General features: G+C 40.4%; 6 protein-coding genes across 29 annotated transcripts; 3 read left to right on the forward strand and 3 right to left on the reverse strand.

Annotated features, from left to right (window-relative positions):
• The first annotated feature begins 3,769 nt into the window (after positions 1-3,769).
• On the forward strand, positions 3,770-7,685 carry LOC117476812 (sphingosine 1-phosphate receptor 3). The gene is made up of 2 exons (XM_034123574.1): positions 3,770-3,908; positions 4,350-7,685. Exon 2 carries the CDS (start codon positions 4,427-4,429, stop codon positions 5,564-5,566), a length of 1,140 nt encoding a protein of 379 aa, XP_033979465.1. The 5' UTR covers positions 3,770-3,908; positions 4,350-4,426; the 3' UTR covers positions 5,567-7,685.
• A 1,801-nt stretch (positions 7,686-9,486) lies between these two features.
• On the reverse strand, positions 9,487-23,414 carry shc3 (SHC (Src homology 2 domain containing) transforming protein 3). The gene is made up of 12 exons (XM_034123573.1): positions 21,523-23,414; positions 18,528-18,598; positions 16,512-16,575; positions 14,868-14,987; positions 13,888-13,941; positions 13,676-13,727; positions 13,460-13,589; positions 12,880-13,033; positions 12,374-12,467; positions 12,089-12,280; positions 10,531-10,856; positions 9,487-10,446 (listed from the first exon to the last, which is right to left on the reverse strand). Exons 1-12 carry the CDS (start codon positions 22,093-22,095, stop codon positions 10,318-10,320), a joined length of 1,959 nt encoding a protein of 652 aa, XP_033979464.1. The 5' UTR covers positions 22,096-23,414; the 3' UTR covers positions 9,487-10,317.
• A 9,425-nt stretch (positions 23,415-32,839) lies between these two features.
• sema4d (sema domain, immunoglobulin domain (Ig), transmembrane domain (TM) and short cytoplasmic domain, (semaphorin) 4D) lies at positions 32,840-68,462 on the reverse strand. The gene is given in 17 exon segments (XM_034123138.1): positions 32,840-35,264; positions 35,266-35,789; positions 35,995-36,041; positions 36,200-36,372; positions 37,109-37,221; positions 37,562-37,784; positions 37,936-38,092; positions 38,214-38,389; positions 39,294-39,445; positions 40,696-40,812; positions 40,961-41,054; positions 41,139-41,237; positions 41,366-41,428; positions 41,517-41,662; positions 43,343-43,476; positions 60,148-60,266; positions 68,340-68,462. Coding segments are annotated over 16 exon segments (2,739 nt in total). The 5' UTR covers positions 60,186-60,266; positions 68,340-68,462; the 3' UTR covers positions 32,840-34,781.
• A 4,370-nt stretch (positions 68,463-72,832) lies between these two features.
• Positions 72,833-96,050, forward strand: add1 (adducin 1 (alpha)). 22 transcript variants are annotated; one of them, XR_004555266.1, is made up of 19 exons: positions 72,833-72,978; positions 79,673-79,881; positions 80,722-80,884; positions 81,124-81,275; positions 81,617-81,697; positions 81,834-81,983; positions 82,086-82,229; positions 82,356-82,454; positions 82,775-82,948; positions 83,537-83,887; positions 86,228-86,323; positions 86,434-86,526; positions 88,907-89,063; positions 89,254-89,589; positions 90,449-90,544; positions 92,123-92,138; positions 92,849-92,882; positions 93,213-93,266; positions 93,773-93,932. XR_004555266.1 is itself a non-coding variant. In XM_034122735.1 (19 exons), coding segments are annotated over exons 2-17 (2,322 nt in total). In that variant the 5' UTR covers positions 72,833-72,978; positions 79,673-79,686; the 3' UTR covers positions 92,124-92,138; positions 92,849-92,882; positions 93,773-93,837. The 22 variants fall into 22 exon arrangements, 21 of the variants coding, with proteins under 21 accessions (XP_033978626.1, XP_033978620.1, XP_033978623.1 ...); XM_034122735.1 differs by lacking the exon at positions 93,213-93,266 and adding an exon at positions 91,406-91,439 and having other exon boundaries at positions 93,773-93,837; XM_034122729.1 differs by lacking the exon at positions 92,849-92,882 and having other exon boundaries at positions 93,773-94,007.
• A 905-nt stretch (positions 96,051-96,955) lies between these two features.
• Positions 96,956-106,506, forward strand: nop14 (NOP14 nucleolar protein homolog (yeast)). Of its 2 annotated transcripts, XM_034123444.1 has the most exons (19): positions 96,956-97,104; positions 97,489-97,671; positions 98,411-98,545; positions 98,717-98,858; positions 99,197-99,345; positions 99,763-99,894; positions 100,028-100,150; positions 100,278-100,409; positions 100,541-100,865; positions 101,045-101,175; positions 101,285-101,370; positions 101,481-101,616; positions 101,958-102,059; positions 102,426-102,579; positions 102,781-102,940; positions 105,302-105,449; positions 105,558-105,676; positions 105,800-105,955; positions 106,058-106,154. In XM_034123444.1, exons 2-19 carry the CDS (start codon positions 97,489-97,491, stop codon positions 106,152-106,154), a joined length of 2,610 nt encoding a protein of 869 aa, XP_033979335.1. In that variant the 5' UTR covers positions 96,956-97,104. The 2 variants fall into 2 exon arrangements, with proteins under 2 accessions (XP_033979335.1, XP_033979334.1); XM_034123443.1 differs by lacking the exon at positions 96,956-97,104 and having other exon boundaries at positions 106,058-106,506.
• A 2,599-nt stretch (positions 106,507-109,105) lies between these two features.
• On the reverse strand, positions 109,106-115,009 carry LOC117476739 (alpha-synuclein-like). Of its 2 annotated transcripts, none has more exons than XM_034123460.1 (6): positions 114,696-115,009; positions 114,191-114,350; positions 113,981-114,010; positions 113,052-113,182; positions 110,051-110,122; positions 109,106-109,768 (listed from the first exon to the last, which is right to left on the reverse strand). In XM_034123460.1, exons 2-6 carry the CDS (start codon positions 114,309-114,311, stop codon positions 109,754-109,756), a joined length of 369 nt encoding a protein of 122 aa, XP_033979351.1. In that variant the 5' UTR covers positions 114,312-114,350; positions 114,696-115,009; the 3' UTR covers positions 109,106-109,753. The 2 variants fall into 2 exon arrangements, with proteins under 2 accessions (XP_033979351.1, XP_033979353.1); XM_034123462.1 differs by lacking the exon at positions 114,696-115,009 and adding an exon at positions 114,450-114,549.
• Positions 115,010-144,179: the final 29,170 nt, after the last annotated feature.

Genomic DNA, 144,179 nt, shown 5'->3' on the forward strand with positions numbered 1-144,179 from the left:
ATTAATCTCTCAGCCGGTAACAAATGACATGGAAAATTAAGATCTCTGCACATACTGTAATGTTGAAAGAACTAGAGGTATAATTCTGCAGAAAAAGGAGGTGACAGAACTAAAGACCTATTCCTGTTTGTGTGGCCTTTTAAAGTTGGCAGATCCCAGACTAAACTGTGCCACAGCTGAAATTATGCCTCAGTAATGTCTCCGAGGCCTTGTTCTGTTAAGTTGCATGCAAGAGACCGCCGTGCCTAGAAATACTGCCGCCACAAAGCCACAGGGCAGGAGGGGACTGTCCGCCTCAGATTTGTAGCCCAGACTCTCGGGGTGTGTTTTTGCCTCAAAAAGGGAGAGGGTGAAATTAAAGGCAGGGTTTTCATGTAATTGCACATGGATGTGCCCACTGCCCACGGCTTTGACCCCAGCTCCTGCACTCTAATGAGGGGTTGAGATCTCGAACAAGGCAAACCCTGGCAAAGTGATGGCTGCAGTGATGCCAGCCAAATAGGTTTTGTAATGTGCTTATTGTACTAGAGCCCTTTATTATGTGTGTCCATTCTCATTTAACCATGAGCTCTCTGATTTTAATGAGAGGCTATTATACTACCGGTAACATAAACTGCATTAAAATCAATTATGAATGTTCTTAGTATACCGTATGAATAATTGTAAATGTACGCTGCTTTTTTATTGCATATTGTTTAATAATGAATATACTGATTATGTTAATGCCCTGAGTCAAGAGGATCTAGTTAAATGTGTTTTATTGATATGCACAGATAGCAAGAAGATCCTGTGCAAAGCTCTTTAGATCACAAAAATATATATTTTCTATGTCCAAATTTGGACATTTATTTTACATCAAACAATGTCCAGCAGTAGAAAGTAGATTGACTCAAGTGTTGTACAAGAAGGTACTAATTCAGTATTTCCATTTTCTGTGATTCATGAAACAAACTTTCATGTGATTTTCTGTGTTTACTTTTATTTCCTTAGCATATCAGAATCAGAAACGGGTTTATTGCCAGGTAGGTTCACACATACGAGGAATTTGACTTGATGTCATGGTGCATATATATATACTTAATTTACTCTACAACTGTAAGTGTTAATTTGCAGGTTAAGATTTTAAAACATATGTTTGTTCTTTAAAATATGAAACATTATTATAGATTGAAATATCCACTAAAAAGTATTAGGCTACAGTTTATAGAGTAGCTACACGTTGGCCTGCTCTACCTTTGAATTGCAATTTTACTGAAGTACATTTTTAGGAGCAGGACTTTTCCCTTGTAATGGAGCAGTTCTGCAGAGTGTTATTGCTACTTTGACTTAAATAAATCATGTGAATACTCCTTCTACCCACTGACAATATTACACAGAAACTGTATCCTGCATAAGGTCCAGGGAAGCCTGTAGATGAGCAGTGGAAACTTTCCCTGAGGAATGGTTTTACCATCTGTGAGGCCAGCTACTCTGAGGCCAGCGGCTTTATTGTACAGTACTTTCAAATGAGAGGTTGCAGCCTGTAGGTTTTATACTTAAATAATATAGCATTATAATGGCAGGAAATCACACATACAGTGCATTTGCAGTTTTATGGGGGATGAACAGCTACTGATGCTTGAAAATGGCAGCCATAGACAGCTTTAATTACTGTCGTTCTGACAAAGAATTAAGCCTCCCTCAAACCAAAGTAGTGAGGGTGGTCCTGCAAAAGTGAAAACCCTCCACCCATGTTCTTCTTCAGTAGTCTATGAATAAACATAGACATAGACTCACTTTCACCACATATTATGGGTTTGTACTTGCTGATGGTTTCATATTTGGCTCAACGTTTATGTAAATGCAGATGCGAGCCCCACATCACTGTAGTTTGCTGAAAAACCCAAGGTTTTTCCAACCATGTTCCCCGTCTGTTAATCCAGCTGCCTTACCGTAGACCCACTCTGTGATTGGTCCCAGATTTTCTGCGGGTCCAGAGTAACTATTTGGCTTTTTCCCGGAGATTTTTCCCATTGCTGCTGGCACAGTGCGACCTGCAGGAAATGACTGAGAATTGTGACTGTAACAATGCTAATGGACAAATGCCAGACCACAGCTGTTTATCCAACCACACAAAACATTTATCTGGGTTATTAACCACAGACACTGGAAGAGATCTACTATTTAGTGATTTGGTCTGTGACAAAGTACAATATGTGCTTAGTTTGAGGGAAATCGCAAGAAGCCAAATGTGGGGCACTGTATAAAGTAGGCTAAAGCAGTAAGAATCCTAGCATCTGAGTCATATTCACAATGCTGATGACTCAATTATTCCTGGTGCAATTTCTGGATTTTGTTTGAAATAAACGGTTTATTTGTTGTCCCATTTTGTTCATTTTATGCTTAGTTTTAGTTAGGGAAGTCTTTAATTCTATGCTGTGTAGATTCCACTCCATCACGTCTTTTTCAAAGAGTCATCATCTGTCTTTCTGTCTCCCAGGCTCTGAGTCCCTCTCCTTGCTGCCAGCCCTGCCCATCCTTCCTGGATATGAGGTCACGACAGAAGGACCAGAACAAAGGATGGGCTGCATTCATCTTAACTTAGACTCATACAGCATATTGTATGATTCATATTTCTCATGTTCTGTCCATGTCTAGAAGAAAGACAGCAGGGAGAATCAACTTTTGTATAGAATAAAGACTTTTGTTGAGTTAACTCATGTACATTTATGTGTATATCTACAGAGCCTGGCTTTGTTTGCACTGCTGTACATAATATAACTGTGTCATAAAGAGTCGTAGTTTTAGAAATCTTTATCCTCTGTTTTTATTCTATACTTAGATCATGTTACTATGGGTACTTGTAAATGTCTATAACTATGTAAATGTATCCTGTAAATATAATGTATGATGTCCTTTATTGTTTTATGTTTCATGTGGAACCTATATGCTGCAGGTCTCCCTTGAAAAAGAGATCTATGATCTCAATGGGACCAATCTGGTTAAATAAAGGTTTGAAATGAAATGAAATGAATGTTTATTTATTTGTATTATGAATTGATTTGTATGATGTTTGTTTCTTACCTAATATTAAAACAAATGTGTACTTGTCAATTTATCTAGCTAAAGTATCTCTGTATTAGGCCAGTAGCCTACCTAGAAGGCTACATTTAGCTGGCTAACTTGAAGTACAGAACTAGCAAGACTGAGACTGTATGATAAAAATAGAGGAGATATGTTTGATTAGGTTTGGCACCATGTCATGTTATGATTTTTTTGTACAGTATAAGCAATGTTTAAATGTTTTTTTCGAATGCAAGCAAGCTATAGATGTAATTAATTTTAGCTAGTTAGGTAGCTAACTATGAAATATGCTAATCAAGCTAGCTAGCTTTAGCTCACAAGCTCAAACAAAAAATACATAGGCCTATATATTATAAATTATATATATATTAAAAACTATTACTGGTTCGAATTTCCTCAAAACACACACAATTATATATCAATGAAACACTCGTGAATTTAAAATGGAACATTAACGTTGTTGCCCCAAACGTATTCCTGATTGGTTTTGCTGAGGAACATGTCGGGGACAGGATTATTGTGAAAAATATTGTGAAAAAGACATTATGAGTTTCCACACACCTGGTTGCCTTTGCTTCACTGACCCTTCATCCCCTTCATTCCTCTCCTGGCCGGGGAGCAGCAGGGGGAGGAGGGGGGTGTGACTTCCAGCCAACCGTCGTCACTGCGGAGTTTAGAGATCAGTAAAAGATGAGGAGAGCTTTCTTCCACTGAGCCGTGGGAGACGGGATTAAAGTTCAACGTTAAATCTGGAAAACACGGATAATCGACCACTCAGCAATTAAATGTGTGTCTCTCTGTGCGCGTTTCACTTTCAACTAAACCCGGACTTCAAGCATCCCACGGTAAGTTGCGTAAAACTTGAATCGGCATAAACTACGTTAAATCTGCAAGGTTTTTTTACTGTGCAGTGAAATCGTCATCGATTAAGTGTACAGTATGTTTGTGATTATCAGTTAAACGACTGTGTATGAAAAGCTAAGGCAAACCTTAATTTTCATTTTCAAATGAGCCCCTGTTAGTTTGGGCAACGGTCCAAAATTCCTATGTAAACAAACAAACAAACAAACAGCATCAGTGTATTTTAAGGTGTATACTTTTAAACGTTTACAGCAGGTACCTATTTGTTAGTCTTTAAGAAGATCTGTTTCCATTAGGAAAACTAGATCCAGTTAAAATCGAATATACAAAACCATTAAATGCTGTATAACTGGATCAATATTCAAGAACTCTAAATTGGCTGCTTTTTCAAATAACACTCTCATCCCTCACATCTTACCCTGCAGGTAAACACGGTGAAATAGCTGACACTGGATTCCTTGCTCACTTCTGACATCCAGTGTCAGCAGCCGGTGCTTTTAAGATGATCAACCCTGAGGTGTACCTCCACTACAACCACACAGGGAAGCTGGAGCATCGACCCAGCGTCGGCACAAGCTCCGGCACCGTGGACGCCAAAACTATCGCGTTCCTCATCATATGCAGCTTCATCGTCCTGGAGAACCTCACCGTGCTGGTGGCCATATGGAGAAACCACAGATTCCACAACCGCATGTACTTCTTCATTGGCAACTTGGCGCTGTGTGACATGCTGGCTGGAGTGGCCTACCTGGTGAACCTGCTGCTGTCGGGGGAGAAGACCCTGCAGCTCTCACCTGCCCTCTGGTTCGTCAGAGAGGGAAGCATGTTTGTTGCACTTGGAGCCTCCATTTTTAGTCTCCTGGCTATTGCTATAGAACGACACCTGACAATGATCAAAATGAGGCCTTATGATGCCAACAAGAACTACAGAGTGTTCCTGCTCATAGGGACCTGCTGGCTGATTGCCATTTCTCTTGGCGCTTTGCCTATTCTAGGCTGGAACTGCTTGGACAACCTCCCCGATTGCTCCACTGTTCTCCCTCTCTACAGCAAGAAATATGTAGCTTTCTGTATCACAGTTTATATGGTTTTGCTCTTGGCCATGTCAGTCCTTTATGCTCGCATTTACATCCTTGTGAAGTCCAGCAGCCGAAAGGTGAGCAAGAACAGGAACTCTGAGCATGCAATGTCCCTGCTGCGCACCGTCATCATTGTGGTCGGGGTCTTCATCGCCTGCTGGACGCCCATCTTCGTCCTGCTCCTGGTGGATGTGGCATGTGTGCAGCGCTGCCCCATCCTCTACAAGGCTGAATGGTTCATCGCAGTGGCTGTGCTGAACTCAGCCATTAACCCGGTCATTTACACTCTGGCCAGCCGTGAGATGAGAATGGCCTTCCTGGGCGTGGTGTGTGGCATTTGCTTCAGAGGGAAGGATTCTGGGAATGGCAGCGAAAACAGGAAATCTCTGGAACCTAGCCGCAGCAGGAGCAAGTCGTGGAGCAGCCAGAACAACCCCAACCAGAGCCAGCAGAGCTCCAGGCAGGCGGAGCTGGAGAAGGGGCAGGAGGCGGCCCATGGCGAGGTCTCAGTGGTGGCAGGGGGGGCTGCAAAGGCCGTCATCGAAAGTGACATGAAAGACTGAACTAAGTTATCTACTCTATGTCAAAGGGACATTTGGTCCTAATGTTGGACCTATGCATTGGTCAAAATTGGTGACCATAATGAAATACGAGCTCTGATTGATTCAAACGAAGGATTTCTTGAAGTGCAGGGCAGTGGATTTCTTCTATAGGTGCATGATGTGTTTAAATATGCATCATCCATTAATGGGAAGTGTATTAAAATGACTACACATTACACTGATTAATGTATGAGGCCAAAGCGTTCAAGGAGACAATCAATATTTACTCTTTGTCAAGTACAGTATTACAATATCTCTTTCCAGTGAGATTTACGCATCTCCGAATTTGGTCATTTTAAAGTTACCCGAAGATACAAATCTTTAAACCAATTGAATTATCTGGGGAACATAATGCATTGTCAATTTTCCCTCATGCAAAGTTGACATTTTGGAGGTTTGTGTTTTTGCAGGACAAGGACAATTTGTACAATTCTGTAGTTACAGATTTGACCAAGAACACGAATAAGAAGTGAAACTCACCTGCAATGAATTAAAGTGCAATTATAGTGCTGCAAAAATAACATAATGAAGAATGATTGTAGACAATCATCCATGTTATGATAAACTATGTAATGTATTTATTATTCTGTAATTTTATATTCACTCAATTATAGGCCAACTCAGTATTACGTGCAGTTATTTAACAATAAGTGAATTATACATGGTATATGTGATGTCAGTGAAATGTAAAAAAGCACATGCTGAAGAGTTAAACCTGTTACTCGTTTCATTAAATCAGCATCATCATGTTCAAACTGCATCTGTTCAAACCACACAATGAATGTAGCTGATGCAGTTCATTCAACATCAGTAGTCTAAGTGATGCCAGGGCTCCATCTGCTGCTCAATATATGTAGGTTCAATTCTCAATGCTGACTAGATATTCTCCAACATCCTGCACGTTCAAAACAGAATCTCTTTAATCCTAGTCTGTTGCATTTTAATTAGTTTCTTACAAAATTCAACTTAATCATCTTTAGCATGAAGCCAGAGGAGGCATGTGAATGCAGCATGTGAAATAAACGTTGTTAACTACATGCAGCTATTTATATAATATAGAATATTAGCTTTGACACAATAAACCTTGTGCTTATAGTAGAGTGCAGTGATGTCTTTTCTATCGATTTAATCATTGGAGAAAATAATTGTTATTTGTATATATCTAGCCGGATGGTTTGGATTTGATATGTCCAATTTTAGAGAGAACTGCCTCTGAGATTTCTGCAGCCACAATACAATGAAGTTGAATGCATTTTTTTGCGAGTGTTTCTTTCAGATTTGGAAAATAATAGCAACTTATTTTTCATGATCAGCATCCCTGGATAGTCCTAGGACCTGAACCATATTCCTTGGGACTATGTTTTTGAAAATCCCTTAGGGTGTTCTGCGGCTTATCCAGAATAACACGTAAACTGTTAATGGATATATTTGTGTAATCGTGTTTCCAATGCGTTCAGTCTTAATAACTAAATTCTATTCACCTCTGTTGTATTGGGCTTGAGGCAGAAATTATTTAAAAAATGATCCTAAAGGTCATGCAAAATCCACTTTTTCCTGTCTGTTATACATAATATGTGTACCCTCTGTGTTAGGAGATTCAAAATGTTGCAGGAAAAAAGATTCCCTCTCTCTCTTTGTCCTGATCCATTTATATAAAAACCTGTCTGAAAATCAGCTGATCAGATTTCTCTCTCTCAGAGGGGCGTGGCCAGCAGCAGCTCAGACACAGCATCAGCACTTTAGAAACAGGGCTGAAACATGCATTGTATGGCGTACTACAATGCATGATCTGTTTGTTATTTCGAGCCAAACACTTCAGAGACATGTATTGTATATATCTGAGACCTATGACATATTGTTGAAAAAGAGCATAATAGGGGACCTTTAAATCTACACAAATATTGGCTAAAATAATAGCCAAGATTGCCAAAAGTGTCTGCATGACAAGATAATCTGTGAAATGTGTTATCGATCATTTCAGCAGATACAACAGATTCTGCACATTCACGGTTTTATTGCCAACAGTCATACAGAATAATGATAAACCCATACAACCAAATGATTAAATCTGTAAACATAATTTGGACTTCTTTGTTTTTATTTCCTTTTTTAACTATACCTGTTCCAAAATAGTGAGTTTCTGTGTGATTCCCTCCAACAAAGATTTATATTCAGAATCTGGAAATGATACATTTATAATATATAATAGAGAGGGAGGGAGGGAGGGAGGGAGGAAGAAAGAGACAGATAGAGAGAGGAAACAGTAGTCTCAAGCAGCAACACGCAGCAGGGCAAAACACAACCTCTAGTGAACAGGCATGCCCCATTGAAGATTAGCTATTGCACTTTGAAGAAAGAGAGAGAAAAGAGAAATAAAAATACCATTTGTACAAATAAAAGGCACATTTTCATCAACAGAAATCTGGAAAGAAGCTGTTCTTTTTGTGTCTCAGCGTGTTTGGTTGTATAATTTCTTTATGCCACACAGCTAATCATGTTGTTATCAGAGAGATTCAAGTATGGAGATGTTCCTGCTTTATTTATATATTTATACGCTTCGTTCAAAACTTTGCCAAGATGGTTCTACAAATTTGCACTTCAGAAATAAAGTTTAATATAAATAGCATTCTGCTTTTTGAAATTTGGCGCATTATTCCTTCTCCCAAGATATTAGATTTGATGAAATTACGTCACAAAGGATTGTTTTTAAGTAAATGGGTGATAACTGCCAAAAACATCATGATTCTTTGCGCCCTTTTTTTTCTCACCTTCTCTCAATCAAATATTCTGCCTCTTCCACTCTCAAGGACACAAGGAATCAAGGGAAAGTCTTATCAGCTTCAACCAAAATTAATCCGGAGGTGGATATTTTCATATGGATCCCTCTTTGCTAAAATAAGTGTTGTTGTGAGATGCATGTACTGTACACTCCCTCTTGCAGCAAAATACAGGCACGTTATATTACATTGCATCTGTCTTGTCAAACTCATTGAACACATGCTGATTTTGGTTCAATTGAAGTGGTCCAGTGCATATCAAATACAATGCCCCATTCATTTGGTATCCATCAGAGTACTGACAATAGTAAGGATGAGAGCATTTGAAAAGTCTGTTGCTAGAGGGACTGTGGATGGAAAGTAGCTCAAAGCTAAATCCGGCATATTTACACTTGACATATTTATTGTTTTAAGTGTTCATTAATGTGCAATGTCCCTGCCAAATGAACGATTAAATAAAAAATAAAATAAAAAAAGAACTGCTGTGTATTATTTCTATGAGCCATGTTGAATGTCTGATTCCCACTCTACAAAAACAGTGTGTTTAAGAGGAAATACAGCAAACCGTTCTGAGGAATGATTGTGTACAGTGGACGGCAAAATGCAAATTAACTCTGAACTGTCAAGCAAAAACAATGTTGGTATCGGAATTCTTAAAGTAATACACAGCCAGCATCCTTTGCTACTATTAGGTGATAACACAAGAGAGGTGAGTGCGACTGACAGGGATAAAAAGTATTTCTGTGATGACATCTAGTGGCAAAACAGTAGTCTTGCAATAAGATATCAGTGAGAAATTCCTTTTGTTATAATAAATAAGTGAAGGTGATCTCATAATAACCATGATGTATTGAGTGCACACTTTGTGTTTGCCTAATTCTTAAGTAAAAACGGTCAATTACATCTCAACACATTGGTAATTTGTCTTACAACTTACTCTGATTGTGCTATTCATTTGCGGTCATTCAAATAATAACAATACCTTTTAAAAGTCCACCAAAAAATGACGGAAAATGCTAATTAAAAATGTGAGAATATCAATTGCATGACCCAAGCCCCCAAACTAATCATTGACACCTAAAAGAAGAATCCAGAGGAAACCAATTCAGAAATAATCACTGGTTGAAAAGCATAAATAGTTTTGACAGTGTCAGCATACACAAGCACCTCTTTCAAATGAAGGGGTCTCAAGGTCTACGAACAATGTCCACAAGAACAGTTGATTTTAAGTCATGCGACTGCAGTGACACGAGAAAACACTTCATACAAAAAGTTTATCTTTAAAGCCATTGACAGCACTATGAAGGATGCCTGTTAGCACCCCAACACGTTGTGACTACTGCAAAGCAAAACACATTCAGGTCTAATCCCCAATAAAAGCAGATTTCATATAGTGACTAATTTAGTGAGCTGTCACACTATCGGAGAGATTAAAGGACCATTTTTTATCAAACTAATTCATTAAAAACTACGTTTTCCAAACTGTTTGTTTGCTCATCCTCTCAGCCAACGGCTTCTGTAGAAATGTGGTTGTGCTTGACAGACAAAACTAAAATTGTAGGTCTTTATTCTAAAATACTCTTGTTAACACCTCTTTGAGGTTTGATCTAAACTACAAGAACAATTGTCTTTTTTTATTCTTTTAGCTTTTAAACACCAAATCAAGATATTATGTCCAAATGCACCTATGTCTTCTCAAAAATATAGCATTTCAGTCCTCACAACAAAATAATAACAGTTCTATAAATAATTTATTTTATCTTAAACAAATCTTGGGTCTTCCAGTGCCTCCAGTAAAGTAAGCACGGGCCAATCCCCCAAAATCACTGTCAGCGCGTAAAGCCTTCAAGCATCTTCACATGTTCCAGCTTCAAGTTTCAGGATGATAGGAGAGACTGTTCAGAGCTTCCCATTTCCCAGCAGGCATTGCAAACATCACTGTTTCCTCCCAACGGGCTGCAGGAGACACAGTTCACTCCCAGCTGACACAATCGGCAGATTGTTGTCACGGTGATGGCCAATAAGATGGCTAATGCTGTCAAATATATGGTCTTTTGTCCGTACCTTTGAAAAGAGAAAGAGGGGTTAAATATCTGTCATGACCGCATTAAGAGTTCACACTCTACACTTCCTTTAGCCACGTCTTACCGTGCCTTCAGGGTCCACCAGCAGCAGGTGTTTGGAAAGTCCATTGTGCATGCCCGTCAGGACGTAGGACCCCGGGTTGGTAGTGCTCTTACGAACCAGGAAGTCTCCGTCTTCTTTCAGCAGTTTCTCAGCGTCGCGGCGGCTCATTTTGCCGTGGTACCACGTCTTGCCCTCCAGCTCCTCCTGGGCCCTGAAGGCCACGGAGCGCACGAGCAGAGGACTCAGGTTGTCCACGGACGCCGCCTTGTGGAGGTTGGACACCTGGGGCTGGGCCGGCCCCTGGGACCCCGGGTTGGACTGCGACTGGATGGCATCCCCAAAGGGCTCTGGTGTAAGTTAGAGCAGGACCGAAACAATCAATTAAGAGAGGATGGATTTCTGTAGTATGAGTTTTAACTGGACATCCTACAGCCGTCAGGACTTGTGAACTATGACATCAATAATATCAGATACTATAATGGTTAGTCAAAAAAACTAAATATGTCTCTTAGAAATAGAAAGTCATTGCTGCTTTAGCCAGACCACAGGGTTTTAATTTCTTCATAGCAGTAAAATGAATAGTAACCCTAATCTATTTGAAGCTTTAATTGTTTGTAGGCATATTTCATGACCCTAAATTAAAAAAATGAAAATATGAACAACATCGTCGTTTTGAATAAAGTCATTGCTGTTACTCCGCAATGTATGTGTGCAACAGGCAGGAGAGAAAACTGTTTGTGGACCGTTGTGAAACTGTTGTTTTTTTTTTTTAACGGAAAACATCATGAAATATGGATTGAAGCAAATATCTCTAATACAATAGTCTTAATACTTATATTACACTATTCCATTTATCAACAAGTGGCGGTAATGCAGTTAGAGATGTAGCCATGCACTAGATAAAGGCAAAGGAAAAGTATACTGCAAGCAAAACACCTGGATTTAAAGCATAAACAAATTGGAACAAAATATATTTAAATGAAAAACACTGAAGAATTCTTTCCTATTTAATCAAACGTCCTTTCTAGAGTAACTAACACATCTCCTGCTGTGATACTGATATGTAACACAAACATCTTCTTCCAAACTAATGATTAAATAACCATTTAAATCAATTAGAAAATCTTATTTTTTGAATGGAATTGGATTTAGAGTGTGTTAGTGGAGGAACAAAGTCTAATGGGACTGTTAACAGTGAGAGAACTACAGCAGGAGGAGGATAACACCTCCACTCACACTTTCATTTGGAATGTTATAGTTTATGGCTCACATGTAATTTGTGTCATGTATTTCTCATACATAGTTACAAAGATCTGTATGTATAATTAAAGAAAAGCTAAGGTGGAAGTTGAACAGATGAAAGAATAAAACTGAAAGATAACACTCCTCCTTTTGTGTCCAAACTGATATGGTGTTATTATATTGCCACAGCGATGTCACTGAGAAACTAAAAGCTGGGAAAACTCTATAATTAAGAACTCTGATTAGAAAGTCATTACAGTGTCTTTCTGAAAGCCAAAGAACATTATGACACTATTCACATGATCAGCGTTAAAGTGATCCTTCAGTAGAGACTCACTCATGTCGAACAGGTCCTTCTGAGGGCTCTCTTTGGCTGCGGCCGCCATGCCCTTCGTCACATTTTCTGCCTCTGCCTGGAGTGCAACGAGCACCTGGGCGTCGATCTGCTGAGTGTTCACATACGCCGGCATCTCTGCTGGTTTTGAGGCCTGACCTTTACTCTCCGGCAGACTGTTTATGTCGAAGGATCCTACATTTGGAGAAACAATCAAAGCCACAGTGTTCAATTTATGAAATTCATGTCTTGAGTATTCAAGTCACAGGAAAGTGTGTATTTTCTTACCCTGTTGTATGATTATGGGCTTTCTTCCATCTCCCCAGTGTTCTCCACAGTGCCGCCCTTGGTAATATGTCTGATCCACTGAAGCTGGGCCCATCTGATGACAAACAGAAACCCAGAGAGAAATCATGAGTTGATATTTTAAAACGAACAAAGTGCACACGCACATAAATGACATTGGTGTGGAAGTTCTTCAGCATGAAAAGGAAGACATGAAGCTTGATATTTTGACACCTGCAAGTCTGTGGAGTTGCACGATTAAAATGATACTTGGTGCAGTTTTGGAGAAATTGTAAGTGATTTAATGTTCAATTTTTCTTTCTTCAAATAACATACATATGACATTACATTTTCCTTGAAAGAAGAAGTTACAAAAATGTTTAAGAATGCGCTCAATATTTCTCTTTACGCTCTACAAAATTGCAATTGGGGTATCTCTAATTTCGCCCCAGGAAAAAATTAATTACTCTGCTAAATCCTGAGATTATCCAACATAAATTGAGTTGTACCTGGCCTCCCTCTGACGCTGCATTCTGATTGGTCAGCCGGGTGTCGATGAAGCCTCCAGGGGGCGGCATCTTCCCGGGGATGTTGTTGTAGTAAGGATGCTCTGATGACTCCTCCTCTTCCTCTGTCCATGGCAACTCCTCCATGTTTAATACCCTGAGGACAAATATGGGTTGATCATGAAACGTGTGTGTGTGTGTGTGTGTGTGTGTGTGTGTGTGTGTGTGTGTGTGTGTGTGTGTGTGTGTGGTTTAGGAGTGTTTCATGAACACCCTCTGGAAGAAGATTCAGTCTGAGACACTGCTGTCATTTCTGTCAATGTGCATTAAGCTTTCCAACATTCACATGCAATAGGTCGGTAGTGTGTGTGTGTGTGTGTGTGTGTGTGTGTGTGTGTGTGTGTGTGTGTTACTGTACTGAAATCATGTGTGAATATGTCAATGTGCTTATCATTTACTTTGTCCAGAGCTAAAAAGGTATGTTGTATGTTTTATTTATCTTCTGAGGAAATGCCAGAAGAATTGTAGGAAAAATGCCTGTACAGGAACAATAAGGTTGAATGCCCTGTATCATATACCCTACCTGTCATGTGTAGAGGACATTTTGCTGGAGGGGCACTGAAGGTACTGCTGGAAGCGAAGGTCAAAGGCCTGGCCGATGGTGCTGATAACGTCCTGGGCCAGCCCATCAGAGCACTCCAGGATGTGACATGCTGACGAAGGCCAGAGCAACACACTTTAATGAGCATGTTGAATGTAAGATATAAAACATATAGAGATCAGAGGGACGTACACCTACCTCTTCTGTTCACAGGGTCCTTTGCTACATAGGCAACAAAATCTGTTGTGTCCTTAAAACGAAAGGGACAAATTACAACTGTTGTTATAATATCCAGTGATAAAATACAACAAAACCATAACATGAATGTTGTGGTTTATTCAATATTTTTGTTATGAGGTAGTTGAGGTTTTAAATATCACTAAACTCTTTGACAGTGTTGAGTTACTTACGGGGTCTCCACCTGATGCAAAAGAGATGGACTGCATGTGATGGTTGGCTATGATCTGTCAAGATAAAAAGTATCATGTACATATAAATTAGCAAATTCCTCTTTACAATACAAATGCATCAAATTCTACACACATATATTTATGTATATAAGAATAATTTGGTTTATTTATTGGCCATTATTACCAACTCATTTATTAAAAGAGAGAAGATCGATGGCTGTTTAGTTTAACTTTGATGAGCTACAACTATGAGTTTGTTGAGTGAGATTTGGTGCTTGGAAACAGCTCTTCTGAAACTCTCTCTGCATTATAACCTTACAAACTGATACTCAATATTTTTTTTAATGTTATGTGGTGTATACGTGTGGATTTTATTTTTTTTATTTATATAGCACCATCTGCAGGTAGTATCAAGAAGAGCACCAGGGTGAACAATAACCACAACAAAATAAATATTTTAATTTGTTTTATTTTACCCATAAACCATAAGCTAAATGTCATGAAGTGCATGGGGGGCAGTCATGTTGCCCACCTCCTTCGTTTATGTTGCAACATCTGGAGAGCATCTGTGCTCTTGCTTGACTCCCTCCTTTTATTACATAAACCTCCTTAAACAGACCTTCTGGATTCTATTTAAAAAAACGTGTCACTTTAGAAACGGCTAAAAATAAGATCTCTAAATTTAGAATGTCCTCTGATCTGTCTTTGGCTCTGGAGATTTTCTCTTTATCCTGTAGATACTTGGGTAAATATTCTGAAAAACACAAGGTACATAAGGTAGCTATTCACCAAGCTTGAAGCATATCTCATGGCCTTCTTCAGTTAGCGTTTTGAAGGTTTATTTATTTCTTGTGCGTCACACACATATTTATATAGGTTGATGGGGGATTTTTTTGAACAAAACAATGGTGGTACTATTTTCTTAAATGCATGCCTGTGGCTCACAGAATCACAAGTGTTGATAAAGGTTGCACAATGACCTGTTTGCAGTCGGGGGTCATCAGGTTGAGGCTACTGGTGGAGATATTCAGGTTGATGGACATGCCAGCAAACTGCAGGTTGCTCTTCCCCAAGATACTGGACAGAGCTTTGGATGGTGGCTGAGGGGATCACAGGAGGACACAGAAACACACACAAATCAAATGAAATACATCAACTAAGTCTCTTCTTACCAATTAAACAGTATATCTTAAATGTTAAAAAAGCTTAAATGATGTCTCTAAAGTATAAAATGAAGCTGCAGCCAGAAGCCGGTCGGCAGGGAGCTGCTTAGTTTAGCTTAGCATAAGCATTGGGAAAGATGTCAAAAGATCCATGCTATTTGTTTCCCTGTTAACAGGCTCTATGTTAAGCTAAGCTGAGCCTACCTGCTGCTAGGTGGAGATTCATATTTAGTACGTTTCTGCGAATAAATGACAAAGCAAACTTACCAAAATGAACAATTAATAAACTCTTCCTTTAAGGAGATATACACCAGGTGAATTGTAGAATAAATAATATAATGGACTAAACGAAATCTCTATGAAATGTCTCCATTTATGTCAAAACAGTTATTTTTACTGTATTATTACAAGTTTTCCTAAAATTGTTTGCGAAATATACATTTTCTAACGATAACCTTTGGTGGATTTAAGAGAAATCTACAGATGCAAACAGAAAAACTTTCTTTTCACTAAACTGAAAAAATAAACTATGAGAGCAAAATAGCTAACTCAGCCTGCAGTGTCTCACCTTAAGGAGTAATGTAAAGGGTCATTTCACTATTATTTAGTTAATACAGAAGAAACATTATTATTCAATACATTTATTGATTACTGTTGGGGCCATGCAAATTAATCTAATAATAGGTTTGTGAGTGAATTAATGAGTGTTGATAAGAGAAGGGGCGATAGGGTCAAACAAAATGAGCCATTCAAACCTCTCCGTATGAGGCTGATGTCACCACAGTGCATTTGTCACACAGCCAAATTATCATCATCTTATATCTTACATTTATTCTGCGAGAGAAACTAGTCTACGTGATTTTTTGGTGTTATATACTCTTCCCTGACATTTGAACAAGCTCTAGAGAGCAGAGTAATGCTTCATTTCACACCCCACATTAAGACACAGTCTTCTCACACACTGTGGACACACACCATGCACACGCACACACAAACACAGGGAAGACAGACGCTCTCTCACACACACACACACACACACACTAGCTCAGTCTCCTGATCACAGATATTGTGCACTACATGAGTCACTAAGCACTGTGCGCGCGGTGTGCAATGCATCGTGGGCTGAAGCTACGCCCACGCACATACAGTCCCATACCTCTTCATCTCTCCTCTGCCTCTCTCTCTCCCTCTATTCTCTTAGTACAATCCCTCTATCTGTCTCCGTTTTCCCTCTCTTTTTACATGAAGGAAGAGAGGAAGAACTTACCGAGGCGATGCTATTTATAGAACGTGGACGAGTAAATGAATATCTAATGTTGTTTCCTCTTTTTTTCTCCCTTCTGTACCATTAAGTAACATTCATTTTTATCAGCTCTCTCAGTGTAGAGATCACTTTTCCCATGATCCCTGCATCTCACTTCCTCCCTCCCTCCCTCCTTCCCTCTCTTTCCATCCATATACCTTTCTCTTGCGCAGAGCTCCTTTGGTCCCTGGAACAGCCTCACACACCAGGCTGATGGCTTCCCTAGAGAGAGGGTGAGAGGAGGGTGAAGCCAAGATGGTGACCATAGACAGCCGCAGAGTCAGAGTAACTACCCATGATAATGCTTTCAAAACAATATTAACAATATTCTTATCTTACAAGGAAAATGTCCATTCATGCATATGCCAAAAATAACTCTCAGCCATCATGCTAACATGCTAATGTTTAGCAGGTATCATGTATATTAACCTTAGCTAGTTGGCACTAATCACAGAGTACAATATATTTTAGCAAATTGAGATGTAGAGGCTTTTGGGAACACGAGTTGTTTCATGTTTTCGTTAAGTGGGTACAATTAGGTTCGTTGATAGTTAAATAATTATTTAATGATCACCCATCAATTCCTTATTAATACAGCTAGTCATTCTTTCTCTCCTATTACACCTTTGCATATTACGATGCGACTGTTCATTCCAGGAATAAATGGAAAATACAATGTTGGCTGTATGTAGAATAAAACGTTTTGGACTTGACATGTGTAACTGCCTTATGTATTTCCTGTAGTTTTGCTTGCATACAATTATTGCTTTATCTATAAATGTATCGATTCATATCGATGTTATCCGTTTAGATGTTTTGTATATTAACCATAGACTGTATATATAAAGATATTAACATATGGCAGATGAATACAATTTAGCCATGAATAAATGATACCAAAAAAAAGGAAACAGACTGACAGATAAATTAACACACTAAACTAATACAAAAATATGTTATTTAAACAATGCCTGGACTCAACAGGTTGTTACATATTAAATCAAATCACATTGACCACAAGAGACCTGCGTCAGGATTCAATATGCAGTGAAGAGTGTTTTAAAAAGGTGCTATAGGGAATATTGCAAATGCATTGCAACTCTGTAAAACCAGGAAACTGTACCTGGTATACAGTACTACACACCAACGAGTAAAGTCTAAAATGACCTTTAAGAAATGACCACCGTAATAAAAACGTTTACATATATGACGACAACATGTGGATTAAATGGTGGATAAAAGTAGAGCTGCATTGATGCAGAAGAGTCAAATCCCACTCTGAGACAAAGTGAATATTTGGTTTCATGACAGAAACGCTAATGTTTGTATCCTTTCTAGGTGGATAAATCACACAGCAGTAGATTATTCTAGAAAAGTCATCATCTAGTAATAGCAGTAGCATGAGACATAACATTTGTCTTTGTTTGTCTATCTCTGTTTATTAGAGGAAAACTGAAACACACATGCACAATGAGAGAAAGTAAGAGAGTGCTGCTGTGTGGCTTTGCAAACTACCGTTAGTCTGGACTGACTTCAGGAAGTCAAGCATAAAAGTGGACATGACACAAACCGATTCACTGCTGGCCTTTGCCTCACTGCACATTGGTCAATGATTTCTAACATACACATGGAGTCAGAACATTCCATGCAAACAAATTGTGATAACAGACACCCTAAATGTGCTCTAAAATACATGTACGCAAAATTATTTCATGTTTTAAAACAATATTTATTTAATTGCCGATTGAACCTTTTAAAACGGACTAATTATACATGTCAATGAACTAAGACATGACAGAGAGAAGTGATTTTATTACAAAATAAAGTGTTTTAGTAGACAAAAATGTAAATGTTTAAACAACTAGTCACCTAAAAACTATTTGTGACATCAAAGATTTTCACTGATCTGATCCATGGAAAATGTAAATAGAGTTATATTTATGACATTATTTTTGATTCAAAATGTTTGAGATTTCGTAGTAAAGCCTTCAAAATAACTCAAAACAAATGTTGGATAGTTAAGAATTCTATCAAGTGTTCAGTTTAGTTTCTCTTAAAGTGTTGTTTGTGGGTTTTAATAGTAAACTGGGATAATGACTGCTGTACTGAAAATAGTTTTGGAGTAAATCTAGTCAATCATGAAAAGTCCGAATACAAAGTGTTAACAAACATACCTTGTAATTTGTGATCTTGTGGTGAAATCCAGAGATCTCATTGACCGAAGGACTTCTAAACAGCCGAGATACTGGAAAGCAAAAAGGACAAACGTTACATTCACGATTACAAACATACCTCATTTATTTGCATCAATCTAAACTCACTAATTCCAAGAAACAGTAATGCTACTACAACATACAATTCATTTAAAATAAATAATGCGTTTTGATAAGAAAAACTTAAAAGATACATTTGTTTGTTTACGATAAAAACTGCAGTTTAACTTCTTGCTTTTGGAGCACAAATGACTAATCGATAAATGACACATACTGTGATAAAAAAAACAACTAACAAATAATCTAAAACTGTGCATAATAGTTGCAAATACGCATGAACCTGTATTACATGGTTTCTACTTCCTAGTTAAAACAGAAAACACCCAGCAAGAGTTTAAAAGCCAGTCTGACATGATTTGTTGGGAAAATAAGTGATTTTTTGTGTTACTATGCCACATGAGGTGGCTGTAGTCCCAACATCCCATAAAACCATCTTCAGCCCCAGCCACCTACTCACATTACAACACCTCCTGTGATTAATATTGCACAGGCCGAGAACATTTTGTGCTGACGAGTTCCTATTGTTACCAGAATCACATTCATAATCTGTCTGTACACAAAACAGAAATCCAGACACACTAATGTTTCTATTTCTACTCCTTTCTCAAAAGTATTAGAATCATAACTTTCATATTATGAGGCCCCTTCTCTCCAGCGAGCGTTTAGCAAGCACAGACAAACAAATACAGTTTTGTCAACATGACGTTTGCAGATTTTTAGTGTCATCTATTTTCAGTACGGAGCGTTTAAAGTGCACAATTCAGCAGGGCCAAAAATAAATCAAACAGTTATAAAAATGCTAAAAGACCTATTCTGAGCACATTTCCTCTCGTGCTGTACGAAAGAACAGGAACATGGTTCCCACAGTGCTACTGAACTTCAAATTAATTATGAAAATCAATGGGAGGCCTGGTCTGAAGAAATGATTTCAGTGAAAGAAGACATGCATTCACAAAACTACACAAACATGCACACTGCTGACTTTATGAACAGAAGAAGAGCTGAAACATAAAACACATAATAACGGATTCAGTTCTGATGTTATGTTCATGAATTCAAATGTTTATTCCAAATGATAACGGGTATATTTCATTTCCCTCATATTTACAATGTCACAAGATGTGTTTGTTCCATAATGTGCATAGTTACACTTAACTCAGTCTAGGCAGGATATTGTCATGTTTTCATTGTCCTAAGTGGTTTTGAGTCTTAGCTTTTATGGTTCTTTGTATATTTACATTTGGTGTGAATACTTGTCTTAAGTATCCTTTTTTAATGCTAAATTCTTTCTTAAAAATAATAATTTTGTATTATCCTTATATATTTCTTTTTTTACCTACTATTCCAACTTATCTTCTTAGATTGTCTATGTTCGCACCAAAGCAAAAAGCAAATTCATTGTATGTATAAACGTACCTGCCAATACACTTGTTTCTGATTCTGCTATGTCCGGTACAGAGAATAAAGCACATATCTAATAAATAAACTTTCATTTAGCCTTGTGTGTAATGAAGTGTAATAATAAATGTTAAAAAAAACTGGAAGAATATGCAACAAATAAGGATGTGCACTAACTAAAACATACTAACCAGTCCAAAAAGGATGCTAATTTGTACCAAACACGCAGCTCTAGTCAATATTCTTATATTAACAAGAGATCGCATGACTATTTGTGAAGGGGTCGCTTTAATTTAGTGTTTTTTAACTCATGTTAGCTATTTGTTTTGGCCTTTTTTGGTATAAACACACAGCTACAATGGGCCAAAAGTGAGAGTGTAAACAGTGTCACTGTCAATCTATGTCCCTTTAGAGTAATGGTGCATGATGCGCGCGGAGTGACCGCATGACGCTAATTAAAAGTGCTGTGAGCATAACACCACGCTGAACTCAATACACACAGGACCTCAAACCACAGGAAAAGCAGAGGGTAGGGGCGCACGGACTGGACACATTCCCCCTCTCACCGTGTGGATGCTTTCAGCGGCATTGACTGGACAAATAAGCGCTCCCGTCCTTAATGCAGTTAATGGAATGTCACGCTGGTCACAGATACTGGAGGCTTTGTTCAGGCAAGTTATAGTGGGTGTCATGTGATGGCAATCATACCGTGTAACTTGATTTGGAAATAACACATTGCTCTTGAGTATGCTAAAACCTACTTTTTATGATGTGCTACATAAATCAAAGAGGATTTACTGCTTGTTCTGGTTGCAGTGAAAATGGTTTGTTCCGTTTTTCATTCACTTTACACCTTGAAGAGCTCAGCATCATCACTCCTCATGCTAGTGACTCATTGCCGGCATGATGACATTCACAGCTCTCGTAGTTGTGCGCCAACTTGTGCCCCTTTAAATGATGTATGATGGCTGCACATTAACATGAGACACGGATGCTGTGAGACAAACATGCTCTGTATGTCTTCTTTTCCCCCTATTCCACCATTTCACTATCTGAGAGCTAAAACAGCCACAGAGCTCATAGAGATGCACAATGTACAGAAATAACACATCACCATGGTTACAAAAGCATAACGCTGTGGCTGCACATACACAAGACGAACGGTATGAATTGAAATGTTTACAGCATGCTCAAAACGACGCTGATAATTGCGTGTATTGTTTTCCCATCACATCTTTCCTAAACCCCCCAATGTTGACCTTCTCTATTTCCTGAATTATTAAATGTCTATTTTCTCGTCGCTGCTCCTTCTGCTGTAGCCAACCTACATACACCCACTCAAGGGCATGTTGTGATGTGCCAATGGAACTACATTATCTCTCCTTTACCCCCTCCCCCCTTCAGGTAGCTGAAGCTTGAGTCATTGAAAGAAAAGAGAGAATGGGTAAAGAATGTAAAAGAGGGGGAGGACAAAAAAACTGAAAATGAGACCACCAACCTTCACAATATATGTCACTCCTGGACCAGAGATCTTCTCGCTCGAGTGTAGCCACCCTCGGGGGGGTTTGCTCAACAGTCCGCTACCCCCACCTGTGTTCCAGTCCTCTCCGCCGGGCTGGTGCTCGTCCAGCCTGCTCTTCTTGCTCATGTTGACGGGGGATGAATGGGAGGCCGAGCCCACACCAGAGGCTGCCGCGCTGGGGCTCGAACCACTGGATCCCCCACCCCCCTGCAGCTTAGACACAGCCAGGTCCTTGACAGCCGAGGGCAGACCTTTGATGCCCAGCAGGCTGCCTGAGTTGCTGAATTTCAGGCTGGACACCTTGTTGATGAGGGTGCAGAGGGTGGTGCCTCCATCTTCCAGGTGGTCGGAGCCGTGGCCGGTGGAGGTGCTGGAAGCAGTGGTGGAGGTGGAGGAGGCCTGGACCTCCGTCGGGGGCGTGTAAGATGTCTCGGCTGCAGACTGGGGGGTGGCCGAGACCTTGGGGTTCATGGACAGGCCGTGGAGAAGCTCATCGACGGATGTTACTGACTCATTCCTGAAGCGGTTGTATTTGGTACGGTGAAGCATACCCTTCTCTCTCTTGCTCTCTCCACCAACCGACGCGCACAGCCTGCCTTTTTCACAAGTGTGCTGGCAGACGTGGCTGAGCCGTGCTGATTACCCTCTCCTGTAACATAGCAGCAGCGGTACAGGCAGCAAACGCCTTTTAGCAATCAAAGGCCACCTGACTGTAATTTTTTCTCTATTGGAGGTTACAGTGGTGGTTGTGTTGAGCTGCTGCTGCTGCTGCTGCTGCTGCTGCTGTCGCCAAAGTCCAATCTGCTCTCAGTAAAATCCAGAGCTGCAATCCAATCCGTCAGAGAGCAATATACAGACACAATCCATGGAAACACAGCATTGAGGCAGAGGAGGAAGAGGATGGAGAGGAAAAAGGTCTGTAAAAGGCTGCCAGTGTTGTGGTGCAGCTTGTTTGGTTTCCAGCGGTGATGCTGCTGATGGTTTCTAGCCTCAAAAATCCAAAAAGTAAGAGAACAGAGAAAGGTCTATGTTGTCGATGATCACGGATACTGCGAGGGAAGAGCAAACACTCTCTACTGACTGCTGCCTGCCTGCCGGCTCAGAGCTAAAGCATGACTCACTGATCTGAGAAAACCTTCTCAACAAAAGGCTTGCTGAACACTGCAAATCACTTCCTGTCGGAGGGAGAAAAAAAACTCCCACTTACAGCACACTAGAACCAATCAATTTTTAAATTCCCCAGTCTGATGTTTATTCTCTGTAATTCTTCCCTTCTTGTTTGTTTTTCTGGGGAAAAGGAAATGAGGAATGAGAGGTGATTATTTAACTTAGCAAGACAAATATTGAGAATAATTTGCTTGACTTCTGGTCGTACACAATTAATATCTTATTTAAGGGTTGAACTGTTCAAAAGCTGTGACAAAAAGAAGGTTACACGCCATAAAATGATCACAGAAATTATGATAAATGAAATAGGTAATGAAAACTATCCATTTCACTGGCAGTTAATCATTTCAAACGTTTTTCATTAAAGAATAAAATCTCTATTTTAATGTATCATAAAGACGTCATTTTCCTATAAGGATGTTAATCCATACGTTCAACCACTGAATGCAACAATACAGTAAAATGTTAGCATGATCGGAAAATACGCAACATCATTAATATATTGTCCATGTTAATGTATAATAGCTGCAGATTATGGGCAGACAGTTGGTTCTTAGATATACTTTAAAAAAAACGATATCTTCCTAATACACTTGTTGTTTCTGCACAATGTATTAATAATCATCCATTAATGCAAAAATAAATAAAGCTATTTTTGTATACACATATAAATTGTTTTGAGACCATTCGTCTAATGTGCAGCTCTGATTCTCTATCTATGTTCTGCAACAAAGGCATAAGAAATCCAATTCACAACAAGGGAGCAGAAACAATCTCACAGCTCGTCTGAAATAACCCAGCAATTGGTCCGGCTTGAATTACATGAATGACACAACTAAAGAAAAAAGAAAACCGGCATGAACGACGTGTTTCTCAGGCAGATGAGTCAATGAAACAACGGAAAGGATAACAGAAATAGCCCACGAGTCTCCTTAAGACCGACAGCAATGAAGCATCTTTGTCTCCCCGGTAGCGGAAAGCACACAGCCAGACACCATTCATGTAAAATGTCCTCAGGAGCATCTAGCAAAGCCGAAAGACTGACACTCATTCATAAGCAGCTTCCGCTCTCACTCTGCTGCAGATTTCGCACTGCAGTCCCTCCCAACATCTCTCTTTCCTGCCTGGCAAATATAGAAAAAAAGAAAAAAAAAAAGAAAGACAGCACGTCTGCCTTCTCTCCTCAGAAAAAAAGGCAAACACAAAAGCAGGGAAGAAAGGGCAGGCCCTCGCAAATCATCAAATGAGGAGGCAATAAGACAAAAGGAGAACAAGAGCAGAGGACAAAAGGCATGCAATATTTAGTCTTTTATGTGAATGAAATAGCAGGCTGGCATACCAATGTTTCTGTGAATGGAAGCAAGGCCTTTCTGCCTCTGCAAGGCAATCCCTTGGGATGGCATGGTCTTATCCAATGAGGAGCCGGCTGGATGACTCATTCAGGGGAGGCTTGCAGAATAGTGGAAGAGACCATTCCAGACGCAGGTGCACATTTTGTTTTCTCCTGACTGCCCTTTAAAAATGATACGTACATCATCAGAGCTGAGATGCTGGAGTGATTTAATGAGATACTGTTGAGGTATAACGAAAAGAGACGGAGAAATATACCCATAAAAGGAATCAGAAGAAATAAATGCCACCCCCATGATTTGATTGTCACCATTATCAGCTCCCCCCCCCCCCCCCCCCACATTCATGTTAACAGTTACCACCTACACATTTAATTAGCAATTTACTGTTTATATGTATGAGGGCAGATAGTACAAATGTACTAGAACAACAGATGTGCAAATTTGGTTAGACGTATATTTGGATAACACTTGTATTTGGAAAAAGATATAATAAGTATCCTTTTTTATTTTATATTAGAAGGATATCCTGTATGCTAATATGTGTTATATGTTGTATAACGTTTATTATACATTGTAGGAGCCATAATGCTTGTTTTGCCATTACTTATTACTTCTATTATTATCTTCATTTCTGTTTGCATCACGTTTAATTCTTATTGTTTATCACTTCCGGCAATGGTCACGTGGGTGTGGTTTATTGGTATTTAGTCACCTGTTGGATGCCGGTTTGGAGGATATGATGTAGGAAGAGGGTGAATGGCGCACTGATACTTTTTGTTGACCGTCAGGTCTGGAGTTGTATATTGTTTGTTTTCGTCTTCATAAAACACCATGGACTACAAATGACTACGGACTCTTAAATGGAACGCGTCACATTTTAGCCTCTCAGCGGCTAACTCATATGGGAGTTATTTCCGCTACATACATCTTAAAGTAATTTGCAATTGTATTACCTCTGAAGCTATGATTATTACCGCTTGTTTTTTGTTTTTTTTGCTAGCAATGAATATTTTTCACCTGAAACAGTGGTTTAATGATGATTTTTAAATAAATAAAATTGTACTTTAATATAGTAGTACTTGTACTTTTTAATTATTTGAATACACCACTGCCAAAACGAAAATAAAAAAACTACCACATTGAGTCAAATAATTTTCAGTGGTGCTGCAGGTTTATACATTCAGCCAGCGACAGCTCGTCTGTCGTCAAAACAGCTGACTGTGAACCTGCTTTTACCAGCATCCGTTTGAAATGTAGGACTCATGTCAAATCTTTACTGTCAAATTTAAGTGACAAGATTTAAATGGCAAAAAGACATAGCAACAGTAACTAAGAGGGGTTGGGCTAATGTAAAGATCAAAATGAAACCTGAGGACCTTTCCTCTAGCACCACCAGCAGGTCAACATTGTTGTCTTTTTGTGAAACGTCAACAACAAATAGACGGATGTCAATAAGGTTTTTCCAATGTTCAGGTTTTTTACTAAATCTTATATATATATAAAATAATACTTATTGTTCTCCTAAGAGAGTGCACTATGGGATTAGGAAGAATCTGGTCACATTCTTCACTCAATTATTCAATTCTTCCAGTAGCTGAATTGGACCTCAGGCTATTTTCAATGTGTAGATAAGGGGACACATGTGTAATAAGGCTCTACTCACACATTGCAGTGCTCTGTAAGCAGGAGGCAGAGAACCTGAGGCACAGAAGGTCCTTTCTCTGTGAAGTAGGCTGCATAGGCCACAGCGTGGGCTTCCTGCAGTGTATGATGGGGTCCATCCAAGGAAAGGTCAGTCTCTAATAAATAAATAAAATGGCACAAACATAAACAGGATTATTCTCTTCAATAAGATTTGAGTGAATCCAAACGAACAACAGGCAACTCACAGGTAAAGCGTTCACCATAAGAGTGCACTGATAAGATACAAGATGTATTCTGCTTATTTCATGTGCATTAATTAAGAACAAGATATACAAACAATTCCTCCAGATAATAAGCTAAAGTTCATAGCATTTGATAGATCAAACTCGTAATAAGTAAAACCAGACATTTCATCCTGAATAAACATGTGATTTGGTTTCAGTGTTCTCATTTTTCAGACATACATTAAGAGTGAATGAGAAAGGAGAGACAGAGGAAAGAGCATCCTTTGGCAAGGAAAGCTGCAGACACTTCTCCACTTGACTACTGTTGCCAGGTTACCAAAAACATTTTTAAAAAAGCAGAGTTATTTTCAGACTAGGTAGAAGCAAAATAACCAATATTACAGAAAGGGCAAACACAGGCAACTGGTCAAATGTGATTTTTTTAAAAAGGATTATTTACCAACAGCAATGAAAGATTCAGATATGTTGCTAATGATTTAAGTTTGTCGTGTTTGAGGAGACTTCTGACATTTACAATAAAACATGGACTTGCTGATAATATTCTTTGATCAATATAGTTACGTTTAGGACAAATTCTATTAGTGTAGCAATTAATGTCCTGTCAAATATATTTCAAATGATGCCCAAGATTTTTCTTCAAATGCAGCAGCCAAAATAACACTAGCTTGTCTAGGTAGTCAGTATTAGATTAATGCAATATGAAATACAATAAAAATGAAAATGATTAACTATAAATTGCAAATTCTTATCTCCAATAATATTGGTATTGGGGGCAAAATATGTTGTATTGCTCTGTCACTATGTTATTGTCAAGCCGCCATCTACTTGTTTACAGTGGGTTACATCCAAAGAGGGCTTCTGTCTCAAGTTATGCAAAGATGGCAACAAATAGTTAAACACATACATGTGGTCTATTCATTTTATATGGGCCAGGAACAACATCTCTACATCTGATTAAAATGTAAATAAAAGGTTACACAACATTTGCTTACCATTATGTTTACACTGAATGTAGTTTAATTATCTTGCCGGATATCCGTGACCTTATATGAACCTTTTTGTGAGCACATTTCAATAACATGGCTGCTAAAGGAAAACAATATTGATAGCCTACTTGAAGAGAGTGGACAACAACCTTGAGAACTCATTTTCATAATCGTGCCTGGGGCAATATTGGAGCTTTCTGTGAATGCCTAATTGAAAAAAAGCACAAGAGGGTCATATATAAGAGTATATTTGTGTGTTTGTGTGTCTGTGCCCCTATAGACACAGTTCCCCCTATACAACACCCAATCCTTTCTATCAATCAAAAAACCAAACAATGCAATAGAAAAATCATTTCAACAAATTAGTTATAGCCATACATGTATTTCATGTAGGTGCAGTACTAATTAAAGACCACACTGCATCAATGTTCTTATAAGCCCCAAAAACACGTAGTTTATCAAATGTTTCAGAACAAACCCATTTTCTTTTTTAAATGAAAAATACAATTTGAAGACCGCTGTGACGCAAGCTTGGATTGGAAATTGGACAGACATTGACTCCGGATGTCTTTTTACTCAATGTCACAGTCGGCAGTACACTGTATGGCACAACTTTTTATTTTCTTGTTGATATCATGCATTCCAAATTAATGCAGAATTGTATATTAAACAATGGATTAAAGTCCACCTCAGATTTTATATTAAAAATGTCATGAACATTCAGCAGTGTTTGATTGAAAAGTCACACATCTTTCAATTGGGTTGTGGTCCTCCTTCTAATTCTATTCTGTTTTTTGTTGTTGTTATTGTTTATAAATATATGTTCATGAAATGAATTGGCTGAGTTTTTAAGCTATTGGATTTGTTCAATAGCTTCCATATCATGTGACTCGAAGGTTTCAAATAAATGTTGAATTTTACAAATAGACTGGAAAAGGAATACACACCTTCTTTTAGTCGATCTTCCATCTCATATGAATATACAGCTATGGAAACCACTCCAAATGTTTCTTAAATCTCAATCTCTTCATGTATGCCAGACATTCCATTCCAGTGTCTGTTGAAATCCAACACAGAGAGTTTTTGTCAGTAGTTTATAGAATAAAATAAAGAAATGTTAAATGTAATCAAACAATACCTATAAATAGTAAAACCAGATAATCTTATAATGCAGCAGACTTGACTCAAGAGCTGTAGAAATGCAACGTTTTTTTTATTTAAAAAGTATTCATGTTTTCAATCCCTTCAATGTATTGGGACCCAATGACCCCAGATCCAGACACTAATAAACCAGCTTATTTTTTTATACGAATATTTGTAAGAAAAGTAAACAGTTTTACAATTGTAAAACTGAGTTTATTTTCAATAGCTTACCTACCATGTTAACCGACCAAGTGACTCAAAATCCAAAGAAAAAGTTGTATGCAATTTAAAACAATAAGCTAAACTTAAAATGTAGAAAATGTGTTGTAGACTTAGACCTATCTCATAATATTATCGTGATGAAATATAATCTTCTGTGAGTGCCACAGGTGAGGCTACAGGTGAGAACTAATTTCGTAAATGTACATGCTCCACACATGTAAGCTAGCTGACTCTCAGACATTTAAATTATTTAGTTACCAGAAGGACATCTGCTAAAACAAGCAGTTTATCTTCATTTTTGAAATTCTCTTTGGTAAAAACTGAAAAATACGTTTCTCAAAACCTTCTGATAAAGCTTAAATCTCACCTTTGTGTCGCTTGTTGAAGTTTGTTTGGTGGAGGGCTCAGTGTAATCCCCCCTCCGCACTCAGGGGGGAGTAATGAGCTCATTAGGAATAAACACAGCATATCACACAGTCGAAGAAAACGTCGAAAACGTCGAACTAGAAATCTTGGACAGGCGAGTTTAAAATAGATTTACGCCAATATTGTGTTTTATTTTCTAACGCATTTATTGGGGTTTTAGTCAGTACACTTCAGGGTTTAATTTAACCACCCATATTTCAGTTAAAGCATATCCTGCAGAGCTGCATAACAACTGACTAATTGCTAACTCCATGAATACAGAAACGGAAACATTTACAAAATACACGATTCATGATTATCCAATCCCTTCTAATCTGTTAAATGTATAGAATGAGTACAAGAATATTCCCTCAAACTGTTATTAATTTGGTTAGGGCTGCTTCAATTAATCAAAGCATTATTTTTGCTTTTCTTAAACATTTACCAGACATGTTGACCAACCTTGAGAAATTGGTCAAATACCAAATGATATTTGATTTGCCAAAATTAGTTGTTCTATAGTTTAAACAGTATTACTGCTTTTTTCTGCAATCTTCTTGCTTATTGTGTTGTTATGTGGCTACTGCTACAGCAGTTTAACTAGTAGGTCTGATAATACCTACTTGTTCAAATTGGTTGTTTTTTTTACACCAAATTGTTGAAATGACTTTGCTGCGGTGACACTTGACTTGAGTCACGACCTATTTTATAAACAAATAACCACCTTTATGTTTTTTACTCTCTGCTTGTGCTCCTCTACTTTGTCACCAGAGGGCGCTATGGCTCCAGTTCTGGTAGATGGCGCCATAAAAACATAAAGCCTATTTGGCAAGCATTTCAGTAGCTGCAGAAACCTGGCCTTTAAACAAAAACAATTTATATATCAAATATGTTATACTGAACATAACTATTTAGGGTAAAACTTGTTTGTATTTTTTTCTAGTTACATTAAATGTATAATAATGAATGCCTATGCTTCTATAATTATTGGAGGCATTAGCATTTTGAGAATGTCATAACTGCCTTTCAAGGAGAAATGTGCAGTGGAGGTTGGTTAATAATTCAGATGGTAGTAAGAGTTCAGGTAGAAAAGGCTGACGTGTCAGTGTGCCACTCAATTTATAATCTTGCAGGAGAAATAACCTGTTTATAAATAGATGGATCAGGTCTGTTAATATTTCATCTTTTATCTTGTAAAAAAAAGTAAGCATACTTCATTTAATGTCACAGTCAACATGTCAAAGTCAATAAAGAAATAAAACAAATCTTCTAATAAATAGTTTTATTAATAAAGCTATTTCTGCACCAAAGGTAGGTAATCACAGTTTGTAGCGTGAAGAAGAACTAAGTGCAGACAGAAAGCAGCAAGGTACAGAATAACAATTCAACCTATGCCAAGGACGGCATTTAGAATTATGTTTTTTTTTCTGAATGCCGCTTTTGTTGATATAATCGTGCTTAATGTCAAACATCTGAGATATACTGTGGTTGAAAAGAACCCTACTTCCCACAGTAACCTACTCCATTAATGGAATCAAAACCCTGTAAATAAGATAGGGATTTGACTCTCTGGAAGTAAAGACTCATAAAAACTGCATACACATTATAATTTCAAGTAAAATGTCACACTGCAAGGTAGCTTTAAGGTTCCTTACTGATGTTTTCAAGGCGGAGAAAGTGCAAACGCCTAAATAAACCAAACCATAAACAGACGCTGTATTACTTCGAAATACTGAATAGTGCTCCTCCTATACCATCAGCTTTATTGTTCCACAAGCACTGCTTTCAGGATGTTCTTTTGTGTCAGTAAAAAATAAATAAATGCATGTTTGGAAGAAAGGCTGCCCACATGTCCTCAGATCGATGACCTTCATCTCCTCATCCATTTTAGAGGGAGTCCTAATACCATCATCATCACAGCCAGATGATCCTCCTGCCGAAAGCAGGTGTGAACTCTTTGCTTCACAATCCATCAAACTCCGACATAAGAAGTGACACTGGGACATCGAATTCCATCAGTCAATGATATTTTCAGTGTCAAAAGGTGCTGTCCACCTGGGCTGAGGACCTCGTTCACAATAAGATTCAGCCAACACGTTGAAGTGAAGCTCATGATGTCTTCACAGAGCTCAGTGGCCATCACAGCTTTCCTGTGGAGGGCAAACACATTTGTACAGTAGATGAAAGGCTAAAAATTGACAAAATGGTTTGAACAGAGGTTAAACTATCTTGGTGTAGACATCTGAATCACTGCACACGTGAGGCTGGTTTACCATTTTTCTTTTCTGGTCAACAAGATGCATGGTAGTACGACATCTACATGCAAACTAGTCAAAGTGTCTGTATCTGAATTTAAAAAATTGGTATGTTAATGGGAGCTTTTACTGCTGGAGGAACAGATAGAGTATGAAGCTTTACCTAAATGATGGATAGAGTAACATCGTGGGATCCAATTACTTTTCCCCAAAATAAATGCAGCTGTTAAAACATGTCACAAGACTTGTGTGTGTGTGTGTTTGAAGATCCCTTCAAGGAGGAACATACAAGTGTTTGGTTAACTAGAAGACAATTAGCTGAATGTGGTTAAAAGATCATGTGGAACAGAAAATGTGATTAAATGTAATGTCGTTAAATGTGAAAGCTAAAAGTAGCTTTTAAAAAAGCTGCAGGAACAAAGGTATTTATGTAAAAATCACTTTTTTGAACTCTAAAAAACACATTTCACAGGAAGTAGAATAACACGGTTGGAATATTAATCAGCTTTTAGATTTGTGCTGCTAATTATTGTCCCCAATAAATCTGGACATTGCACTAATGTAGAATAAAGAACTCAAACTAGCAGAAGGTTCCAACCATTTGCCTAAAACTGAACATGCAGAGTAGGTTAAAAATGCTAACACGTGATGCAAGTCGACCAAGGCAACTGCACCATAACTATTAATAGGTTTGCAGAAAACACACTCATGCACAAACTTTGACCTACCCAGGCCTCTGCCCATCGTTTTAGCAGTTGCTCATGCTCTGTGAGTGCACCTCTCCATTGGTTCAAATCCCTGGACGGGACGCTCTCCTCATCTGTCAAATAACAACATCTATTATTGAAATAATGGCATTGATGACAACCAATCCCAAATACCTCTTAACATGCATTACTCGTGATATATTTCACATTTAGGGACATAATAGCTTTTAATTCTTAAAAACACATTGTCAAGGTATATACTGTAGATCCATAATATACAGAATAGCCGAGAGGCAGTGAGAAAATATAGTCTGGGGATCCTTCTATAAATCGGATTTAAATAGTTTTCTCTTCTGTGTTTTAATTTCTCACAACAATGTACACACAAAATACAGTATGGACCTTTGAGAACCAATAAAGAACATGTGGCATGGGACCAGTTTAGCCTCATGTGGCTAACATCAGTATGACAACAAACAATAAAAAAAAAATCCCCAGGCAAAACGTTATCACCCCTACCAGTTACCTACAGTATGTAGTTAGCTTCAATTGAAAACCCCTGTATACCACCTGTTCTTCAGTCGTAAAGACAGGAAATAGTCTTTTTTAAATTGGTATCTTTAAATGGAACACCAAATCATTTTCTGGATATACCTCCAATAGTGAGGCGGAGGTCCACCTCAGACTTGTCGCTGCCCGTGCTGGCCTCAGCGACACAGTGGTAGCGGGCGTCCTTGATCAGAGCCCCCTCTCGGAGCCAGCTGCTCACCAGAACCTCCTTCTGACCCAGCGGCAGGCGGTGCTCCATTATGGGGGTGTCCAAAATGTGCCCATTAATTAGCCAGTGAATTTGGAGATCACTGGGACCTGAGGGAGAGAATAGGACTTCATGTTGACCCGCCAGATGGTCGACACACTGACACTCCACACGGACGTGCTGTATTAGGAATACTTGCCTTTGGTAGATCTTTTTATGACGTTCTAGTTTCAAACGTTTGAAAACTGCAACTGAATGTACATGCAGTGTAAATGTATGCAATCGCTCACCAAAGCGCTGTTATTTACTGCATCTTGATCATGCAGAGTATGAATACACGTAGTTTGCATAACATTTACAACTGTATCATCACTAATGAATCCACCTTGCTTAAAGAAAAAGTCAAAATCCATTGTTGAAAACATTTGACAAGATTTATTTAGCCTCCCTACCAAGAGCAATGCTCCCAAAAAGTCCCCTAGATTTATGTACATCTTCAAATGGTATTTTTCCATATATACAAATATATTTACACTTGTTTACAGGCACAACAAAAATAATCCAGATAAGGTATTGAGATGTAATCCTACAATTGACACCGTGGACAAAAAGGATCCACTTCTAAATTTGACATTCGCGCCAGACTGCCGTTACATACTTTACACAAAAATGTACCATGTTCATTTATCATTAGAAGTGAGAATTGAGACAACCAGATCACGTAGACAGCTGAACATCAGATCTTGTCTTTTCAAACATTCACTTATTAAAAAAGGTATCTTACCAGACACCTGAAATTGAGACTAACAGTTCTCCAAAAGGCAGATGCCATGAAGCGAAGGACAGGCTTGTTTGCAACAAATCCAGAAACACACACTTCCAGTTAGCTTATGTTTGGGAAATGGAAACATGCAACGTGCAAAAAGTCAGAGAGGATGAGTGAAAAAGGAGGGAGGGTTAAAAACAGTGCAAGGAAAAGATTTGTAGTTCCGGAGTTGCATTCGAGCCATCGTCACCGACACCACTCACCCAGGGCCAGGCAGAAGAGCAGGAAGGCCTCCTGGGCGTGCACCCCCCAGGCCTGGTCCTTCAGCAGGGGGGGCAACAGTCTCACCTCTGCCTCTCGGGCCTCCACACTGTGGGGCTTGGTGGAGGAAGAGGTGGAAGAAGAGGAGGAAGAAGAGGAGGACAGGGAAGATGAAGTGTCGACAGGAGAGGAGGCTGTGAGGGAGGGAGTGATGGGAAAAGAGAGTATTGAGGAAAATGGGAAATCTAATAAAAAGGGGTGACATGCAAATCAGACACGAGGGAAACTGAGGCGCTAGGCTCTAAAAAAAAAATATATGAAAAATATCTGCTGCAATAAATTAAACAAAAAGAGCAAGATCTTAACTACTTACAAACGAGACATGATATTACCACAGAAGAGACTCATCTCAAATAATCATGTTCAGAAAATGTTCTAAAACTGAAGGCTTGATTTAAAATAATAATACAAAATAACTTGAAAGAAAAGATTGTTTCCAGGCTGTTTGAGAAAAAGACCCTGATGATTGATATTGTCAAACATCCCATAATACTGGACATATTTATGTTAATAACACACCGCATGAGGGGAAATGACGAGTAGCGGTTAATACACAGGACCATCAGGAGGTTATCCATGGAGGAATGTCGACTTCACAGGTAGGACACATTTCATTCAGAGAAACTCAACATTGTCACTTAAAGATGACTCTGCACAAGACAGTGGTTTGATTTATTCCAGCATTCTTATATCATGCCAGTTGTGGGTTTTTTCTATTTTTCTGACCTTCAGACATACATTGCCACCTCACTGGGTGAGATTAAGGCCCACATACCGGGTGCTGCAGATGGCAAGAGTGTACAACAAAGCAAGGCTGTAACGTACCGAGGAAATCTTCCCTGAGAAATAATGTAATGTTGAAGCCTTTACAGTCCAATCGCCTACGTGATGTTTTGAGAATGTTTTTCACCCAGGCTGTACAAAAAAGCACGACTCCAATTTGGAAAACATCAAGGTAACTTACCAATTTGGTAAACAATGTTTCCAATTTGGAATTTAACAAAATAGCTTTTCTCGCTGGACCTCAGCAGAGCGGGTGCAGCTTCTGTGAGTACAGTTTTTACCTTCATCATCATCATCATAAGCCCTAAATCAGACATCAACCTCTACAGGCAAGTAGACTTAAGCTTTGTGTCGATTAAACTTCACGTGATGCTGTACACTGAATAAACCTTTATAGAGGAAACCACGTGTGATTTGTGGGAAGATCCAGAAAGAGCGGGACATCCCAATCAAATAGTCTTTATGCTGACAGAGGCTTCTTGCTAGCAGTAAGGTTCATCTGCATCTGCAAACTCGATGGGCTGAGATTCACAGTCCACATCGAAGGGCTTCTCCTGGGACGGGCTGTCTCCCCCAAAAGTGTGGGAGGGGATCCGCCCGTTGCCACACTCGGGCTCGGTCTCGTACCCGGTGTCGCGCAGCGCCTTGAGGTTCTGGGTGGTTTGGCTGCCGTTCTGTGTCGGCTGCTCCGTCATGTTCATTTTGTCGCTGGTAGTAGCTTCCATCAGACCCGCCTCGCAGGCCCGGTACTCCGGCTGGTGGGTGCTCTTGTGACTGCCCAGCAGAGCGGCTCGCAGCCTCAGGCAGGGGGCCGGCAGGTACTGCATGTAGCAGTTGTACACTAGTGCAGCCAGGAAGAGGAGGAAAAACAGGAGGAAGAGGAAGAGCAGGGCGGTGCTGTTGTTGTGCTGCAGATACTCCGCCGCTGGGACCCGGCTGTCCTGGCTGCGCGGCGTGTTGGAGCTCAGGGGGGGGGAGCTTCGGAAACCTGATGGTGCTGCTGGGCGGCGGGGTTAGTGATGAGTCAGTTTGGGGAGGGGAGGTGAATTGGGCAGTGGCTGTGAAGCTGGGAGGGGCAATGGCCGACGTTAGTAGGGCTCTGTCTGTCTTACCGTTACCTTCAGCTGCTTGTGTGCTAGATGTCTCCTGGCTGTTGAGGGGGGGGGTCACGTGGCTGGCCTGCTGAGGGGCTCTGGGCGGGAGAATAAGAGAGAGGACGTATCCGGCCAGGAGGCGGCTGAAGTTCTTCCCAGCAGCGGGGGCCCATTCCACAGACCAGCACTCGTAGTGACCTTGGTCCTCGGGGCCCACGCTGTAAATAAGGAGACCGTTTTCGGCTATGAGGTGGAAGCGCGAGGCCTCGGTGAGCACCGAGCCGTTGGATTTCCACATGACCTGGGCCAGGTTGGAGCGTACCAGGCACGGCAGCTCAGCAGAGCTTCCTGGTTTCACCTTCACACGCTGGAAGTCCTTCACAGATAGTCCTGATGCTACAAGGCAAAAAGAGCGGGAAAATAATTACTTAAAGGCCCAGTGAGAAGTTAAAGGCAGTCAAACAACCTAGCTTTAGCTGATAGGATAGTGACAAAACAATTGCACACCGCATTCAAGTTATTCTATTATGATAATTAACAGATTGTTTTACCCTGACTGTTTGTGTTATAAAGCTTGTGATGTGAGAATGTTGAACCCTACCTGAAGGACACTTGTCTGCGTCACCATTCAGGCTCTGGATTAGCCTCCTGAAAAAACAAACAAGCATTATAATCATGGCACCTAAAACATGCCAACACTGAAATGAGGAACTATCTAGACTGTGACGGTAAATCAAGTCAAACGAGATGGAGTGTGCAGTGTAATAAGGCATGAGAGGAGTACCGGTATGTAGGAAAAGGATTACCTAGGTCGTTGGCTGGGGGCATCGAGGATATTGACACAGGCAGCAGTGTGAGGGTCCCAGGCACAGTAAGGGTCCCGGGCCAGGACGCAGTCCGCGCAGGACCGGTACCGGCCGCAGAAGGCTGTGGGAGACTGAACCACACCGGAGTCTGAGCCAGCGTACAGAGACCGCGTCTGTGGAGAAGCACAAGGTTGTTCACGTAAATATGTCAAAGAAAGAGTGCACAACAAAAGACACACACTAGATCACTTGGAATGTCCATAAAAAAGGCCCCTTTAACATTTAACCACAAAAAGTTTACAAATCACCAATCATAATTGGAGTATTAGTAGCAGAAAACATAACTGGTTTTATTCCTGGATTGGGACCTTTGTTGTACAGTTTGTCATACCCCTATGCCACCCAAAAAAGAAAACTGCAGAACTGCTGTCTGAAAAAAGTGTGATGCAAACTCCAGACAACCACAAACACACCGCAGCAACGAGAAGCACACAGTCTCATCTGGTTTAGAGAACTGATGGTTTTGCATTTAACAGTGATGCCATCTACTTTGTAACTTCCTGTTACGAAGATTAACGATAAACATACAAAAACAGATGCGTTTGAGTGAGGGTGGTGAAACCACCTGTCTGCACCACACGCTACATCCTCAAATTCTCATAAAACCAAACCATCTCAAAAAACGTAATACTATAACTTTCATTGGTTATGATTTAATGCAAAACTGTTGCATTAGACTCCATTTGTTTTAACTTAGTGGGCCTAATAACTGGCATCTGAGGATATTAAACCAACACATAGCACCTTGACAGGCAGAGTTCCTAGGTGTATGCTTAAAACACATTTTCTAATTCTGGAGCCACAAATTCTCTTTGTTTAGTGAGTAAGCGTCACAGAGGCGTCACTGACCTCAGAGGACAGCAGCAGGTTCTTGATGGACTCGGAGTTCTTCAGGAGCTGGATCTCCTCCACGATATGCACCTCTCCTTCATACACCACTGACTTGTGCAGGATTCCCTTATCTAGAGACGAGAATGGAACAATGTCATTTAGTTGAAGAACAAGTCAGATATTAGCAGCTTTGAAACAAAGGACTGCTACTCAATGATCAGTAGGCACCGCAGGTCAAGGCAAATACTTTACCTACTCGATTTTGTTAAATAAAATCTAAACTAGAATGGAATAGTTGTGATTGAGGAAGAACTTTAGTATACAATCAATAAATACAGTAAAGAACAAATATAACGCTGATGCATTGTATCAGCACATGCGTACATAAAATAAAAAATGGACATTATGGGTTAATAAACCCAATCAGGATAACATTGAACAATTTCAAATGATTTACTTGTATGTTCCTACCAGTTCCAGTGAACATGACGTCGTAAATCTTTCCATCGAGCGCGCGGACCCTTTCCACAACGATTTGGGTGTAGTTGACGTCTTTGGTGATGAGGCGAGGCCCGTTGCCGATGGGCAGGACGGGGTCCTCCAGCAGGGGGTGGTCCTTCACAAACTGAAGGGTCTTGTCCGGCAGGTGGAGAGAGCTGCTGATGTTCTGCTGTCGCATCAGGTTGTTAATACACTGGAGGAGAAAGGCAGAGAGATTTACACAAAAGTGGAATAAACCATTTCACGTCTGTTTCATCAAAACAAAAAGCATTCTTGGCCCTGGACTGCATTACACAAAACTAAAGTACAGTCTTTATTATTGAAGCTTTGTAAAAGGTACTCACTGCTCCAGGACGTGGAGTGGGAGTGATGCCGTTGTACCGGACCCACTTGGTGTGGGACTGCTCCACTGTGACCTTCTGCATGTACTTGCCCTTGGAGAAGACGTCTTCCACAGCTGTCATGTTGTAAGCACACACTGCTGACAGGCCCACGTTACCCCTGAGGCACGAGGATGATGATTGAGTCGGAAGAGAAGAGGGGGAGGAAAGAGAAGAAGTGAATTTATGACCTGCATTGTGTTCACATATCAACCTTTTTCCAACTTCTTCAAATCACTGACCACTGGGAGGTGAACACCCCGTAGATGACGGTGTCCTTCCAGTCGGCGCCCTTCAGGATGAACACATCATGTACTACGTTGAAAACAAAGTTGAGCTCAGGCATGGAGCACACCAGCTTGGCTTTCAGGAAGGACGTCCATTTTTTCTGCAAAGTGCGCTGCCCCCCGAGGTCACCCTGTGGAAGAGAGGGTTTATCAGCACATGGTGGGAGAGAGGCAGAAGGACGAGGGAAAAGGGATGAGAAGAGTGAGAGAATGTGTTCAAGGGCGTCATTTCCACTGGGAATGGGGGGGAACATGTCTCAAAATATTGTGTCTTAGCCGCCTTCAGTTATTACTCAAAGTAAAAAAGCGCTTTTTTGCTTAGTCATTTTACATTTTTAAACAATATCTTAATTAAAAGTGTATTTTTTCTCCCTCTTTGAAAGCAACAGACATCCTTGAGTGTGTGTACAGTTAATTAAAGTGACATAATTATAACAACTGCTGTGTCCTGTTTTGAATTATGCTTCTGGCTTTTACGGGAACATACAAATTAAATCAAAGTTTATTACTTTCTGATCATTTCTGGGAATTCACAACAGCGTTGGCCATCAGTGGTGAATTGGGATGGAAACCTCTAAACATCAGTAATAACAGACTTAAATATGCCTGAACAGCTGCTCACAAAACATCAGAGAGATCAGAATAGTTTGTTATTCATTTGTTTTTCCATCTTAAAATGTTCCTGCTGGTTTGTTGATACAAAATGATCTCTTTGTGAAATGTATTTTTGGGTTCCTACCATCAGCTGTCGAAGCCGGTAGATTTTACATTTGGGAAAGTACAAAAGATCTTTTATAAAAATTCAAAATAAATGTCACTGCTGCAAGAACAGGGGTCTTTTAGATCCTGTGGGCTGCGCACTTGTATGTGCATGACTCGATAAATATGACTTACTAACTGTAGATGATTTGCACCATGATATGAGCTCAGGTGAGTGTCAAAGAGGGATGTAAACAAAGACAGCATGCACACACAGACAGCAGGTGGAGAGGGATAAGAGGTATGTGCAGATGGTACATGATGACGTGCACTGACCTTACAGACGCGGGCCACCCTGGGGATGAGCAGCTTGCCAAAGAATTCGTACTCCACTGACACCTCGGTGAAGAAGTAGTAGATTTTATCGTCCTCGCCATCCACTCTGTTACTCCCTTCACTGATCACGTCAGCAAAAACAAAACTTGGCTCTGAGAGGAAAACAGAGAGTTGAGAGAAGGGTATTGGTGAAAGGGAATATATAGGAAGAGATTGAGCTGATTGATTCCTGCTCCTCAGGGTGCTATTAAACATAAAACAACAGAAACATTAAAAAACACATTTAGAAACGGCTAAACGAAGACACTACAGGTTGTCCGTAATTCCTTTATATTGGGTACAGTGTCTGATTTGTTGATTAAATGATGTATGACACATTCAAATGAAAGCCTGTGTTTCTAGTCATGATGCTCTTAAAGAAAGAGCCAAGCACTGGAGGTCAAAAGGTTAAAAATATTATGTTTATAAGCTTAAATTATAGATACGAACCGAGAATTCAACTCCTGAAACTGACGTGACGTGAGAAGATGATGAGAGAAGATGTATCAGTTAGTCCACTTGCACAGTGTTAGAGTGGAGTGTCTTTGCCGCATAAACAATTTAAATAATTTAATTTTGGCTTGATATCAAGTTACACACAGAATTAACACTAATTAGCGACAGCTGATATGACATGAGCTGCTGCAGACGAGGTTTTATCATTTGAATAGGTGAAAGTGACTATCAACACAGGCTGAACATGATAAACTGCTATCGAATGTTTATACTCTGCTCATTGCCAATGTGAAAAAGCAAGGACAGATAACAGATGTGTTAGCGTCAGAGCAAATCTGCGTATTTTGTCAATGTCAGCATTAAAGGTAGGGTAGGTAAGTTTGAGAAACCGGCTCGAGATCGCTAGAATTTGAAAATACACAACCGGAGAAAATCTGCCACTTCCTTACAGAGCCCCTCCTCCAACACACACGAACGCGCACATGACCAATGAGGGCACGAGATAAGTTTGTGCACAGATGGAAGGCTGACAGGCAGGTAGGCCATCCAGTTATTTTAGCCGTGCCGGCTAAAATGATTGGTCATACTTTTTACAGTATTACAGCTTCCACAGATGACATTTTTTAATGGATTTTTTGTCAAAGCACTTAAGATATTCATTGCTATCGGGATGTTAAGAGCATTCCATGGAATATAACAAAAAGTGTATCTCGAGCCGGTTTCTCAAACTTACCTACCCTACCTTTAAAGCAAACATATTTTTATACATATTAAAACTCTTATGTCAGGGAAACGCTCTAAAGGGATTAGATTATGATCAGGTACATTTGAGTTTAGGATATCTTAAATTACCACACATTATTTTCTTATTACATTCATTTACTTCTTACATATTGTCCCAACTCACCATTGAGCCATGATGTGGAGTACTCTGTCCTCAGCAGGGACTGGGATGGAGAGTATCTGGACATAATGGGTTCGCTGCCTAAGAAGTTATAAGCTGTCCCTGAGTACAGCTCTCCATCTGATGAAAACAGGGAACAAAAACAAACAAAAAATGTGTTCAGCTAGTCCATTTTGCCTTCCAAAAAACAAGAGATTATTGGGGATTGTAATGCACTTTACACCATAAGAGCTCTTAGTGAAATGACATAAAAGTGGCTCCAACTCACCAACCATGACGGTAGTAAAGCTTTGCGACGGGTCAAAGGAGCACTTCCCCCGGCCGTCTTCAGGTTGACGGTCCAACGAGAAGTCGGCGAGGTTCTGAAAGTTTCAGATACAGTTAAAGGTCGCTGCAGATTTGTGAGACAAACACATGTTTATTTATGTCGATGAGCGGTAACCTACCAAGTAGTCACACTGAGGTTGAAAGGCGTGCGTGCCGCAGACATACAGCCGCTCATCGTCTACGACTTGCAGCACTCGAATGTAGTTTAGACAATCCCTCTGAAAGGCAAAGATAAGGGGGAAATACAATTAAAACACAGATGTTTGATTGTAAACTGTGAATTTATAACACTTGACTATACTGTTCTGACTCCATAATAAAATAGCATGAAGATATTTTAACTAACCTCTTTTGATTTTCCTTTTAAAGTGCACATCACCATGGGGTTTTCTGCAACTGTCCACTCGACCTTGAAGTGGTAAAAAAGAAAATAACAATTAGAAAAGTTACAATTTTTGTTCCTTCTGTTGTCACATATACCATCCATATTTTGTTACCTTGTTGTTTTTAACCGTCACGTTCTTCTTGCTGAGCTCAAAGATGGCCTCCCGTGCTCCCACATACAGCGCGTCTCTTTTCTCGCTCAGCAACAGCGTGGAGTAGTTGAAGATCCCCGGCTCAGAAAACTCCATCAGATCTAAATCTGAGCACAAACGTTACATTGCATTACTTTAACATTCATATCATTGACCCATTTACTGAAGATAATCCACAAATAGTTTTGTTACATGTAGGAACTGTTTGCCTTCTACAGAACTACAGCCACTAAATGTATCGTAAGGAAGCGTGCATCTTCTCAGACTATTTAACTAGATAGATAGTTACAATTCTGCTTCGAAGGACACCACTAATGTTTTCATCTCACGCCCGATAACCTAGGAGTCCATGTGGAGAATTAGGCTTCTTTCTGCGTGGTGATACCATTTGCAGGGTTAGTTTGGTAGAAAGAAATGAGTTTGTCTATTAAACTGCTCACAACCAGATCTATGGATTGTCTTCAGTGGTCATGTTTTCAGGAACAAAAAACAATGTTATTTTATTTCCAATGTTTTTTTTGCTGCTTTGTGCAAGCCAAGCTCCATCTTGATCTATTACATTAGAGAGAAGGCAGACATAGTTGGGGGTAACTGTTCCTTGAAGTGCATTAGGAGTAAAACAATGTAAACAAAGGTGACGTATGTAGTCTGGAGATAAATCCACTATACACCAATTTTGATTACTGTGGATCCTGAGTCCTTCAAACTAGATGTTGTAAACGTGTTCCTGCCTCTCTCAGTGAGACACATGCATCTCTCTTTAGACTCAGTGTTGTGATTGATGACAAGCCCAGCGGAGCGCTTGTGTCTGGCTCTCTTTGGTCGTGCCAGGTGCAAGTGGCTTCGGGTTGCAGGTGCCTGGACATTAACACCAGGATGATGAAAGCAAACCCCCCCCCACTGACTAACTGACTGAAACGGTGACTGTGCCACGGTGAGCGGAGAAACTTTATTAAAAGGATGGGATGTACTGGTTGAGGTGCCCTTTACACGAGAACGAAACATCTCTGGGGCTATTTATGTAAACGACAGTATGCAAACAGAACTTCCTCCCTGACGCCTAAATGCTCCAACTTGAGACTTGTGGTGAGACTGAGGTTTGTCTAAGATACATTTAATAGAGCAGGTGTCCTCTAAATATTCGGTGTGACCTTTTAGTTGAAAGAGTTCTCACAGATATGTCTTAACAGTCTGAATGCTCGGCTCTCCATGCAGTGCAAGTGGAGCAAATAATAAAATATAATCTCAGAATGAGTAATGAAGTATTACTTCCCAAATGTAGTGCCTGTAGACTCTCGGTGACTCAAGCTAAGTTTCAATTTGAATGATCAGAGGGGTTTCAAAAGAACATTTACCAGAAGTGGTTTGCATTTGTAAAGATGCATTTAACTGTAAAAAGACAGAAAAACCTATATGAATAACTAATACATTCATGATATATATTTGATAAGTTAATACAAATAATGTATTGATTAGAGAAGCAACATAAAACAAACCGCCATTTAAAAGATACCAGAGCCAAAACTGATGTCTTTATTGCATTTATGTTTTTTCTCTATTATTTTTGGTATACTTAAATTGTGCTTAAACATGTTTGGCACTTAAACATAATGAATGAAAACTGAATTGTTTTTGTCTTAATACTTGTACTCTGCGAAAAGACAAGAAAGTTGAATCTAATGCAAATATTCTGTTTTCATCATGTAGCACTTCATCTGTTTAATCATTCAGAACTGTTACACTTCTTATCAATATAACGTGTATATTTAAATGTTTTTAAGGCTTACCTTGGTGTCTCCAGGAGGTTCGAGGCACAGCGTTGGGTCCATGCGTGGAGACCTCGAGGAGAAGCCCCAGAAACACTCCCAGCACGCCGAATCCCATGTTAGACTCTGATAACTTCGGAACTGTGAAGTTTCCTCTGCAACACAAAAAGAATAGCAATACAGTAAAAACTCGGCCAGATCAATAGATATTTTACAAGGATGTAGAAATGAACCAGTTCCTCACAGGCTGATCTTATCATGCAGCACAGACGAGACAAAAAGGGGCGGCATCAAATCCACTTCCCTCAAACTGAGAGCTGGCAGGACTGATTCAACTTCTTTGGTATCGTTAGTAAATCATGTCACACGCATTTGAATATAATCAATGAAAGAAGATATGTTGGACAGAAACTGAACCATTGAAAAAAGTTCTCACAATAAAAGAATGTATCAAATGAATGTGTAGATGGGTAAAATAACCATAATGATAATAAGAAAAATAAATGACAGATGTTTAGTAGAGCTGCAAAAATAAGTTGATTGTTCAATTTAAAGAAAATGAATTGCTTTAGTGACTTTTCAATCAAATAAACCAACAGTTCAAAGATATCTTTTATGACAGTTAAGTATCTTTAGGTTTTGGATTGAAGAATTGTGATGGAAGATTTCAAGAAGTGATTTTTGACGTTAAATAGACAAAAGGATTAATTAATTATCTGTAGATTAGGTGATAATCAAAATAATCTTTAGATTTAGGTATGCTGTTGTGAACAACAGGGAAACTATATGCGTGTTTATTGAACTGTATTTGTAAGGGTTTTTTAAGCAGATAGTGTGTGCAGAAGTCAGGTACAGATGCTATGTCATTATCAGGAACTAATGCTAATAATGTGCTTCTTCATGTTCATGATCAGCCGTCGCATTGTTTAACACACCGCAATAAAAAAAGGAAGTCAACTCTCTCTAGTGTTCAGAATCAAGTTTGACATTTAAACTTTTCCTACTTTCAATCCAGTGTTCACCTCAAGGCTCTTTAATAAACCACTGGTTGCTTTAGGAACTTGGAACCATTTCAGAGGTGTTAAATAACAAAGCAGGAAAACAGATGGATGTGAAGTTCCTTCCGAATGAAGAATAAGACCGGGGGCAGAGAGGGGGGAACCGGGCGGGAGGGGCAGCAGCACATGACGTGGTCCTGAACTAACACGACTTACATTAGCAGAAAAACACCAGCGCTTAACAAAAACTATACTCATTCAAATGAGCGCGTGTTTTTAAACTCAGTGAATGTGGTGCGTGATCACTGTATGACACTTCAGCTGACTGTTGGCATGTGCAACAACTTAACACCTCAGGCTTAAGAAAATCCCCCTTTTTAAAGAAGTATTATTTTTGCACTGCACTATTGTAGAGACACAGTGATAGGTGTATCCGTTTGCCTCGGATGGTGATGACGACAATGTCGATGAGGATGACAGCATTCCTGGTAGCTATCAGCTTTTATCAGATGAAGGTGTCGTTTTTCCATTGATCTACTTTGTGGAGCATTGTGATCTTTCTGCCTTTTAACAGCTCTCTCCTGGCATATTTACTTCAGGATGTGCCCGATAAGTCCATTAGGCTGCCCTGTGCCATTTGTGTTGAACTTATCCAGACCCACCTCAGGAGGTTGATGTTTTTATATTGAATAAAGTCTTGAGTTGTCATGTTTAAAGTGCAAGGCAGTGTTGGTAGAAACACACTTTTCTTCAATCCAAAGAAGGGATATAATAACATGTAAACAGTACCTTTTGTTCTGTAACGGCTGCCGTCATGAATTATTATAAAATAGAAAGCAATGTGATATCTCTTAAAATAATATTTAGGAGACATTGATGGTTTATCTGGTATATATGCTAATATAGCAGTTACATTAACTAATAACATTTAAGGCTTTAAGTCACTAATTTTGTCTAAAACCATATTCCAAGTCTCCTGTTTTAGGTCAGCAGAAAAGCTGGGGGGGAATACATTCTCATGCTTTAAAGCTTAAGTAAAATATGAAAATAAATCTCTAAATCTGTTCTCAATCCTGCTTGTAATTCGTGCAATGTTTGCTAAATTTACTGCAAACCAGGGCACATGCAATGTAATCTTTGGGGTCAACCTTCATGCCCTCAACCAAATTCACTCGACTGATGGATTGATCGCCTTCTTTCCCTCTGTAAATATCATCAATACTAAAATGGTATTAACTCAGAAAGTGATGACTGACATAATTCAATTGTAAGGCTCAAGTGCTTTCTGTCTTTTGATCCAATCACGTGAAAGCAGCAGTGTGGGACACGTCAGCAAAACTTCAGCTTAGTGCCTGAAATGTTCTCTTGTTTAACACAGAGGAAGTCTGCTTTAAAGTAAAAGAGAAGACTCTGAAGGACAATGCTGTATTAATAGATGGAAGGTCGAGTCTGGCTGATCAGGTGGTTGAAGCAGTTCTCAGAGGAAGTAAAGTGATCTGGCACAAAGCAGGTAATTCTGGTTTTCCACACCGTGCTCAAAAGAAACCTAAATACCCGCAGCACTGCTCCGCAAAATGGGTGGGCCGGTCACGCCCAGTAGGGGATGATAGGTTATCGGATGTCTTGTAAGACGAGGATTGAGATAACGAAAGCCGTACAAGAACCAACAGACAGGCTTCCAAAAAAAAAGAATGTGTTCACTCAAAGTTACAAGTAGAGGGAAGACGTGGTGAATAAAAATGATAAACACTTGTTTGTACAAAGAAAGTGTTTTTACTACTTGATTAGGTCATTTGTCCTCATTTTACATTTTTATAAACCAAATTCCAGAACAAATGATACCAATATAGGACAAATAAATCATTGTCAACCATCTTTTATTGACCTAGTAGCACAATTGTGGATCATCCCACTCAAATATAGGTTAGTAATCAGTTACCATACGAGGGGGAGATATATCATGTGGTACAGACAATCAATGAGGGTCGCCACAGCTAGAGAGAATGGGGGGGAATGATAAGTGATTATTGATGTGGTTGTAAATAAGAACAAATTGCCCGGGAGGTATGACCCCGCTAACACTGCGATTGTTGGGTTTTCTGTGAGGGCTTCCACCGAGTAAATCTGGCAAAGATGGAATTCCATCCCGGCTTCAGCCCGAGCCGTGGACTCCACTCTGCTAAAGAGGGGGTCAAACACACAAGGACCCATTGTTTACTGAAGATGAGGGTAGCCTCCACTCCACCCCCATCACATCCACATCATCACTGTAGAAGTAGGCAACAATGAACAGAGAGAGAGAGAGAGAGAGAAAGGCATCACGTCGCCCTCTCATCCAGTTCTTTTACAGTGTTGCCAATCTAAATGCCAGGACAGCTTAGCCCTGAGCCATGCCTGCATTCTCAAAGTTCGCACAAGCCCATGAGATCCTGATGAATCCCATAAAGATGATCCATAAATCTGTCTGATGACGGCGGCAGAAACTGTTAAACAGAGACCGGGAGAGAGAAAGGGGCAGCCCCAGAGTGACAGATGAGATAACAATACTGAATCTGTGATGAAAACCCCAGACTGACAACATTCCTCTGTTTTTGGCCACCAGTCCGACTGCACGCTGCATAAATAAAAGCCTCAAACTAGACCATATGTGCACTTCTGACGCCCTCCATCAATCTTACCACTCCGAGCTCCATTAAGGACAAAGCTTAAAAAAAGCTTCAAACCCCTCAGAGGGGCCGGGTTACAGTAGCAGAAAGAGCAGACTGGCAGCTACCCTACGCTGCTGAGAGATTTAGAGGAGTGGCCACACTGGCCTGGGATATTTAAGACGGTAACCATGCTGGCAGGTCTCTTTGAGCCCTTTGTGTTGCTCTCTCAGCTCCTTTGGCGGAGCAGGGAGGTTGACACCTGCTCGGGGCCTTGGGGTTCCCAGCACTGTGCTGTTAGCTGGGCACAGACATTGGCAGGCTTCACACTGAGGACAGAGGAGGGGGGGGGGGGGGGGGGGGGAACTGGAGCTCTGCCTATCTGTGCACAAGAACTGTGACTGGGTTAGTAAGTCTAAGCGAGAGAAAAAACTTCAACTGGAAAAGCATTTCATGACTACGCAGCAAATAAATCATTAGGGATGTGACAACCATTTCATTTGGATTGTAGCCGGTCATTATAATAAATCACTGTATAATCACATTTTAACACTGGGTGGGGGTTTCACGGCTACTCGCTTATTGTTTTTCCCTTTGGCACACACTGTCAGCTAAGTAAGCATGACCACAATGACTGCTGAATTACAGAGGAGGCAAACCACAACAACACTCCCTAATAACTCAGTTTTTTTAAATATAGCGAGGAAAAAGAGGATATTTGAACTTTTTACTCAAGGCAGAGGAGTGTCCTTGTAAAGGACAAACAGATAAGAGATACAGAGTGGCATTTTCACTGAAAATAATCTTTGTTTAAAGGCCACCCAGTGTACAAATGGAGAACACCCTAAAGGAAAACTCCCCTCTGCTGGGTGCACATAAAGAGCTGATAAAAAGTCAAATTTACAGGCGGCATGAAAACTTAACGGATGACTACAGCGAGATCTGTGCATCTGACAAATTCCCTCCACTATGCGCTATAGCAAAACGTTTCATTCCAACCACGTGTTGGAAAAATAAATAAATAATAATAAATGATGCAAAGAAGAGCGATCTCTCTACATCGGATTGATGGCGCCTTCTGAATACACTGTGGTGACTGCAGGAAGTGTGACTGGTAAGCATGTGCCTGGTGTTTTCTCTTCTCTCTGCTCTCTTATCTGAATGCGGTGGAAATCGGTGAGGGTTCAGACATGAAGCGTGTTGGACTAAAATCCCCCATCATCATCATCATCATCATCATCATTTTCTTAGTAAATCTATCAAATTATTCTCAGTGCCAACCACTGCAAGAGCATCTCCTCCGCTCAGTGAATCAAACAATGCAAATTCAGTAATGGCACAGTTAAAGTCTTGAAACAAGGCAGAACTTGTAGTAAAACATGATATGTGCTAGAGATGAATGCATTTAGGGTTGCAACAGTGCTACCAATGGGAGAAATCTGACACTGAAGATACAATTCAAAACCTACTGTAGCCTTAAACTCCCATAACCCCCTGTGTTGACCATAAATCGGGCTTAAATGGGGATTGGCACCCCAGCTGCGTCGACTGCCCAGCTTAATTCAATTGAATGGAGGATTCAAGTCGGTCTGAACACGTCGCGATAGTCATTTGATTTTTTTGGGGGAAAGTACTAAATGCTGAAAAGGAAAGGGCATTTAAGGAAAAAGTTCAACTGAACTGAAGCTGTATAAACGAAAGCAGCTGTATCTGACTCAAAGATCACTCAAGTCCCTGATGAAATGTTAGCATGACTCGTCACATAAAACCACATCTCCATCTCATTTCCAATGCAGAGTGCAGAAGAAGAAGCTCCATATCCTGTGAGCGGAGAGTAGGGTGAGGACACAGAGGGTGATGGAGGGTGAAGTGAAGGAGTTGGACATTCAGCGCCTGCCAACAACTCCAACCCCTCACTGGCTCTCTTTTCCATGTACTCATCATCAGCATCAATGCACAGAGTTGCTCTTCTTCCTGTTGCTGCAGCGCGCCAAAGAGGCTGCTAGTCATTTTGTTTTCTGCTCCATCTGAACTAAAGGGCCTAACCACGTACAAACAAACTTAAGTAATGGGAAAAAGTACTTTTTTGTGGAAAGAATGTCTTTTTTTTGGCAGTTCAGTATGACATTTCCATGCTGAGCTGCCCACTAAATGTTGCTCAAAGTTGTTCATATTCCTATGAAAAAGCATCTGCTGGTGTGAGGTTGCTGCTTCACATCTCGACAGGTTTTTATAAAAAAAGGTAGACCTGTCCCCATTGCAGGTCATGTATATCAACAAGAGTAGAGAACAGAAAAACCCCTGTGAAATGCAAACGCTATGTAAATGTCATTACATTTTCTAAAAAAGGCGTGATAGAATTGTATTCATTTTAACCAACTGTTTCCAATAAACTGATAGCTATATCACATTTTCTTAGTTGTATGTGGTCTATCTGAAAAGCACCACCCAGCTGTGGGATTGCTGATAACACAGCACTGACAGCTTATGCTAATGAGCTTGCTTTCTGAAGATTTTCTAATAAACCCATCATATCATTTGACATAACCGGAAATAATGTAATGATCATGTGACTGTTGGTGGATATTGCTGCACATCAAATCCAGGAGCTAGATTAAACTGCATCTCTGAAGCAATCACATGCACAAACTATTTTGACTATACATAATGTTGGTTTGTTTTTGCAGTAGCAAAAAAGCGAGCTTGAGTATCTCAAAGTTCTGTGCTTTTTTCTGCAACAGCACTAAGGCTTGCTCTTATATTCTCGAGGGGTATTGTGGGGTTATTTAAAGCCAGGCCTGCATGAGAAAGTGAGTGAGCGAGAGAGCATTTACTTGAAACAAAATACTGAGACCACAGAGGATGACACACACTCACAGGGACAGATGTCTGCTCCAATGTCATTTGCAGCTCAATGTAGTTTGGCTATAGATGTGGCAGAGACTTGAGCCCGCTCACATGTTTACATGGTAATGCCAACTGTGGCCATCAAATCCCTCTTATAACATCAGACAGGGTTCGAGCCCCCATCTTAAAATACTGCCAGCTGCATCAGAGTTGTGGGTTCTGTTTTCCCCACAGGCTGATTAAGTGATTTTGACATTTCAAGTAGGCTACTCACAACAGGGGCCTCATATTTTATCAGTTTAGGCTGAGCCACTGGTAACAACTTCATGCTATAACACTTCCTATTAAGCCTACAGTTCAGCCTGTCCCTGGTGTCTGTGCCGCTGGGCAAAATCTCACTTCACTGCACTCCTACGTTATTGTCTTAGTTACAATATACAGTTAAAAACTAGATTAATATCAATAAAGCAGAACCAAAGACAGCTTTTTCAATTCAACACATACTGATTCCTATTCAAAACGCCTAGATTACTCATAATGCAACTTAAGCAGTTATGCTAGCAGCCTCGAGCTGCTGGCCTCAAGCAGACATGAGGGGCTGGTAACCTCACGTCTTTCTAACTCAAAACCCCCATTTCTTCCCAAACAAACCAATGCTGACTCAAGCAACTTCTTTAGGCAATATATCAGACTCCACACAGCTCCCCTTGAAAGGCTTTAAAAAAAAAAGTAGTTTCCCCTTACTTTAAAGAACAGTCTCATTCACTCGATTTCTCAAACTGTCCAGATGAATTAAGACACAACAGTTCAACCTGCAGCTGCGGTCCATGTGTAAACCATCTGGAATCCATTCAAGATAGACATCAGCCTTCGATTGTCAAGGTGCAAAGCCACCGTGTCATGGCCACATTATGTTAGCATAAAGTCATCTGAAAGCCAGTGAGCAGCTGAGTGACCTGCTCTGCACAGCTGACTGTCATACAGACAGAAAGCATCTGAAGAGCAACAGCTGATGCTGCAGTCATCGTGCGTTATCCATGGTGAGCCCACTGGATGACAGATGGGCGGAAACATTTTAAAAAGCCAGATTAAGGATTAAACAGCATGATTTACAACACTCATTAATTCACATCTGCATTTAGGGCTGAATGATGACAAGGGGAACATGATGCTCACTTCTAATGCAGGCTGGACACGGAAACTACTTATTGAAATAAAGAAGGGAGAATTAAAACGTAGGTATCCATCAGTGTCTAAATTGAGGAAAAGAGCCTGTGTTAAGGCAACACTATACAGAGGATGTTAAATGGAAACCCTCCTATATAATTACTACTTGTAGGGCCCCTGTTGAGCTAGCATGTCGACCTAAAGTGGCCACAGCAAAGGCAAATGAGGGGTCAGGTCCAGTAAAGGGTATATTTAGTCTGGCGATGGCAAGCTTTTTAAAAACAACACGCCCTTTCCCCGCGTCACGTGGCTCTAGAAGATCTGAAAACTTCCCTATAAACATACAGGCAAGTGAAGTACGCTAACTAGAGAAACAGGGAGTGCTGTGTGGTGTTCCCCGGCCATGTACAGAACGTGCCTTTGTAGTCTAAAATGAAAACGTAAATCACCATGCACTCTGAGACTTTTATTTAAAAAAGGAGGAAAAGAGAGGAGGAGGTTGTACTATTGACATCGGAGTAATAACAATAAAAGGAGCTTGTGCTTTTAGGATCATCTAGGAGGGGCTACTAGTTTTCAGACATCAAGGTAAGCAGTTTCTTGAAGAACATTAAGGCTTTACCTCAGTTCATACAGGCCTTTCCCTTTGTCAATATAGAATAATGTCTCCGTTGCAAGATGCTAATATAACCAATAATGCGCACAATGTAGAATATAGTTTAACAAATTAATTCATGGAAGGTAGCAGCTCCTAAATTGGAGGAGAGCACATACCGCTCCGGTAAAAAAACGTTTTCTGGGTAAATACTGGTACATTATATAACCTGAGGTCAGATAGAAGCCACCGCTCACAGTGAAGTCATAAGCCTTTCACTTGATGTCGTTTCCTTGAGGCTACAGCGATGCCAGCCAGACCGTGGGGCGTATAATGGTGGACTATTTTGGGAAGCTGTGAAAGCCCAGCTGAAGGTCTTGTGGTCCCCAGCTGAAGGCCTAGCGGTCCCGAGTCAGTGAATGGTAGTCGCATTGGTGGTTAGTTTTTCTACCAGCTATAGCCAAGGGCAGGTGTCTTCAGCTGTGGATACATCTCTTGGTCTGGGTTTTCAATTAACTGACATGGAATATAAATATCTAAAAAAGGATTGGTCTTAGTCAAATTGCAAACATTTCACTTTGATTCACTGGTTAAAGAATAAAAAGTAACTAAATAAGGTCTTTCATATGACAGTTACTAGGTTGTAATACCAGTCAGCGGACATTTAAAAGAAGATAAATATCACAACAACAAAAAACTGCTATATTTCCCGCCTCTCCTTTCTGGACTCTTTTCTCTTCTCTCTGCAGAGTCTTCAACAGGCAGTGATTTCATGGTGGTAATTTTGGCCCGACAGAGACAAAAACCTCCTTTGGAGTGCTGTGTGAAAACTGGCCCGATCGCCCACAGGCTGCCACAACACTAACAGTGTGTCCCCCTGGGTTTGGCATACCGGGAGATAAAACACTAATTTCACCGTTTCTTCACAGCACAGGGAGGAATAAACGAGACCAAGCCCAGCCTGACACTTTTAAACACTTATCACACTGTTTTTCTCGTGATCTAGCGGGGCAGATTTAGGGCACACTTCTGTCCCCGTGGTAATACAAATGATTGAAGGCTTTAAAGAAGATTAGGTCAATTAATCAAGCAGCTAAATAAGCAAAATACATTGAAAAATATAAATCCACCATTAAAGTAACAGGCAGATCTTGATTTCTGGGCCACAAGTGTTGGCATCAGCTGACCTTTTGCAAAACCCCTTCCCCTAAGTTACTGTTGCTAAGTAAGAGTTTAACTTGGGGTCCTTTATGAGACTGTTTAGCCAGGTCCATTTTGAAGGGGTGGGAATTAATAAGCATTTGCTTCCTCCTACTCCCTTTCGGACACATATGATCTTTTTAAATTATTATTATTATTATTATTAATATGAAGACTTTTTTTGTTGAATATATAAATATTATCGCGAATGTGGATAAATACTGTATTTTAACAATACGGTATTCTGTTTTTCACATTTATTATTTTTTTTTTTTTTTAATCTGTTCGAAATAAAGATTGAAATGAAAATGAAATGAAGTAACGAAACAACTCTTATTACACGGTTACTAACTACAGAATTCAATCCTTTCACATAGGCCTTCTTGTAACTGAAACTATTAGTTTACATAATGACCTTATAATCTTAAAATTAGATTGCCTCCTTAGCTCCTTGCTAATCAAGGTAACAAATACAGTGCGCTGGTTAGCACAAGATGCTAACATCGCAGACAAACACACAGTTTAAACGAACACTGCTAGTGTTTTTATGAATGTTCTATTATAACGAAAGAAACCCTGCAAACTTTGGAGTTTAGAGCAATTTTTACACCGCTTTGGTATTTAGAGAAAATGTAAAGCTAGACGGGCCTGTCGTGGCTAGTTACGGTTGCTGAGCTATGATTGGACAACCGTTCTTTGAGGGAGGTGTTAAGCAATCAGTCAATTGCAGAGCAAAGGTAGTAAAGCCGGTAGTCCGAAACCCCACTAGAAGCAGGCAGCTGCACATGTGTACACCATGTACGTCAAACATAAACTTCAACAGATATAACAAATACAGCTGTTATGAGAAATCAGTTCATTTCAAAGCTGATATAAAAGAAAAGGGAACAACTTAAAGGGAAGGAAAACCAAATCACAGCGTAAGGGAGAACAACAAAATGATTGGTAAAAGGGAAAAGCATAAAACGTTTTTCCCCACAAGCACCAAAGCCAAGCGGAATCAAATCAAAAGGTGGATTGCCCAGGTGTGGTCATGCAAAGGGAATACAAAAAGGAGAAAAGCACTGGGGGAGGGGGGTTGGGGTTGGAGAAGCATGCAGCATTCGTGTTGAAGCATGCGGGCCCCTGAGCAGCTCAGTGTCGCTCTGCACAGCAAAAAGGGGGGGGATGGAGAGGAGTAGAGTTTCTGACCTGTGGCTCCTTACAAGACGCGACGCTCTTCCTCGGGAGAGAATTATAAAATCCTCAAGCTAGGGAGGGGGGGGTGGGGGGAGAAGACAGAAAGATCAGACAAGACATTTATGTAGTGGTGTAGTTAGATGTGTTGACCAGGTTAGACAGATATAGTGATGAAACAATGAAACACATGTTCTACAATTAAATAACATTTAGAAAGACATACAGGATTATCAGACACATACACGCAAGTGAGACAGATCACTCTGGAAAGGACAAACAATTACAGATATCTACAGACCACTAAGCCGGTGATATCATATGATAGCATGTCAGGATACCGTGCTAACTTTTTTTATAACCAAGGACAAACTAATGGTGAGAAGCCAAATGGTTATGATCTAATAGCAACAGAGAAACCTGAGGACAGACTGCTATATTAATCCCCCCTTTCACTTCTTTGTCCACAACAACAACCCTTTACGCTGTGGCCTGACAGTACACCATTGCTACTTGCCTTTAAACCGAGTTCTGATTCTAACATACATTTGTGTACCAATTAGCTATCGAGACAAATGATCTTAGGCACATCTTAAGCTCCTGGGGGCGCTGGAAAGAAAGTCAAAGGATCAAGGAAGTCATTAAGATTCATTGTCTGGAAAATCACCAACGTCTGAACCACATGTTGTGCCGATCCATCTGTTGGTGTTGCCATCATTAGAGCCACACAACCAGCATGGATAAAAAGATACTTAAATATTATCGATTAAGAGTGTACGCTCAAAAACTCTTCATCATCTGCTTTATTAGCCGACTGCATCAGTGTGGTTTGATCACCACCAACCCAAACTGTTCCATCTTCAGCCACAAGCTCACAGAGGAAGCTGATTCATAAATAGGTTTTCAGGGCATTGGACATTTTGAACAGTGTCAGCACTGGAGTTGTGCATCACTAATGAATCAACGCGAGAACAAAGACTGTAGGGAATTATCTGCATTAGCAGCAACAGAACAGTCAACTGGAAAACTATTTTGCTTTTCTTTTCAGTGCATGAAAACAAGACTTTATGAGTCAAAGGGAGTCAAAAATCTCCTCACTGCCGTCGTGACAGATGGTTGGACTTCCATTCACAAGTTTCCAGTCTGTTCCCTTACACTGCTTCCCTGAGCAAAATGAAAACCTTTACAACAAGGCTGAATACATTCTCCCTGCACAAGTACACCAGCTTAATTCCCACAGTGCACTACAATCCAACTCCGTTAAACATGGGCTTACATATTTACTTTGTCTTGACTATTGTATGTATTCTACAGGAACCTTTTAGCAGGGGATACATTTGTATTTTCTCTAGATCCTAAAAGACATTTGAAAATATATTTAATATTTTACAACAAAGGTCTGTAATAAAGTAACATTTAAATAACAACCCAAAGCTGTCACAATGAAAGCAACAAGCAATACATTTGTTACTGGCAAAGCAACACATACTGTCCCAGAACAACGAGACACATCTTCCAGACAACTGAATTCAGGTCACCCAAATAAACCCAAATATGCGGATTCATTAGCATATGTTGGGCGGGTTAAGCTACTGTAATGCAGCCCCCGCCCCCCACCCCTGTTCTACTGTAACAAAGAATAATCAGATTATGTAAAACAGAGATGATACATACCAGACTACAAGCAAGGGCAACTGATCACATTTAGACAAGACACAAAATGGTACCCTCTTCCTTTGGGATTCATATTTATTAATCTGTACTACAGTATCCTGCTATGAGTTGGTTACGGCAGGGAATATTTATCCATAATAAAACTGCTTAATACATTTCTGCAATCAATGATAGATTTAAGCTGACTGTAATTAATAGCATATTACTTCAGATCGGTTTAATGGATGCTATCGGTTTCCCAAAAGCCTGAGGATGGTTACTCGTGTAGATCAAGGTCAAGAGCCATGCTTGATAGTCGCAGTGTGTAGCCACTTTAAACACAATGTTTAGTTTTTCCATCGTTCTCAAGACTTTCCCATTCTCCTGACACTTCCTCACTCACAGACGCAAACAAAGAAAAAAAAAACATGTATGCAAGCAAGCACAAATACACGATGCAGCGAGGACCCTGCCACTCGCTATCCTCCGACAGCATCAATGGACCGTTGGGAGAAGATGACAGTCGGGTAAGATTGATGAGCTGTAGGCCAAAGGGGTTATCCCCCTCGACATCCTTAGGAAACACTCCGACTTGGCTTGCCTGGGCTCCCACAAAACCCTGTGACAGCTGATACAGACGTCTGACTATGCACCCACAAACCCCGGTGACACGCCTTCACGTCTCAATTCAGGACGTCCCGAGTGGGTGTCAGGCCCGGGTGAGAGTCCAGCCGAGCCCCCCCGACCACACCCTTGGTGACACAGCGGTCTGGAGAGGGCACGGAGAGGAAGAGGAGATGTCACGGGTCTGGCTGTTTTTAATTGATGAGTGGACTTGAATGAGGACCTGGCAAGCTGGCCTTTTGAAGACTCTTCAAGCCAGAACAAATGTATTAATAGGTTCAACTTCAGAAACCCAACCTATGGTAAACATACTGACAGGAAGGGCTATTGAGCCAACTACACTGTGACACCTGATTTTCCTTTCAGCTGACAAAGGTCCCAGCTCAAGCTTTTGTCAGCATCTTATGACCAGCACCCTGTGAGAAATTATTTCAGGTATTTTGTACACAATTCTTAATATCATGTCTCCAGATTAGTCTTTCCGGTTTTGTTGTGGAGAACATTTCCATTAACTTAATACCAGATAAAACAAAATGTAGATTGTATACCGCCATGCTACTGGCTTTGTCAGGCTGTTAAGCTAAATTGCTGTTGTTGCAAGCCAACATTACATAATGCTAATGTTTACTAGGAATGTGTACCATGTCCATCATTTCAGCTTAATGTGCAAGCATGTTATCATTGTCCTAAAACAACTAAACAAAACGTAAAGTGCATAGTGATGTAGTCAAGTTAAAAAAAGACTATATTTTATAAATCTAGTGTATTCAGGAGCTTGGTGGCAACAAACGGTAACAGTAAAATTGCAAGGTTAAACATGTTCTCCACCAAATTCTATTCAGTCTTCAGATCGCTTTATTCTCAAGGGTGCAATTTCTGACCAAACACTTGGTTTCTAACTGGCTTATATGTTGCAGCTTTGTATAAGCGACAGATAGAAAGCTGTTAACCAGCTTCTGATGGTGGTTTTGGATCCTTGCTCTCCTGAGACTGACATGAATACACACACATATGGGACCCTCACTGATACACATACACAAAGCAAACAGATGTGCATTAGACTGGGAAAGAGCCTCTCATCTCTATGACAGTGTGGTCATTCCAGTAAAAGCCCCTCCCCCACACACTCACTTTTCATCAGTGCAGCCACCCTTACTGTCCATCTATAAACATCCCAAGTCTCTGACAGTGTCACCACCACAGGTGGGGGATGGAAGAAAAATGAGAGGAGAGGAATAGAGTGCAAACAGAGAGGATATCCAAGCGTGCAAATTCATACAGTGGTTGAAAAGAGATGACCAAGACAAGAATGAGGGGAAATGAGCAGGAGGAGGATTCTCCTTATGGAAAACAAGAATGGGACCATGGCATAAAGAAACATGAGTATGGTTTGAGGGCATAATGGACACATTATTTCCTTTTCTCTGTATTCCCCCAAAAGAATAGAGGCCTCTAGTTGGAGGTGCAATCCACAGCTTACACTCAGAAATGTCTTCTAGGCAAAATAAATGATTCTAAAAGAGACATTTCCATAATACTATGTTATCGCTGCCCATTAGGACATTGTCTTTTTGTCCCACTTTCCAACATGATGCAATACAGTGAACCCTGGTGCAAATCACCTTGAAAGGAGCAAAGAAAAACTGGGTGAAATTCCAATTCATTCAAATCCTGGATGGAGGGTGCATGGACTCTGTACTTTCGCACGCAAACACACACACAGACACACAAAGCAGTGTGTTGAAGAGGATTAACGCGGGCTTGAATTTCAACAGAAAGAATCCCTGTCTACAAGCACTACGGAGCAAATCTGGCTTTAGAAACAATCCTCATCCCAGAGCATCGTGGTACAATAGGAGGCTGAACCTAAAACCCTGCCTTTGAAACATGTTCATTTTTGAGGATGCCAGAGGACATTTGCAGCTGGATTATCAGCTCCCGAATCAAACGCAACATCTGCATGGAAAACACAGACGCTTAACTATTTCAATAAACAAGTGAAGACTGTGCAATCCTGTGTCCATATGCAATTTCATTGAAAACATCAGAACATGGTACAAAGCATTCCACTTGTTCTACTGCAGGCAGGCGTGTATCTGGGAATACCAGCTGGAATGCACATATCTCCGGGAATGTCTGATATCCCGCTATGTGTAAATGTTTGCGCAGGGAGAGAGCTGAAAGTGGGCATTTGTGTGTGTGTTCGTGTGTGTTTGGAAAGAAAATAAGTAGCTGTCTTCTTCTGCCTTTGTATGAATCTTAAGTAGTCCCACGTTGAGGGGGGCTTTGTTCGCCTCCACCATCGGGGGGGGAGGGGGGGGGGGCACGTCCTCCAACTTTTCCCCTCACTTCCTTTTTTGGCGTAACATTTATCATTCTTCCACGTCGAACAATCCTTCTACAACATGGACTAGCATCAAGCGCACAATAAACTCCCGCCCCCACCCTGTTTCGCCCCTTCTTGGTTGCTCGGATACCTTTCATCCAACGGGACAGCTAGTCAACAACATCATCACTTACTTAGAAACTCCCAACCTTGCCTTCACTTTGGTCTAGCAGAGCCTTGTTAAGAAAGTACTGCCCCATCTTGTTTTTCAAAATAAAGCTCCTCAAGCCATCTTTTTTGTTCTTGTTTGCCTTTAATGTTGCATCCAAAACAGTTAAAAACTTCCAAGCCTAAATGTCTGGCTCTTCAAAACTTGTCAAGCATCCTTTGGGGGAATGGCAGACGTCGTGCAACCTTCTAATTTGCAAGAGAATTCCCCTTTGGGCAAATATAGCATTATCCAGTTCCACTTCACAACTAACATGCACAATATTTTAGACTGACATTAAGTTGTGCTGGTGTTAACCCTGAGGCCTGTTTCATAGAAAGAGTGACTCACCAGACTTCCCCTTTCTTCCTCAAAAGGCTAAACAGGTGCATTAGTAATAAGTGGAAAGATGCTGGACGTTGACCAAGTGCATTTAAACACTAATACATCAACCTAATTTCATCTAACAACACTAAGGGTTGGACCACCAGGGAAATGAAACTCCATTACATGCATACAAACCCCCCCTGCCTCTTCACTGAGTTCTACATAAGCATCCATAATCACCATGATTCCTCAAAGTATCCTGAAACAACCTGTTTCTTCTGTCGTGTTGCTAGGCTTGCCAAACTTTTTTTTTTAAACTGCCTCTTTTATTTGGTGGAACTCAAGCACATAATAGGCCTGGTCTTGTTTGGCCTTCGCCATGTTTGTGCCTATCCCTTTCAGCTGACTGGTCTGCACCACTTATTCTGCTTATTATTAAAGCTGACGGCAGATTATTTTGCTTACTGCACCCACATTCTCCATCCTCTATATAGATCCAATCCAGCAAACCCTGGGCCGAGAGACAAAGGCTAAGTTCACAAAAGAGACAGAAAGAGAAAGGAGATAGGGAGCATAGAGAGCAGGTCCAATGTGAAAAGAGGGAAGAGGGAACCTTGAAAAAGGAAAAAGGGAGCGAACACAGAGAAGACGCAAAAGGAAGAGATAAAACAGTGAAAGCTCAAAACACTTTAAATGACTGTTTTGTCAGGGAAATAAAGAGCAACTATAAGCAGCAGCAACATACCAGCACAGAGAACAAGAATGCAAATCAGCCCCGATGCAAATGTCATACGTCTTCAGGGGCAAAACAGACTGTCTTTATACCAAACCCCCCGCAACAAAACACACTTCTCTCTGTGCTACCAGAACCCCCCCCCCATTCTCCTCCACTTCTGTACTGAAAACACACTCACACAAACACTTCCAGGAGACAATCTTGTGCACAGCGAGAGAAGTGTAATCACACGAGACAACATCATCTTCTTACGCACAAAAGGACCACAGAGTACAGTTCACACAAACAACACAAACACACTTGTGAAAAAGATAAACCACTTACTTGTCCGTCATGGCGTCGGCTAGCGAATACTGATGCATTAAAATTCCTTTTCACTGTTCTCCACACAGAAGTTAGGAATGGTTGAGGAAGAGGCCAGAGGCAAATGTCTCAACACCAGTCTACAGGAGAGGGGGGGGGAGCAGAGTAAATCATTGGTTCACAACTACAGTAGGAAGACAAGATCATTTCAATAGAACAATTTTGAAACATATGTTTAGCTCACAAAATGGAGAGAAACACCAGACACAGCTCAAGGTAATGTTTTTAAACATTGGTAAATGACCTAAAGATTGTCAGTTTGCTTACATGTAAATAATGACATGCAGAAATCAGGCAATGTCTGCCATTTTTGTCTGGAAGATGAATAAAACAATCAATCAATTATAAAAATAGTTGCAGTCCGTCAATCGTCTTACACTACACATTGGATTTTATTATGCAAATTGATACCTATTGATAAGATAAAATTATCCAATGCGCTCTGATGAGAAACAAACACTTTATTTATTAAAAAAATAAAAAAAGCTAATCACTTCTCATGTGATGTTAACCGCATGTCAATCAGAGACGACAAAGAGACCCCCGATCAGCCCACCGAAAAGGCCTGGACTGAAGCTAACTTTGCAGACACGCTTGACTTGCTCACAATTAGCCTAGCAAGGCCCGGTCTCTTCAACTTTCTGGGGGATACCGTTGCCATAGTTACCCAGGCAGCCAACCAGCCAGCTAGCATAAACAGAGAGCACCAAGAGACCCTCAGACAGTATGGATCGCATTCGATGGAGAATGCATTGTGTGACTGAGGAGCAATAAGAACCTGTGATCATCCAGCATCAAAACTTGCATAATCCATCATCACTAATAAAAAGATGATACAAATTATCTAGAGTGTTACAAATGCCATAAACACACCTCTGCTAATGGTCTTAATTGGTAATGCACATAAATCAGCAGCTGTTCACTGCCAGCATTCAGGTTTTTAAATGTTAATGAGGCGGTGGCGCGTCCTGGGTCCTGCTGGCTGATGAGCAACCTCCAAAACATTATCTTATCTTCTGCTTATCTGCCTTTAACGGATTAACACATTAGATTCATAGATTGGATCTGGTTATGTGTGGACATAGATTGTGACCTGCCAGATTGGGGTTTAGGTTCCATAAGCAGATAAGGGTTAGAAACAAAATGCACATATAATAGAGCGCAGCGAAAAAGGAAAAGCTTTTAAATCGTGTTTTACCTCAGAAATATGTCTGTTTCAGTTAATAATCCCACCCTGATTAACCAACGAGGACTTAATGGTTTTATATCCGTCAGCTATAACTGAAAAAAGACAGAAGAGTGAGGGTAAACCCCACCCAATCCTATCAGCCACAAACCCAGACAGACAGCCACCAGCCTCAGAGGCAGCCAGCGGCAGTCTGTCTGATCTCAGTTCAAGAGGCTGATGTGCCCCCTTGTCCCTGCTTCCTTTCTCCTTTTCCATATACATCACCTCTGCACTCCGAGTGTTTTCAAGACCTCTGTCTTCTCTAATGCTCACCTGTCCATTTGTTTCCTATCGAATGGCAGCTCACTGATCTTTGTTCATGTGTCTGTCTTCAGTGCAGAACAGACATTAGCTGTGCACACCCAAGTAATCTCCGGTAACCAAATCATTTCATTTCCTTTTGTCTCAGCTGCTGTGTCTACGGGAAATATTTTCAAAAGAAGAAAAACTCCGACAGTGCAGTTACCTTTTGAGACATTTGAATAAATTGTATGATTGTGAAAGGTTATCTCCCAATTCATAATGACTCTTTGTCAACTTGAGGCTTCACCAGAATGTTACGCCACTGCATTTCTCTGGAGAAGCGTCATATCCAAATGACATTTCCTGACATTACAAAATTGTTGAAATATGCAAGAGTCCATGCTTTTGCACAATGTGGCAATCCACAGAAATACGAGAGCATGCCTGCTGTTGGGATGATGTATGAAGTGTTTTCCTACAAAGCTAGGAGTTCCTTACCCTAAGCCCAAAATTAAAACTCTTGCCGTCTCACGCAGACATTGATACATTGCCTGGATGCTGGCATTCAACACAATGCTAAATGCAGTGGACAGTAAAGAGCAGTAAAACTGTGCTGCAAGACATCTGCAGCTGGAAGTTTAAAAAAGGTCAAGTGAAAGACATCAGATAGAAGGTTTCTAACAGCGCGCGGCAGAGATAGAGACGTACTTAAAGAACTGAGCACTTTGAAGTGAAGCGATAGCACTTGAAAAGACATGCATTTGATCTACCTGAGCGAAACACTCACAAACCATTAAATCCAGCATCTGTTTTCAAGTGTTTCAATGCCCAGTAAAAAGAACAACTTGAAATCTGAAATGTCCAAGCTGGGAGGGCAAAGTGACTCCGAACCCTGTTGAGGGAGATTTATGAACTCCTGACAACAGCCAGCCAGGGGAAGACAAACTGTTTCCACATCTGAAGCCTCCCCCACTACACATTTTATATCAGACGTTCTGCAGAGCCTGAACCTAATGCCCCTAGACTGTACTGATCAATTCACCTGCCAGGATGATCAAACTAAACATAAGCACAGACATTTCTATGAGGTTTATTAAATCCAAATGGCTGCATCCTCAATGTTGACAAAAAGAGACAAAGGCAGCATTACTTTGGGAAATTCCATTAGAAAAATCTGTAGCGGCACAACGCTGGAAGATATGGTTTTAACTTAGTCCTTTATCACTGACTTTTTAAGACTCTACTTTTAGCCACAACATGTAGGATAATACTCCAGTTATATTAAAATAGTCTCTCTGTAGTTTGGAAATGATCGGAAGAAGGCATGAGGGAAATGGGACAGTGGAACAGCTCAAACAGAAAGACAGCCAACTAGAATTTCGGACAAGCCAGAAATCCATCCGATCGGTAATCAGGCGTTATGACTGAAACCCTAACTGCATGCCAAACGACAACCAATCTGGCAGAAATTGGGCTCTATTCAAAAATCTGTCAGCGACAGTGTCTGGACAGATTTACTGTACACAAGACATTAGAAAAAAGGAAATGTAAGGATAAAAGTGCCATTTTCTCCTAAAATACTTCAAAATGTAGCTCATAAATTGAAGCAAAATGCAGCTGATCAAAGTAAAAGGTCTGGGTTTTCCCTCAAATAGTCCAATTCACTGCATCATGAAAACATGCCATCCATCACAACACTGAATTATTCACCTCTCAAACGCAATTTTGGTAAAAATAGCATGCACAGTATTGGAGACTCCCTGCACTGCACATAGTGAGCATAGAAACATATCTGGTTGCTATGGCAGAGGAACAAGGTGTTGACATTCTGAGACACCAGCAGTCAACACACTCGCAGACGTCCACACGAGAAGATGTGAATCTTACCAGAATCTGAGTGGGAAGATCCTGCAGGTTGAGAGAGAAAAAAACACTGAAAGAGAGGCTTTTCCAAACCGACTGAGTCACACTGTTATTACTGGGAAAGGTTTGCATGACAGATGAAAAAAAGAAAAATAGAATATGATCATTCAGCATGAGCGGTCGGTCACCTCCTCCCTCTCTGCTCTCCGGTCATGCTCCTTCTTTCTCACACTCCCTCCTTCACTCTCCCTCTCACTCTCCCCCTCTCTCTCTCTCTATCTATCTCTCACGATAAACATGAAGAAAGGAGCCCGAGAGGCTGCAAAGGGTTTAGAGATAGTGTTTGGATTAAAGGACTGTTTCACTCTAACGCATGTCAGTGGCAGACTGTCTCTGTCTGAGTGTATACCTAAACGCCCAGGACTCTTTCCCCCTGTCACAGCAGTCAGACGCTGCCTGCCAGTGGAGAGCGACAGCGCTTGCCTCTGGAAAGCATCAATGCACACAATTGCCTGGGAGGGGGAGGGGGTATTTGGGGGTGGCGGGTGAGGGGGATGGAAGACAAGGGGGAGGGGGCTGAGGTTAGGGTAGTGCGTATCTGCATCTTTGGGGTTATGCCTTTTGTGAATGGGGAGTGGAGGTGCAGATGCTGCCATCTCTCAGCACTGTATAACGCCTGGAGTGATATACGCTCAGTTTCAGTTTATAAGTTAAACCTATACAAATCTCATACAGTTTCAACACAAAATACACATAAGAACCCCACAAGGCATAGTTTATTCTATGGCCGTTGCATTTGATTTGCCTAGCTACACCCAAACAAATTGGCAGCACACTCACAGTTTAACTGCAAAAACAGATTGCATCGTCGTGCTTAATCGGGATGTTGTGACTTACTTTTCTCTATGCAAACACTAAACAAGCTGATAAAAAAGGGAGTCTGATAAAAATCTACCGACTGTCAGTTAAGTCATGCAACACCTTCTTCATGCAAAACAATTCCCTGGGGCTTATAAATGCTGCTGATATCTGCACAAAGACAGAGAGCTCCTTTTGCATGGAGTCCCACAGTGATAACCTCCACGGTAACAGAATGTACTGTAGCTCACAACTCCATTCCCTTCCAGCTGCCTGCTCTCAGCAACACAACACTGGGAACCTTTTCAAAACATCAAGTGAGCATCAATAGCCCTGCACTAACGCATCAGTACGCTTCCTGCACTCTCAGCACTAGCTTTGGGTGCAGCATCTTGGGAATCTTCACATTTCCTGTTCATGAATTCAAACTATTTTCAGATAAACAACTTATGTAATGCTTGAACTATTGCAAACAATTAAAGCGACGTAGCCTTGCAGGGTGTGGACAGTTCTTTACCTTCATTGTTACCTGACAGAAAAACAGGAAGCCAAGCTTAACATCCAGAGGTTGTCTTTGCACCAGCTGATTTGAAGAAACCATTCAATCATGAGACAATTTTGCTGAGACATCTCTGGAATGTAGCAATGCATTATGCATGGCCAGTAACACACAAGCGTGCACATAAAGCGCCTCTACATGCCGCTGTCTGAAGCAGATATAAAGCCAGATGCTTCTCCCTTTGCCAATAGGAAATGATTCCAGCCTGAGGGGTGTTGGGGTACTAGGGTGTGGCAGCCAGGGGAGGTTTGTGTTTGTGTGCGTTTCAAAAAGAGGTGGGGGTTGCCCCAGATGGCGGTTTCATCGAGCCAGAACAGCACACCTCAACATCAGAGCACCAAAGACTGGCCCCTGACCTCTACCCTCTAATTCCTACAGGACAAAACAATGAGATGGCTGCAAGTCATACATCAAACCCAACTACCTTGTTTCCTAAAAAGCTCTTAAAAGGACCCAACCACAGTGTTTTCATTGGCATCTTTCAACATGAACAAATGATTTTAGATTTGCTCTTGTTGGCTGACTCCACTGCCAGCAGATTCCTGACAATTAGATTGCTAATGAGCGGGAGGGAACAATGAGGGGGTCGTGTGTGTCTGTGTCAAAGATGGCACCTTCTACAGTGACCTCCACAGCAGGAGGCAAATGCTACTGGCCAGACCATTTGCAGGTACTTCAGCCTTTTCTACCACAGTAAACTGGCTGACGACCAAACCCAGCAAAGGGGAGATGAGAAGAAAGCCTCTGAGCACTCAGGAATGGTCACCTTCAGATCCATAAAGAGTTTATTCAATTACCTGACAGTCAGTCACTCACTGTGGGCATGAGAAGTAACGGGATGTCTTTTAAAAGTCTCCCTTGAGGTGGTCGAATAATTGCATCAGGATCTGATGAAAAAAGCAGTATGTGTGCTTAATGTGAGCTTCTATATATTCAACACTGAAGGCGCTGCCAATTTACCAAGAGAGAGATTTGACATTCAGCCAGGACTTGGTCTGAATCCCAAACAAGGCATCCAAGTAAATAACCCCTGACATCCAAAACAAGTGCCATTACTGCACAAAGTTCAAGTTTAAAACAAAGCTCCCTTTCAGCAGCATAGTTCCCATTTCCCATCCGTTTTAAATTGATTATTGATTTTAAAAAAGCACTCAAGACAGGTTTCGTGCTTGTGTGCTTATCCTTAACAAGCCAGAGCATTCTATGTAATTTCATTTAGCTCATGTGAATCTTGTGCTTCCAATGAATGTGGGAAAGGGACAAAGAAGAACTTAAAGATAGCTCAGTTTGTCCGCTAATAGCATTTCAAACCTAGACACAAATAAAAATAGACTAATTAGGTTTCCTGAAATGGGAAATCCCGGGTAGGCCACGTGTGCAAAGATTTCCTCCTATAAAAAGCAGGTAAGGGAAAGTCTACAAATCTAGAAAAGAAAGAGTTTATATGGAAGCAATGCACAGCAGAGAAACATTACATTCTTACCAACCTCACACAAAAGAATACACCTCCCTTTAACAATTTTTAAGCAATTCCAAAACCTACAAGAGGCAATGACAACCTCACAGCGCAAACACAACCTCTAACCTGAGGGGAAAGTCAGTGACAGAAATGCCTGAGTCTCAGTGGCACGCAGCCAGTGGTTTAATGATTTGTCTGCTGCTGGTGAATGATCACACAGCAATATCCTGTTCTGGCTAGTTCTCCGAGCCCCCCCTGAGGGTCCGGCTGACATTATTCTGGCTTGCCCTGGTGCCACTGAAGCGCCAGCGGGCCGATCATATTGACAACATCCGGGTGGCTGCCCCCATGGCTGATGCGACCTAGCAAAGGACCTGTGGAATTAAACCCAATGAGCCAGAAGAATAACTTATAGACATTGAGTGAAGGGATGTCATTGCCCCTGCATTATTTGTGAGATGTTGCGCAGGAGAGGAGGGATGGTAAATGGCACTAATGAGCCAGTGGAAAACAGATTTAGAAAACACAACCGCTGTATTTAAGGGGAAAACTAAATAGCTGGCATGTTCCAAGATTCCACAGTGCTTATGCAATACAAGCCTGTATATAAAAGGGAGCGGGGCGTCTATTTACTCCTAAGTGAGAAGCATTCATGCATTTCCCTTTAAGCCTATATGAAATGTTAAAGAGCATTAGGGAGAGACAAATGTTGCAATAACACTTTAGGATAACCTTCATTATCAACAATGTAAAAAACACCCAAGACAATTTCCTGGAGCCCAAGGTTTGTGCCTGCTCAACAGTGCAAAACCCCTAAATATTCAGTTTAGCATCACGTGCAAGACAAGGAAAAGAGGCAAATCTTCACATTTAAAAGAAGCTGGAAGCATCCAACGTCTGGAGTTTGTGATTAACATTAAGATAATATATTGCAATCAATATTCATCAATGTTTTTCACAGAATTACTGGGGATTTTGAAGGGACTTGTCTCTCCTTCTTGCTCTCACAAGCCTGAACTTCATTATATGATTGAAGAAGGTACAGAGAAAGACTACAGTGGTGATGGTGGAGTTTAACTATATACTTCGCATAAATCCAGTAGAGTCACTGAGACACAGGACTAGTTAGCCAGGCCAGAGGGCAAAAAGTGAGACAGAAAGCAGCTCCATAACTACTTATCACTCCCTCCGGACCATGCAGCTCCACACCAACAAGACTATGCATGCAGGTGAAAGGTTTATGATGAGACTCTGATGAGCCCCAGCTGCACCGGACCGTCCTCCTGTCCTGGCACAAGATGCCTTCTGGCAATGGAACTACAAAAACACAACAGTGCTGTAGGCATGTATTTCTCCATGCTCCTACCAGCCTTCATATAAACTGTGGTAACGTAGAAACGTTCTTCATCGCTGTCAATAAGAACCTTTTGTTGTTGCATTGAAAGAGCACCCTTGATGTAGCATGCCAAGGGTAGAAACCCCTGAGTGACCTCGGAGTGCCAGAATGGCATTTAGAAAGTGCAAGGGGAGTTTAATCTTTAAAAAGATTTGTGTGAGCACGGCGAACACGTAATATTATATTCAAGCGGTATTTTTCGCTTCAAGGACAGTGACAGCGGCTGCGTGGACTCACCAGTTAAACGCTAACATCTTATTTTTCCGCAGTTGGGCTTTAAAATGTCGCGGGAAAGTATGTTTAAAAGTTTTGTGCTGCGTCAAAAGCGGAACAAGAGAAAAAGAATAGAATAGTAACGATGGGTTTTTATTGTTTTGTGTCTCCGTTGGGGTTTCGGATACAGTGCAACAAGTGCAGCTGAGCTTGAGTCGGCGACAGCACGCATGAACACGGCTGAAATAACTAAGCCATTTGAAAGTCCCGATGTGATACGTAGCTAGCGCTAACTGAAATGTGCACTAAAATGAAAACGGGTGTTGCTACTCACCGTGTGGAAGTTTTCCTCCTAGTCCCGGTTTGTACGGAGATGAAGGTCGGTGCAGCAGCGTGACAAAGTTTGACTGGTCGCACTCTCTCAGCTCAGCATGGCGGCTGGGACCAGAGACTGCATTCAAACCTCTCCGGGCTGAGATATCAACACAGGGGGAGGGAGGGTGCTGCGGGCGGGGAGGCGGTGAGAGCCCAGCGGTGGAGCAGGGAAGAAGTAGCACAGTTGGATATTTTACCAAGAAGGAAACTGTTATTAATAAAACATGTTAAGTTATATGTTAAAGTCCTGCATTCAAAATGTTTTGTTTTTTTAAAGTAGCCTACACAGAAGCATCAAAAACGTGCTTAAAGTAGGCATAGGCTACCACTTGAAAAAGTAGGATTATGCAGAATGGCCCATATCATTGTAAAGTTACAACAATAATATTATGATATGGATTGTAGCCTAATGTTTGTGCATTAATGTGTTTATCACTTCAATGTTGCTTCAACTAAAGGTAATTATTGTCTGTATTTATATATCTTATCTGTGAATTAACGTATTAAAGGTCCCATGTCATGCTTTTCCGGTTACCCGTCCCCTTGTGTGTTATGAAGGTTTTTATGCATGTAAACGGTCTGCAGAGTCAAAAACCCTCAAAATACACCCTGTAGCGAGTAAAACTCTAACACAGAAAATACCTCCCCAAAACGCCTCGTTGGAGATTTCATGTTTACTTCCTGTGTATCGCTCATAGGTATCGCTACGTAGGGATACCCAGTAGCCACGCCCAGAGCTATATAGGCCTACTGGTGCATTTAAAAGTACAAGGTTTGCTTCTGAATTGTAGTGGAGTTTAGGTATTCAAACATTCAAGTACGGCTAGGCCTCCCAAAACATGTACTGAATAACTAATTTTATTTTAATGTTATTTTTGTTTTCTTCACCTACTAAAGCAAGTTGTGGAAAGCAACACATTTGCTCAAGTAGGCCCACTTTACTTAACCCTCCTGTTGTCTTCGGGTCAAATCTGACCGATTTACTATTTCATCAATCATAACTTTTTTGTTTTACTTTCGATTGCATTAAGGCTTTATGATATCCTTCACAGTAGACATTTGAACATATAAAATTGCTGACCACCACTTTCATTGAATTTTGGATGATTTAGTCAACTTTGTAACACCCATGGTGTTCCCGGTCAAAAATGACCGCCATAAAGAAAAGGAATTAGTAACCATCCGGATCAGATAAAACACACACACAAACAAACAAACACACACACACACACACACATACTCTAGATGTGTTCCCCCCCCTCTTATGCCCAATCCCCCCATGTGAATCACACCTGGCACTCACAAACACACACACACACACACACACAGAACAATTTGACACATTTCCCGCTCGTATGTGCCCATCCCCCCACATGGATCACACCTGGCACACACAATACATGTTCAGTGTCTGTTCTTTGTATATTTACTGCAGTTTTTCATGTATGTATACCAGTAGTCTGATACAATATTTACAGTTTGAAAGGGTGTTAAATGAAATTTGGTGATGATTAATGTTTTGTGTGTTAATGTAATAGCAGTTAAAACAGGACCGGTCAAATTTGACCGTGAACACCAAAGTAAGGGGGGGAAAACGAAGACAATAGGAGGGTTAAGTAAGAGTTAGAAGTACTTTTGGAAGTAGCCTACCATTTTATAGTACTTTATTGTCAGCAGAAGTTAAACTCACGCTGCATATTAAACATTACAATTATTGTAGTTAATCTAAAATGCACTCTACCAGCTCCAGCTATAACATTAAAACTGTGTTTATATTAATGCAACATTTCTATGACTGAATACATTACTTCACTGTCGTCTGCGGAAGTCAGCGACTCTCCAGTTAAAGACTCAGTTGGCCTAAACTTTTGGTTTAGGGGACACATAGATGGGGCCAGTGGGTTTAAAAGGTCACATTTAGAGGTCAAAGGTTATACAACATTTTCCTAAAGCAGAAGTGAATCAAAAACACAGTGGAGGACAGACAGGCTGACCCTTGTGTCATTGTGCAGGGCAGAGGAGGAGGGAGAGGGGCTTTCCATGGCACTGCAGGCCGAATACAATACCATCTTTGAGTCAAAGACAGATTGCTGCTGGTGGAAGATAGAACAGCGTCACAGTCTACCTCTGTGGCTGCTTTGTGAGTTCACTGAATAACAAATGTTGAGAAAATTACCTGCCTGGTTGAGCTGCAATAAGTCCATAATGTCCTTTTTCTTCGGCATAACCTTAAATATGCCAATACTCCCAGGCATCATCCGGTATACTACAAATTGTTTGTTTTCATATCAGCCCCTGGTGACTTGAGAGCTTAGGGGTTGAAGGCTGGCTGGAGTTAAAAGGGGATGGTAAGTGCTGCCTGAAATGAATACGTAAAGCAGCTGGGTTTATCTTCACTCACTCTGTGACATGTGCTGCTAAGAGAAAACAGGTGACAGAGGAATGTGTGCTGAAACCCCAATGTAATACTGGTGCTCAAATGATTTGTCGCCACTTAGACAGATTTGCATTTAAAGATATAATGTATGTACTTATCTGATTTGTATATGTAGGTCTTTCATTTATTGTCCGCCCCACTTCTCATATTACGTTTCTGTCACAGGCACACAAATTCTACTTGTTGGTGGTTCATTTACTGTCACTTGACCTTCAGAATGACACTTCAATGCTTACTTTGTAGATGTTCAATTAAGAAGGATGGACAGACACAAAGACACCACACAGTGAAGCTTATTATAATGCTGCTCCACTCCAGATAAGATTATCAGATAAAGGCCAACGTGTAACAGAGAGTCAGAAACACACACTACCACCTAGACACAGTCCCACAATGCATGAGAAAGTAATATAGTAAGGTGTGGATTTACAGTTTGAGTATCTGATCTTCAGGTCTGAGCTCTTCAGACACACCAGTTTATATTTAGAGTCCCTAGTTGGTGTATCCATGCTACAAGGCAGACCACAATTATTCACAACACTGGGCAGGCCAGCGCTGGTCTGAGATCATTTAAGAGGGGAGTGCATGCAACTGCTTCGGGACCGGATCAACACCACAAGAGTCAGAGGTCAGGGACACTCATATCAGAAGTACACTCAGGAGTTTAATTGGAAGACTACCCCCTTTATGACTTTGAATACAAGATCCGTCAAAGTTTAGGTTTTTAAATACTGTCATATATTTGACGGAGTGACTTAAACAATTTAAGAAATATAACAAAAGGTAATATTATAAGAAAGTATTTTGCTCAATAATTTATTTTAGTATTGTCTTGTGTTTTGTATCCAGACACCTGTTAAACTGATGTAAAGCTACCATGTCATGTTAAATGTCATTGAATAAAAATAATACCTATGTTACAAACATTCAGGGGTCTGGTGCACTTTGCTTTTTCCCTTACGTAAATGCGATGGCACATTTTCTATAATTAAGATGGAAACATATTTCCCCAAAAGTAAACAATAATAGACTAGAATGAAATACCCTTTTCGAAAATAACGTGATTAATGTTGCAATTCAGGTTGACTAACCCCAGCGTGGCAAAGCAGCACCATCTAGTGATAAATATCGAACATGTCATCCTTATATTGAATACAACGTTTGTGTATTTTGCACGTACACAGATCCCTTTTGTCAGGTTTAAATTGGTGTCACTACTGTCTGTGCTTCTACAATATATCTTGAAATGTTTTATCAAACACCACGGATATATTGCAATTGTGAGATGCCAGAGGGAGCATTGGGGGTTTTTTCACCGGAAATCCCACCTCACATCTCCAACAAAACAATGAACTGTGCCCCCTGGCAGGCACTTATAACTTCACATTTGCAACGTTAAACTGTGCAATGTTTGCTAATCCTTGTGTGGGGCCACTATCAGCGTGATGTAATTGCCATCAGGATGTTCTTTTTAGTTTTAAATCCACCTGAATTGCCCCATAATGTCATCAAGACTGCTGCAATAGAACTGTTCAATAGCACCACATCTGCAAATTGGCTGCAAGCTACACCAAGGTGAAGCTGTTTTTATTTACCTAAGATCTACAAGTAAAATGGGTTCTTAAATGCTACAAATCAGGGAAAAAGAAGAATACTCAAGTAAAGAAAAAGTAACTCCAGATTGCGCTTAAATACAGTAGGCTACTTGAGTAAAAGTACTTTCCACTACTTGCCTCCAACAGGACAGTTTTAAGTCTACCCCTCTTTTAGGTATTTAAGCGGGCTAAAAACCGACCGTGAGGGTGCATTCCGCCATAAATCTACCCTTATCAACTCCATGGATTTAGCATTAGCAATAAAAAACAAACCATGGAAGTATTTATACAACACGTTTTTTTCTGATGGGCGGGGGAAACAGCTGATTCGCCAATCACTTTTGGCGATGCTGTCACGTGGCTCTGGTTGACCAATAGCCAGCCGCAAATTAACCAGTTTGCCGCACCCAAGTAGGATGATGGTGGCTCGTTGAAGCGACGCAGGGACGACGAGCGTAGAGAGATAAACCCACTCTGAGATCACCAGGGTAGGGATAAAGATAGTGAAACCCACCGTCCTGCTTTCAACGGTCACTGTTTATTCATTTCATCACATCAAAGAGAGGGTAAGCTCGGAAATAATCGATACTGTTTGCATTTGAGCTGTTCAAAGCTACCCGTGTGTGTGTTTTGTCAATGTTTGTTCCACAGTCTCGTTGTGTTTCAGTGTGGCGAGTCTGGCGACTCTCACTGTTTTGCTAGTATGTTGCTCGGTGCAGGCTGCAGAGAGACGGCTGTGCACGGTTTCTCACCTTAAAACAAATATCTTTGCGGGTTAGTTTGATTAAATCTCGCCTGTTCTTGGACGGTTCCTATGCTAAACAACAGCCCAGGACCAACACTTTGTGTCCGGTGTGTGTGTGCGCCGTTAGCCCGCCCTGCTCCACAGCAGGCCCGGGTTGCATTATTTTGCAGTTCACATGAGCACAGTTGCTGTAGCTATTTAATATGGCCTGCTGGTGTTTTCACAATGTAGTGTGTCTGTCTGTGTGTAGTCTGGGCGTGAGTTAAAGCAGTAGGGTCTGGGCTCTTGTAATGGAGCAGTTTCCTGTTGTTGGCACTATGTCCTGCATAATAATACACTGTGTGTGCATATTCATTTTCTTTTAAGCACCTCTCTTGGCATCCTTCTTTTATCAGTATAAGAGAAACACAATTTCACACTGCACCAAATAGAGTAGGCTACTTGAGTTATCCTAATGTGACATTGTGTTGTTACAGTAGCAAAGTCAAGTCTCTTTAAAGTGAAGTACATTGAGCAAAGCATCATATAGACCAAAGATGAAAACTTTAAGACAGTTAAACCTCATACATCATATTATACAGTGTACATACAATGATAGTACATGACAATACTCTGTACATGAGCACTGATGAATGAAGCTATACCATGATATTCTGCATGTCTTAATTTATTAGTGGATTCACACATTTATTATCAAAAGAAAACGATCCCAATAGCTTTAAGATGCACAGTGTGATCCTTTGCTACCTGTATCTGTTTTCATATAATATTGAGTTTGATTATTTTTCTAGTTTTGCAAGTCACCTTGGGCTTTGAGAAGTGAGGGCCTTTTTCCACTATTTTCTTACATTTTTATATAGGTACAGATTCAAATGGTAATATAAATTATCGTTGGAATGATAAATGATGGCAATACTTGTTAGTTGCAACACTTATTGTCCATTTCTTGTAAGAGTGAGAATGGGGATGGACTGTTATATAATAACCTCAACATTTTTAATGGGTGAAGTATGCCTTGTTGACAACTATTTGTCTGTGTTTAGCCAAAACTCTTGCTGTGTCTCGCTCTGTTTTTAAGTCCACAGTGAAGTCCCTTCCCTCTAATACTGAATGAAGATTAGCAAAGCCAAACTGCCAAGTTAAAATGTCGGAGTGTTAAGGGATGGTTACTCCCTGGATCTGGTAATTCTGTTAGAATGAGTTAAACTCCCAAAGGTGGAGCCTAGCTGTGTCAGTCCGGCTCCATGTTGCCACCCACTGCACACACTACATTACACACACACACACACACACACACACACACACACACACACACTCCAGATACAGAGTATTTGTTTTACTCCCACTCCCCACGCCCACACCCTTGACTGCAGTGCAGCTGAAAATGTGTTCCTCATTTCAAGTCCATTCTCTCTCGATTTCACTCTCTACTTCCTTCCTCTCCATATGAGATCACTTAGCAGGAGACTTCTTTTTTTTTTAAGTACGAGATGCGAAAACAGTCATCCTTGAACTTCTATTCACACCACAGAGGTCACTAAAGATTGTGTCAATAAATGTGTCTGTGTTTGGGTCAAATATTTAGCTTTCAGAGTGTATACAGATGTACACCATGATAGGTCAGAGTGGGACTAAGGAAAATGCACAGGGAGGGGTGTGTTGTTTCAGAGAGCAATCTCCCACCACTCAGTCCCATATAACATACGACAGCCTGATAAACCCTGAGCCACTGTAGTCACACTTAACTCTGCACATCGCTGGCCTGGCCTTGGTAGTGTGTAGCAGATAATACCTTTCCCATAGGCGATGGTGAAGCTTATATAGTAGACTGCATTTAAATAAAAGGACTTTGTTGACTTTGTCCCAGGATCTTTTTACTTGTCTCTTATATTTAGTTTGATGTTTCTTTTGGTTCTAATCGATCTGATGATCTTTCATCTATTTCTAGGGTAGAAAAGGTGACAATTCTTACCAAAGCAGAGGGAAATATCTGTCTTTGTAGCAATTAGATGCAACTGTATGTTCACCATGTAGTGCTGAACAAATAGTGATTAGTGGACTTTTAGTGAATTTTTCAACAAAAGCATCTACACACTGCAGCTAAAAACAAAAGCTAGAGCGTTAAGAACAAACCAAACCAGTGAAAATACCCAAAAGTGTTATAAAGCTTAAGGGAGTTGCAGATTCTGGTGATGGCCCTCCCCAGGTTCACCCCTAAAAGTGAGCCCCTCATGTTATTTGATTCATAGTTATTATAAAAACATAAATGATAGCCTCTTCCAAATATCATTCTAGTTCCTTTTTTCCTGTGAGCTTCTAACTTTTTTCCAGATGGTTAGCATCAGCTGTCAAAGCACAAATACCTGGAAACTACACTGTGTGATGTAATTACATAATGGAAAATGGATAAAGACTTAATGCAATATAGTGAGTGAGTGGATGCCAAAGAATTATAATCCTACTGCAGTCCATCTGACTTCCAAGAGGAAGTGAACCACGACATATTGATTACTTAAAACGTTAAAAGATCAATACAAGGACAATAGCAGGGTGAAATGGTAAACATTGGTTGCATTCAGCTGTGTGTGCATAACTTAACTAGGATATTTAAACTCACATATTCAACTTGGTTCGTTTGTCCCAGATGAGAACATTTGGCCAACAATAAAAAATGATTTGGGATTTATTTTTTTTGCTGCCATCTTAGTGTCTTATAGTCTATTCCTTTAACCCTGCTAAGAACCATAGACTGTATAGGTAAGAACCAAACGATAGCATTTAGAGCTGAAACATGCTCATAAAATATTACAAACTTTTCCCGCTTTTGTACATAGGCTGCACGCTATACCATGTGCACAAGAACATACATGGGGCAGTGCTATAACGAAACTTAAAGCATTCCTAGTTTTAGACACACACACACACACACACACACTCTAAAGCAGTTGCTCATGAATTCTTCGTCCCCAGCAATGACAGGCATTCAGCTCAGAGATATAAAGAGCCTTGTCGGAGTGCTTCTCTCAAATGTCTGAAAACTACACACACATATACCCCCACACACACACAAACCCATACACACACACCAAGAACCAGCAAGACTTTGAGGCCATTTTCTTTTTCACACCATAATGATCTTTTCACTGCTGATTGCTTGGTTGGCATATTTTTGGAACAAACTAAATGGATCTTTATTTCTTTCTTTATTCACAGAGCTTAGTCATGCTCAAATGCTGTTTATGTACAAGCTTCCGTTTCTCAAATGAGAATTATGATTGAAATATGCACACAATGTACACTTAGCTCTTTTTAAAGTTGACCAAAAGCCAGGCATTGGGGAGAAGAGAGGCTGGTGCTTCTAACAATTAATATATCTTCCTTTTTCTTTTACATTATTGTCTCGAAGCAAACTGTTCAGAACGGAAACCTCTGCAGTAAGTGGTGTCATTGCAAGTTCAAAACATCAGTTTAGCCAATCAGGTAGAGCAAATTCGATCACTTGTTTAACAGCCACCTGTGGGCACACAAAAACAAATAAATGAACAAGTCGACGTTCATTTCTTCTGTATTTTCTTCAACTGGTCTATGCTATGGGTTTTTCTTCAGAGTTATTTCCGCATCCTGTCCCGTACCATGGCATGAAAGAAGATGTAGATAAACTCAAATTGGCAATTAACTCGCATCTTAAACAATCTCCCAGAGAAAGACACAGGGTCCCTGACATGTTTTTATTCTAATGCCAAATGAGTAACACATTAGATTGAAGTTGTGCACATTGTGACACTGACTGGCTTGCAGCGTGATGTGGGCCTACAGCTGGTCTTACATAACGGCAATCTTTAAAAGGATGTCCCGTGTTTCCATGGTAATGTGTTTGGTTTCCATAGCGATTGCACAGGAGTGGAGGATAGCCGATCCTCTGCACCTACATATCTGAGGAGAGATGAGAAGCAGGGGGTCTGGAGAGCGGGGGCGCCTGTGGTTTATGAGATGAATCCATCGTGCACAGATAGAGAAAGCTTCCTGCATCTACTGCCAATTGTTACTGATAATAATAATAATAATAATAATAATAGCTTGCATTTATATAGCGCCTTTCAAGGGACCCAAGGTCGCTGTACAGTAATAGCGCAAAAACAAACATAACAAAACAAGTCAGACAGACAAAACAACAGATCGATTAGGGGCCGAAAGCCTTGGCAAACAGATGGGTCTTGAGGGCCCTTTTGAAGGTGTCGAGTGTGGGGATGTTGCGAATCTCCCAGGGAGAGCGTTCCAGAGGGTGGGGGCTGCCACACTGTAGGCTCTGTCCCCGAAGGTTCGCAGTTTGGTGCGGGGAGTGGTGAGCAGGCCAGAGTCTGAGGACCGCAGGTTCCGGGGTGGGGCATGTGGGTGAAGGATGTCCGATAGGTACTGGGGGGCAAGGGCATGGAGGGACTTGTAGGTGAGGAGGAGTACTTTGTAAGATATACGGGACTTGACCGGCAACCAGTGTAGGTGGATGAGGGTGGGAGTGACTGATCGATTGTCCAAAAGATATGAACGACTGAAGGACCTGGGTGTTTGTTTTTACATAGTTTACACCATAGAAAATGCTCTAGAGATGTTCATGCTGGAGTGGTGTCTGTAGTGTTGCACAGCTGGAGGGATTCATTTATTTTAAGGGAAGGGAGTGCAGCAGGAAATTAGTTCAATAAAACAAACGCTCTTTGCGATGGCAGTGGATGGTACCTTACTTATCTACATTTTTACTTATGTTTGTTAATCCACAATGCTGCCTGAAACAATCCTATTAAAAAGTTCTGGAGGTGATTTCCGCACACTGTTTGATACCCCCTTCCTTGCTCCTGTAGTATTAGTGATGCTACTGGTTAATTCATCCTGTATTTGCAGGTGTTGGCAGATTTTGTGGTCATGTGCACTGCGGTGTTGGACTGAGTCTCCAGACCATTGAAAGGATCCTATTACACAATCCCTGCAGTGCTTTAATGCATAGAGATGGGTCATTGGGAGCAAGAAGAACGTTGATATTGATTTTAAATGATGGTTTAAGTGCTAAAAAATAATTTGTGTACATGTATATTACCCCCTTTAAACAAAAAAAACAACTGGAAAGAATGTTTCATCAGTTTTGTTTTTTTTGCAGCTCTCCTGTTGTCAGCAGACATTTTTGATTCCTGTCGTTGCTACTAGCAATAAACACCGAAGTGAACAACAGACAGCAAGTGCAGCATAAACAACTCGGAGCAAAGTAAATGAGATCAGACACACAGTCAAGAAGCATGAAGACCACCTTCCTGTAAACCAGGCTGACAAGGGCCAGTCTTTGACTTAAGGGGAATTCACAATCTGATGTGGACTTTCTTTTTTATTTAACTTCTAAATATAATATTTTTTCCAAGTTACTTAACAAATGGTAGATACAAATTGGAAGAAAATGTGTTTTGAATACTGTATTTCACTTTATATTTCCATTTTACCAAAAGAAAGAGTGTCTTTAAAGGTATTTTCTGTTGTTTTAAATAGTTTTCTCAAGGGCCTTTTGATTTAGTGTTAGGTGAAATTGGACAAAACATTGTTGAACTAGAATTAGCCAAAAAGTTTAAAACGCAACAACCTCGGTAAAGAGTAGGTGACCCGATATGTGTAGAAAAATGCTGTGTTTGAAGAAGACTAATAAAAGTGGAAAGAAATGGGGAGGGGTTCTGTCGGCTCTCAGTGTGGTGCTGCATGCTTTGGGTTTGGTCTGCAGTTGTCATGGTAGTTTTGGCTGGACATTTGTATTGATGCCGACTAATGGGCTGCATCAGTTTCTGCCAGAGCAACCCCACATTACCCATGCATGCTTGCACAGACACATTTCCTTGCGCTCATAAATCTGTCCTTCAGAGTTGAGTAGCCTGTTCTTTGATAGACAGTTGGAGACTATCCTTAAATACACCCAGCCAGCTGGATGGGCATGGATCTATAGGCAACCTGTCTTACTGTTCCCTTTATGTCTCTAAATCCCTTCCTGTCACTCTCAATTGAAGTCTACACATGATGTTGAGCTAAATGTTAGTTATTGAACCCCAAGAATACAGTATTAATCACTTCCATAAATGAAATTAGACATTCCTGAGTGAATATGAACACTTTTGACCCTAATGTTTTTTCCAAGGGTCCTGGTCATATTTTCCAGTTTTTGTTTCCCTTTCCTTTGCCCGGCCTTGACAGCTGAGTGGTGTTGTTGTGATTCCAGGAAACACATTGTGGAAATCAATGAGCAGCTTGAAAGAGTGGTCACATGATCGTGACAGGAAGTAAAGGAGAGAGTGGTCTGTGTGATTGGTTTTCTGGTTTAATGACTGATCATGTACAAAGGGAAACGTTCTCTTTGCCCATCTTTTTTTTATCTTTATGTCTCCTAATGGATATTTCTGAGATGATTTCAAGTTATTTATATACTTCCTTTACACATTTGTGGTACACCCCTTTTTATAATTGTAAATGACAAGCTTCACTCCCTTTTACAGGAGGCCAGCCCAGGATGAACGGCGACTCAGGTGCCGGCGTGGTGACGGCCCCCCCTCCCACCACAGCCCCCCACAAGGAGAGGTACTTCGACCGGGTGGACGAGAGCAGCCCGGAGTACCAGAGGGAGAGAAACATGGCCCCCGACCTGCGGCAGGACTTCAACATGATGGAGCAACGGAAGAGGGTCTCCATGATACTGCAGAGCCCGGTCAGTGGAACAGACGCATGAAATATATTCAGAGCCATTAACATTCACTACGTTTGCTCTACGGTCACAGCATCATCTACCAGAACCACAATGTTAAAATGTGAATAGGAGCTTTTGCTGTAAAAGCAGCAGCCCTTTTCGACATCACATGATAGATTCAGTTTATTCGCCTATAAAAGTATGTCTGTGACGAGCTGAATACACAGGACACAGAACTGCACTGTGTAAAGACCTAAGGTGTGTGTGCGATGTCTACACACATGTATTCCTTATTTGTTTGATACTCAAAATACTCTTCATATCATCTTTTTTATACAATTGAATGAACATTTTAAAATGATTTAAAGGTGGGGTAGGTAAGTTTGAGAAACCGGCTTGAGATACACTTTTTGTTATATTCCATGGAATGCTCTTAACATCCCGATAGCAATGAATATCTTAAGTGCTTTGACAAAAAATCCATAAAATGTCATCTGTGGAAGCCGTAATGCTGTAAAAAGCACCCAATCATTTTAGCCGGCCCGGCTTAAATAACTGGATGGCCTACCTGCCTGTCAGCCTTCCATCTGTGCACAAACTTATCTCGTGCCCTCATTGGTCATGTGCGCGTTCGTGTGTGTTAGAGGAGGGGCTCTGTAAGGAAGTGGCAGATTTTCTCCGGTTGTGTATTTTCAAATTCTAGCGATCTCGAGCCGGTTTCTCAAACTTACCTACCCTACCTTTAATATAGGTGTAAATGAGCATTGAAACAAACTTATACCAGGTTTTTTGGGTCATTTTACCCACAAGTCTTTTTATATTTTTTCCGTCTACTTTTGTGTCTTCCATGATGCCCCGCAGGCGTTCTGCGATGAGCTGGAGACGATGATCAACGATCAGCTGAAGAAGGGGAAGACGCCCACCAGCCTTCTGGCTCTGCAGCAGATCGCAGACTTCATGACCACCAGCATGCCTTCCATGTATCCCGCCGCACCGCAGGGAGGCATGGCGGCGCTCAACATGAGTAAGCAGCAGCGAACAGAAATACTGTTTGTGACTCTTTGGCAGCCCTGACTCATCGGTGCTCTCAGTGACTAATGCAGCGTATGCCGAGAGTCCAGTTAGATTTCAGTAGGCAGACTCCAACTAACTATTATTATCTGTGACTGAGATATTTCTTACTTTCTTGCAATCAGGAATGGTTCTTCCCCCCCCCCCCCTTGCACAGTATTTTATCCATTATAACCCATGTCTTCCTCTCAGGTTTGGGCATGGTGACTCCAGTGAACGATCTGCGTGGCTCAGACTCTATTTCCTATGACAAGGGCGAGAAGCTTCTCCGCTGCAAGCTGGCTGCCTTTTATCGGCTGGCTGACTTGTTCGGCTGGTCCCAGCTCATCTACAACCACCTCACAGTAAGAGAGGCTAAAGCACTCTTTAGATAATCATCACGTTTTTTGAGTGAAAAATAAGTTATCTAGTGCCTTTGCATCCATTGGTTAATTGCAAACAGGAACTACTGATAGCTTTATTAGATTAACAAAGCACACTTAGTCTTGTGTCTTATCTTTCCAAGAGGAATCAGTATTTAATTTATTTTTATTATCATACCTTTTACCTCCTTGTGTCTCTTAATCTGTTAAAATGTTATATTTTGTTGCTATGCTGCATGTAAAGGTCTTAGCATCTGATCTCAGAGAGTGTGCTCTGATGTTTGTAACACTATAATCTAATGTGACTGTCTTCTGGTCTTTAGGTCAGGGTGAACTCAGATGAGGAGCGCTTCCTACTTGTCCCTTTTGGGCTCCTGTACAGTGAAGTCACCGCCTCCAGTCTGGTGAGAATCTGTTCTGTCTATGTACATTTCTTTCAGTAGTTTGTACCCTTCTCATTACATTTAATATGTTTAAACAAGTGAAACTCATAGCTAAGTGATCTGATTAAACGTATGGTTTTTCTGTCATGCTGTGCAGGTGAAAGTGAACATTCAGGGGGAGATAGTGGACCGGGGGAGCACCAACCTCGGGGTGAACAAGGCGGGCTTCACTCTCCACTCTGCCATCTACGCGTCACGGCCCGATGTCAAGTGTATCGTACATATACACACATCTGCGGGTGCTGCGGTAAGGGACAGTCTATACTCTGGGATTATAACCATTATAAACACAGACTTTGACAAGTTGTTTTCTTATGTCGTATACTGTGTGGTCTTCTGACTGTTGCAGGTTTCGGCCATGAAATGCGGCCTGTTGCCCATCTCACCTGAGGCACTGTCCCTGGGGGAGGTGGGATATCACGACTACCAGGGCATACTGGTGAATGAAGAAGAGGTTGCTGTCATACAGAAGAACATTGGGACTCACAGAAAGGTAACCGCACTATAAAATGAAAACAAGATCAACGTTGCTTATGTAGTAGTGGAAATGTCCTTTTGTAATGTATTAGTTTCATTGTAAAACCTGCTCATTCTATATTTTACGTTACCTCTCTTCCAGGTGCTCATCCTGAGGAACCATGGCCTGGTGACTGTAGGCGAAACAGTGGAGGAAGCTTTCTATTACATCCACAATCTGGTTACCGCCTGTGAGATTCAGGTAGGATGCACACTAAGGACATGATAAAGGACATTCCCTCTGAAATAATGGACACTTATTTATGTGAAATAATCTTGAGTATTGTCCCTTTTGAGCTGTTTATTTTCATTTGGGTTGTTATATTTGGCTCCATATGTTTGTCTGTATTTTTCACAACAACTGTCTTTGTCTCTTGTCTCTCCACACTTTCATATACGTTCATCTTTCTTCATGTTGACGTCTGTGTGTGTGTCTTTGTGTTTGTCCTCATGTCCACTTTTTATTTTCCTTCTGTATTCTGGATCTGTCTCTCCTTCGGTATCCCTCCCAATTTCTTCCAGGTGCGAACACTGGCCAGCGCTGGAGGGCCAGATAATCTGGTGATGCTGGACCCAACAAAGTACAAGTCACGCCCGAGGGTCCCGGAGCCAGCTGGGGACGGGTCCTCTGTACACCCCAAGTGGCAAATCGGGGAGCAGGAGTTTGAGGCTCTCATGAGAATGCTCGACAACTTGGTGAGTATAAAGGAAAGGGGGAAACTGTTCCGAGGCAGGAAAAGCTAGTATTGCCTCTCCTATTTGATGACCTGACAGACACAATGAATCCAAAAACATAATTCTACCATTTAGCTGAGTATCTGCCGCTGGAACCCTCTCTCTTCACAGAGGAGAGCTCATGCATGTTTTCCAAAGCCAGCAGCAGCTCGGGTTACATCTGAAGCTACGGACCCAGAATCAGCACTTTAGTAACAGGGCTGAAATATAGGGGTATGAGGCATGGCTAGAATGGGTGATCTGTTTGATATTTTGAGCAAAACACTACATAGACATGTTTTTTTATATATCTGAGACCTATAATATATGACTAAAAATAGTATAATGGGAGACCTTTAAACTTAAAGTCATATCAGCCAAAGCAAGGCTGTTTCAGTACATTTGATTTATTGATTTGCCAGCAACTCTGTATTTTTGTTTATGGGAATAGAGCACTTTTATTTCCTCCTTCAAATCATAGTCATAACTCCATGACCTTGCTTTAAACTTAGAATAGATATATAGTTTATCCACCATTTGCAAACGTTGTTTTTCTCTCGTGTTTCCCAGGGCTACAGGACGGGCTACCCTTACCGCTGCCCAGCATTGCAAAACAAATCAAAAAAGTACAGTGACGTGGAGAGCGCTTCCTCCGGTCACGGGGGCTACTCCTACGGGGAGGACAGTGACTCAGGTGCTCGCTCCCCGCTGAAGCAGAGCTTCCAGCGCGGCCAAGGCAGCAAGACCCGCTGGCTCAATGCGGGGGGGCGGCCCGACGAGCCGCTCGAGGACGGGCCCGACGGCAGCAGCCCCAAGTCGAAGCCTAAGGTGTGGACGAACATAACACACGATCACGTGAAACCCTTGCTGCAGTCTCTCTCGTCTGGTGTCTGCGTGCCAAGCTGTATTACCAACTGCTTGGTCTGTGCCTACCTTATTGTTCATAGTAAAGAGTTTACAGCTACCTTGTTGGTGGAAGTAGGCAGGTGGTCGGCATCCTGAGATTCTGGGGACAGTGAGGAGTAAAAGTCTATTACAAAGCTCTTACTGTATAATTCTACTTTCCACTATTTTTCGGCTCTCTCGCACTGTATTTTCCTATTAACCCACCTTTCTAAAGCAGTTACTTCTGCTGTGTTATTTCGTAGCGTAGCTGTGAGTATTTGTGGACCCGCTTTTTTTCCCCTTTTCCCTTCCGGTCTCCCACTGCTTCATGATGCCGGGCCAGCTGTCTGAAGCATGCCCCACTGCATGTGTAGTAGTGAAATGCATTGTTTGTGTTGATGTTTTCCCTGAGGAGCGAGCAGCAGGGGTGTGGCATGAGTCCTCAGAGGGCAGGTGAATGTAGCCAGACACGGTGAGGTTGCTGCAAACCACACTGTACACACTCTTAGTTCTTTGTGTGCAGCTTTGTTAACTTCGTTGCTCCAACATGATTCAGCAAAAATGATAATAAAAATGCAAATGCAATGGGATGCGAGGCTGTTTCAAGCTCAAGTGTGAGATTGCTTTATGGGTAACTCACAAAATGAATTTATAAGACTTTTATTACCCGCTTAAATTAGGGAAGTTGCATGTCTCTTTCTGAGAATATTAAAATCCAAGAATAATGCCAGATACATTAGATATTTAACATAAAAAAACGTTTAAAAATGTATTCGCAAAAGAGTTATGCAGCCTGCTTTTCTATTTGTTTTTGTTAAGCACCTCTTAGTTGTAATATATCATTTATTTTTCTGGTTTCAATTTATTCTGAAAATGTTTTAGCCCCCATGGCTCGCATGACTGGATTTGTGTGCATAGAAACAAAAGAAAAAGAGAAAAATACTTGAATTTGATCTGACTTTTGAATCGATTATCTCCTGTTGGGAAAGTAGGAAATGTTGTGTTTTTGAAACTCTTTCTCAGTGAGTATATCGCGTTTACATGTTCATCCCATACTCAACCCAACCCAGCTGCCTCCATCCAGAACCCCCCCCCCCCTCATCCAGCCCCGGGTTACGCAGCTAACAGCCGAGCTTACGTAAACACAGGAATGAGGTCATGAGCTTACGCTATCCACCGCGAATTACATGCCTCCTTTTTAAAATGGTTAACAAAATACTTTGCATGAAAGCTGAAGATTTGATTTGTTTATTCACCCGCTGCTCATTCAGTAAAAGGGTACTGACTTTTTTCTCCTTCAATCATGCTGAGCATTACCAGGTTTTTGATAAGTAGATGGGGTACTGTTTCACATTTTAAAAGGAACATATAGAGACGGTAAAAAGGTTTCATCCTCTTCAGGGAATATACACTCTTGTCTCAGTTTGTAGCGTTGTGGCTTGTTTTTGTCCCAACGTTGGCGAGTGTCCTCGGTGTGTTCCTCTCTTATCTCTGTCGTCCTTGTTGTCGTGTATCAGCCTGGGAAATGACTATGGTGATGCCAGCTCCCCCCCCCTCACTGCCACCCTCGCTTTGTAAGCCAGCCTCATCATCGTTCCACCATCCCTCACTACTCCCTCCCTCACCCCTTTTAACTGTTTTTCTGCTTCCTGTAATGATTTCAGTTGATCTTCAGTGTGCTGCTATTGTTTGTTTTTGATTCTAATAGTACATCAATGATGATGACAAATGGTTAGTGGTACTGCTACACTGTTAGGCTTTAGTTGTCGCATCTTATGTTTGAAAATCTCGTCATAGGTGAGGGGTTCCCAGAGAATTGATTTCAGCAATTTTTAAATGTTGTTACAATACAAGCTCAACTTCTCTGCAGCTTTAAACTTCACTTCCTGCAACATTGTGCAGGTTCATCTGGTTGTTTCTAGTGTCTTAGTTTTGACTCTTATATAGGAACATTACATTATTTTGAAATTATATCCATAATCTATAATAATGCAGGTTGTTGTTTTTTATTTGCATCAACACATACCCCTGTGAGCATCACATCTGCAGTTCTTTGGCATATTTTGTCACATACCTTCGTTTTTTCAGCCCTTTGCCACAATTTCACGTATTAAAACAGTCCTATTGACAATGTAGTGCCTGCTCAAATGTATTTGTGAACCCCACTGCACAAACCAAACATTTAGACATTATCATCATCATTGGTACACTTTTTACATTCAAACCTTTTTACAGCCATCCAACATTTAAGTTCAGCATGATTCCTGTATTGTGAAGCCTGCCTAGTATATTGTCTAATTCTATTTTTGTGCTTGGGTTTTGTCTGTAAGTTCGCTGGTTTTACTTGTTCTCTAACACTATATTTCTGGTTTACAGTGGACAAAGGAAGACGGACTCCGACAGGCTGCCGTAGCCAATCAGTTCATCCCATTGAACACCAACCCAAAAGATGTCCTGGAGATGAGGAATAAGGTGACGCATCTTTCTCATTTTTGCTGTCTTTACTATACTGGAAACAGAAACTATCTGATGCGCCTGATGTACATAGGTGTACTTAATGTTTATCTTTGTTTGTTTTGTAGATCCGGGAGCAGAATCTGCAGGATATAACAACAGCAGGGCCGCAGTCTCAGGTTCTGTGTGCCGGGACCGGGATGGAACGCAGCTTCAACCAGGTCAGTGTGTGAACCTCCGCAGAGAAACCTCCCTGCTGCAGCCACCCCCACCTGGAGATGAATATGTGATTTATAAGCATGATAAACTTAAGAGTTCTTGTTATTTGGTCCTTTTTATTCAGTTTAAATACAGAAAAAATCAATAATTTCAGTTCAGGACTGGAGATCCTCAAATCTCCTTAAACCAAAATGCTGCAAAGTTTGAATATTTTGCATAAAGTTGTCCTCATTCATGCACAAAAAAGAAGAAATTGGATGCTTAAAGAATTGAAACTTATTGTTTGTAACCCGATCTGGCATCAGTAGCCTCACCACTTATAAAACAGAGCTAAACATGTCCTTCATGTTGTGTCTCAGACCATGGGGTGACTTTTGTATCTGTCCCGTTATTTTTTTGACCACAGAGATTTTCAATCTGGCAGGTGAGTAGTGTTTGGTAGAGGTAACCTCACTGCTCTCCAAACCTGCCAGCTCAGTTTGTGTCCATATTCATACATAGTTTTTGTCCTCCATTTTCCTTTTTCTTTTACCAGAGTTGAGGCTGTGTAACTGCTACAACACTTGCAGACTAGTCATTTTGGACTCTAGTCTTCTACTTTCTAAGATCCTTTTTTCTGTGCATGCACCCGTTACCCTCTTTTGAGAAGTTAACATTTAAAATTGCTTAACAATTTCACTTTTGCGTTCAGTTTGCATGTGTTGCCCTCCCTTCGCTGGGGAGCACTTGGCTAAAAACAATTCCATTTGTGAGTTTTTATGGACAACCAAAAGAGCATGAGTATCTGCCTGGACATGGGTAAATGAAAACAAAACTGCTAAAAGTGTTTAACCCTGCAAGCACTGTGCATGTCCAGTAGTAAGCTAAGAGGTGCCCTTGATGTGCTGCTATTTTGATAAGGCACTGATTGTCCCCCCCCCACATGGATTATTTGTCTTTACAGAGCATGATCTAAGCTACCGCCTCCATCACTGCAATGCTTTCCACAGCGCCACATCTCTTACTGGAACCATCTCTCTTTGCATGCAATTCCAATTCTTGTGTAGCCTATGTCTGCATGGTATGTGTGTATGCAGAGGTGGAAAGTAACTCGCAGAGAAAAATGGATAATAAAGTATAAACCCTACTTTAATCAAAACTCACACCTCAAAACGGGCAGAATTACAGATAAGCCTGCAAGGGTGTTTTCATTTTGAAGATCACCTACTCACGTTAAATACTCCAAACTTCACATTTGGGAGAATTGTGTCTTTTTATTGAAACAGTTTTGATAACTTTGACAAACTGGCCTTTTCACAGTGACAAATCAAATGTTACTGAAAGCAGCAGCCTCACATGTGCTTGAGGATTACTTTGATAACAGTATCTGGACATAAGTGAGATATGGAAGTACTCTTTCCACCTTTGTGTGTGTGAGAGGTGTATTTCTGAACGTCTGCCTGAATGTGCTGGTGTTTTAAGAGCTGGGTTGTGCCCCCCCCCCTCACTGGGTTTACTATTGCAGGACGCCCCTCTGTCTGACTGTACAGACACTATTGAAGGCCTCGATGAGTCCGAGGGGTCCTATAGTCCTGCTAAATCATTTAGAAAGGTACTTACTGCTCCAGTCACAACTACTACTCGCCTGTACTTCACATCATCCTCCAGTCATTCCTCTGAGCCTGCAGACAGGCACTTGATTTCTGGGCATGTATAGAAGTGAATAATAGCGCTAGAATGAGGCCATTTTCTATCTTATTGTTTTTTATGGTGATGTGACGCAATCTTTTCTGCATGTTAATGCACATAAGAGTCCGATACCTTTGGAGAAAGCTCATGTTTTTAGCATTGTTGCAAAATGTATTGTTGGAAGTTGACATTGATTCTTCAGATGGCATGGATTAGCCTCTGAAATGGTGGTGTTTGTTACTTCTATTGTACAGAATGGAATGAAAGTAGAGTTTTAGGAACACTAACAATGTTTTAGCAGTCATGTGTTTTCTTCTTCGCCTTAACATTTTCTTGTGTTTCATGTGATTTACTTGAACTCTCTCAAATATGTAAAAGTTTTTTATTTGTCATCGTAGCTGTAAAAAAATGAGACCCTGAAAATGGTCTAATCCTTAAATTAAAAACCTGTTTATTTGATCATAACATGAGCTCCCTGAACTCTAAAATAGCCTGATAGCTATGACGGCATACATTTCTTCATCTATGGCTTACACTTCTGCCCACTCTACCTACTACTTATGTGTGTAAACAGCCTCTAATCTGATAATCCAGTTTAAATTAAACTATCTGCAAACACTTGACACTGCAGCTAGTTATTAATTTGTCCTTCCATAACCTCCATTGCTGTTCAACATCTCATGTCTTCCTGCCTCCTCTCTGTGTGTCCTGAAGGGGGAGCTAGTGACCGCATCCAAGGCCATCATCGAGAAGGAGTACCAGCCCAGGGTCATCGTCAGCAAGCAGGGTCCCAACCCCTTCACCAAGCTCACCGACCGGGAGATGGACGAGTACCGCAGGGAGGTGGAGCAGAACCAGAAAGGGCCTGAAGGTAAAGTTAGTGGAGGAGATGAAATAAATATCAGTGTAATGTGGAAATAAACAATCATTGGTATTCTGTTATATGGAATAATATTCACAGCTGGTTCAAACGCCACTGTGGATAGATTACATGCAACAACATAATGAAGTTCAGGTTGGTGATGTTATCTCTCCACCCACACATACACCTGACTCCACAGTGAAGGCAGGAGTCGATAGTAAGGGGGGATCAGCCTCCAGCGTGCCCTGCCCTGAGGCTGAAAAGCTACTGAGGGGTAAATCCTCCACCTCCACCCCTCTGCATTCTGCGACCGACTCCCCCAGTTTAGGGAGGGCTCCAGCTCCAACTGCCACCCCCGCTACCCCTTCCTCCCTAGCGCTCTCAGCTCAGGGCGGCGCAGACGACGTTTTTTCGGCCGCAGAGGATGCTTTTTCGGCTCCAGATTCCCCACAAAAGGAGTTCCACTGCGCCGTGCTGCGGGCCCTCAGCAAGGAGCCGTCGGTGAAAGAGGCAGATCAGGCTCCAGGTACACCAGGTGAAGCGGAGTTGTGGCCTAAAATCCAGCTTTCCGCTTCCCTCCTCCCCCTGCTCGGCCCTGGTCACTGTTGCACTGAGAGTGTGGGGACCCCCCCCCCCCTCCCCTCCCTCCCTCCCCGCCTGCTGTGTCCTCTCCTTTTTCTGAGGGTTTGGAGTCTGCTGTAAGTCTTTTACCCTGCGCAAGCATCCTCCCTACCCACAGTTCAATCTTCAAAGCCTTTGCTTGATTATTTGTTCCCCCCCCCCTCTCTGATGTCTTTTCTCAAGGCATCAGAGCTCTGGCACATCAGATACCTTTCTGCAGTTTGATTGGACGAGAAGCTGAGTAGAGAGGACGTGAGGAATAAAAACTCATTTTGAGATTTGATGCCAAACACCCTCTCTTTAAGGGGGGGGGCTCTCCGCAAGTCTAAATATGCTTTTGCAGTGCTTACTTTATGAGGAAACTCAGTCATCCAATCAGAGCATCCTATTTGTGGAGATGAGATAATGGTGTCCTCCTTCTCTTCCTGCTAACCTGTCCTGGATAAATCTCTGTCGGTGTTCATTCCTCCTCCTGTGCCTCTGACTGATTTCAAATCAAAGTGATTCTAGTTTTGTTTTGTTTACCTCTCTGGGATTAACTAATGTTGTTTTTGTTCCTGTGATTCGTCTAAAAGCATTTGCAGTGTCCTCCTGATTAAAGCTTCCTCCCGAGTTTGATTCTTTGTGTTGTCCTCCCTTTTCTTTGGTGTTGTTGGTGTTTTTACAATTCTTCCAGGGTCCAATAAAAAAATAACGCCCTATTAAAATGCTCATTTAGTGATGGTGTATTCCTTTATATATTTTGATAAACTTACGGTTTCATTTCCATTTAGACCTGGAACAGCTAGCAGAGCCTGAGGAGGAGGAAGAGCCAAAAAGCCAGAAACCCACCGCCACACCCCCGAGCACCCCCGCCAGAGCAGAGGAAGGTAGGTTGTCCCGCCATACTAGCCCTACCTGGTTCAGCATGGTTTTCTCCGGTCTTCTTGCTGGGTTTTGATGCTTTTCTAGGGACTACAGAGGGAATGCGGAGACTCCTGCCGTCCTCCTGCCTGTCTGTTCATGTTGTGTTCTTTAATAATACTACTACAGGTGCTGTGTTTCTGTAATAACAGGCCAAGAGGTTTCAATTATCTCATCCGGTCTATGCTAGGAGAGGTGGACAATAGGAGGCATTCATCTGGACAACATCACTTGTCTTGATGGAATATTTTTGGAAAGATAGTGAGTGACATTAAATAGAAAAAATATGATATATTTTGAAAGATAAACATTTATTTATGGGCCCCAGTTCAGACATTTCAGGTTTTTTTTGCTCTTTTATATTAATTTGTCTCCCTCTTGGTCTTTATTACCATTGGATTACACCTATGTGAGCAGTATCATCATGATGATACCAGTACTGGCTTTACAAGTAGTACAATTCAAATTATAATCTTTATTCAAACAATGATTGGCATTATTCCAGTAATCTTGAAGCTACAATCAGCATGAGGGAGGAGCAGTTTTGGTCGCAGGTGTAATCTAATACCTGAAATGTTGTAATATAACATGTCTCTATGTACAGTATCCTTTACCCCTTCACCTCCATTCTCCATCTTTTTGGAGTCTACTAAGAATGGTTCCCAACCATTCTTTTTAAGATTTTCTTTGGGTGTTTTTTTCTTTTTTTTTCTCCTATTTCACATTTTTATTTATTTTTTAATTTAACACTGTGCCTGTGGTTTGATCTGCATAGACATTTGTTTCTACTTGTGCTTTTTCTTCTTTGTGGCTGCGATTACAATCAGGAGATGGAAATACAAAAGAGTACCTGTTGCCATAGTAAGTACGTACTGTTCCACCTCCTAACCACCCTCCTTGATTACCCGTCACCCTCATGCCTATGTTGGATCCCCGTTTCCTTTTTTTCTTTGCATGGCTTCACTAGTAGAGCTGTTCTGTGGTCTGAACTAACCCTTTTCCGGGGTTTGAGACTGTTCAGGCAGTTTTAACCATGTTTTGTCTCTTTCTTGGTCTTGATGGGGTTTACTTCAGAGCTCCTCCTTCTATTGTAATTAGCCACGAGTCACTAATTGCAGTTTATGTTAAGACAAATCATGGCTAGAAATACCAATAAATTGTTATTTTGATTCATTTCCTTTTAACATTTTAGTCGGCAGGATTTTTAGATCTTTAATATTACGCATTAAAGTCCAATTTGCCCAAATTAAAGTGACCTGGTCTAACCAAAAGATGAGGATGTTCCTGAAGTAAACCTCACAACGCGCCAAACCTTTTCTGTTAGATAACCTCTCTTTTCCTCCTGCCAACTTCTCACTGTCAAATTAACCAACCTCTCTTGCACATTATGCACATGTTATCAATGTTATATATCACTGTATATCTGTGTTATCAATGTTATATATCACTGTATATCTGTGTTATCAATGTTATATATCACTGTATATCTGTGTTTCATGAAAAAGCATCAGGTAATGTTTTGAAAATGTTTGTTTGTCTTACAGAAGAGTCCTTTACCAGGTACACAAGTGCTTTATATGGGTGTGGCTTTCAAACCAAACCAAACCTGCTGCTGTGGGCTTTGCTGAGACTGTCGGTTTAGATTTAAAGATGGTTGAGGTCCGATGCTTTGGCTGTGTGCTGTTTAGTCCATTTTATCCATCTGTGTGTTCATCTGTTCTGAGAGACAGATTCTAGAGATGTAAAATAAGGACGGCTGTGTGGTGTTTTCTCAGGTCTTGATAAAGGTTTTCTTGCTAGCCTCTGTAGCATGTGAGCTATATTAAAATCGAAAAAAAGCTGTAGTTATTTTGCACCTGACCGCACTGTGTGAGCTTGGACATAAGCTGGAGACAGTGGTTTGGATGCTGTTTAATCCTTTCTGGATGCAGCACCAGCACTTGTTGCTTCTTAACTCTTTTTGCTGGGAGTATTTCTAAAGGATGACAGAGGCTTTTCTAACTAACTGGTGATGGGTGCATGATTCCAGACAGAATTGGACCAGCTTCTCGTTTTTAGCCAGCAACCTTTTATCTTAGCTGAACACTGAAGTTTGCAGATTTTAAGCTTTGGCTTAGCTGTGTGAATTGGTCTCGTCACTTCCTGACTTAACATTAAAATATTGATAATCTGCAAAAAGGTGTTAAATATTGCTTTGTCGGGCCCATATGTTGCCCTGTATAATGTTTAAGAACATGTAGCCATTTTCTTTTGTTCATAATCTTCTTCAGATGTTTACTGTAGCATTCTTGGACAAACACAAAGGTGAGATTTATGCTTTATTTTTAGATTATGTAACAATTAAGCATTACTACATATAATCTATCATTTCAAGAATCATTGATAGACTGTAGTTCATTGTGAGAGTGGTTTCTATACTCTCAGCAGCTGGATTTGTTTGCTGTCAAACGATTAATCAAGTCCTCATTTAAACTCTCTCCATGAGAGCTGCGACAGTTTTGAACTGATTTAACTCGATACCCGCCCCTAACTTGTTATGTAATCACGCTTGTGTGGTTATGTTATTAAGCCTTTGAAAAACACCTGCAATATTCTCTGTGTTTTAGACCTTGATTTGTGTTTGTTTGTACACAGGGTGCAAATGAGCCAGGGAACTGCACTCATTAAGATGTGCCTGTTTAAATGAAGGTAAAATAAGCATGCTGTGTACCAGCTTGTGCCTGTGTGAATAAGGATAATAAAAGGAGCCGGGGAGGAAAACAAAATCCCTAATAATGAGAGCAAAGGCTTATTTTCTATTGCTTATTTTTAAAGGTAAGAAGCAAAATAAGTGTCCTGGAGAGATGCCTTTCTGTTGTGTAATGTAAGAAGGACTGTTCGCTTGGTTTGGCTTGAGGAAAGGTGTCTGTTAAGGCGGCTGCTGTGTTATTTGGTTAATTTAATGCCTAATATTGCCTTTGGAAGTGGGACTTTTGTATTCCTAATATTTCTCAAAGTTAACTTGAACTGATTTAATTATTCAGTTCTAATAGATTTTATAAAATTAAAGGAATTAAAGTAAATGCTTTTTTGGAGTAGCACATCTTGAATTTAACAGCTTCTTCAGCGGTGGATCTGTGGGGAGTGAGCTCAGCGGCGCAGAGCTATAATTTCTCCCTCCCCATCAATAACTCCCTCCTTTCTCCCCCCAACAGAGTCCTTGCCTGATCAAACGTATAAGGATGAGAGCGACGCCGCCACCCTGAGACAGACCCTTCCAGATTTAACACCTGACGACCCCTCCGATGCCCCGGCACTTCCTGACGAAGAAGACTCCGCCCTTGTCCCCGCAGACGCAGCCGAGGGTGAGGAACCCGCTGACGCTTGTGACCAGGAGGGAGAAGAGTCTCCCAGCAAGTCACCCTCCAAAAAGAAAAAGAAGTTCCGCACTCCTTCCTTCCTAAAGAAAAACAAGAAAAAGACTGCGGAGTCCTAGATTGGAGAATGTTGGATCGGTCCTCACGGCTGGCTGCTGCTGCCTCTTTTCATTTCAGCTTTTTGTCTGCTATCATTGCACCCTTTGAGCAAGCCTCAGTAACACACACAGTTATGCTTTTTGTTGTTTTGATATCATTTGTCGCGGGCTTATTAACCTATTTTTCCTCGTTAGTGTGTGCCAATTTTGTATACAGTGTAAAAATGATTGATTGCAAAGGTTTTTAATTATTAGAGGCTTTTTAAGTTGTGAGTGATGCATTCTGTCTTGTCCACTCCATCTGGCCTTTGATGCATGTATTTTACCACAGGCCCAAACACTAAATGTGAGGTTTAAGGGTTTTATTGCCCTCATTTTTTTTAAAGAGTAATACTAAACTGTTGTAACCACTAGAATGTATTGGGATTGTATAAACAACAAAAAAATGTGTCTTTTAAAAACAGTGAATTCAGAAGAAGCTTGTGCTCTCATTTAACTGGTGGTACATTTAGACAGCAAGAACTACAAATTACATAGTGCTAATTTTACCTCTGCAGCTGTGCACCCATGTAATTACATGTTAAAAGGCCAGGAGAATTACAGTTGGGTTGTTAACAGTTCATTACTTATGGGGAAATGCAGTCATACAAAGTCTATAATAATGTCTCCATAATCCTGTTTTTCATTCAATCATCCTCAAGCTAAATCCCATCTGGGTCTCAAAACTCAATCTTCTACCCTAAAGCATTTAACACAGCCTTAGCTTACAGGTATGTCGTAGAGTGCTTTAGATCTTTTATATGATGTGGAAGTTGGTTTTAAAATGTCTCCAAAATGATAATTCTGCGGTGCTGCAAACCTGCACATGGAAATGTTTGAGAGATTTTTAGCGTGGGTCACAACAACGTGTGAGTCATCCCGGGAAGCGTCAGCAAGCATTGTTGATTATTCCAAGGGCTGATTATATATTTACTGTTATTCTTTAGTATGAAGGAATGTGTACAAAATAATTCTCACTAAATGTTTTTCATTTATTCTAATTATATAAGCCTGCATTTGTTTTACTTTTGTCTTTTGGTTTATCCCCTTCTCAGAAACGGGCAGAAAAGCTACATGTGTGACATTTCAGTTTTCTTTTATGATGTTTTTTTTTGTTGCTTTTTCTCACAAGTATTTTCACTATGATTGCTGTGAGGGAGCACTGTGAACCTCTTTTATAAACCACTGTCTTGGGATTTGGACCACATGTACTATCATTAACATAGATACAGTTGCTACAGAACATGTAAAACTATTATGAAGCTGCATGATCAATCGTATGTCAGAACTATCAACCTGGACTCTCCTGTGCAAAACTCCACTATGAGCAAATAGACATCGAATGCCTGTGTGTTTCCAGCTGCAGTATAGACAAAATGTACACTGGAAAAGCATTTTTTTTTATGTCACTGATGTATAATCAATAATGGTATCGCAAATTATCTGTGCTTAAGGTTGCAGGGCATTTATACAAAGGCCAATCTCCATGCATTGCTTCCTAACTTGTTTTTATTCTTCCTGTTAAGTGACTGTTTAGTCTTCAGTCTATCTAACTCGTGACGGGAAGCTTCTACTAATCTGAAGCGCTGAATAAACCTTTGTTCACGACAGATGGTGCATCTACACTATTGCATACAAGCTGAGAATATCTAACTCATGAAGGTGTGCATTTGTAGAGTGCCTAGTGTGTGTGCTGTCCTTTAAGTCACTGTAACTACCCTTTTATTTCAGTTATATTTTAGCTTTAGTGTGCTGATAACAAAACTAAAAGTCATTGTAGACATGGTTTTCATCCTAGTCTGGTTTTTCTTATTAAATATCACATCTATGCTGATTTGTTTTCTCTGTCTGAGCTTCTTCCAATTGAAATGTTTCTCATCATTATACCATCTACAGACATAATACTTCCACCTCTCTTCTCTCATAGTTCTGGCTGTTTTACAACCATGAATTAAAACAAACACTTACCTTGAAAATCAGCATTGTGTGATTGTTGTCATTTATAAAAAATCTCAGTGGAAATGTAGAATAATACTGTGAGCCATCTCCATCAGTGCTCAATCATAATGTGAGTCAACATTCGAAGTATATAAAGGGGAATCATGCTGGATAACTGGTGAGTTAGTAAAATAAATAGGCCTATACATCAAGAATTTCTAAAATAGTAGAAATAAATCATTTAGTTTTTTCAACTGTTTATTAGTTGATGAAAAAACAAATACAGGGGATTCAAAAAAAATCTCACGTTGACTAAAAACAAAGATATATGTATACTTTCATTAGGTATAGTATTTATTTACCATAATTTCATGGCCTGGTGTGATATTAATACAGTATGGCCACTGGGCTTATTGAATCTCCAGTTAGCATCTCTGCGGCTGTTGAGCCAAATGCTCACATCATCATGCTAATATGCTTACATTGATAGTAGGCTACTAGCATGTTCACCTGGTTAAACACTTTGTTGCAGTGTTGCATCTCCTGAATAACAGTCTCCATTTATGTAATGTAATATAATTAATATCCAGTTTACTCATGGGTGGGCCACTTCAAGTGCATTGAACTGAAATAATGAGTTTTCCAGTTGGCAGAGAAGAGATTGATAATGGATGTAAAGGTTATCAGTAAAGTGTATTCAGTGGTGGAATGGATATTCAGGTCTTCTATTTAAACACAAGTAAAGGTCATACATTCAGTAAAAGTACAAGATGGTTAAAAAGTTCTTATTATGAAATGGTACATGAACGTGTAACCTTCCCTTTAACTACAGCAGTAAAGGTAGCCTACGTAGGTCCCTATTTCCTTGTATATCATTTCCATCGCTGGGGGCGCTGTGGGGAATCTGCGTCACTCTTATCTGCTTCCTTCTTGTTTTCAACTTTGACCTGAGTCTTGTGCACGCTGGAAATGGAAACAACGTGGAGAGTAAACGTTTAAAGTGTTGTTTATTACATTTGCAGTTGGCAGAGGCTTATTGTCTCATGTTTTCTTCCGTCTGGATTTAATAACTCGACTCCTCAATCCGGCTGGAAGGTAAACGCTGCTTCTGTGTCCGTTTGTTTACAAGCGGTTGACTCACCAAATGAAGCTAGCTAGCTATAAAGTAGCTCCAGTTTTTGCATTTTTGCTCGTATTGACTTCACCCCATGTAATACTTCTGCTTCTATGGATATGTTACAGGCACCTATTAAATGTATTGTTAACCAACATGCCCCCAAGGCTAGCTGTTAGCTAACGTTAACCAGTGTAACTTGTAACCAGACTCATGCAGGAGATATGTGCACTGTTATAGCAGCAACAACTCAAAATGTCATGTAATTTAATACTTAATTTTGTATATAATCAGACATTTAATTCAGATGATCAGGGTCTTAAATGTCAGTGTTTTCAGTTAAAAACAAATTGTATCTGTTACAGATGGGGAAGGTGCCAAAGAAGAGGAGCATGGCCGACAAGGTTCGCAAAACCAAGACCTCTACTGAGATCAAAAACAACCCCTTTGAAGTGAAGATCAACAGGAAGAAATTTGAAATTTTGGGGCAGAAATCCAAGCATGATGTGGGTCTGCCTGGTGTGTCTCGATCCAAAGCCATTAATAAGGTAAGAGGAAATCTCATGTTTTTATATTTCTTACAACTTAACCAGATTCTCCCTCTGCAAGTAACTATACAACCAAAACTAATTCAGCTACCTTCTGTTTCTACACTCATTTACACACCATTAGTGATTTTGACAGCACTTCATATAAACTAAGAACATGTTTCACATAAGCTGCATAACACAAGATCAATAACATATTTTTATATAATTCATTTTGTCTAGAGCGTTTGGTTAGTTATTTTGAGTGAATGTGAAAAAATAAATAAACAGTGAGATTTTAAATGAGGGATAATATATTTCAGATGTTTACTCAGAGGAACAAAGGTTTGGTGTTCATTCTACAAACAGAGAATATTCTGCAGTCTGGTAAAATGATATATAAATGAAGGTTCTTCTACTGTCGCACTGTATCTCTCAGCCATGTTGGGTCACAGCTCATCATCCATGTAACACTTTCTGTGCTGTGAAGCCTGGTGCTCACAGTATCATGCTGAGTGAGGGATTCTCTGCAGGAAAGGCTGAGAGCTTTGCAGGCACTAAGAAGTTGAAGTGAGGTTTAAAGTTTAGGCTGCACACTCGATTCAATGCTGTTATTATTTATGTTTTTGTATGTATCTATTTATCGTTTCTCTGCTTGTCAGGTCTGATCAGTGAAGCTTGAACATTCTTACTCAAAGGGGACATTTCTGTAATGTTTTATGGACGTAAATCACATGCAATTTTTGTTTTGGATCTGTAGAGAAAAGACACCCTCCTGAAGGAATACAAACAGAAGGGCAAGTCCAGCAAATTCATTGACAGACGCTTTGGGGAGTATGACACCAATATGGCACCAGAAGACAAAATCCTGCAGAGGTTCGCCATGGAGAGACAGGTCAGTGATGTCATGATGTGCATTTAGTAACATTACTGCCTAAGGTCTGTTTGTCCCTACCGCATGTGTTCCTTCTGTAACTTTTTTAATTTAACAGGATTAATCATTACTCTCGCAACAAATGTCACTATGTTTACCACACTCTCAGACAATCTTTGTTTTTTTGTTCAGCGTAACCATGACAAGAAGGATGTGTACAACCTGAACGAGGAGGAGGAGTTGACCCATTACGGCCAGTCGCTGGCTGAGATGGAGAAATTCAATGACAACGTGAATAGTGATGATGAATCAGAAGAGAAAGGTCTTCTGTCAGGTGAGCATTTCTGCGAACACCAGCTGTTCAGAGCTTCAGTTGTTTGTGAAGAAGCTTATAATTATTCAGCATCTGATTGTTTGTGTTTACTTCTTCATTAAAGCCTGCCATGGTCAAACCTTGTCAATATTTGTACAGAAATCTGTGTGTTGCAATTTAAAAAATATTTGAAAACTAGAAACATACATATACCAACTTTATATGATTTAAACTTAATTCTATGAATGTAGTGGTTGTTAATTTGAGGGTTAATCGTTCCCAGCCACCAACTGGATGTTTTAAGCCATGTTATAGAGAGCTAGTTCATAATAGTGACACTATTTCTCTTTCTCATCTAGCCGAGCTGACTGCCTCCCACTTTGGAGGAGGGGGTCTCCTCAGAAGGAAAACATCAGGGGACCAGGAGGGGGGGGAAGAAGGAGCCCCGAGGGCCAAATCCAGACAAGAGCTGATTGAAGAGCTCATCCAGAAGTCCAAGCAGGATAAGGTGAGCCGACAACATGAACTGTGATCAATTAGTTTCACAACGACCTTTTCATCCTGTTCAACATCAATATATGCCAATTATTATATTATTTTTTTTAGTCGCTTGTGCAGCACATCCACAACTGGAAATAGGCCCAAATAAATGCACCATTTACTCGTGTTTCAATAAATGTTAGCAAAAGGCTGGGAAGTAATTTCATTTTTATTACAAATAAATTATTGAAGTACTTACAAATTCCCCTTTAAAACGCAAGTAAACTGTGTTTTAAAGGGGAATTTGTAGGAACCAATGGACTGAATAATCCACAAGCTAGGAGAGTTTGGAAGTACTGACACTTTAATTTGTTTTTCGTTTCCCCATCAGCCTTATATATTAAATAACTTAACTAACAGAGAATTAACTTCTTCCATTATTCAGCGAGACCGACAGGTGCAGAAAGAGGAATCGCAGGAGCTGACGGAGAAACTGGATCACGACTGGAAGAACATCCAGGCTCTGATGGTGAAGAAGATTCCCAGAGCGGAACGTGTCGAGGAGGAGAAGCCCAAGGTACATTTCCCCACTGTGGGACAAATAAAAGATATCTTGTTTTGAAAATGTATGTTTCACCATGAAATGACCTGAAAGATATTCGTGGCAGAGCCTGATATTTCTTTGTTCTCTCTCCGTTGTGCATTTCCAGTTGGAACAGTATGACATGATGGTCCGAGAGCTCGTGTTCGAGATGAAGGCTCAGCCCTCAGAGAAGCTGAAGACCCCCGAGGAGGTCGCCCGGGAGGAGAGGGAGAAGCTGCAGAAACTAGAGGTATCTATCTTTGCATCGCAGGATAGCTGTTTCATATTTTTTGTCACGATACCAAAAAATGTCTTGTCATACTTAATACTTTACGATAGTTGTTATAATAGATTTCCTGTGCTCTGTTTTTCTCCAGGCGGACCGTCTGAGGAGGATGATGGGAGATCAGGTCGTGGAGAGTTCACAGAGTCAGACTCACATGTCAGCTGATGACCTCAACGACGGCTTCATCCTGGATAAGGACGACCAGAAGACCCTTTCTTATCAGGTAAGGGACAACGCAAAGCTAGAAGAAGGGTTTCTTTGATAAAGAACCAGTTTATTTCTGGAATATTCTTCACCTTTTTTCTTTAAAGGTTAATACAGAATGTGATTTTAACTAATACATTTTGTGTCCAGGATGGAAAATGGAACATTGAAGAGGAGAAAGGGGAAGATAAGGATGGAAAGGAAGAAGAGGGAGAGGAGGAGGAATCAGAGGCAGAAGAGGGAGATGAAGAAGAGGAGGCGGAGGATGAGGAAGAAGAAGAAGAAGAGGAGGAGGAGGAGGGCAGTAGTGAAGAAGAAGAAGATGCGCACTCTGACCTTGAGTCCGAGCAAGAAAGCGAGGATGAGGAGACACAACAGGAGGAAGAGGAGACCAGCGCCCAACCGAGTCTGAGCACAGAAGAGCTGAAGGCCCAGCAGGAGGCCGCGAAGGCAGAGCTCCCGTACACATTCACTGGTAACTACACACACAACAAATATAAATAAAATGTCAACGAAATGTAAAAAAAACTACTTTTATTTTTTTGACTTGCATTTTCTATTGGAGTTGATCTCTGCTCATCATCAGAAATAGAGACATTTCCGCATTTTGAGTAAATCTGATATCTATATGACCCCCATTCTCTGTGTTTGTAGCTCCAGAGAGCCTTAGCGACCTGAAGGATCTGCTGCAGGGTCACACCCCCGACAACCAGCGCATCATCGTGGCCAGGACTCAGAAAAGCAACCATGCTAGTCTGGCTGTAGGCAATAAGCTCAAACTGCAGGTACGCTATAGTAGGCTACATATTCCCTTATGTATTGTGCTGTCTCTTTTGCCAGTTTTAGGTTGCGTTTGGTGCAGTATGAACTCTAAATATTATCCGTTTGTCTCAGAAACTGTTAGGCTTCCTGTTGGAGTACGTTGAAGATCTGGCCACCAGGAGTCCCCCTGAACTCACCACCATTGATAAGCTCATACCGTGAGTTCAAAAAGTGGCTTTCCTTCTTATGCTTTACCTTCTGCCTTAAATAAAATTGTCCTAGAAATGAAACACACCTGATCATTCCTTCCTGTTCTCTCTCTCTGTAGAGAGTTGTACACTTTGTGTCAGATGTTTCCGGAAGCAGCCTGTAAGACCATGCAGAGCATCCTGGGAGACGCTGGACACAGCACGGGGGAGGTGCTCGAGGTCAAAGGGCATCTTCCTTTCCCAACACTAGACATGGTATGCACTGCAGTGAATAGTGAAAACGTGTTGAATGTTCACCAGGGTGGAAGTAGATTTGAGATGTTTATATGTTAGTTGACTGCCGTAAGCTCATTCTGGCATGTGAGGGGGTTACAATAAAGTAGAAACCAAAATAAAAATGTAGTGACATTTGAATTTACATTTGCTGGATGTGTTATTCTAGTGTTTCTTGACGACAACCTCAATTGTATTTTCTTGAGAAAACATCCTTTTGATATCAGATGAAATGTTGCCTTTGCTATTGTTGTTAAATGGAAAAGGTTCTTCCTCAGTTTATGACAAATGCAGCTTCAGGATGTTTTTTTTTGGTGTTTCAGATCGTCTACCTGAAGTTGACAGCCCTTCTGTTTCCTACGTCAGACTTCAGACACCCGGTCACCACTCCTGCGCTGCTGTACATCAGCCAGGCTCTCACCAAGGTACACAAAGTGTCTTCTTTTGTTATTGTCTATATATTCAAAGCTTGTTTTTAAATGTTTTGACTGTACTGGCTTCTAAGGAGATTTCACCATACCTCATTCTGTTTCAATTCAGCCTTCCTGCTATCACAAGTCATTTTTGTGTGGATTTTCTCACAAAAATGACGTCGTACACCTTACACATTTTCCATTCTAAGTTTTCAAAAGCACATAAAGCTCCACTGTTTTCCTATCTTTTAAAATCTTGCATGGTAATTGTGTTAGATGATTGCAATCCCTAAAGCAGATGTGGTATGAATGGATGTCTGTTTTTCTTTTAGCAATTTTGCCATTATTTTTTGCTGTGTGTATTTTGTATGTCTTCAGTGTCCAGTGAGATCCCTACAGGACGTGACGTCAGGGTTAGTGCTGTGCTGTCTGGCGGTGGAGTACGTCTCCTTTTCAAAGCGCTTCCTGCCTGAGCTCATCAACTTCCTGGCTGGAACGCTACACCTGGCTGTACAGGACAAGACCTCTCTAGGTACACGCACTATCATGTTTAACGGCACATTTCCACGACTCTATCAAGCATCATTTGCTCTGCTTACTAATCAAAGGAAGTTGATTTCATAAATAAAGACACTCGCCAAATCCAAAAAGGACTTGCGTTTAACCACTCATTTAAATACTACTCAATTCGTAGGGGACTCCGCTCTCATGCCCTTTGACCTCTGTCTTGCAGGTTACATCGTGGTGCCGCCCTTCAGGCCTTCAGGGAAGTGCAGCGATCTGCTGGTGGTGTCAGACTCTGAGTCCTGCAAGAGCTGGAGCCAGAAGAGCCTTCCACTGTCTGCGGCCCAACACCTGGAGCTGAAAAATAACCTGGACAAAGACCACCACAGGTAGGAGGGGACAGACAAGACATCTATTTTACAGTATTCTACAAAATGTTATATATAGCAAAAAAACAAGACGATCAGTAATTACTAATCTTCAGTCGTTGTATAGAATTAACTAAGTAGGCTAACTATACTCTTGAAACACTATTTTAATTTAAGGATAGGTTTTTAGAAATGTTTTCCAAGTCTATCCTACAACATATCAAGGGGAAATGCTTGGGGGGGGGGGGGGGGGGGGGGGGGGTTGGTGGTGACTGAGAATTTCTACAACATTTTGTAGAGTTAAAACACTTAACTTTGGAAGATCCCCACTGGATTTTTCTCATGTAGCTGAGGTTTCATTTGAGCTTCATTAGGGGAGGAGGGTTTTTTCCCACCTACTCTCTATCATTGGAGAAATAGTTTTGGAAGGGATGTCTTCACAGCCTGTATGGACTGGAGAGACTCATACATCATTTAATGTAATGTGGACATGTGATCAATGTTTGTGCATACCCGTCTGTATATACCGCTGACCCACAGAGACATGCAGGCTGCACAGATTTCCTAATACCTCGATTGGCCATTCAGAATTGAGTGTGTACCCTCACCATGTAATCACAGGAGTGAACACTTGCTCGGAGACAATGGAGTGCCACAGTGACGCGTCCTAAACCCCGGAAGTAAGCTGCGCATGGGTTCCTTCGACAAAAAAGCAGTGCAATTTCTCCATATGATTTTGGAAAATAGCTCGAAATAAGGTCTGTGGTTGACACGCATTTAAGAGACGGATCACATTTTGTTCAGTCGGATAATCTCCACATGTCTACCCTAATTTTCTAATCGATAGATTTATGATAGGATCGAAGGAACCCATGCGCAGCTTACTTCCGGGTTTTAGGACGCGTCACTGTGGCACTCTATTATAGGCCCAGTAGGAATAGAGGGAGGGGGATGAAGTGAGAAAACGTTTTGTCTTCACACAGATTCTCACAATCAGTTTGGACCAGAATATTCCCACCAAAGAAAACAAGAGGAGAGGAGGATTGGCAGATGAATTACCTTTTAATAAAAGAAGAAGGCTAATTTGTTCTATTGCAAACAGGACAAATGCACTCATACAGATCATTCTTTAACCATTTGCTTTATATCGTTTTATATTAATGTGCATTTCCTGTGGTGCTGTGAGGAATTTCAGTGATTTACATGTAATGTGTTCGAGATAAGCCATCATACTGTGTTTACCTGTGCAGACGGTATGGCTCAGCGCTGATACAGCCACTCGCGTGACTCTGATGAGTCGCAGCGTGCTTTCACACAGCAGCTGGTGTGTGGGCTCAAAGCAGAGCATGCAAACAGGCTTCAGCAGACCACGATTATTCCTGGGAATATACATTTTTATTTCTACCCAACAAAAATGAATACATATAACAGATTGTGTCGGAGAGAAATGACTTTATTTGTCAAAGAAATAAGTACATTTTAATCATTTATGTGTTTAACATCGGATAGAGCGATTAGAAATTCTAATAAATCTGGATTTTCTGTCGAATCATTTCAAGAGAGCATAGACTAATTGATCCAATGCTTTCTTTTCAAAGCAGCAGCTGTTATAGTATTTGAAATCTTAATAAATCACACAGATGCTTGCCTCTACTCTCTGAGTGTGTGTGTGTGTGTGTGTAGATCTTCTACTAGAAACGGTAGAAGGAGCTTCCGTTTAATGTTCTAACTGTTATGCATCTCTTCTGGCCGTCAGGTTGCTCAGTGTTTCTGTGAACTTTTTTTTCTACATGCCCACTGATTCTCGCTCATTAAATATTTTGTTATCTTTGGCCTGTCTGTTTGTCGTGCCACCACTTTAGTCCAGATTGATTAGCACAAGCTTTTTGTACAGACATCTATGTTTTCTGATGAAATATCCTCTGTTTTCACGACCCCTTGATTTATTTCTGCCTTTACAAGGCTAAGGGTTTCATTTCTCGACAATTACTGGGTGGATTCCCATGATGGTTTGGTACATTCATGGCCCCCTCAGGATGCATTGTAATATTTAATGGTTCTCTTTCATCTAGAACCAACATATCAAATTTAAATGTATACTAATTTCTAAGTAATAACATCCGGATCAGACATGGTAAAAATGACATGTAAAATCACCCTGTTTCGGGCATCGTAACATTCAGAAAGCAAGCTCAAAGCACGGCTGTGTCACATTTTTTATAAAACGCATAAGAACAACCCACATTTACTTATTACAAATAAAAGACACATTAATGCCTTTGCTATGGGTGTGATAGCGCTGTTGCTAAGGAGGCTAATAACACGAGACAAAGACCAAATAAAATAAAACAGATGTTGATCCATGTTTTTGTCTCTCTGCAGGTTGACGTGTCTGTCTACCTGCCTGGACCTGGTAAAGCGCTGCTGCCTGCTCTACAAAGACCTCATGTCTTTCTCACACATCTTCCAGCCAATCAGAACGCTGCTTTCCAAACATCTTTCAGCCCAAGCGTTACCAGATCCTTTGAAGGTTGGTGTCATAGTTGTTTTGAAATAGCAAGATCTATCTTTTTCAATTTTTCTCTCAACATATCATATGGTCAGTTTTTTCTCACTTCTAACACTTGTGTTGTTGCAGGAGCTCCACAGTGAGATCCTGGAGATCATCAGCGGTGTTCCTGCGGCCCACAGTCGGCTGGTTTTAGAGAAGAGGAAGCCCATTCCTCTGAAGCTGCTCACACCCAAGATTGTTGAAATGTAAGTGTGAAATGAGTACAAACGTTTTCATTTGTGTTGAAATGATTTCCAAAAGCTGAGATGCTGACCTGCTAGCTGTGCCTCTGTTATAAATATCTAATCTGCTTCTTTAATATTTTTCAGATTGGACTATGGAAAGAAGCGTGGAAGCAACAGAGAGGAGAGGGAGAGGGAGCGACTGAAGCACAAGTACAAGAAGGAGTTCAAGGGCGCTCTGAGGGAGATCAGGAAGGACACGCGCTTCCTGGCCAGAGAGAAGCTCAACGAGGTCATGGACAGGTACGGATAACACCAGAATCCATGAGGAAGTGAACCAAAATGTTTCTCTAAAATGCTTCTGTTAGTGAAAGCTTCTAACTGTCGACTCGTTCTGCCTTTCAGAGATTCGGAGAGAAAGAAGAAGGTGAGGGAGCTCTTCGGAAGCTTAGCCACTCAGGAGGGAGAGTGGAAGGCCCTGAAGAGGAGGAAGAACAAGTGAAAGTCTTCATCGCTTCTCTCCATCACCTGTTTCCCGTCATATGGACATCCAACAGCCTGTACAAGGTTGAATTTGGTGGAACTGGGAACTGTTTTGTGCTTAAAAGATTCATTTTTAATCACAAGAGGATACATTTACCTTCTTTATTGCAACATGCATTTTAGATTGTCAAATCGCTGTCAGAAATGCAAAGAGTTGTCAAATATTATGTGACGATCGGGATACTGTTGTTGGACGTGTCAGTCAACACAACAGAGATTACTGGGTTTCCTTATTCCTTTATTCTCCTCAGAAACCATCCCTATTATGTGCTTGAATACAGAACAAATAAATGACTGTTCTTTTCCATCAATAATTGTTATGTTTCTCCAGTTAAGTCAATATTTATGTTTATTCCAACCCTGATGAATATGTACAATCATTACTAAGTCAAATGCTCGGTAGAGGGCAATGCTAACCTCATGACTTGAACTGTTACATAAAACGTGTGCATTGCTCAGTGGGCGTCTTATGAGGGGGAGGAGCCAGTTTTTACTTTATTAAATGTTTTAAAATGAGAATGAAACGACAGCTATGTGTAGTGTCAGGATAGATAGACATCGAGATAAGATAAGAGGTACTTTATTGATCCCAAATTGGGAAATGTTTGCGTTGCAGCATTATAAAAAACAACAAAACAAGACATTGCACATAAGTAGATATTATATAAGAGTAGAAATAAACAACACTAGAAAATATACAGTAGACCATGAAGGTAAAACATCGATATACTCTGACAATAAAACACTATTGAAGGGCTTTAGACACAATATAATGAAGCAGATGAATCTTTATTAATCCCCCTAGGGCAGGGGTGTCAAACTCAAGGCCCGGGGGCCAAATCCGGCCCGCGACTTCATTTAATGTGGCCCACAAGAGCTTGCAAAGAATATAATATGTTTATTATATGGTTACATGGCGATTTACAGAAGCACGTTGCCCATACATGTAGCAAAATGCTTCTCAAAATATGCCTTTTTCTTTATTTTGACTTTTTTTCCAGAATGTGCTTTTCTTTTTAAATCATTTTGTGACATTCTCACTGAAGAGACTTGCAATTATTTGCCCTAGACTTCTGCTTTCAGACCTAGTTAATTATGAAGTTATTACCTTATCCGATAACAATCCAATGCAGAGGCAATAATGTAATATAATACATTATTTTATATATATTAAATATTTATATATGTATCTTTATATAGTCTTAATGTTACAACCGGCCCTTTTGAGTGCAACCATAATGCGAATGTGGCCCGCGATGAAATTGAGTTTGACACCCCTGCCCTAGGGGGAAATACAGTTTTTCACTCTGGCTTGTATTTTTGTTTAATACACACACAGTATACAGGTAGGGGCACACATGCACATGCAATACACACACAGTTATACACACTATACAGAATACACATGCATCTGGAGAGGGCCAGAGCGAAGAGAATGCCAGTCTAGCCGGCGCCTGGGAGCTGTCAGGGGTTCGGTGCCTTGCTCAAGTGCACCTCGGCAGGGCCCAAGAGGCGAACTGGCACCTCTCTAGCTACCAGTCCACTTCGTGGTTTTTTGGTCGATTGGGACTTCGAATCGGTGACCCTTCGGTCCCAGGGGCAAGTCCCTACAGACTGAGCTGCTGCCACCCAAAAGCAGGAAATTATATACATTAAGATTGTAGGGAATGGAATATTAAATATAAATGTAAAACATACAGTGTGTCCAGCTACCCGAGATATATGCTCTATATTCGATATATGCTCTTCTGAATGAAATCTGGAGAAAGAAATGGCCACTGGATCATGACCATCTTCTCAAGTACCACAGTCATTAATTGACTTTAGGACTTAAGTACATGGCTGCTATTTTCCATTTATTTCTCAGACAAAACTGATAAAGTTGATAAACAAACAAATCCAGTCAAATGTAAAGTTCCAGCCCTTTCACTAAGTGTATAATACATATAATATGCACAAAAACATCTATTCTCCCAAAATGTCAGCAGCGTTCTGTTCAGGGATCCTCTTAGCTCTGGTCAAAATAAATCAGAAAACAATATAAATCCTCAACGTCATGTTGTGTTCACAGTGGCCGTCTCTATATGGAGCCGCGGTGAACAATAACAACAAGGAGTCAGGGGGAGTCAGCAGGGACCACACAGGAAACACTAGTTGACAGGTTTATACAATAACAAGTGCAGGGCTCTCTGCAGGATTCATTAGTACCAATTGGAAGTGAAAAGTAGAATTTAAATGACTCACTCTGTTTCTAGGGAGCACAGATCTTTATGTAAACTGCTGGAGTGCTTCACAAAGGCTGTCTTTAAATCTGGAAGAAATGAAACATGCTTTCATTTTTTGGGAGAACATTCAAATTAAGCCAAATGTGAAATACCTGCTCTGGAGTGGTGCGGCTGTGGATGGATGTGTAGTGATTGTGAACGACAGTATTCCTCCACCTCTCTCACGTTATAGAGCCTGCATCAAGGCCAACATGTTCTTTTGTAATAACAAAAGAACATGTTTTTGTTATTACAAAATCTGCAGGAAGATTGCTGCCTTTAAAGACATCTTTTCCTCTGATGAAAATAACAGTACGTTTAATCACACATTCTTATATTCTTGCCAGATATATTCAAATCCTTTGAACAGGAACATGTTTTTGGTTTACAACTGGTTTACTGACAGAAAGACACACGTTATTGTGGCTGGCTGTTTTTGAACCTAGTTCCTCATTAGATAAGGAGAGGGATAGGCGGCTTGACATGCAGAGTTTAGGCATCAACATGTTACATTGTCTTAGTTTAGGCTTGCAGTGATTTTGTTGCATTTATAGTGTGAATACAAATATCAATTTATTTATTTTTCTGAAAAAATGATCAAAACGGGAATCACTAAATGAAAAAGAAAACATCAGCAACATCTCACTTTTTCTTTTTTTTACACATTTTATTAAACATTTAACTCCAAATAAATCCATATCACAAGCAGAGTAGTTGTACATGCTCTTGGTTTCCAAAAGTCCATTCAATATGACATTTTTGTTACAGCAGTGATAACTTAAAAAATACAATATGAATGCACAAATAGCTTAGCACTTTATATAGTCCACCGCAAAAAACAGTGACGGTTTACAGACAAAAATAGAGATTATCATTATGCTTCCATTTCAAACAGATTACTGTAAATTGGTAATTTATATAGAGACACTTAGGTGCTTGAAGTGGTACATTTCCATGTTTGAGTTATTGACATAGCCATACAGTTGACAAGAAACATACATAAAGACAAACACATACACACTGTAAATGACATCTGGTCCCTTTTAGGACTGATGTGTAAAAGACACACACACACACACACACACACACACACACACACACTCACCTCTTTCTTTACAACATTACACATACACTGCTGTACAGACACACAGACAGAAACACACACGCACACAAACGTTGGGCACAGACTCCATAAAGGACCAAAACGAGGCACAACGGGACTTGGCAGAGCGACATGGAATGTTTCGATCATTGATCTTCGATAACGGATCTTTGCTCTTTCATTGTGAAGATCTCAATCATCGTCGTCCTGAGAAAGAAGAAGGACAAAAGACGGGCGCTGAAATGAGTGGTATAGTATGCAAATATAACCCCATGATCCAGTAGCTCCTTCAGCTTTAAATAACATCTTATTTTATGTATGGAGTACTCAGATGAATGTGGACTCAATTATATATTTTGAATGTCTCAAGGTCCCGAGACTGCTTTTAAACATCGCTTTAAAATGGTCTGACTGTCAATTCACTAATCCTTCTATAAGAATGAAATGCAGCTTCATGTAGTCATTATTATTGACTGTTGCTAGTCTTACCTCTGTAACATCAGCGGGGTCAGTATCAACCGGTGACTCTGCCATGTCCTGTACTGCTAAAGCTTCGTCAGTCTGGGAAAAGACAAAAATATATTTTTTTAAAACTTTAAATACATTTGTTTGATGAGACATCAGTTGATAAAGAAAACAAATTATCTGGTTCCAGCTTCTCAGTGTAACGTTTTGCAACTGACTTTGGAGTATGGGAAAAAAGCATTAGCATTTTCCTTTCCTATTTTTAAAGTGTATAGAGATAACACATGTAAAAAAATACTCATAAGCAGATGAATCAATCAATCAACTAATCATTAGTTGCACCCCCTAGACACAGACGTACCTCCAGACGATGAGAACAACATCTGGAAGCACTTACTGCCATTATGCCATCATTTATGCAATTTCATACAACACTTTTAAATATAAACAACTCACATAATTCACCCCACTCTTGCTTTGTCTATTAATACATTAAAAGGCACTCATTTCATGACGGACATTATGATTGGTGGCCATTCTGACTGAGTGGGATGCTGGTCTGAAGCGCTAATGAAGGGGAGGGAGGTGGAGGTGTGTGTGACGTCTCCTGTCTCGCTGAAAGGACGCTCCGATTACACCGTGCCATTGAAATGACCTTCCTTAATAGGGAGCGGTCCCAGTATGTGAAGTGTGCACATGTGTGTGTGTGTGACGCGCTCGCCAGCGCTGACATGACCTTAAACCCTGAAGCACCTTCTCCTCCTGCTGCTGGATTTAACACCACCCATCGAGCCTCCATCTGTTTACCCAGCAGAGCCGGAGAGATGTGTGCTTGTGTAAACACACACACATCAACACCAACGTGTCTACTGTAGCCAGATACAATTTAGTCAAAAAGTTAAAGATTTGTTCAGTTATGAGGTATTACCAAATCAAATTTATATGTGAAAACTGTCTTACGAAGCAAAATCAAAGTAATGCCTCGCCTCCAATCTGAATTGTTTTAGAGCAGAAATTGCTTTCTAGGGACATGAAATTCAGCATCCTCTTTTATTGCATGTCGCTGAAAAGATCCGAGCAATAAGACGTGTTTGTTGTTAAGACCATTTTCTATTTTCTGCCTCCTCAGCTCCGAGCCACTCTAGCTTCCACTCTCGGTCTCATTGTCATTTTCCTCTCCTTCTACCTCTGGCCTTTTCTGTCTCTTGAAATGAGTCACCAGCAGCTGCTGAATTGGTGAAACAGCTAAATGAGATTAATCAGACACCTCCGTTTGGTGTGTCTACGTGTGTGTGTGTCTGTCACAGGAGACAGTCTTTGATGGGCCCTCTCAACCCGGCATCAATTTTTTAAAATGAAATCAATATTAATGAAGTTTAATGGCTGCACCACCTGGGAATAAAGGATAAATGAGCTCAATCTGCTGCTGTCAGCGTGTCAATCTCTCGCCATGAATACCAGGATTTAGCTTTTGTTATGTGTGTTCATTCCACTCCTGGTCTGTTTGTCCATCTGTCTGTCCGAGCTGCCTGCCAGCTTGGCTCGTCATGGTTTTTCTTAATGAGACTGATCACACTCCAGGTGGAGCTCCATCAGTATTTTATCCCTCAGGGTGAATATCAACTATCTACCTGCCTTGATAACACAACCACTCACGAGGATAAAATAATTCAATGGATGTTTGTGGGAAATACAACAAGCTTCTTTTGATAATGAAATAAAATGCCAGCAATGAAGGATGAAAGCGGTAGTGAAGAATGATTTCATCGCTACGATAAAAGAACTATGATCATTTATTTGGTGTCTAATCTGATCTTTTCACTCAAAACAGCAAATTAAAGCAGAGCTGAAGAAAAGTGTGTGTGTGCTGTTATCTCGTGGTGTTCAAATTGTGTTTCTTCACTAATTAGGGGATCGAGATGAAGCATCACAACAAATATTCAATAAAGTGATGCTGTTGCCCAGGGAGACATTTAGCTGGTTTATCATTTCCTACTCCTGTCAGCAATCTTATGAGAATAAAGAGGGTAATCCCAGGATAATTAAGCCATATTTATCGCGATACAAACCATAGGGCGATGTTACTGCTATAGTTGGTCAACGAAAGAGCGTAAAAAAACGAGTGTTCCTCTAATGTAAAGATTTGTTTACGGATTTTTGTTTAGGGATGTTGTACACTGATGCATGTATCCTTCAGGTGTTGAATGGCCTTTCTCACAAAACATTTACATAAAATATGTACACTGTTAACTACCATGTTAACTTGCAGTATTATTCTTTGTGAAGCCATCAACAGCCCTAAATTCCCAGTAAAAAATAACCTGGACAAAGACATGGCCTCAGTGTTGGCTGTGAGCAAAAAGTCTACAATAACAGCAGCAAATATTTGCTTGAGAAAGGTGAGGGTAGAAAAGAAAAGTGTAAAATTTTTTTTTTTTGTATTTGAGTTGTTTCGCAGCAGCAAATTGTTTGCTACAGTAAACTGCCTTCACCTCCTCCTTTAGATAAACGATGGCCAGGCTGACAAGATGAACAAAGCAGGAAAGCTAACATTATGTAGCGGCTTTCATTACAGATGCCACACAGGCGATATGAGAAGTGACAACAAATGACTCAAGGTTAGGAGGCCATCTTGGCACGGGGAAGACAGCTGACAGCCTCTGTCATGAAATGGAGGGATGTTCTATAACGCAAACTTTAAAGATGTGCTACATATTGTAAATCAATGTGTCTCTAGAGAAGTGTGAGCATGTGGTTAGTGTGTAAGTACGGAAGTAATGATTGGGGCGATATTACATGTCAGTTAAGTCACAATATTTCACTGAATTAAGTAACATTATGGCGATTGAGTCTATCACTGACTCTCACTTATCTCCATAGGTACCACTTAAACAAGGAACACAAATGTATGAGATTGTAACTTGTAATTTTTCACTGAAATTTAAATTGATGATCAAACTGGCTGGGCTTTTCCAGAGGCCATTTTTCTTTCAGTTCAGCTTAAAACAAAGAGTATCTTTCTTACTTGTTTGGCAGGATCCTTCTTGACCAATCCGGTGGCAGCAGCAATGTTTCCTGCACCCTCTACAGTTTTGTGGGCCACAGCGGTAACCCCAGTAACCATTGCTCCACCCACCTGAGACACTCCAGACACAGCTGAAGAAGAAAAAGAAGAATTAAATAGATTAACCCTATAGAGATATTAAAGACTCTATTATTACCTTTAGTTTCAATACATTAACTGAGCAACCTCACAAACAGCCTGGAGGCATTTCAAAGACTTCACTGAGTTTCACCCCGCCTATCAACGTTTGTAGGCTACTATTGTAATGTGGGATTTTGCATATGAGTTCATCTTGTTACTTTTATGTAAATGTCTTGTTGTGATGGGAAAGGCTTCTGGTAGATGTGTTTTGTTTAATCCAGTGAGGCTTCATTCACACTTATAAGTAAGTAATAGAAATGTTTAGTTAATATATCCATTCACAACAAAGCTGCTCTACTGAGGATCACGATCCCCAATGTAGGCTACTTGGTCCCACTGATAACAAATATTCTCCCTCATTTAGTGTCTATAAAAACCCATTCTGTATAATCACATTTTCAAAACCCTCACTTTCACTTGCAGCTATGATACAACAATACTATTCCCCTAGATGCCTATATCATGAAGTCTCCTGTGGCTTCTTTGCTTGTTATTTATGAGAAATGGCAAGGCATGGCCCATTGGGAGTTGGGCAGGTTTTGTAGGCGGTGAAATATGACACTTACTCACCTGCAGAGTATACAACTCTATTACTGACCACCTCCAGTGAGAATACTATCGTTTTGCTTTTATTTCAAAGATTTACTCGTAAAGAAAGTGGTGTATTTTGGAAATGTGAACATTGATCTTTTTTCAGAGCAGCAAGAGAGTAACAGTTACATTACGTTAGAATAGAAATGTAGTGTTACCTGTTGTGACTCCATCCTTTGTTTTGTTACCTGAAAAGAAAGCAGGTGAAGCTCAATCAGTGAAAATGTGAACATAATAGACAGTAGCCTATATGAAATGCTTAATAGTCAGAATACTGCTATGATAATGATGATATTGATAATAAAAAAATCAATCATCAAGGATTTAAAGGTTTACCATGATCAATCAAATCAATTGCCAGTACCCACCTACAAACATAACCCCATCTTTCGTCATCTCAGCTGCTCCAGTCACTCCCTGCTTGGTTTTCTCCGCCGCCAACACGACCCCATCCTTGGCTTTAGAGAAACCTTTCATTAAAGCGTCCATGGCTGCTGTGGTTATTGGCTCCAATATGAACACGCACAACTGTGTGAGGATGGTAAAACAGACGCAATGAGAAGGCACTCCCGGATCCAAGCGCTTGGTATTAAAACGTTTCACAAGACAAAAATGCCACCGCCCTACTTTTGTCTAAAACAGGTTTGTCAAGCCAGTATCGCCGTGTGAAATATCTGAGCGAATGAGGGAGCTGAAATCCCACCTGTAGGATCTGGTTACAGCCCCACTGAGAAAAACATGAATGGATTCACTAACCATTAAAGAAAACTGATCTAGTATCATGTTGCAATGTGATATAGAGAAATTAAATAGCTCTTGAGCTGATATTTCTAGATAATTGATTAAAACAATTGATAAATGTGGCTCACGCACCTGTTCGCTTTCACTTCCTTTACGACGAGAATGTGATGAGTCTTCCGGGATGACAGCAGAGATTCTCCCAAAAGGTAGTAAAACCGGTTTATCGTCTCCAAACTACAACTAGCCTACTCTAAAGACGAAGGACGAGTGTGTGGTGCCTCCCGAGCAGACAGACGGACACAGACAGAGGGACAGACAGACCTCCACAGGGTTGACAGACGCCTCCTCCTACACGATCGAGAAGAGCGATTAGACCCCGTGATGCTGATGCGAGAAGAGACTCTGCTGTCTGTCTGTCTGTCTGTCTGTGGTTTGTCACGGCTGCAAGCGCCGCACACACACACACACACACACACACACACACACACACACAACACACACACACACACACACACACACACACACACACACACACACACACACACACACACACACACACACACACGCACACACACACACACACACAGAGAGGGAGATTACGTAGCTCTTTCTCTACGTGGGTTGCCCACAGCAGCGTGTAGGAGTTCAGTTAAGTTAGACAGATACTGACGGATTCGAACTCTACGGATCAATATCTCGTAAACAAATCGTTGTTAAAACACAAATTAAGTCACCTAACAACCCAATTGTCAATGAAACAAGCCAATACTCGCCTTCCTTCGAGCTGGAATACTTGTGAGCATGGATAGTCTGCAAAGTCCAACGCCATTAGACCTACTTTTATACATTATTTAATAACTTCCCTGTCATACAGTCAGAATCCCTAAAGTTCTACCAAAGTAACTTCAAACAGTGATGGATTATACTACTACTACTAGTTTTAATTGAAATATGCTTTTACATATTTGTGTTGAGTTGTCCTTATGCCAGTGCCATGGCCTCAAAGATCTGTGTAATGCAGAGGTGGGAGAAGTAATTATCTTGTAAAAGTAGAAGTACCCGAGAGTAAGAATACTCTGGTAAAAGCCCTGCATTCAAAAAATGTTTACTCAAGTAAAAGTACAACAGTATTAGCATCAAAATATAACTAAAGTACCAACAGTAAAAGTACTCATTATGTAGATCGACCCACTTCAAAATAGTACATAATGATTATTGATGCATATTCATCATAACTGGTAAAGGTGGAACTATGTTTTTATTATTTTGGTTACTGCTGGGTGTTTTGTGAATTTAGTCCAAGTGTAACTAAAGTCTTATTGAAGTGCTGATTATGTTTTATATCATATGCAAAGTAACTTAAGGTACTACATAAATGAAGTGGGGTAAAAATACAATATTTGGAATAAAATCTCCCCTTTAATCATTACAATCCACTATGAACGCTCTGTATTCATTTTTGAGTGTTCAAGATCTGCAATGTGTGTATTCATTATATACTTTACATTATATTTGTCAAGTACCCCACATTTAAAATACATTTAAATATCTTGCTTTGTTTATGCATGTAATTTAATGTCCAAACAAGACGCACATATAGAACAAATCCATCATAAACCCTTTCTGAAGACATGGCGCTGAATCGTTTTAAAATGATGTGAAATCTTTGTGGTTTAGAAAATGAAATGAGAACAGGACTCTATAAAACATTGGTTAGTTTACCAGAAAACCAAAGCGGAAGGAAATGTAGACAGAGAACTAGCACGGATGCCAAATTGCAGCCAAATACTTGGTAATGATTGTATGACCTGCTTTAGTGCCATTGTTGTGGCACAAAACAATAATTTGGAGCCTATTTGGTTTGTTTTAAAAAGGTTGGGTACTCAGTGGTATAAAACTCAAGATAATGAATAACATAAAAAAGAAATGCTGCCTACTGAATAAACTGAAACAAATGCAAAGCCTATCCATGAGGCATGAATGAGAAATTAGAGGAGAGTCTAAAACTTGGAATTAGTGGTTCAAATCAAATCAAATCAAATCAGGTTTTATTTATATAGCACATTTAAAAGCGATTTTTGGTCGAGCCAAAGTGCTGTACATGTAATAAAAACACATTACTACAAATCACAATAAACGACAATAAATTACAACAGATATATCTTAAAAAACAAAATAAAAATAAAACATACGGAAAAGTCAGGAGTCGTGCTCCGCTCTAACTAGAAAGGAGAAGAAGTGTGTTTTTAGTTTTGATTTAAAAACCCCTAGGGTCTGGGCCGACCTCATGGAGGGGCAGAGTGTTCCAGAGCCTAGGGCCAGCTGCTGCGAAGGCTCGGTGCCCTCTGGTTTTGAGCCTGGTCTTGGGCTTCGCTTATTACATTTGGGAAGTTCAAAATAATGAAGGTAGAATAATAATTGTTTCCTTGATCTACACAGGATGATATGGTGAAAGCAATAGAAAAATCAATGTCTAATTGAATGTTACCCATTGAACTGGACTGGAGTTGGCTTCTTTTAATAAGAAACCAGATGGCCTCAACGCTTCCCCTCCACTACTGCTCTGTGTCTTTCTTGTGATTTCTTCTCTCTTCTAATTTCCTCTGTCCCTGCCAAAGTCTGTTGCTATGTTTCCTGCCTATGAACCATTATCCACTACGAATATTCACAGACAATTTCATAGAAAGGTGGCCAGTAGGCTACTGCTAAGATTTTGGACAACAGATAAACTTGACTGAGTGAGTGACATCACTTATGTTGGAATGCAAAATAGCCCACCTGTTGGCATAAAAAAAGTGTGGTTTTAGTGGTAGGCCTACAGAGTAGTTAAAGAACGAACAAAAATAATATTATTATGGATTAATGTATGAAGGTAAACATTTTAATGTTGTTTTTCATGGTGTGCAATGGTGGAAGAAGTAAAAGTAGCATTACTTCAGTATAAAAATACTTTGTTAATGTTGATTAAAAAGTATTATCATCAAAATATAAAAGTACTCATTATGCATGATAGCCCATTTAAACACAATATAAAATTATTGTATTTAACTAATATTTAAAAATAAGTCATTTTAATTATTGATGCATTAATGTGTTCATCACTTCAATGTTGCATTTGGTAAAAGATGGGTTCATTTGAGATTCTCTATTTACTGTATACTGAGTAGATTAACATATAATAATAAATAATAAATAATAATGTAATGAGTTGACTTATATTTTGCATTAATAACCAAAATCCGCAAAGTAACCAAAGCTGTCAGATATAGTGTAGTGAAAGTAAAAAGCGAAATATTTGCCTACAAGATGTAGTGGAGTAAAAGTGTAAGTAGCATAATGTGAAAGTGCCTCAATGTATGTACAGTAGCCTACTTGAGTAAATGTGAAGGCCTGAGTCTGGGTAAACGTCAATGCGCATGCGCTGATTGCTAATTAGGCCCACCTGTTGTCATAGCTGCCATCAGTACTGTTGTAACTTGGTCGTAGTTTCCAGAAGTTTGTAGATAGTAACTGTCGTGACCATAAACGATATGAATTATCTTTGAAAACACACCTAGGAAAGTCTACCTTTTAAAAAAAAATGTAAATTTGTATAACCAAACCTGTGATAAAACAATTAGCTTTAACTTGGAGTAGCTTAGCCTAGTTACCCAGGAACACATTGCTAACTGCTAGCTTGTCAAAAAGGATGCTTTCTCTCGAAAGTGATGGTACCATGTCAGGAACAGGCTTTCAGGATCCCCTGGATAATGCTGAGAGCATTATTAACATGAAGCAGCAAGATAACTCGGTGGAATTGGGGAATTAAACCGAAGAACAACACATTGAGGAGAACAGGTATGAGCATAGTACTAGTATCACCTGTGTTAAAATTGTGTGTATAAATTATTATTTATTCTGTCAAATGTTCAAATTGTGTAGCTAACCAGTTGGGATATCAACATAATAGGAAGGCTAGTAACTAGGTATATGCACTGCAGTCTATGTACAATGCATTAAAAGTGACTTATTTCACTTTAAACATTAAGAAATTAAATGCTGCAGGTTTTTGTTTGTTTGCTGAGTAGCTTTGGAAACTCTTTGGCAACAATGTCTGTGACGTTTGTCACTACAACATATTGTACAGAAACATTCATGTTTATCATATTATGAGCAGAAACACATCTGAGCTGATGGTTAAATCACTTAATCATCAAGCCACACATACTACTGTGATGCACTTTATAAGCAGGGCATGTTCACTATTAAGTATTATTGATTTGCTATTTGCACCTTGGAATGCTGTAGTGTTGCTAATATATTTTATTATGTTTGAACAAACACTGGGTAAACCCACCATCAATATATATTCTAACCCTATCTTTATAGAATGCCTATATAATGAAACATATGAAACTTGAGCCAAACAATAACTTGCCAGTCATTGACTCATCATCAATGATTGGTGTGATACTGTTGACATTGGTGACTTCTGGAAATGTATGCAAACACTGTGGTTAACATTTTAACTATACAAGCAGTTTTCAACACTGTCCAGCAATATTGCTCACTATAAACATACAATATGTTATGTGTTTGAATGCTCACAGGATCACAGGGCAGAGTCATGCTTCACTGAGCTGTCAATCACTTGAGCGGAGCCATTATGGCCCCCTGTCATTTATCACTGGTTGCAGGGAAGAAGCCGCCTCATTACTGTGTGTGTTGGTGACGCCCATGCAGGCTCAGCAGCACAAAAGCCCCCAGGCCCAATTAGAGAACCTGATGGATTCCAAACTAATGGCAATGTAGCTTCAACCTTTCTACAGATTAATGCATGTAGACATCCTGTAATCCTCCCCTCCTCTTTAAAAAAAGGCTTGTGTAAGGTCAGATGTCTTCTGAAATTATAAATTATCACCATAGTATTTCAGTGATTAAACCGTTGTCTGTGTGGATTCCCAGCCTTGTTTATCAGACTCTAACAGCCTTTATTAACACCACAGTGTCATGTTCAAAACACTTTAATATGTATTGATATTAAACAGGATTAAATTTGGTGGATATTAAATGTTCCAAAATGTTTTTTCTATTTGAACCATTCATCACTAGTTATCACTTTAAGCCGGGAATTTAAACAATTTCTAACTTGCCTTTAGCTAATAATATTAACCATTCCACTTCTTGGCTTATAATTGACATAATGTATCTATGCTATTGATTTGAACCAACCATACCATTCATTTCTCCCAAGTGTTTCCGCTGTTTATCCAGTTGTTTAGCTTCACTTAGCTTCTCAGTTTGCTAGCTTTTCATGTTCCCTTAGTAGATTTTCATAATAACTTTTTAATGTTATCAAATGTATTGAGCTGCTTTCCATATAGTCCCTGCGAAAAGAGCACATAACCTCATTGGGAATTTTTTTATCTTAATTATTCAGCCAGACAGTCAGATAACTTAACTTAACTTGGGCTCATTTCATGCACATTTTGCTGTCACTGAACTATACATTTTAACTGTCAGATATCATCTCAAAATGTTTGTTTTACTGAGAGTAATGACTTCATATCTATTGTTCTCATTATCTGACACTGACCCAGCAGTTTGCAGAAAGGGTTTCTACATCTAAACCACTAATACCTTTAACCATCTTAAGCCATTTTATTTAAGAACATTCTGCAGTCCATGTTACCTTTTGCATTAACGAGCAGCATTTCATACAGATACTGCAGATAGGGCAGAGGCCAGTAAAGCAATATAATACATCTCACTGTCAGCTAGACTACAGATCGTTATGGTCGGCCCATTTTCTCCATCACGCTCTAACACCATAAATCATTTTGATGATAACAAATGATTGGTGTGATACTGCTGACATTGTGACTGTGGTCAAAGATAGACGAAAGTAGTAGATTAGTGTTTTCCTCTGGTGTATTTACTGGACAGCTTTAAGAAATGTGTGCCATTTAATCAGCTATGTCAATTTAAAATGAGCAATCCTCAATAACATCCTGCTAGTTATAGTCACAACAAGCAATCAGTTTCAGTTTTATTGATAAAAGAAAAATGAACAGTGACTTATTTATACATCTTTTTTGTTTCTTTCTAAATGACCACCCTTAATGAATCACCACTGGGATGGATGACATAACATGAGTCATAGTAATTGCATCTCAAAAAATAATAATGTTCAGAATAAATTGCTTTAGAGAAGCGGCTTCAAAGATGGATTTGCCATCCTCGTGATGATTATAGTATAGCGTGCAAAGGTAGTTTCACACAGTGCCATCAGGGCATTGTAGTGCGTGCATGAAGACAGGAAATGGCAGTCTGGGGCTGCTGCACAGTTACCACAAGGCTATAGAGTCTTATGTGGATAAAGACCCATCAAAACCCCAGAACGACTGCAGTGTGCCCTGCTGCTACCTGTGGTCACACAATAATTGGTGTATCTTTTTTTTTATTTGTGTGTGTTCGTGAGTATGCATGAGTTTATGAAAAACAAACCCAGACCTTAACAGTGAAACTTCTTCCGGTCTGGCCTCATTAAAAATGGACTCGCTGAGATCTACAGTCGGAGACAAAGGGACTAGGATCTGAACATGATACATAAAATAAAACCTACATTTAATTGAAATAGGAATAATGATGCAACTATATATCTCATTTCATGATAATACGATGATACAATTTAAATGTCTTTTTGAACACACTCTAAGGTTGAAAAGTGTTTCATGATATGAATGTATTTTTCATGTGGTGCAGTGCCACCTGCTGTGGGATTTATGCAAACACTGACTGAACCCACTGACCTGAAAGAGGAGAACCAGAGATATTAAAAGCCATCTATCACTCAGATACACAGAGATGTAACTTCCTGTATTTTAATTGCTCAAGAGGACACAGCATCATTAGATTTATGTTGGTATTGGAACAGTCAAAGAAGCCTTTAGAGACCATTTCTAGCTGAAGGCGTTCAGAAATGGATGAATTTGGTAAACATACTTGTCATTCCTGTATCACTCTGTGTTCTCTGGTTTAATGAGCACCAGATGAATCAACACAAACATCAGGGTGATGAAATCTCAAGGAGAAGGGATGGAGGAAGGAAGAACATATATTTGCTATGGGCATGGCTTCAAATATAGAGCCCCAGTCTCCCTCATGCAAATACAAAAAAAGCCCTGAACCAAAAACAACCATTATTATTTCAGTCATATTATCTTTGAGCAATTGCGTATTTGTTTAGGATGTAACATTTGAGTCTGTGTGTTGGCTTATCCATTCCAATAAGGGCTCACAGACGCTTGCTGCATCCGCTTGGACGTTGTCCATGCTCTGAATCATCAGACACTTTGCAGACCGTGGAGAAAAGATCACGGTTTGTTAGTCACTGTTTAGGCGTTGGTAGCTTTTCCCATCTGAAAGTGGGTGCAGCAGCAGGAGGTGAAAAGGTGATCGTCTTTATTTCCACTTTGCCTTTTCTTTTTTGTTCACAAGTGAAAGGCGTCTTTACACACAGCAGACAATGATTGTGATCACCTCTAAGGCATGACTGCTATTTAACTTTACTGCCTGAAAGCACATTTCATGGCAAACTTTTTGCACAATGCCTTAGATTATTTATTTACAGGTTTAAACATGTAATTCACACCTTTTATTTTCTCCAACTTTGTTTCCTAGGAAAATAGTCGATGTTATAAATTAAGAGTATAATTTCTTTCTTGTTTTTTTCACAAAAATTCCCAATTGTTACTATACATTTATTGGGAAGAACTATGTTAATGCCCTCATTGTAATTTAAGCTTTATAGATAAAATAGCTTGGACGATATATTTTAAATGAACTAAAAAATAACTCAAAAATGTAATTTCTGAATATCATTTCTGTGAGTCATACAATAGTTAATTTGATATATTTTCCAGCCCTTTATGATTGTTTTTAGGGAGTGAAGCCAGTGAATATGACTAAGGTAATTACACCAGTCGGGTAATCAACCCTTACTTTACGCAATTGTGCTTCAAATCACCTCGTTTTTCTGTTCTCACATCCAAAAATGGATTCTGACATGCTGGTTTCACTAGTGAACATTTTATGCTTAGATTTAGATGCTATTGGTTTACCAGCTTATTTGTTACACTTGCCAGAATTAGCCGTGACTTTTCCCAGTTCTCAATCACTTCCAGGTTTTTGGTCAGATTGTCTGTCAGTCAAAGTCTTACAAAAGTCTGACATTTATATCACGTTATGTTACTTTTATATATACAGTCTATGATACACACACTTCCAGCATAGACATCAAGATAGCCACTAGATGGCGCCAAACGATACGTAAACAGCAGGCAGTGTCCCATATCTGAGTAGTGTCATTCCACATTTTTCAGACTCAAAAGGAACCAACCATATTTGTCCTTAGAGTTTGACTTGTACTTGCATTTTATTAATTAGACCAACATTATTATACAAAGTGAATCATAATAATATATTCAACAGCAGAATATTGTCTGAATACAAAATGTCTATCCTTTCTGTTGTAGTGTAAATAAGTTTTGATAATGGCTAAAATAAAGAGAACAATATTTAAAAAATGAGAGTGGGAGTATGGGGGAATAAAAGCGTAATATCTCTTTAAGACTTGTTGAGAGAGGGAATTGTGCAGCTGTGATATCGGCCTGACACAACAGATTGTTGTCCACAGTCGCCCTGAGATTGTTAGTAGTCTGGGCAGGTGGTGTGATCACTGAGTCTGATGGAGCTGTAGGAAGAAGCAGCAGCCCATTACTCAATGTGGGAAATGGAGGATGGCACATGACATGTTTAAAAGGAGACATTGTTGGTGCTTGATTTGTAAGATTATATAAAACAATATATATATATATATATATATATATATATATATATATATATATATATATATATACAACAATATATATTGACTTAAATGGAAAAATTAGCTTTTGCTACCTTGGCAAAATAGGGATTTGTTCACAAGAACTAAAGAGATCAGAGATGTTTTCCCTTAATTGCTCTACATTTGGGAACTTAGTTGAACAATTTTCTTCAAAATTCTTGTTTGCAGCTGAGGCCATTACCCACATTCTCAAAATGTTCTTACATAACACTACATTTAACGAGAGCATCAGCACTATCCTGCCCACTGAGATGATGGTTGGTAACCAAAAAGCATTTTAGTATCCAGGTAACTTCTTGATGACAGTGTGATTGTAGTTGATGATAAAGCTTTGCCACGTAACTGTGTTCAGTCCTTCCACAGTGAGGACTTTTGTTGTCGATCTGATAAGCCTGGGATCAGATGTGTAGCACATGCTGGTAGCAATTTAGTGCATTTAATCCAAACACAAAACTAGAAGAACCTGCAAAACCTCCGTGTGACTCATCAGAAAACCCACCTGGAAAAACAGAACGCTTAAGGTCAGATGGAAGTGATAACTTTAACTCACGGTCAAGTTTAATTTAATCCGTCTGTCACTCTGAACGTGAACACGCAAAGTACTTTGTTGTACCATCTTTGTTGGTTGGTGGCTCATACCTGACTTGGCTCCACATTGAAATATCTCAGCAGCCATTGGATGGATTGCCATGACATTTGCAGAAATCCATGTCAAAAGCAACTGACATTTGCTTTAGTGCAATCACAAAGTTGACATGTTTGGCTTTCAGTGTAATATCTGGATGGATTGCCTTGAAATTTGGAACAGATATCGCTGGCGTTCAGAAAACACATTTGAATGGGTATGGGTGATCCCCTGACTTTTCCTACAGTACCAAAATGTGACCATGTTTTACACTTTGTCTGTGAAATATCCCAACATCTACTAGTTTGAATGGCACAGACAGTTTGTACGGACTTGACTGTTCCAACCGACTTTTCCTCTTGCGCCACCATCAGCTTGACATTTTTGGTTCAGTGTGTAATGTAATGCCAATTAGATGAATAGATTTACATTTCATACTTAAAAATCCCCTCAAAGTGATCCTTTAACTTTAATTTAGTGCCATTATGACACACTTTGGTAAAGATAACTATAATAATGACACAACAATATTTACATTATGTACAATTTGTCTACAAAGGTTATTTGTAAACTTTACCCTAATAAGATATTGTATTTTTGATAAGAAGGTCATGACTTAAACAAGAAAAGCATTATGTTCAGTGTCACTATGAGCTTACAATAAATAAATACAAATAAAAACCCCAACTTGTCCTTTTTGGACAAAGCTCTTCACTTAATGACGACTTGTGCTACAGCTTAAGAGGCTCCAACACAATCTGGCCGCTCAGTGATTTAATAATCCATATGTATTAGCTGTCTGCTTGGCTGATAAGAGGACGCAGCAGACTGTCGGGACTGTCAAACGTTTTTATTTTCTCTGTCCACGGTGACGGGTTCAAAGGGAAGTCGGGGAGTTTTAGAGAAAGCAGGGCCAGCTTGATGGATGCTTGACTGTACAGTATATACAGCTGGGGTCCCATTGCTCTTGTTTGCTGGAGAAAAGCGTTTTGGATCATGAGTACAACCTCGAAGACTTAATTAAATAAGTATGTCTTCTTTAAAAACATTTACATTAGAGATGAGAGAAGAAAAACAGGATAGTAGAAGGAGGTATCGGGTTCACGTTGAGTCCTAACAAATATTTAGAAATATCTGAAATCCAAAGCATGTGAAGTTTCCATCCACTTGAGGTATGTGAGGGGGACCAATTTAATTATCCCCACTTGGAGTTCTGTTTGCCTGCCAAGTGCTTCACAAGGCTCACTTACAAATGTTTGACAAGACATTGCATTCATCAGATGTTTGGTTTAATTTACGGCCATTATGGCAACCTGTTGCAGGTCGTTTATCTTCGTTAATGTGAAATCGACAACCCATTCGTCTAGATTTATGAGTCAAACCTAATCAACCTTTTTTAAACGTGTCGACACACACACAAAAGACATACAAGCACACCTTTCCCTGTGGAATTGGATCTGTGCTAGCGAAGGCCTACATGGTCCTGTGCCATGGATCTGTGGTTTCCAATACACATTTCTGGAAGAGAAAGAGGCATTTTCACTTTGGCCTGCTGCTACACAGCATCAGTCACTGTTTCATAACAACATGCTTCCCTTGTTTTCTCAACATTACCCAGCAACAGCAGAACCAGGACCCAAGGCGAGACATATCAAACTCACAATCTGTGAGATGTTAAACCATTAACAACACTGCAGGAGCTGTTATTTAATTTGAGCGGTAATGATCATATTAACAATGTTAATTGTTCAACATTTGTGAGTTTTCAATCGAGATTGTTGCTAAAAACTCCTTTGGGTTATAACAATATGCAGAACATCTGCTTTGGCCCCAGACGTATGCATTTACGTGGAAAGATGAGGTGCTACAATGACACCCAATTCATGATATCATGTAAAGTGTGTGCATGTGTTTGTGTGTGTGTTTGTGTGTGTGCTAGTGTCGTTGTTGGAGGGGATCCAGGCATGCAGATGGCCCTGGTTTGTGTTTGCACTGAACGGCTGCAAGCGCCGTGACAAACCATTCACACACACACACACACACACACACACACACACACACACACACACACACACACACACACACACACACACACACACACACACACACACACACACACACACACACACAGGATGACGCACACTGGCTTCTCCAAGGGTCAGGTCAGCAAACTGAACTATGGAGTATCATTGTGCTGCTGGTTATGTAGCATGCACGCTTAAATCATTTTTTTGAGTTTGTTATAAAATATAAGTGCACGTTGTTGCTTGGCTGTAAAGTGTTATGTCTTGGAAAGCGCACAGTTTATTATCAGTTGTGACGCATTGAGGTGTGTTCTATTACCATCTGCAGTATAAAGAAAGGCAGCAGCAAAAGAAGGTGCAGTAGGTGTACCTGCTCTCACCTGTACACACTCGCTGGCTGGCAGCCACTACTATAGCAACAACAATAACAACACGCCAGGAAAGCCTTCAGGACTTCCTGGGAGATCCTCTGGTATGCAGGCTCAAGTCTGGGCCAATGTTTTCACTGTTGCCTGGGTGACCAGAGGCCGTAAAGAGGGAAACCCCTTATCTGCTGACGTTAACGCTCAAACGTTGTCACGGTTCAAAGGCCTGTTAGGTAGAGACGAAAAAAAGAGAAAGACACACAGACACACACCTTAAAGGTTGGTCTATATACAGTATCTGTGTCACCATGGTGATTCTGTTTGGGTGCAGCGTACGCTCCACAGGGCATGAATGGTTGCAAAGCTGAGAAAGAGAAAAAGGGCGTCCCTTGGCTTTGAGTCAGAGCTGGTGGACTCACACTTTCAGGCAGGGAATCCAAAGATACGTTTATGTTGGTGAAAGACGGGAGGGTTGGATCTTCAGCATGAGGAATGTGATTGTGGCAGTTTTCTCTCTGTTGTGTTGAAATGCTGTTTGGTGCTTTCTGGATCTTACTCTGACTTCAGATATGGCCTATTTTTTTCAAATGGAGGACTGGTGCATGATGCAGAGAAATTAATTTGCAGCCTTTAATATGCTTACCAAAAAGATCCTAAAAAAGGGTAATTGAATTTATAATAGTATAATTTTGTATTAATCTTCCTTGTGATACAACCAAATTCAAAGATGTAGCCTATAGGAAGTCAATATGTAATCTTCATGGTCTGCTATGTGTGGTACCACAGCAGTAAAAAGGCATTGGACCAGATATAAAAGGCCAATGCACTGAGAGCTGTAAACTGCTGAGAGCAGAAGGAGATGAAAGAAGTGAAAGCTTCATGGCCGAATATCAAAATATGTGAAATGTCTTTATGCACACATGGCAGCTCACAGAACCTGCACAGATGGTGCAGATTGTGTGAGGGCTCTGGTGGCACTTCAGTCAGATCGTAAGTGTCCTCAGTTGGCCATGTTGGCTCACACGGATCACAAACTGGAAGATTGTCCCTCACATTGAAAGCAATCCCATTCAGCTTGTGGGAATTCTCTGACATATGCTTATTCATTTAGCTTGATCTGCAACATCTGAGGAATTTTCAGGATGGGAATTTCCAGAGAAGAGTGAACGAAGGCCACATTTTTATCCGAGGACGAAGGTGCCAAAGGGGCCAAGGTAGCATTGTTATGCCTCAGATTACTCACAAAACTGTTAGCACTTCAGAAGGCTAATTCATGCACGTATGCAGTTCAACCAAAAACATCTCTTTAGTTGTATTCGACCACTACCCTTCAGAGAAGTTTGCTTCTGCTTTTGCAAAAACGTGTGTCTCTCTTTTTTGCCAAGAGATCCCCTGTCTTCATTCTCTCATGAAATTATAAAAAGATCGTTCATTCTTGAGTTTCATCCTGTAACATCATCTTACCTCCTCCTACGTGCCAAATGGAGAATCAGACGGGATTCACACACCACTATGTGTTCATTAAAAACACTATCCCTGCCAAGATTAATAATTTAATGCTCTGTCCTCAAATTGAATCAATTGTTATATCGGATGGAGTCAGACTTGGTGAGTGAACTTACATCAGCCTGCAGTCTCCAGAAGTACTTGTACTCATTGTTTTGGCTCAATTTCAATTTTCATCTTAAAAGAAAATGTCTCTATAAGCGCATACATGTATTCCTGCTCCATTAGATGAAAGGCTTGTCTCATGTTTGCCTTGTCCTCTTTCTTGCTTCTCTTCTCAACATGTCTTTATTCTTTATCTGGATCCCCATTAGCTTCCACAAAGTTGTCGCTAGTCTTCATGGGGTTCATATTTTTATAGCAATAAAATCTATGAAGGTTTCTATTATACAAGCAAGGTTGAGAAGATAAACGAAAGGACTTAAAATGTGCAAAGAAAGACAACAGTTACCTAAAAAGATTAAATTATCACGTACTGAAAAACATATTTTAAAAAGGTTCCTCTTCAGCAATAACTATCTATTTGGGATTCATACATTTTTTAAGAAGCTCTGTTTAGTTTTACCTTACTGCTTAAAGCCTTCAGAACAGCGACAGACAGCAGCGGATTAGCACAGCTGCAGGGGAGAGGCATTTTGCAGAGTGTGAACTATGAGTCATTAAGCTCTCAACATCAATTTTTATGTTTTTTTTCATTGATGTAATCTTTTATTTGCATGCCGCAGTTATGATGGTTTAACTGTCTCTCTTTCGGTTTGTTCCTCCCCTGATTAGACTCCCTTATTTGTAAAACACACACAGATGTTTTCTGTATACTTCCCCTGAAGAGATGTGTAAACATTTATTTATGAATCATTAGTTATGATAAACCTAAGCTAATCTAAAGCATTGATCAATATTACACCATGTCTTCCTACGGTGTCCTCAGGAAGACACCCTGTTGGACAGCCAAATACATCAAGTGACCTTTCCTTTGATAAACAACATTTAAGGATGCAAAGGCACCTAATCAATTTGGATAATGTTAATATATGCGTTGAAATATTGATTAGGGATGATCTGCCTCCTATGACGAGAAGGTCGTTAAAAAACATAATCCCCTGAGTATCCAGCCAGCAGAAAAAGATCAGACGGGCTGTTTATGCTGAGGTTGACCTGCTGAATTAAAGATCAACAAAAATCAAATGTACCCTTAAATGAGCATCAATGATTTATGCCTAAGTCTTACATTGAAAAACAAGTATTTGTTTAATATATTTATTTTTAAATGCACTCCGTCATTTGTCAGAGGTGTGATTCTGAGAACGTGTTTTGTTGTAAACCCAATACCTCGTGTCATGGCCTTTCTACAAATAAACCATCAAGATTATTGTCAAGAAAACTCTAAATATTCTTATGCCTTAATGATAAAGACAGACATGAATCAGCACCACCTCTCTGATGGCAGCAGTAAACAGTTTGCTCCTTGGATAGTAGTTTCTAGAACCGTGTTTAGTGCTTGTTTAGCGGGGGGAAAGCAGCAGTAAATCAGGGTCTGGCCTGCAGTGCTATATGAATAGCAAGGTGTGCTGGAGAAAGGCGTCTTTTACGATGCAACCAATATAAATTCTGTCCAAACAGGTTAAGCTAGTTCCTCAAAACAGCAATCAACAACAGGTAACACGTGCGTAACTCCTTTTCTATAACCACGCCCTGTATGCAGCTATTGTTGCTATAAAAACGCATAAAGTAACACACATGCAGTGTGTGTGTGTGTTTGTGTGTGTGGGCGTGCAGGAGGTGGTTTATTTTTCCATGATTACAATGAGGGAATCCTCTAGTTCAGCTGAGGACAAACCTTTTGTAATATTTATCTTTATGAAACAATAACGGTGATGACATAAATACTAGTTGATAGTCAGTACGTAAAATAGCGCTGGTTCCAAGAGGCGGTTGCAGCTAGCCGGTTTCTTTTTAAAGTAAAAAAATATACCAGCAAGTCTTAAGGTCACTAAAATATGACACCTTGCTTTTTTTTTTTATCTGCACACAAATAGAAATGTGAAAATGCAAGAAATGAGCAGGTAATAACTTAATGTAACAATTTCAAACAGTTATGCACAATGTCAAAAATATAATGGGGCATAACTACTCCTTAAGCCACAAATTGCTGTTTTCATAGACGCTGACTGGGGATAAACATTGGGGGCAAGGAATGTAGGTAACGTCTGATGAAGTCTCGTTGTGAGGAGACAAGTCTGGGCGGCTTTTGGTAGTTATCGCTATAATGGTTTGCAGGCGCTGGGAAGGGTTTTTCCCAACATGTAAATATTAACACTTGTGTTCTCCGGTGAACTTTTAACTGAAGGTCTTTCCTTAACGCTGGTGACTCCCTTTGCATCCTCTGCAGGCAGCAGGTATCTGTGCCATCTGCTGGCTCCAATCGGAGTGATGTGCACACTGTCTCACTGGGTGTTGTAAAATAACCACATAATCCCATGTAGATTGTAACATCCCTTTACTCAACACTGTAATCTTTAGCTGCCACCCCCCACCAGCATTGCATTAAATATAATTGCAAACCCTGTTGGTCGATTCTTGGTGAAATCCACCTTAGAACACATATGTCAAACTCAAGGCCCGGGGGCCAAATCAGGCCCTTGGTGGATTTAATTTCGGCCCGCAGGATAATTTCTAATTACTATTAGATCTGGCCCGCCGGTATATTGCACGCACACCTTCACTCAATCCTGAGGATTTCCTCAGCTCAGAGCCTGACCCCAAACATTGATGAACTTGCACCCAAGATGAGATGCCAAGTATCTGGCTTGAACTAGCATCACAGAGCAGCAAACTGAGTTTCAATGGATGTTTCCTTCTGCACTTTTTTCTCTTGCGACAACAGGGCATGTTTGGTTTTTTCTTTTGAGGGAAATTGTTTTTTTGAAGCTGTTGTTGGCCTCTGGAGAAATGTAATCATAGGAAATGACTGAGGAGAAGCTGCAGATAGAGCCATAAGAAATGAATGCAACTGATTATTTAATGTTTAATGTTGGCAATCATTTAAGCTTTGTTAGTTCCAGGTTTAATATGTGCAATAAGTTCATCTCAATAAGTTTTGCAATAAACATTGAACCAGTCCGGCCCTCGACTAGTACCGATTTGTTTATTTTGGCCCACTGTGTATTTGAGTTTGACACCCCTGCCTTAGAAGATATAGCCCCACACAATTCCTGTATATACAAAGCCCTGTATTTTTATATAAAATAAAGAATAAGATATGTTCGGTAATGTGTACTGAGTTTAGTTCAGTGTCCTTTGAAGCTGTAGAAAAGCTCCATCTGAGTCACCTAACATTAACTACTGTAAGGGAAAAATGAATGGCTGAGACACTCAGGTGATGTCACTCGAGTAATTTTCACAGACTTAACAGAAGACATTACACAACTGTTTTCACAGGTTTAGTAGCACTCCTTATGGTGGTTTAATTGACTTTGACATGTAAAATGAACGACTGCTCCTTTAACGCATCACACAGCTTCACTTGACCTAACTTTTCCTGTAATGACCGCAATCATGTTCTCGCTCCGTGTTACAGCTCTGAGCTAACATTATGGCGGATGCTCTGCTGGCCTCAGGTCACAGTTGGCTGACAATTACACCTCTCGTTGTGTTTCCTACAGTTTCTTGTACAGTACCTACCCCCCTGGCCGAGTCTTCTCTATCCCAGCTTCCCAGCCGCCTCCTGCCCCCTTAATCAAAGCAGAGTAAGATTTACAGAGGAGGTAAACACTCTGGTTTTATGATTGGGCCCCTTCTTAAAGCGTGGCCTGTGTAATTGAAAAGCCCTTGGTGACTATTTTAAGACACTAGTGGGAAAAGACTCCCATGTGTGTGCTCTGGCTGGGAACGGGGCTCACTCTCTCTTTCTCTCTTGTGTTTAAGGATAGCTAAACATGTATGGTGTCTTTGGCTGGTTCTCTTCTGTGATTATTGTGTTGTTCTGAATATACAGAAAATCAAACAAAAGCTTAAATCAAATATCTGCTGTCTCACCCAGGCAGGGATCCCATTGTGTGACAAAAATAAGAATTTCCCAATTCATGGAGGGGAAAACAGCTTTATTGTCACAACTGGCTGTGTGTTTTTAAGCAGGTTTTTTACTCAGACCATCTGTTCTTCACACCGCTCTACAAAACCCCGACCACCAACATCCCGCAAACCAAAATTAACGTTGTTTCACTGTGAGTAAAATGTTTAAACAAACAGAAATATCAGCAGTCAGCGTCTTCTCTCTGCCCCGGAGTCGGCCATAACAGACTCTTTGTTCAGCTGAAATTATAAACTCTTATTTCGGATGTCGTAGGCTGCCTTGTGCGTCATGATGACTTTGTACCTCAGATGTTGAGTTAGAAGTTCTGTAAAGAGTTTTTGTAAAACAAGGTTAGTTCATCACACTTAAACGCTGATAAATAAGGAGACTCCTCAAAAGAAAGAACCACCAAGTGAGGACATCCTCTAAAAAAAACTCACTGTATTGCCAAACGACTCCTCTTCAAGGTGAGGTATAGTCTATCTGCATGCAGTGACAGATTTATGGTCCACGAGCTTCCTAACCTGAAGTGCCCTGAACTCATTACATTGGGTAATGAAGGTGGGGAAATCGCATTCTAGATTTAGCATTAGTTGGCAGCGTTGGGACATATGTATTCCCATGTAACTGAAAATAGACTTGACATCACTTGTCCGCCTTAAACATAATGAATCACACAGACAGGAACCACCTGCTGGTAAATTACTAAACTTTCCCCAGGTTGTTTTTAAAATAACAAACAAGAGAAATCTACAGCAAAATGCTATTGTCAGCATACAGATATGCTCCCAATGACGGAGCTGAAATGCTGATGCTATGCAGGTGTTCACAATCTTAGTTTAGTTTGGTGGCATAGTATAATTTGCACTAAACTAGAAAAAGTGCAACAAAGATTGATGAGAATGCTATTAGTCTTACAAGTATTACGTCAGAAGTACACTTTACTTACCTGATGTGGCACTAAAAGGAAAGGGGCTACCAAAGTTAGGGGCTTTTACTTTGCCAGAAACATTAACAATCTCCAAGTGCGGAGTAACGTCGGGTATTTCTTCTGAAAAATGACAGCAGTCAGACAGATGTATTGGACTTCTTTTGCTTCTGATATGTAGAGGAGTTGAAGTTTAGAGTTTCATGGACATACTCACTTTTATATGATGCTGTAGTAGGTTATGAAAGAAACCAAGAACTCTATGTTTTCACTAGAAAATGCACAATCATATTAAAAAACCCTTTGCATGGTACTTGTGGTAAAAAGATCTGTTATATATAGAAATATAGTCCCATAAATCCATTTAAGTAACATAAAGGCACGGTCCCCCAACTCTAACAAATAGGCCTGTTACCACATGAAAGACGTGCTCTGCTCTAATTCCATTTGCTATTATAGCCCAACGTGTCTTAGCTCCCGGCTTGGCTGGGCGTATCGCTCGAGACAGAAGCTGTGTTTATCTGTGTTTCAACGTAAACTGGTATTTGATGTATTTTTTATTTTAATGTATTATCTTTTCTTTTTAATGACTGATTTTAAATGCCATTTTCTTAATGTCTTTCATTTTGTGTAAAGCACTTTGAATTGCCTTGTGTTGAAAGGTGCTATATAAATAAACTTGCCTTGCCTTGCCTTGCCTTGCCTTGATCATGTTTGCTGACCAGGAAAAATAGTTAATATCCCCAGAAATACAAGTGCAAACATGTATTCTTTGACCAAGTAGAAATAATGCACTCCACAAGGAAATATAAATAGTTAAAGTTAGGTTGCAATCAACCTTAGCGGATTCAATGAATACACTACATTACATTACATCATGCTACAGGGCTCAAATTAAACTGTATAATATTAGTGGACACAAAATGTACACACAGTTTCCAGGAATATGTAATGAACACTGCCTACACTGTGGTCCACTAATAATCTAATGCGTGGAGCGTTGGGGTTACACAGGTTATATTTCACCTAATCACGACTGATGAAGTCTTGCAATGCTTTTGTGCCAGGGCTCGGTCACACTGGCAATTATGACAGTGACAGTTTGCTGCTAGAGGAAGTGTGGTCCTTTCATGTAGAGCTTTCATTTAGATCCCTCTCGTTCGTATGAGAATTCATGCTGTTGACCAATTGCAAATGGACTTGAAAATGTTGACCTTTGAGGGATAGGAGTTGATGTTTGCAAACTGTGAAAATCTTTAACACCATTACCATGATTCCAATATAACATGAACAAAGCATTTAGTATAGAGCGAGAGCCAGGAGGTGGTGAGCTCAACTTAGCACAAAGGGCTGTAAACAAGAAACAGTTTGAGCTCTAGATGCATGTAGACATATTTGTATCTTTATTATTTTTTAAAGTTGGAGAGAGACAAGCTAGGTGTTTTCCCTCATGTTCAGAGATCAGATGTATTTTCCTCTAAATCTTTGCAAAATGGCAAATAAATTATATTTCAAAATTGTCAAACGAATTCCTTTATTAATAAGGTAGTCTGTTGACAGAACGAACACATCCTGGCACCTCTGCACTAATGAATAAAGCTTATGCTCATGTCTCGTCAAAACTATCCAGTATCTTACTGTGTATGAATGAAACAGCAGCCGATGTGCTAGTTAGAACCGTGCAAAGCAGCGCTGCAATGAGACACAGCAAGTGTGTTTCCAGATTTCAAAGTTAGCCACAATCATTACATTTGATTCCAGAAAAAGATCAGAGAGAGCAGAAGGGAACCCGCACACTGCAGGAAAAGCTCCTCACCAGAGGTCTACAAAAATAGATGCTTTTTTAAACATGTCAACCATGCTCCAAACTCAGTGCACGTTTCCATAAATAGATCCTCCAATATGTCATATACTATGGAAAAGCTTGAGTGCAAGAGATTTAGCCACATTTGTTTTACGCAGTAAATGACAAACAAAACGAGAGAATGACTTGTTTTATGGGTGTCCGCTGTGGCAACAAACAACATCGCCACACTGTCTCTACACAATAAAACACAGTGGCAGTAAGTTACTTGACAGAGATTCTGGTCACATTCATTGTTACAAACATGGAAACAGCACTTCCATATAAGGTAAGCAATGTTTATGTAGCTTTTACACCAAATCAACTCAGCATCTGAGGACCTGGATAGCTCATAAATCATCTGGATGCCCCTTAATAGCATATACAAGTGTTAATGAATGTGAATCCATCTTAAAATACACAATGATCAAAAACATGTATTTCTCCTAATATCTAACTCTGTGTTTTTGTGATTTGAACGTCACTTTTAGCTCCTGCAGTCTGCTGTTAACTTTAAAATGGTGTCTTACATTTTAAAGGCGTAACATTTTACGACTACAACAAAAACACATTGTGGGACGTCTTCTTAAAAAAGGCAGCCAATTTCGAGTTAGGGCTCCTCGATAGTAAAGAAGGTTTTTTTTAGATACAGGTTGACCATGTTAGAGTTTTTAAAGGACTGTTTAGACATTTGTATAAGTACTACTCTCACTTTCTTTTCAAAATGTATCCTTTTTATTTAATGGGACAAGACATAGCTGAGCACTATTTGTTTTTCTGCTTTTCGGTGCTGGTAGGATCATTTATGATTTTAATCGTAAAATCAAGTTGTTTCTCCGTGCTTCTGGCCCTGGTGATAAACAAAGCTAACAGACCGCTAGCTTCAGCTTCAGCTACATATTTACAGACCTAAGAATAGTTTCTCTTTCTTATGCAGCTCCCCAAAAAAAGGCAAAACAATTATTTACAAATGCTTTATGCCGTTCTGCTTCATTTGTATTAAAAAGCTAAATCAAACCGGTTCCTTTAAACAAATACTGCATAAAGCAGGCACTAAATCTTCTACACAGGCGATTTTCAAGAATGACTGCAGTGCTGAAGAGTAAACCATGATCCTTAACTCTACTGGCTCTTCATAGTTAGCTTAAATGAACAGCCACTTCAATAACAATAAAGCAACAGTAGGAAAGCTAATGAAACGCTGAGTTGTTTAAAGCGTGTGAGTCTGACCCAGACTTCACTCGCACCCACCAGCATACTTTCCCCTTAGATCAGCAAACAAGAAAACGGCAAAGCTTTTTATTATTCATTAAACAAGATAGTATAAGCTGTCACTGGCATTGCAGAAAAGATTTTGAAAGTTTTTTTTCAAACCGTGCATTACGTTCTCATAAAATCCCCCCTTTTTTATTCAATACAGCATGTCTAGACTATATTTTTATTATCATTATCGCCAGTAGCTAATTAGGATTTTATTGTGCAACTCAATTGGGGTTTTGGTTCGCCTTTTGTTTTTCTAAGTTTTTGTCATTCCTTGTGTCTCTGGGGAAATGCCAGTGGATAGTCAGCCACCCACTCAGACTGAGAGCTGATGGAGGAACCACAAGGACCCAGGGACCGTCTGCAGGGAACTGCATGTCTCCTCCAGCGTCACACGCAAAAAAGAAAAACTATGCTGTTTATCAGACACATTAAAGTAACAGGAAACTTTGCCACTAAGATGTTTACCAGCTGAAATAATAAGACAGTGTCATATTTAAATATAAGACTGATAAAAAAACATGTTGGCCTACACCAGGGGTGTCCAAACCTTTTTCACCGAGGGCCACATACAGAAAAATATATGGAGGTGAGTTACAGTATACTGCCTCATAAGTTCAGTTATAAGTTAGCAAAATCAATCAAACGTAGGTAAATTACTGTATGCTTGATACTTGCAAATGCCTTAAGAATAAAACAGCCTATCAAAGTTCTCCATAGGATTTCATTTATTCTGTTACAAACCGTGTTGCATCTCATCCCTTAAAACAGAAGCCTCAGATTGATTATACTAAGGGGAAATAGGAAGGGTGTATTTCAAGCTCGTTTTGTAAATAAGTCATTGGGCTTTTTTCTTATCAACTTACATTTGTTAGAAAATGTATCCAACTTTAATTGATTGAATTTATTTGAAAAGTGGGCTTATTAACACATTAATTATACTGTGTAATATATGTTTTAAATATATATTTAGGAAGTACAATATAAGACAAGCACAAGTTTCAGGTGTGGGCCATATTCCATTATACTTTTTTAATTTGCTGAGGGCCGATTCAGTATGGCCTGCCGGCCGCATTTGCCCCCCCCCGGGCCGTAGTTTGGACACCCCTGGCCTACACTCTATAGATTGTACTTGCTGTCTTTAGCATATACCTTCTGTGCGGCTGGCTGTTACGAAGGCCTACAAAGCCTTCATAGGCAAACCAAGGGAACTGCCTGGACAGGTTTCCCGTTCAGAAAGGGATACCACACAGCCAACTAGCTGTCTTTGCAATTATGTTTTGGCAACACAAAATTAATTCCATACAAATGCATCTGATAGAAGAATAGGCTGCACCTTATCATCCAACTAATGGAATTTATTAGCAAGTTAGCGTCTCCTGTTAACGTAAGCTGCATGTCTGTGGACCGTGGGAGACAACTCAAGCCAGCTTCCAGAGATTTGATTCACTAAGCCGCTTTAATTTCTGCTGTGTATTCACTATCTTCATCTTAATTCATACAGTTATTGTTTTTATACACTCTAGTGGCTCTATTCATGGCAATGTTAGTCAGTTGAACATTTGGCCAATCTTAAAGTCTATACTGAAGTGATTTTTGCTCCCCATAGGATGAATTCCACTCACTTTGGTGATCCCCTGACTTTCCTCTAGCAAAAGCATGAGGTTGCCATTTTGAGTGTAAAGTCTCAACTACTAGATATGATGGATTCAAACATCTTAAACATTTTACATCATGTTGACATACCTGCACCAGTAATAACATGAATGCCATCAGCCTCAGCTGTATTTTGTATTAGTGCCATTTAAAAATGTAAGATGCTATTGGGGTTCCTGAAACGTAATCCCTACATGCGGAAACTTTAACCTTTACCATATTTAAATTCCGTAACGCAATTAGGTTTAGGTTTAGGTTTAAAAAGATATGAGACGAGAAGAAGAATATATTTTGAGGATCATTAAAACCAGACAATGGAAGCTTCCTACTTATCAAAGTGCATGAAAGTCTTTGATTGACTGTTTTTAATGTTCTTGTATTCTCAGTGTATCTTAAATCCTGATCTAAAATAATTATTATATTATACAAACCATTAACACAGTGTACAACAAAACAGAAAGGCATTTACTGCAAATTACTGACATGTGCATGAAGCTTGTAGGTCTGCATACATCTTTGGGCACTACTCTGATTGACAGATAGTTGGGAGGGGGGGGGGCTGCAGGAGGGGGAAGGCCGTGGAGAAAAGATGAGTTAAGAGTCCTACAGATACAAATAAAAGAGAGGGAAAACTGAAACTGAAAGCAGCCCACAAGCTATATATAGGGCAGATGTGGTGCTGGTGATTCTCCTTATAATAGAGGTGGTGGTTGGTGTCACGTTACGCCCTTTCCCCCCCCCCCCTCTCTCTTGTTGTCTCTTTCTTGCTCTCTCCCTCTCTCTGATGACTTTGGTCCTGGCCTGCAGCTCTTTATTTACCCCCTTAGACCTCACATCTACGGAGCAAACACCCCCGAGGACGTCACCAGCTCGCTCCACTCCACAGCTGTCGGTGGTGGCGCCCACAGGAGAGAGATGGGGGGGGGGGGGGGGGGAGGAAGAGCAGGGTGGGGACTGAAGATGTCCCCCTCCACGTGCTTCCTCGAGATACGAGGGGTTTCATCGAGGCTGTTTGTGTCCTGATGACTGTGGGGTAAACAACAGGTGTTACATATAGCATGCCCGGGGGGATAATCTAAGAAAGGATTAGCTTAAATAGCAAACGGTATATTGGGTGACACAACAAGAAATGTAAAGCATGGTTTGGGACGGCTGTGAAGCCTAACTGGCCCTCCAGCATACACTCATTATGGCTGATTGTGTCTACTTTGCATCTGTTGGCTTTTCTCTCTTATTGTTCCTGTTAGTGAACTACCAACTGTTTATTAAGTCTTTTTAATGCTGCAGTGTATCCATATGATCATCATCTTTACTGCTCTATTTCTATATTACAAAGAAGTAATAATATAATATATATATTTTCATTTCACACAGGCCAACCCTGTAACAGTAGCGTCTTGGTTTATCCTCTGATCCATGCAGATCAGTATATTGTAATTAGCATAATACACACTCAGCGGGATTACATATAAAGAGACATTCACGGACCACATCCACTGCTTCAGACCCACCTTAGTATTAATATGTCACCTGGGGGTGCTAGAAGCTTCCCATGGTGAAGTCTTTAGGGACCCTACAGAGAGGGAGGTTTTTCCAGTTTTCATTTAGTAGAGTGAGATTTTATATCTGTCGCTCTCCCATCTGAGAGCTGAATACAGGCTGCTGGATAGAGAAATGTAATTCTCTCCGTTGCTTCTAATTCATACAATGACAGAAGTTGTTGCATTATGATGCATCTAACTATATTTAATTTATTTTGATATATTCTCAAGAGTTGTAACAAATGTATTTTGTTACGTTAAAAGCGCTATTGAGGTTTTCAAATTAAACTTTAGGTGTACTAGGCTTGTACAGAATGAATGTTTATTCAAAATGTACATTTTCAATTTAAACGTAAGCCTCAAACTATTCAGCACAGCTCTAATTATTTATAAACAATTACCATCAATATCTGTTGATACCTACATAGATTGTTGTCTTTGCTCTTAACAAGCTGCTTCTTTGGAGCTTGAGCTTTGAACCAGACTTGGAGAACCAGGAGAACCTGCTCGGAGAGAAAAGACATAGTTTGTAAAGAACTTAATTTCCCTAATCCTAATCAGACTCTTTAATTTTCCAGCCACGCCCTACCACCTCCCCTAACACATGCCCCATTGCATCTGAAGTATGGGAAACACTGGGTATGTCAAAGCAATTAATCAAAAAATACTTTAATGAAAACTGAAACAAATGAATGTACCTATAAATTAACAAATATATATTTCAAAAATAATTTTCACATTCTTGATGTTAATGTTTGTTGTCACTGATAAAAATTATGTTTTATAATCTTCTTTTTATTCATCTTATTGAGATGGGAGGCCTTGATCGCATTGAGCACTTTCACTAAAAGAGAAGTCTATTATTTGTTTGGCTCGTATGCTATCATCTATCTGACTATATCTTCTTTACACACACGCACACACACACGCGCACACGTGCACACACGTGCACACACGCACACGCACACAGACACAGACACAGCTGCATGCCGAGCAGTAATCTGATGGGCAGAGCTGTACCCAGATGGTTGGATCTGTATTCCTGCTGTTAGCTGCTGATGTTAAACAGGAGCTACCTGACCTTCATTCCACCGCTGCTCTCTCTGCTCTTCTATATTTCCTCTGCATAAAAACCTCACTGTGTCACGTCCCTTCCCAGCGCTGTTATATTTACTGACTGCGGTGTTAACAATGAAGTGCTGTAATTACTGGATGGCAAATTGACTTTTAGTGACGTGCCGACGCCTTTTTTATTTTGCCAATATTTTAATCAGAAGCCAATCACCTCTTTGTATAAACTGGGCTTGGAGCCACTCTCTCTCAGACTGCATTCTGGTGCCTTCAGTTATTATGTCCTGTTAATAAGAGCTTCTTTCCACTGTTGTAAACAGCACCGTTTTGTAGTTGTTAGAGTTGATGAAGAGCGTTAACTGGATTGCAAGGCACTGGCATACTGAGGCATGTGCCCATTTTTCCTAATGATCCATGGGGTGATGATTGTTTGTCTTTTTCTCTAAGGGAAACCATTGATTAGGCAAATATTTGTACTGGAAACAAATCTGATTAACATTCAAAGAGCATGTGTTTCAGACTTTCTCTCTAACTTCCCGACTGCTTTGCCATATTTCTGTATCGTCCGTACGCAATACAAATGATTCTGTATCCTTATCTAACCGAGGCCGATATGATTCAAAGCAACGCGGCTCTAAAAAAAGCCAGCCCGTTTAATTACTGGGCTTGCTGGGAAGCTGATACCCTCTATTTATTTGGCCAAACATTACAGTTCCGGTTGGGACAGATGAAACGCACTCCTGCCATCAGTCCCCTCTTTGGTGATGTTCAGCGAAGTGTTTAATTATGTCAGAAATTTATGTTCTGAGAAAGTGGATCATTAAGATTAAGTTTGTTTCCCAGGGCCCGAGTAAACAGCCAGCCCTCCCCCACTCCACATGTACGTGCATGGTTTAAATAGACCTCTGGTGTTTCCTCGTGTGAGTATAAAGGGATATCTTGTGGCAATTAAAGTCAACCAACTTTATAAAGTGTTTTCAAAATGTTTAAGCCAGCAAAGGTTTTAAACGTCTTTCCTGTTTAATTCATAGACGGTCTCTAACGATCCACTTTGTTGCCTGAAAGCCGTTAATCCCACCTCAGGGCCTAAAACAGCCTTGGTTATCTTGCTCCCTGCTGAATGGAGGGATGAACAATGAGCAAGAGCGTAAGGTGGTAACCCAAGCTTTGGGCCTGTGTGGATCTATAGCGTGCTGACTGTGAGAGGCCTAGATCGCGTCCTGAATTTCCCGTGGCTTGGAGAAAAGAGTCAATTCTCCTTGGTGGTGTCCGATGTCACCTGATATCCAAGCTGCTCTGGTTTCCTGCGTATCGTAGTAAGGGAAAGCTGAGTGAGTTGTTTTCTTAGATATAAATTGTACTACGATACAATCTACAAGGCATATATCCCGGATAGAGTGGACAACTTTAAGCAACTTGCAACAACTCAACCCCTTTTGCAAGTCTAACTTAGCAAATAGAGACTATAAAATATACCAAACTTCTTTTTATGAGATGCTCGATATTTTTAGTGCACTTGGCGATGATCCTGTCAGTCATCCTTTGCTTGTCTCTGGGCCAGGATAAGGTGACCAGAGAGGATGTTCTGGGATAAAGTGACACAAAGCAGCAGGTGTGGGAAGAAATGGCTCTGTCTATTCTGCACAAACTCTGGCATTTCCCAAGGTAGCCATTATAGCTTGGATTTCCAACCGTCTACCTGACCTATGTGTGCGTTGACATTGTATGCTGGTGTGTGAGAGAGAGAGAGAGAGGAGAGAAGGGAAATGGGGGGAGGTAAAGGTTGCAGAATATGTGTAAGGTAACAGAAGACATTGTCATGCTGGATCGGCCATTGTTGTTGTTTCTGTTGTGCATCTTAAGTGGCGAACCGCCGGTGGGCCAGTCATTACAAGGCGTCAAAAGTAGGCGCCAGGTTTTGTCAAGGAATATATATCTGTTTTAGCTCCATTTCACTTTTCTTACCAGTAGAAAATCTACAGCAAGGAGACAGTTTGACTTAGCATGAAGACTTAAAACAGGGAAACAACTAATAACATTTGGTGTACCAGTCGAATCCTAGGCTAACCAACTTGGCTGTAGCTTGATATTTAACAAACCAGATATGCCAGTGATATTCCTTTTTTCTCGGAAAGGAAGCAAAAAAGTGTATTTCAAAAAGTGTTCCTAGAAGGAAGAACAAAAGGAGGAACCTGTATGTCAAGGGATTAAATGAACCATTTAAGTAGTTACTCCCATTACAGAGGTAGTCAGGTACGGCTGTGGTAAGGTAGGCACAGCGCTAAGCAGATTAAACATGTGGAAGCCTGTAGTCTCACAGTCATTATTTGTCTCATATTTCCCTTAATATAGCTCTCTTTACAGTATATTAGCAGCTTGTGGTTTGAGGATACATACGTTCATGAGGCTTTGAAAAATGTTTCTCTCTGATGTGTGTGAGGCTGTTTGGCTCAGCTTGTACCCCCTCTGGCCTGTAATTAGTGGAATCTGGTAAAGTCCTCACTTCAAAACCGAGTGCTGTTCATTCGCTGTCAGAAATCTGTTCTCATTTCTCACACAGCTAATGAACCATACCTTGTATCTGTACGAGGAGAACAGAACGTGACAGGCCTAAAACAGACAGATGACTTGTCATACACGAGTTTAAAGTCAAACATTGATAACACATAGCAGCCTCATCTTCAGCAACACACACTGAAGACACTCCAGAGAGAAAAGCAAATATGCTTACTCAGTTTCCCTGGATTCCCTCTGAAGTGTTGCTCGCTGTTAGCTGCCAAACGAACAGCATGATTTTGTCATTATTTCTTATCCTTGTTTTCCCCTCCTCACTCTATGGCACACTGAAACCCCCGTTGCTGTGATATTCTGCTTTGTTTATGCATCATCAAATACTGCTTGAGTAAATGCATCATCCCTATGCGTTCAATATAAACCTCACGGGATAGCCTTGTAAATGTCCCAGAAGACTTGGAGGAAAAGGGTTTATTTGAGGGTAAAGTACACACAAAGGAGGAAGAAAGTGAAGCGAGAGCCAGAAAAAGAGAGTTTGGATGCAAAATGTCACAAACATCTGTTCCTCGATGATGCAATTGCGTCAGTGTTGCGGCCCAACGAAGCAGGAGCTTTACGGTTACGAACCGGACCAACCCTTCACCTTGAGGTTGCACACCGACGTCAAGTGTGGACATGTTTTATGCAAACCTGTAAAAGAAGGCATACCTTTTTCAAATCTCAAATGAATCATACACACATAACAGAAATGTGCGGCCTTTACACACCCTTTCCTACGCAGTGAGGAAAGCCCTTTTGTGTAGTCCTATTGATATAAAGCTATGCGTTTACACATACAAAACAAGAATGACACCGTCATCACGTGGCGCGGTGCCCAGTAACTCCAGATCCTCGCTGCTGCCCTAATGCCAAGAAGAAGACTCCCCACGCCTCGATCTGGTCTGAGTCAGCAGAGCGCCGAGTGCCCTGCAGATTCAGTCCCTGTTTGTGTGACATGGTTTGAGACATAATTTCTAACACAAGTGCAAGAGCGGAGCTGCTTAGGCAACTTTAAAGGTCACCTATTATGCAAAATCCACTTTTTTTTATGCATCAACATGTGTCCCCTCTGTGTAAAGAGATTCTGAAAGTTTCAGGAAAAAAGATTCGCTCACTTTTTGTCCTGATCCTTTTATACAAAAACCTGTCTGAAAATGAGCTGATCAGATTTTGGCCACTTTATGATGTCATAACGATTTCTTGGCTTGTGTAACCATTAGTCAATCACCAACTAACTAGCACGTTTGAAACAGGGCTGAAACAGAGGGGTTTATGGGATGCT

Source organism: Trematomus bernacchii, unplaced genomic scaffold (assembly GCF_902827165.1).
Source record: "Trematomus bernacchii unplaced genomic scaffold, fTreBer1.1, whole genome shotgun sequence".
NCBI lineage: Eukaryota > Metazoa > Chordata > Actinopteri > Perciformes > Nototheniidae > Trematomus > Trematomus bernacchii.

What these genes read in the sequence shown, in the direction of transcription:
- LOC117476739 (XM_034123460.1), bottom strand. Translation starts at nt 114,311, where the DNA reads ATGGACGCTTTAATGAAAGGTTTCTCTAAAGCCAAGGATGGGGTCGTG. An exon ending in AGATGGGGTTATGTTTGTAG is followed by an intron (nt 114,011 to 114,190) that starts GTGGGTACTGGC and finishes CTTTCTTTTCAG; the next exon opens with GTAACAAAACAAAGGATGGA. An exon ending in AGAAGGATCCTGCCAAACAA is followed by an intron (nt 110,123 to 113,051) that starts GTAAGAAAGATA and finishes GTCTTTTCCCAG; the next exon opens with ACTGACGAAGCTTTAGCAGT.
- LOC117476812 (XM_034123574.1), top strand. Translation starts at nt 4,427, where the DNA reads ATGATCAACCCTGAGGTGTACCTCCACTACAACCACACAGGGAAGCTG.
- nop14 (XM_034123444.1), top strand. Translation starts at nt 97,489, where the DNA reads ATGGGGAAGGTGCCAAAGAAGAGGAGCATGGCCGACAAGGTTCGCAAA. An exon ending in GCTCCCGTACACATTCACTG is followed by an intron (nt 100,866 to 101,044) that starts GTAACTACACAC and finishes CTGTGTTTGTAG; the next exon opens with CTCCAGAGAGCCTTAGCGAC. An exon ending in TCAGCCAGGCTCTCACCAAG is followed by an intron (nt 102,060 to 102,425) that starts GTACACAAAGTG and finishes GTATGTCTTCAG; the next exon opens with TGTCCAGTGAGATCCCTACA.
- add1 (XM_034122725.1), top strand. Translation starts at nt 79,687, where the DNA reads ATGAACGGCGACTCAGGTGCCGGCGTGGTGACGGCCCCCCCTCCCACC. An exon ending in CCATGATACTGCAGAGCCCG is followed by an intron (nt 79,882 to 80,721) that starts GTCAGTGGAACA and finishes GATGCCCCGCAG; the next exon opens with GCGTTCTGCGATGAGCTGGA. An exon ending in CCCCGCCAGAGCAGAGGAAG is followed by an intron (nt 90,545 to 93,772) that starts GTAGGTTGTCCC and finishes TCCCCCCAACAG; the next exon opens with AGTCCTTGCCTGATCAAACG.
- shc3 (XM_034123573.1), bottom strand. Translation starts at nt 22,095, where the DNA reads ATGCTTCACCGTACCAAATACAACCGCTTCAGGAATGAGTCAGTAACA. An exon ending in ACAAGATCACAAATTACAAG is followed by an intron (nt 16,576 to 18,527) that starts GTATGTTTGTTA and finishes CCCTCTCTCTAG; the next exon opens with GGAAGCCATCAGCCTGGTGT. An exon ending in TGACCCCCGACTGCAAACAG is followed by an intron (nt 13,942 to 14,867) that starts GTCATTGTGCAA and finishes TTATCTTGACAG; the next exon opens with ATCATAGCCAACCATCACAT.